Here is a 144,179-nt window from a genome sequence, read left to right on the forward strand (position 1 = left end):
TGCTGGTGAGCCAGGTGAATTAAAACTTTAGTAGTCAATATGGAGAAGACATGCCAAGTAGTCTCCTAACAGTTAGTAGTGGACATGCCAAGTACTCTCTTAACAGTTATCATGTAGAGTAGTGGTTAATTAGTGTTTGATTATCAACCTCATAAAGTGCTAGTAGGGGTGTCATTACCAATGTAGAGAGAGAATAAGGAGAGATTTTACATGCAACTCAACGTACTATTTTGGTGACGTAGTAGTAAAAAGAACACACAGAACCTACAAAACCCGGGAGCCGGAGACCCGAAGCTATAAAAATAAGGGATGATGTTTGGGCAATGATAAATTCGCACCCCTGAGACGTTAAAGTCTGCCCTCCTTTACAGGGGTGCGAATTATCCCATAGTGGGTGCGACTGAGGTTAGATTTGTACCAAAAAAGAAAAAAGACTGAAGATTGACTACCTCTTTATCAGTCACGTTTTAAACGCGTGGAAGTGGATGTGTCAGAAACCAGAGGGGGGTGTAAATGTAATTATACCTTAGAAATAATTGTCTTGCTTATATTATAGTAAGTTTTGAAAAGTCTTGGGACCAGAACCTCATAGCTATCTGATAAAACCCTAAACCTCAGGTATGGATTTCTTGCAATCTTTTGATCTTTTTCTTTTCTTGCAATCTTTTGATGGATGAGATGGAGGATGAATCTTGAAGATAGAGCTGGTGGAAGAGGAATGTTTCATGTTGCTACCATATTCTGCAGTAATTTTTTATTTCGATTGTTTAAAATCCTAATTTATGGGGGATTTCTTATGAAATCGAAAGGTTTTTTTTTTATTATAATTTCTTACAAGTTTTTTTGTTAAAGCTTAAATTATTGTTTGTTTAGCTTTCCTTGAGAATTTAATCTGTTTGATTTGTAACTTATTGCTGTTCTGCCAGTCTCTGCGTAATTAGGAGCTATGGAATTATGCAAATGGATTCCTGTCTATGCAGATGAGAATGGGCTTTTGCAGAAGACTTATGTCTGTAATGCCTTGATAAAAAACTTACGCAAAAAGTGTAAGTATTGAATGAGCGAACCAATTGTTCAGTAGGATGTATGAATGAGATCTGATATCTTGGAGTACCATGATTGGGGGGGTTTGCAAATCTTGGTAGAGATCAAGAATCAATTAGCAGAGACGAAGAAATGGAACACCTTCTTGAGCTCAAGCCATTGTCTTATTAGATTTATAGGATGCTTGAGATGTTGGCACCACATTTTTTGGGTTTCTTTGTCTTTTGGTTTATTTATACACTTGCAGCTTAAGATTCAACTTATGAAAAAAAACGGGAAATTAGTTCATGGTTTTGATAATAGCTGATGCATTTTTATGTCTAGCTTGATTTTGGCTTCCATAGATCCCATCATTTGTTTTCCTTTCTCTTTGTATGGTTTATATCCAAGTTTCCCTCCTGCAGCGCTTTCAAATTTTAGTAATAATGTTTGGAGTTTAATAAGTGAAGTCTTATTGATTCTTAGCAAAAAGAAAAATTAAGTTATTGATTGTGGATATAATGGAAAATTTATTAAAAATTTGATTCCATTCCGACATTGGTCCGAACGTTACCAAACGCTAGAATCGGAATCACGACTGATTCCCTTGTTGAATTATAATGCTTACCCAAACACGAGAATCGGAATAGCCATTTGTTTACGGAGGGAATTGGAATAGGATGTCCATACCGATTCCTGATTCCGGCAATCCAAACCCACCCTCCTCTCTCCCAAAACCTTTCAAAAACCCTTTTTGACAACGGGGTTTCTGGACTGAGACATATGCCTATCTGGTAAGGATAAAAATCCCACACAATTTGTACTTTTGTCTTTTTAAAAAAAAAAGTTAGATCTGCAGAAAAATTGTGTATTTTTGAATTTCATTCCTTCTCGTCAATTTAGTTTTCATTCGTTTTAGTTTATTTATTGTTACCATGATTGGTCAGATAGAGCACCATGATATAGTTGGCACCCATTTAAAGGTGGGATTGAAAATCCTTATTTTTAATAAATGGCACCCATTTAAATTTCATTGTGGAATTAGATTTCTGTGGAGAACATCAGATGGGTTTGTAAATTGATTTCTGCTTAGAACTTTGAATGCCATCCAAACACTGTAAACAGGTGTCACCGCGAATCTATTTCTGATTTACTCCTGCATTTTATTTACACGAATTCAAATGGCCCATTAGTGTACAAATGTCCATTTGATCAAATTAATTAGTTAAATTTCAGACTCTGACCCATCCATATTGCAAATGGCCAGGTGAAAAGTTATCATCAGAACATACAACAAATGATGGTATAGGCCGAGGCAAACCGCCAATTAAGGTGATAATATATAGGGAAGAAATCCAAGTTCAGTAAACTCAGAGAACATTTTAGACCCTCTTCCCACTGCGTTTTATCCTCCTATATATATTAGCAAATAAAAAGACTAATCTTTCTCTCTCTATCTCTCATGGCTTCTTTGTTAAATCCTCCATTATCTCCGGTTTTGTTTCCTAGTCATTCACGCTCTCTTTGCTACCCCAAACTCTTTTCCGTCTCTCCTTCTCAATCTCATTCCATTAAATGCTCTCTATCTCACCGCCCCGATTACTTCCCTAACCGAATCCCCCACCCTTCCTATGTCCGAATCTTTGACACCACCCTCCGTGACGGCGAGCAGTCCCCCGGCGCCACCATGACCAGCAAGGAAAAGCTTGACATTGCTCGCCAGCTCGCTCGCCTTGGTGTTGACATCATTGAGGCCGGGTTCCCGGCTGCATCCCGTGATGACCTTGATGCTGTCAAAATGATCGCCAAGGAGGTTGGGAACTCCATTTCTGAAGATGGCCACGTCCCCGTCATTTGTGGCCTTGCCAGGTGTAATAAGTCCGACATCGATGCTGCCTGGGAGGCTGTTAGGTTTGCGAAGAGGCCTAGGATCCACACGTTCATTGCCACCAGTGAGATTCATCTGAAGTATAAGCTGAAAAAGTCGAGGGAAGAGATTCTCGCCATTGTTAGGGAGATGGTTGCATATGCAAGGAGTCTTGGGTGTGATGATGTCGAGTTCAGCCCAGAAGATGCTGGAAGGTAAGTTAATTTTTTGTACTATTTTTTGGATTTGTTTTGGAAATTGTTCTTTTTTCAGGTGTTGCTTGTTCTGCTACTGTTGTATTGTTGATTTGTTTTTATGATTGGTCTTTGTATAATTTAACGCTACTTGCTTACTTGTATTTACTTTTACATAGAAAAGCTTTGGTAAGGTTTCAGTTCATTTATTTGTATTATTTTCCTCTTTGTTGTGAGTATATTTTTGTTATTTCTATTGCTTTTAGAGAATTTTTGACAGTTTCTTGTTTATTTATTATTGTTGTTTTTAATAATTTGTGGAGAATTTTGCTGCTTTCGTTATGTTGGAGTTCCATTTTGACGCACATTTCTTCTTTATTATGTTCAGGTTGGTTTATTCTAAATTGTCTACTTAATCCTTCTGCTCTTCTTTTTTATTATGAATGTCTGGAAATTTTGTTTCCAAATAACAATGTCAGCTCAATTGATGCTGGAAGGCTAATTTAATTTTATCCATCATACGATGTTTTTGTATTCTTCTTTGATCAGCTATTGGAATTTTTTCCCTAATGCTTTCAGCTTCTTTTTTTCCCCGTTAAATTGCTATTTTCTTGACCCATCAGCTACTCCCTTTTTCATACCCATGTGCTTATACCTTTTTTTTAGTTTTCTTTGATGATTTTTGTATGCATCCACTTGTGCTATTGGTGACTGCTGCAAAGTTGGGCGTATTTTGATCTTTTAAATTAAATTATACAAATGGTTTTCTTTTTGCTATTGGTAGCGGATGCTTTCAATTCAAGTGGCTAATTTCTTTATGGTCTGTAACCTTTTCTTGGTTGGTTTTCAGGTCTGATAGGGAGTTTCTTTATCTTGTTCTCGAGGAAGCTATCAAGGCTGGTGCTACAACTCTCAACATCCCTGATACCGTTGGTTACACTTTACCTAGTGAATTCGGGCAATTAATTGCTGACATCCAATCTAATACTTGTGGGATCGAACACGTGATCATTTCAACACACTGCCAGAATGACCTTGGGCTTTCAACTGCCAACACATTGGCTGTATGCAATTCCTTTTGCCTCGATTGTTGTATAATTGCATGGTTTGCTGAAATTTCACTTTGGATGTGTACTAACTTATAATGAGATTTAAATCCAGGGCGCTCATGCAGGGGCAAGGCAGCTAGAAGTCACTGTCAATGGCATTGGCGAAAGAGCTGGGAATGCTTCCTTGGAGGAGGTGTAGATTTATTTATTATTATTATTTTTGTTTAAACTGTTCTGAAGAATTTCGGTGATGAATACTTGGACTTGACAAATGAAAGTTTCTCAAATCGTTTGTGATTTAGGTATACGATTTGATATTCGCATGCTTAGGCATATGTGCTTCCTCTTACTTTTCCGCTGAGATTGAGACATTCAGTTATCTGTTTCCAATATTCCACGATTGGATTTCTACCACAGTCTAAAATAATAGTTTAAGATTAAGATTTTTGTTTTTTGAATGGATATTTTTTAAGATTGAGATATTTTTTTAAGATTATGATATTCTTCTTTTTCTTGACAATCCCGTAAGCCCACTCTTGAAATTTCTATTCACTTCCTCAATATTTTATGAGTTCCTCGGATGACTATCGATACATACCTCATGCTGCCATATGGGCTTCTCATTATAGTGGGGGATTTGGCTGTGAGATCTTGTATCATGGCCTATACTACTTAGTTCAGTTTGTAACCATGATTCTTGGTTGTAGCCTGCAACTCCTATACAAAAGTGTTGCCCCTACTTTTGAGTTGGCACAAAATGTGGTGGAACCTTAGTTCCATTACTAAACTCCAACATCGGTGGCTCTATGACCTCTTTAGCTCCACTATCTCGTCTAGTTAGTAGTTATAAAAAATTTGCGCCATTCAAAAATAAAAAAAATTGTGTGCCCTACTTATAAAAATACAGCTATTTCCCAACAGAATCACTACTGATTCAAAAAAAAAAAACCCACAGAATCATTACGAAGGAAAGTAACCTGCATTTATTTAATTTGAATAACGTTTTATTTTTATTTTTTGGTATATATCTTTGTAATTAAGAGAAATAATAGGGTGTGGGTGTACATGCACACAATGGGGGTACACCAAAGCTGCTCCTCTTGATATTGATCCTATGACAGTGACTTTTTAAGTCAGCTGTCAGATCAAATATCAAGTGGCACCCTGATTACCTGCAACTACGCCCGAACACCATATAAACTGGAACTACTTTCCTGTCTTGCTGCTTGCACTTGCAACTCCCAATTCCTGCTACATTTTTTTTCCACTAATGTTGTAGTTTTCTCTTTTTCTTTCATATAGGTTGTCATGGCTATAAAATGCCGTGGTAAGGAGCTAATGGGAGGGCTTTATACTGGGATAAACACTAGACATATTGTTATGGCAAGCAAGATGGTAATTTTTTTTTCATTTCAAGTCATCATTACAACTTCCATCTTTGGTTGTCTTTTGATTGTGGGTACTTTTTTCACGGGAGTTCCTTATGTGCATTTGCACCATCTAGGTAGCAGAGTATAGTGGACTACATGTACAACCACATAAAGCTATTGTTGGAGCCAATGCTTTTGCGCATGAAAGTGGCATCCACCAGGTATTTGTGCTTTGTTTTCTCTCTTTTCTACTATATTATATGCCTCATGGTGAACCATTTGTCAATTGTTGAACTATGATGATTATAGATGTCACTTTTTATGCATATATTGATACAATTACAACTCTCTATTGCAGATTTAGGAGGTCATTTGTGAAAAACTAGTAGAGAAGTTGGAGAAAACAATGGAAGTAATGATTACATGATAAAATAATACAAAGCATAAGCTCTTAGTTCTTCAATTCTTGATTTCTTATAACATATCAACAGCAAGCCATAAGTCCCTTAAACAACACTACAGATACTCTCTACTCGACCCTAAACTCTGTTTTTAGAGTCCACTTGGGTGTGAAATTCAATTGCGTTTTTGTGTGCAATCTGAAATCTTTCTAGGTTGCAAATTTACATTCAAATTGCACCTGAACATGCAATTAGGTTATGCACCCCTTTATCTTATCCCTTCTTCATCTCTCATCCTTGTTCTAGGGTTTTAAGTTTCGGTTTCGGCATGCATTTCTGTTGTGACGAGAATGGAAATATATCGGTTTTGGATGAAAATTCTGGCGAAAGTCCTCTAAAATCATGGAAGTGTATGAAAACATATGCAAATGATCACCATTAAAAAAACATATGCAAATGGACATTAAGATGAAACTCCAGGAATTGCTAGAAATCACAACTACAGTTAAAAAGCCATCACACAAGCCAAAAAAAAAAATCCATAATAGTTTAACAACATCTAACACCGAGTGACATTCGCCATTGCACACGTCTGATAATTCAGTATATGTAAAATCTCATATGTAATTCATATAAATATTTATATAATGCATACACCATATATTTCACATGCAATTCATATAATATAATTATGTAACACATAATGGTATAGTATACCAGTAATCCACTTATGGTTTTGGTTTTGGTATGCGTTTCAGTGAGGTTGAAAATAGAAACATTTCGCTCATTTCATGTCGCTTTCGGTTGAAATTTTAACCCATGCTTTGCTCTTCATATAGATAACTCTTTTCTAAAGGCCTACAGACTTCTAAAATTGGAATTAGAAACTAAAACAGCCAAAACTCTTGTTTACAACAATTTTTTCTTACTAACCCACACTAAGCTTTGGGCTACTTATTGTAAAATATGCAAAAGTAACCATTGCAAATCTCTACGAGTACTCCAAAATGAGTTATAATTAATGCTTAAAATGAATACCAATTCAAAGTTAGGCCCTCTAGAACTTCAAGATGTTTGCACTTAGTTAGACTTGGATTGTCCGCCGCATTAGTTCTTTTTGGCTGCAAAGAGCTAGTTCTTGAATTTAAGTCATGGAATGCTTCCATTTTTTTATCTAGCTTATGATACAAATATTGAGACAATCCTTTCCATCAAATTAAATACTTTGAATAGAGCACACACACACACCAACCGACCAATTTTTATGTGCATTATTTTTCCCAGGACTAACATTATGCGTGGCCTTTTTGCTTATGTGATGATTCTTGAGTTTTTATTTGTGCTTATTCTAGCACTTAAGGTTTTAAATTTTGGTTTCGGTTTGGGTCGCCATTGAAGCAGAAATGTTCTGGGTTCGGAGGAAATTTCGGGGAAAATCCTGTAAAATTATGAAAGCGTGTAGCAATATATGCAAATGACAGAATTTTAAGATGGCACCTCATGAAATGCTAGAATAGGCATAGATACACACTTGGAAACTATCGCATGGGCAAGAAATACATCCATAATGGTTCAACATTGAACACCTAGTGACATGCGTTGTCGTGCATATCTGATAATTCAATACATATTACATTTTATATGTAAGTCATATAAATATTTATACATAATACATACATCACATTTCACATGCAATTGATATGATATAATTTTGTAACACATGCTGGTATACTATACCACTAATACACGTACGGTTTTGTTTTCGGTATGTGTTTTGATTTCGATATTGTTTCGGTTGGGATGGAGACAGAAACTTTGTTTTGTTTCTGTTTTGGTGGAAATTAAAAACCATGCTAGTACTTCTATAAGTTTCATCTTAAATGTTAATCAGGATTCTCACCAAAATTTTCATCTGAAAATGGCATGTTTCTCTTTCCATCATGACCTTAACAAATACTGAAACCGAAACTTGAGACCTTGCTCTTGGACACTTGTGTCTTCATGGAATTTAGGAGCCAAGATGTTACCAACAAATTATTTGATTCCCATTCTCAATACTTGGGAGCTTCTGGCTTATAAGGTTTAATAGAGCCATTTATATACCCCATCTTCTAAGCATCCAACAAACAACTTTACAACTCTCGATCACTGCAAAAATTTAACACCATTCGAAGTTGTTGTGATATGTGATCCAGGATTTTTCAGTTTAGTTGGTAGTGAATATCCCACTATCTAAGAACCTAGTGGTCACCTGTGATGACTGTTCTTCGGCCATTAGATGCTCGCCAAACCACAGACTGTGGTAGTAATCAACTCACTACAAAAATTACAACCATCACACTAAACACCTATAATCATCATCACATTATTCTTCACAGAGCAATCCACACACACTTGGAAGGACACCACATCATAGGCATTCCATTACATGTCTTTAATCAGCACCATGCTCTTCATGAAAAAATAAGTAATCTGATCCTTCAATATCAGATTATATTTTCCTTTACGAATGGTGGAACCTTTGGCAAGGGAGAAACATCACAACTCATTTGGAACAATATTACCGGGATCGACCCGCGACCCGGGTTCGTTGACCTCAAACAAGGGTTGTTTGCGACCCGGATCGCAAAAAAATGGCGATCCGGATGACCCACAGGAAAGGGAGAAATGCATAGAGAGAGGGAAGAAGGGGCAAAGAGAACAAAAAAAACAACAACTCTATAGGACCAGTCGAAATACAATCTATGCACAGTATTGTAAAACCTCATTCCCTGCTTTCTTGCTTTTGCAGAGAGGGGGGGAGGAGGTTTGGGGGGCTGTATATGATATAAATATAAATATCTGATATTGGTACTACAAGTTTTAACCTCCATTTTTAAACAGTTTTCAAATGGTGTTACCTTGCCGAAACACTAATATTGGCACCTCCAGTTTTAATCTCTTTTTTAAACAACCGTCAAATGTGATTACCTTTCCCAAAAACTGTCACCAACCACCAGTTGATATGCTTGACCATCATATTTAAGATAACGCCTAACAATGTTTTAGCATCTCCTGCCTCTTGGCATAACATTATACTAGAGAGAGCTCCAGAGCGACCCAGATTAGCGTGCTCCAAACCGACCCGTGACCCTAAAGAACGAACCAACTTAGCCTACCCTCGTCGTACCGCGTACCGGGCTACCATCGTACCCGTTCTCGTTCTGCATACCAGAACAGACCTCGTTCCAGGTAACATTGATTTGGAACACTTTCAATCACACCCTAGATCCCTCTAACAATGGTTTAATCCTATTGAGCATGATTTGATTAAAAATAAAAAATCTATGCTAGAGATCTAGATATGAGGTTCTCCTTAAAACTGCATTATTTCTTGATTTAAAAAACGATTATCCTCAAACACTTGGGTCACGTTTGGATGCCCCCAAGATTTAGATTTGGATTTCTCACATTTGCAGTTGAGATTTGGAACTGGATCTGATCCCTAGATTTCTAAATCAGCTACAATAGTGAAAAAGATCCGATTTTCAAATCTGTTCTGCAAGACATTATTTGGAAATCAATATTTGTGGCAATTACCTTCACCCTCGCTGCTCCTCGACCTTGCTGCAGCAGCAGCGAGACGTCCCTCCCTCCCTCCCTCTCTTCCCCTCTCTCCCTCTCTTCCTCTCTTCCCCTCTCTCCCTCTCGTACAACATGAGCATCAGGATGATTGATCTGTTTTTTATCCGAAACTCAAATCCAAATCCAAATACAAAAACATGAGGTATCCAAACGTGGCCTTAATGTTCTCCTTAAAACTGCATTATTTCTGGATAAAAAACCCTTATCGTCGAACACTTAATTCCTGTTCCTTTCTCAACAACAACGAATATCTTTCTTTACTGGCTAGGGCTAGAGGCGGCGCATCTCGGATGAAACTGATGACGAGACGAGACAGATGGCCAGAGTACTGCCAAAAGGGATGGGAGACTGGAAAATGCCTCCCAAAACAACCAGTGACCACTGATAAGGATGATTGAAAGAGCTTTATTCCTGTTCAAACAACCAGTGACCACTGATAAGGATGATTGAAAGAGCTTTATTCAAAAGGATTTATGCTTTGAGGGAGATGCACTTGGGAGTCGTGCGTTCTTATAAGCATCCTAGGTAAAATCTTCTCTCAATCCAAATTGGGAAAAAATATTCGCGAATCTGGGATGAATTAAAAATACTTAGAGAGAAACCCTTGGATGTGAGTTTAGGGTTTAACCATGCTTTGATACCATGCGATCTTTGGAGGAGAATAGAAGAAAGCGAAAGAGGTGGATATAGAGAATAAGTTGGGGGAAATAATTGTGTTCTTAGTGTTGGGAGAAAGCCTACCTATGCGACCCTTTCTTGAAATTTTGACGGCTAGAAACAATGTATTTGGGGCCCACCAGCAACTTATGTCACTTAAGTTATTCGAAGTAAAAGTACTTAAATACTCACCCCTTCCCCCCAATCCTCCAACTGATAATAAATGACAAAAAATGGATTTAGGCTCTTATGTACAAGTATGTGGGCCCTATGACCGAATCCCATCAACCCAAGTTACGTTTAACATGTAATGTCTTGAACAATTTCCATTGTTATCTGCCTGCACTTAGAGTTCGCTGGGATTCATGAGATTCTAAGTCGAGTTGATGAAGCTAAGATGTTGCATATCCTCAATCAAAGGAAATTGTGTGATGAATTGCTAGTCAATATGGAGTATGAATTTAGAAGTGTTGACGATCTGGCCTTTGATTTCTTATATTTTAAGTTCTAAATTTATGCGATCTTTAATATGTCTTGTCTAAGATCTTTATAAGAAGGATCATGTTGTGCTCTTGAGAATGCTTCACTAATTTAGAATTGTTGGTGTTTTTCATGGGCATGTTTTTAGGATTTCCATTTAATAATTTGTGTTAGATGCATGGTTTTAAATTTTCCTGAAATAACCGGAACGTGTCCATTTTTCATCCTCTCCGAAACAAATTTTACATGAATTCCATTCATGTCATTATTTCCCCGAAATTTTGACCGAAATTTCCAAAATTCGACCGAAATTCCAGAAATTTGATTGACATTCCCGAAACTCGACCGAAATGGTTGGAACGAAAAAAATGGAAAGATGTTATCATTTGCATTTCATTAATGTAGAGAATGATATTTGGTAGGCAACATCATTGAACTACCCTACAAAGTAATTGTATCTTATGCAAGGGATGTCAGATCGACATAGAGTTGGCGTATTTAGAGGGGAGACTTGTCATTGCACTTTATTATACTTCATTACATTTCACTCCTTTATTGACTTTACTGTTCCAGACATTTCTGACAACTCATGTCACTAGATGTTTGATGTAAGCCATTATGGATGGCTTTCTTGCTTATTTGATGGTTTCTAAGTATGTATTTGTGCTTATTCTAGCATTTCACAAAGTTTAATCTTAAAATTTCATCATTTGCATATGTTTCATACATTTCTGTGATTTTACAAGGTTTCCACCGAAACCAAAATGTTTATGTTTTCGTGCCGACCGAAACCAAAACCAAAATTTAAAACCTTGGTTACATGCCATTTTAGCACTTGAATGGCAAAAACTGAATAAGCGAACAACCTAGGAATAGGCTATAGATTTCATCATTGTCACCCAAAACTGTCCCTAGATTTGTAGGTTGACTTACCTTGATTCACTTACTATGCCATTGGGACTTGATGATATGTTTTTGAGCCCTCCAAGCTCGTCAAGTCATGGGGAGCATACTGATGCAGTGCAACCTCACATTGGGGTTGAAGAGGCGGCTAGCCAACATGTGTAGAGAATGAAGCAACTATATTCTATCAATTTCTCTTCTTTTTCTACTTGGATTATTGATGTATATTGTGAAACTCAACTCTTGGAACGTCAGTTTGTTCATGGGACCATCGTTTTCGTCATGTACGTCCATATCTCAACAATTTTATAAACCTTTGTATATTGGATACTTGAATGAATGAATGGTGTGGCCGACCACGAACTTTTCTTTCCTAAACTGTAGAGTCTAGGAAAGTCAGTTTGTTCATGGGACCATCGTTTTCGTCATTTACGTCCATATCTCAACAATTTAATAAACCTTCGTATATTGGATACTTGAATGAATGAATGGTGTGGCCGACCACGAACTTTTCTTTCCTAAACTGTAGAGTCTACATGTCAGTAGATTGGCAGGAGGTATTGTAATTATGCCCAATTCTATATGTTTGCTCAATATAGTTTTATTTTAAATATTACCATAAAATATTAAATTATTATTGGAGAACGTCCTCATTTTTCTATATCGTTTTATTGGTTGCTCAAATTTATGTCATCTCTGCTTGTCTTACTTTTTCTAGTTTATCATGTTCGTGGGCCTATAGAGGCCGTACAACATGTTACATTTGGTGTAGTTTTTGGCTCTTGGAGTTGTACCTGGTTATTACTGTTTTATTTGTCATTAGTTTACATTATTTGATGAAGATTGAGTGTAACCTAATTTTTTGAGATTTTTTAGGATGGAATGCTCAAGTTCAAGGGTACATACGAGATCATTTCACCCGAAGATATTGGATTGACTCGATCTAATGAATCTGGTATTGTGCTTGGAAAGCTTAGGTGCGGACTAGTGGACTACTTTATGTGATTTACACTAAACTGATCTATCAGTGGTTAGTTTTTTTATAGTTTCATAATGGGAAGTTGGTGAACTTGTCGAGGATACTTTCTATTTTGAGTTTTACTCTTTAAGAACAGAACTTTGTTCATAAGGATCAACTAGGTCCATTTCGATGTTGATTTATTTTATTTTGGTCATTTTATTGGTGGTCCTAGAAGAAAAGGAACAATCCATTTTATTCTTTAGATATTGTTTTTGCATGGTTTCTCTAAGTTCAATTATGGGGAGCCATTTTCATTGCTATGGAAGCCTTTGCCATTTATTTCTCTTGCAATAAATGAAGAATATTTTTTATTCTAAATTGCAACTATATAACTGGTACTATCCTAATCTATGCATAATATGGCCCACTGTTTGTAAAGATAATTCCAAGGACGATTGTGTTGTATCTTGTACGATTGTATCATGAAAAACAAATTTGTATATTTGAAGCTTCTTAATCTTCATGTCTACTGATTAGCAGTACATTGTTTCCATGTATGGTCAAGCAATTGCTTGCAACTGTCTTCAGGAGTGTATAAACTATTGGTCCGTGGCTTGTTGAGTGGTAAGTTGCAGTGATCGTTACCTGAGACTTGCATTGAGACTTGCATCAAATTTTCTCTTTCTAATGGAGGATCTCTTAGGTGCTTTGAACCTCGTGTAACTTTGAATTCTTGCTCAAGCATTAGAAACAATAACAGTAATTTTACAACAAGGATCACACTAAGACAAAACATATGAATTGCAATGTTACCAATATTTTCTTATGTAAAAGGTAATACTTGTAATAAGAAATCATAGAAGGAAGAGGAGAAAAAGGACAACTGTTACGTACTGACGGACTCTCTCTCTTAATATATATATATATATATATATATATATATATATATATATATATATATATATATATATATATAAACACATGATTAGGGTTATAGTATATGAGAAAAGACTAGGCTACCCTTATGTAACTCAATAGACTACTAAGTACTAACATACTCCAACAGAGGCGATACTTGTTCTTTGATGCAAACCTTTCCTGGCTCGATCAAATTTTGTTTTATATAATCTAGTAAATGATTAAATTTTATTTTGTATAAATCCATTGGCATTGATCTTGGGCTAGTTCTGATATCTTTTGTTAATGTCATAATAGATTATGATTTAGTAAAAAGTAATTAGTGACTCGTGATTCCAGTTGGCTGCCCTTTTAACTTCTTTATTGGTGCTCATTTCCCCTGCTTATTATACAACTTGGAGTGATGTAGGAACAATAACTAGACGTGTCTTGGCTTGGACCTAATTATGTAGACACAACTTATGTCACATCTGAAAACCTCAAACGTCATGCTTGCTACATATTCTAAGATGAGATTTCCTTTGATGGTTTGACTGTTCCTTCCTGTTAGACGAAAGTTTAGACAGAGAAAATAAATGAGTTAGGGTTGTCTCCCCCTGACTCATATCTTTATATTAAAGCATAAAGGAATGTACAAAGTCCTAAATGCCCTTAGGCAAGTTACATATTCCAACACTCACCCTCAAGCTGGAATGTAGATATCATACATTCCTAGCTTGTTACATATATCATTCAATTTTGACTTATTTAAGGACTTTGTAAACATATCAGCTAATTGGTCCCCTGACCGAGTAAACACAGTGCAAATCTCTCTTTTCTGGATTCTTTGACGGATAAAATGACAATCCACTTCAATATGCTTGGTGCGCTCATGGAAGACTGGATTGTTGGCAATGTATATTGCAGCTTTGTTGTCCCAATAAAGCTGCGAAGGAGAAGATGAAATGAAGCCAATTTCAGAAAGAAGTGAACGTAGCCAAATAAGTTTCGTGCTTGTCTGTGCCATTGCCCTGTATTCAGCCTCTGCACTGGACTTAGCTATAACATCCTGCTTCTTACTCTTCCATGAAACAAGATTGCCACCTACAAATGTACAATACCCAGTGGTGGATCTGCTGGGGATCCAACCCAATCTGAATCAGAGAAGCCTTCAACTTTCATATGGCCATGTCTTTTGAACATCAATCCCTTCCCTGGAGCCCCTTTCAAATACTTAAGAATCTGTGTCACCGCAGCCTAGTGAGAAGTACGTGGAGAGCTCATATACTGACTGACAACTCCAACAGCATATGAAATATCTGGCCGAGTAACCGTGAGATATATAAGTTTACCGACAAGCCTGCGATACCTGCCAGGATCCTCCAACAACTCTCCTTCTGGAACGAGTTTCACATTAGGATCCATGGGTGCAGAAGCTGGTTTAACTCTAAGATTGCCTGTTTCTTTTAGCAAGTCCAAGACATACTTTCTCTGTGATAGGAATAAGCCTCTAGAGGAACGAGCAACTTCTATCCCAAGAAATACCTGAGCTGACCCAAATCCTTAGTAGAGAATTCCTTTTGCAAGAAGGTTTTCAAACGTTGTATACCTTGTGAATTGCTCCCTGTGATGATTATGTCATCCACATAAACTATCAACAAAATACACCCAGCTGAAGAGTGATAACTGAAGACTGAGTGATCCACTGCACATTGTTTCATGCCAAAGCGCATGACTGCCTCACTGAATCTCCCAAACCACTCACGCAGAGATTGTTTGAGGCCATATAGTGACTTGCGTAGGCGACACACGTAGGAGGAAGTCTCCTCCTGAGCAACAAACCCTGGTGGTTGCTCCATATACACCTCCTCAGTTATGTCGCCATGGAGGAAGGCATTCTTCACATCCGGTTGATGAAGGGGCCAGCTATGATTAACAGCAAGAGACAGGAGCACACGGACATAGGGAATTTTCGCAACGGGACTGAATGTCTCAGTGTAGTCAACACCAAAAGTCTGAGTGTATCATTTCGCGACTAACCGTGCTTTTAAGCGCTTGACAGTACCATCAGGGAGGTATTTGATGGAGAAAACCCACCGACAACCAACAGGACGGGCACCAGCGGGTAGGGAAACCAGATCCCATGTATCATTACTATGAAGAGCGCCCATTTCTAGGTTCATAGCATCACGCCAGCCAGGATGGTCAAGAGCCTCAGCCACTGACTGTGGTAAAGAGATAGAAGACAAGGAGGAAACAAAGCTCTGGAAGGTAGTGGTGAGCTTATCATAAGAAACAAAATTCGAAATAGGATGTGCAGTGGAACGGGATCTCGTACGAGATGCAATAGGAGAATCAGAAATAACAGAGGAAGGCGGAAGAGAAGATACCTGAGAGCGGGAGAGAGGGATCATCGGCTCAGAAGATGATTGTGCGAGAGGAGGTAGAAGAGACCTATCTGTAACGTGGCGCCGCTGATACTGCTGTGTAATTTTAGGTGGAGCTGGCTTCTCCAACGTGGCAGAAGAAGTAGAAGCTGCAGAAGCTGGCCGCACGGAAATAGGAGATGATGAAAGAGAAGCAGGTAGATCTGGTAAGGGAAGCGAGACCTCGGACTCGAGAGAAGGGGTGAAAGATGCCGCGCCATGTTGGAAGAATGCCTCAGACTCAAAGAACGTAACATCGGCTGAGACAAACCAGCGACGCAGACGAGGGCTATAGCAACGATAGCCTTTCTGCGTATGGGATTACCCCAGAAAGACATAACGCTCAAACCGGGGATCGAGTTTGTCACGGCCAGGTTCAAGGTGATGAACAAAACAAACGCATCCAAATACACGAGGTGTCAGAGGAAACTGTTCCTTACTAGGAGATAAGATCTCGAAAGAAGAGGCACCCTCTAAGACAGAGGAAGGAAGGTGTTTTGCTAAGAAACACGCCGTGAGAAGGGCATCACTTCAGTATGCCTTAGGAACACTCATCTGAAAAAGAAGAGTGCGACCTACTTCAAGCAAATAATGAAGTTTCCTCTCAGGAACACCATTCTGTTGAGAGGTGTACGCACATGAAGATTGATGTAAAATCCCATGTTGGGAGAGATAGGATTGAAAGCCATTAGTATCAGAAAAATATTCTCTAGCATTGTCAGTACGAAGACATTTAATATTGCAATTATATTGATTCTTAATTTCAGAATGAAATGTGCGAAAAGCAAAGAACACGTCGGATCGACTCTTAAGTAAATATAACCAGGTCATGCGTGAGAAGTCATCAATAAACACAATAAAATACCGAAAGCCAGTACTAGGCGCGACCCTAGAGGGTCCCCATACATCAGAATGGACTAATTCAAATGGACTAGACACTCGACTAATTATCCGGGACGGAAACGACACACGACGGTGCTTTTCGAGTTCACAGGACTCGCACTGAAAACTAGAAAAAGGTCCGGGAACCAGAGAAGTTTGCTGCTGCTGCTGAAGTGAAGGATGCTCCAGGCGACAATGCCACTGAAATGTATCCATAGAGCTATGTAAGACAGTAGGCGGCCGGCAGTCAAGACGATAGAGTCCATCTACCTCACGACCCGTTCCAATCGTCTTCCCAGTCGAAAGATCCTGAAACAGACAGTAAAATGGGAAAAATGAGATAGAACAATGAAGAGATTTAGTAATTTGGCTAACTGAAAGTAAACTAAATGGTGATTTTGGGACACATAAAACAGAAGATAAGGTAAGCAGGATGAGGGGAGATATGACCAACACCAGTGATAGGTGTAGTGGACCCATCAGCAAGGGTGATAGATTGAGAGGGAGATGAGAAAGAGCGAAAAGAATGAAGCTGAGAAGAGTTACCAGTCAGGTGATTGGATGCCCCAGAGTCAATGATCCATGACCTTGAGCTAGATAGAAGGGTAGTGGGTGAACTACCTGGCTGGGCGAAACCTGCAGAGGGAGGACGAGAATTGAGCCACAGACGCTGGAACTCCTCATAATCGACACGGGATAATGTATAGGTGGAATCAGCTGGTGTAGGAACAGAAGCAGAGGGAGCGCAATTTGAAACCGAAGCAGTAGTAGCACCCATGTGAGCCGAGCGTGCCTGACGAAGCTCGGGATGCAGGGTATAGCAATGGTCAATATAACGTCCCTCGCGTTGACAGTGAGTGCAAAAAGAACGGCCACCACTAGAACGACCACCACCACGGCCGGTACGACCACGACCACGACCAGAGGAGGCTCCACCACGAGGCGGGCGAGTACTGCCATTATAGGTCGCGAGAGCAGAACCATCAATAGGAACAGATATCACTGAATCACCAGGAGAGCACTGCTGGACGCGGGAGTAAACCTCAGTAAGGGAAGGAATAGCACCAGAACCGATAATCTGCTGACGAAGATGCATGTACTCTGGACCCAAACTCTCAAGGTACTGCACAACACGGATCTGATCCCTCTGACGGGCAGCCTCTGTGAGATCCGTGGTAAGCGGCATGTAAACATCAAGCTGCTGACAGAGGCCAACGAATTGGTTGTAATGGGTGGCAAGAGGAAGATCACCACGGCGGAAACGCACCCACTCAGAATAGGTAGAGCAGATCCGACTAATATTTGCCACGCCAGAGTAAAGAAGAGTAACCTAATCCCATATCCGTTTTGCAGTAGGTAGAAGCATCAAGGGCCCAGAGACGTGAGGGGCCATACTCTGCCACAGAAGGGTGCAAACAAGAGCATCCTCCTGTTCCCATCTATCAAAGGTGGGATCCGTTGTAGGAGGAGGATCACGACGAATGACGTGGGCTTTCCCACGGGCAATAAGATACTTCTCGACGGCTGCTTTCCAAGTAACGTAGTTTGCCCCATCCAACTTAACAGTAGTGATCTGTGGGAATGATCCATCCACAGAGAGAGATGATGACGAAGAAGACGCCAAAGAGGGTGTCGGACGAACACCAGGAGCCACTCCTGTGGAAGGATTGTCAAGCACCTCCTCCTTAACAACAAGCAAGAAAGAAACAGACAATCCAAACCAAGACGAATAACATGAGATAACAGAATGGGTGGGCAAACTAGGATAGGCCAACAAAGCTAGATGCGGCTCCAAGAATGACGGGCATCGACGAAGCTTGACAAGAGGGGAGGGAAGCCATGAGACACAGAGGGGAGCCGCAAAGACAAACAAGAATCAAAGTAGGGTAAGAGATGAAGATCTAACACATAATATCAGGGAGAAAAGAGTGGTAGGGTTTACCAAGGGATGAAAGGAAGAGGAGGAAAAATGATGTGGGTTTAAAAAACTTGGGGTGTGAGGCTTACCAGCAAACCTAGCAATTGGGGGCTGGAAGAAAAAAAATTCTGGTGCGAGGCGAAACATAGCCCTGGAAACTTATTTCCAGGAAAGTGATTTTGTGGGGGGGGGTTAGAAAATTTTTTCCTGGAAAATTTTGGGGGGTACAAATCCTCGGTCCTGGAAAAAGTTTTCCAAGCTGGGAAGAAAATATTTTCCTGGAAAATTTGTGGGGGGGGGGGGCAAATCCTCGTTCTTGGAAAATAATTTCCGCCCTACTTAGAAAATGTGTAGGGGGTTGCTGCACGGGGGTACAGGACCAGGAGCTTTGCGCAGGGGAGGAGAAACATGGCGGGGGGGAGGGCCCTGGTGCCTTCGGCTCGGAGAGAACGACGACAACTCAGGAGGAAAAGGATGGTGTGGCGGTCTGCCTCCGATGAAACTTGGCCCGGAGTTGGGTTTCGCGGCGAGGGGGGTGGCGGAGAAGATGGAGGCTGCTAGAGAACCCTAGGGATCAGAAAACCCTAAGGCTCTGATACCATGTTAGACGAAAGTTTAGACAGAGAAAATAAATGAGTTAGGGTTGTCTCCCCCTGACTCATATCTTTATATTAAAGCATAAAGGAATGTACAAAGTCCTAAATGCCCTTAGGCAAGTTACATATTCCAACACTTCCCATTGCTTGTTATTACAAATCTGCATTTGGTTATTTGACATGTTTATTGACAAAAAATTGCATCTGATACAATTCTTTCATAACATTTTCTTGAATGTTCATATGGTCTTATAATATTGAACAGTGCGCGGTTTGTTTAATCTGACCTTCAATCCCATACATGATTTCTTATTTGCTACTTGGAAGGATCTGCATTGCTAATATGCTTATCATGAAAATAGAGATATCACTTCTTTCTATAGCTTATGATTTTACATCATCACTTAATAATTTTGACGTTTATATGGCTGTGCATTACTTGAACGGCATGTGGGTTGGTTAGTCTGACCTCTGACACTATGCCTGTTTTTTCTCTCTGTTGGTAGTTTGGGTGGGGGCGAAGAGATTCATTTTCCCTGGTTCTTTGGATGGGGACATATCCAACGTAGGCCTTTGGATGCTGCAGTGAGAAGACGCGACTCGTGGCAAGTTGATGGAGTAAAAAGAGGGGTAGGGGCAGACAGAAATCAACTTGGGTAGAAACAGTGGGGAAAGACTTGATAGCTAGGAACATACAGAGAACATGACCTTGGATAGGAGAGAATGGAAAAAAATGATCCATGTAGATGAACCCAAGTAGTGTCAGGATTAGTCAAAAAAAAAAAAAAAAAAACTAGTGTCAGGATTAGACTTAGTCATTTTGAGCCGGGTAGATTCTTTCACCTTCATCATGAAAGTTCTCTTAAGGATTCATTGGCCGACCCCAATTGGTTTGGGACAAAGGCTTAGTTGAGTTGAGTTGTGTAATGCTGGGGACAATAGAAACGTGATCTTGTTCTCAGCTGAGCATTGATTGTACTAATTGTAGTCTATTTGTATGCTTTATTGAAATACATGTGCCTATTTAGCTTTTGTTAGATTGTTTTTTTTTTTGTACCAATGCAAATTAACTTTTATTAATTTTTCTTTTGATGCAGTGGGCGTCATGCTCTGAGATCTCGACTTTTGGAGGTATCTATGTTTTTTCTATTTTACACATGCATTATACGTGCTTTGACTTATGATGGACATGTTAATTTACGTAATTTGCCTCCTTTGGATATGCATTTATATGCTCTTTGTTAATCATCTTTTCAGCTTGGTTATGAATTAGATGGTAGGGAACTTGACGATGTCTTTTGGCGTTTCAAAGCTGTGGCAGAGAAAAAAAAGGTGAGACCGAAAGAAATGATTTTCTCTTGAGATTTATAATCTTCTCTGATTAGTTTTTTTGATGCATTATCAGTCTGTTTCTTAATAATGGGTTCCATGTTACATGGACAATGAAGCACCGTATGGATTGTTTCTTTTACCAAAATTCACCAAAGTAACTTATCTTTGGTTGCAGACATGAAATTCTCTCTGTTTCCAAGGGAAATGATCAGTGTATGTGGGATTATTATAGGTTATTAAATAACCATTTTAGGGTTCATCATATTTAGGGTTTTTACTATGATTTGTGAACACGGACACGAGTGTCGAGTGTCAGCGCGGACACGGAGTGTCGGACACCGCAAACTGCCAAACTTTAGAAACGGGGACATGGCTAAAATAGGAAGTATATGCAATCATGATTTGTGGAGATGAATTCATGTGTCCAGTTTCGACATGGATACGAGTTGTCTAAATGAGGTAAACAGAATATCACACTTGCCACAGTATAAAAACATGTCTGCACACCCACATTAAGTCTAACACTTCCAGCAATACTAGTAAAAGTGTCCAAAGGAGTGTTGACACATGTGGACACGCGTGTCGTGTCGGACACGGCAAGACACATGAGTCGGCAATAAATTCGAAGTGTCGGCTAAATCATAGGGTTTTTATTTCAAGTGTCTGTATAACACAACTCTATTATCATCATCAGCATCAAAATGGTAAAGTTGTTTCATAGGCTCTTTTGTTATTGGCACTATGTGAGGGAATGCCATGTCGCAGGACAGTTGCAGTAGAACCATCTTTGCGAGTAGCATGATTTAATATGAATAAATAGATTAGAACAGGGCTATAAGATAAACGTCAGAAGAAATAAACTTTCAGCTCTGAAATTTCACATCCTTAACTGTCTCCCTACAACTACCGTTCATACCTGAATGTATATGAGAAATTTCCTACTAAAACCTAACTCTTAATTTTGCAACTCAGCATACCCTTTAAAATAAAAAATCTTATTGTAAGAAAATCTTTGATTCAAAGAAGTAAAGTAGAATTAATGAGAATTGAACCCATGTGGAAGTTGACCTAGAGCATCCATTCAGAAAAAAGCTATAGAAATAGTCTAAAATAAAGACAGCAAGGTCCCTAGATGTTTGTGGGAGTCAGGTTCTGGATGGATGTTCTATTGATTTCAGCTTGAAGTCATTGTTACGACCCATTTCGGGCCTGATTATTCGTCCTTCAGTGGAAATTCTGTAGGGGAACAAGAGAAGCTAATGGTGGACCTTGTGGGGCATGTGGGCCCATTGAATTTGCATAGAATCTAATCAGAAGTCCACAGTTATGTTTGTTTGGCTGAGAGTAGTGCTAAGATGTGTTGTGCCCTTCTGAACTTTGCATCGACTATCTAAATTCTAAAGTAGAAAATATTTTGAATGCTTCTTTTGTGTACAGAATCTCATCAGAACTCCACAGTTATGTGTGCTTGGCTGAGTAGTACTAAGTTGTGTTGTGCCCTACTGAATTTTGCATCTGCTATCTAAATTCTGTACGTACATATATATGCATGTATGCATGCACACATTCATGCATGTACTAACTAAAATCTGTTAGGCGCCATTTTCAAGCTGTAGAATAGCAAAATAGCGTTGCTTTAGTAGCTGTACAACCAAGCAGGCAAAGCTAGTCACGCCTGAGCAATTACCTTGCAGAACCATCTTTGCTAGAGCGAGCGCAAGAAATGACTTGCGCGCGCAAGTATTATATAAATTGCACTCGCTCAAGCTAAAATAGTTCTAGAGCAACATTCTATCTGTAACCATGTCTACCTGAGACTGTCCCTTGGCCCGTAGGTCCTGACACAAGGTTAGAATTCTAGCTCTTCCAGAGTGGTATCTCACTGATGGCTCGGGCCCCAAATCCTATGATACTTTGCTTATAGATAGATCCTTGGTTCTGCTTATGCTGCTAGAGAATAATATATTGGTTCCTGGATTCATCTTTCCCCTTTAGGTTCTGGCTTAGCCACTAGATTTACAATTCATTACCTTCTACCAAGGTTTAAAATTTCGGTTTCGGTGTCGGTTTCGGCCACCACCGAAATGTTTCGGTTTCGGGCCGAAATCATGTATTTTCGAAATCATGTAAAAATATGGTTATGATTTCGTTTGTATTTTAATTTCGACCGAATTGTCTAAAATTTTGTTGGAAATTATAACATTTTCGGTGTGTATTTTTAAAATTTCGGTGGAAATTTTGTGAAAAAATCCAAAAATGAAATTTCAACGGCGACATTTCTTCGAAATTTCGGAATTTCGGTAAAATTTTGGCGAAATCTCGTAAAGAAACGACTTCATGTGAATTTCGTTTCGGTTTGTGCTGAAACCGAAATATTTCAGCCGTTTTGCCGAAATTTAAAACTATGCCTTCTACTTGGTAGACGATTACAATTTCACATTGCAAGAGTTTTCTTAATGGAAGAAAATTGTTCATCTCCTCTTTTGCATTTAAAGGATGCCAACAAATTTTACATGGAAACTAAACATTATAGTAAGCAATCCATAAATATATAACTTAAAAGAATGGATTTTAATCATTTTATTTATGAGCTCACTTAACTAAAACAATTGATGTGGTAGCATCTTTCGGATGGGGACATAGAAGCTTTGGTCTCAGATGAAATTTTCCAGCCACAAGTCATTTGGTCACTTGGTGATCTGCAGGTAAGTTTTAAATTCTTTACGACTTTTTTATTCGCGCTCCAAAATTGATCCTCTGTTTCACCAAGAATACCTTATACCATATCCTAAAATCTCAACGTACAGGTCACATGTGGAACTCTTGGTCTTTCTACAGCAACTGTTAAACTAATCGGTGTTGATGAAGTTGAACATATTGCATGTTCAGTTGGAACAGGTCCAGTGGATGCTTCTTACAAAGCAATTGATAGTATTGTGAAGGTGTGACGAGAAGAAGGTTTTAAAGTTTTTATGGCTATTATGTTGCATTATTCATTATTGATTCTGTTTATTTATTCAAAGTTATCATGAAAGAAAAAAAAAATCTTCATTCAAAGAACATATTATATACTGCCTTGCAGTAGTAGTTGCATAAAAATAGTCAATTACAACTGACTGCAATGTGTGGAAAGACTAACACACATAATAATAAAAATTCGGCATGCACATCTAAAACTTGGAGCAGATCCCGTGTAGGTCAAATTCAGCAGCAGATTTATCAAGTAATTGGGTTTAGTTTGGACATTTTAGCATGGAGATCAAGTGGCAATGTAACTTATGAGAGTTTTAGTTGATTTATCATTATTTTTTTGTGAGTAGTCTTTAATTTCTGTTTTTTAACGTAAGAAAGTTTAAATGTTCAGTTATTAGTTTGTATTAGGGGAGTTAATAGCTTAGTGATTCATAGTTGTTACAAGATTGTAGGGAAGCATGGTTTTAAAGTTCCTCTGAAACTGACACGAAACAACCGAATTGTTTCCGTTTTCATCTCTACTGAAACATATACCGAACCAAAATCGCAAGTATATTAATAGTATACTATATGGGTATGTGTTACATAATTATGTTTATATGAATTCCATGTGAAATGTGGTGTATGTATTATATATAAATATTTATGTGAACTACATGTGAAATGTGGTACATACTGAATTATCAAACATGCGCGGCAGCACATGTCACTAGATGTCCGATGTCGTTACACCATTATGAGTGACTTGTTTATTTGCTGGTTCCAAGAGTGTATTTGCGTTTTTTCTAGCATTTCATGAATTTTCCTCTTAAAATTTTGTCATTGAGATATGTTTCCATGCGTTTGCGTGATTTTACAGGATTTCAACCAAAATTTCTATCGAAAACCAAAAAAGTTTTTGTTTTTGTGGCGACCAAAACCGAAACCAAAACCAAAATTTAAAACCTTGTAGGGTGTCTAATGCCAGATTGTCTATACATAAGGGCTATGTGCGGCATAGAAGGGATAAATTTTCAGTGTATTGTTTTGTTTTGGTTGCTGTAATTTTTAGACCATTAGTTTTCTATTTGCAACTATTTCTTCCTCAGTTCATGTGTTACCGTACCCTCGCTCCTTCATTTACTGCTGATTTATAGATGCCTGAGAGTGAGATCCTTATTGCACTGGAAATGTATTTGCAAAGTTTCCAAGATCTGGAATTTTGACCCCAGAAATTTCGGCATCCTTTTTTTTTCTATGTTGCTCCTAGTTCAATTTTTTGGTCCATACTCCATACTCATCCCATGGCATCTGAGATTTTTTTTTCATTCACTGAGGTGTCAGTGTTCAGAACGTTTCATAAATCCTGAATTTACAAGGTTGTTTCCCCTAGAAGCCTTCAGTCTTCTGTGATTAGAACTTCTGAGGTGGTAGTCTAGTTTATATTTCTAGGGTTGTTTTAATCAAGGAAGCAGGTTTCTTCCCTGGGAGCCTTCGATTCCCGCTTTTGATTCCTGCTCTAGCAACCTTGAGCAGGATTCTTCCTTGGGAGCCTTCGATTCCCGCTCTGGCAACCTTGGTTTTAATGGTGGGTTAGCTGTTGCATATACCTTGGGCTGTAGAGAACACATTAAAAAATTTAAACTCTTATGCTTCATTTATTTCTAAATTGGTATTCTTATTTTCCATTCATTTGCAGGTACCAGTAGCCCTTCTTGAGTATTCGCTTAACTCTGTCACAGAAGGCATTGATGCGATAGCCTCCACTCGAGTTGTCATACGTGGCGAAAATAGCCATACATCTACGCATGCTCTAACGGGAGAAACTGTGCATCGTACTTTCAGGTTTGGCATGCATCCATACTTGTGATTCTTTGTCTTCTCAGGTCTGCCTATTCATTGCTTTGTCGTTTTTTTCCAGTGGCACGGGAGTAGGAATGGATATTGTTGTCTCCAGCGTCCGGGCATATGTGGGTGCACTCAACAAGATGTTGGGTTTCAAGGCTACATCTGTAGAAAAAACGTCCACTGAAAATTCCCATGTGTCCACTTAAAAGGTATGTTCTTGGGAAATATACATTCATTACCTTCCTAGCACACATCCCTGGGATTTGGAATCAGTCCCCATCACTCTCTTGTTATTAGGGCAACACCCCGGCTTTCATCGGTTTGATCATAGACACTTAGAAATTTCAAGTGCAATTTAAAGGGTTTTTAATCTCTGCTGAAATATTTCCCCAGGAAGTGCTTTCTTAGGAAACTTTGTAAGTGCATTCTTAGAAAATTTAGATGCCTGGTGCATTGCCAGTCCTTGTATTTATTGTGAAGAATCTGATAGTGACTCAACTGTGTATGCTAAACTGTTAAATGTGAATGGTTTTGTGATTAGCTTGCAATAAAACATTGTTCTCCTTTTCACACAGTTTTCTACCTATAGCAAGTGACTAAAAGATGTAAAAAAATGCTATGTAAGTTTATTTGAAAGCCTGTTAGTGTACACATGAATGCAGTTATATTGCATCCTGTTTTGAATGTACTAACTGGAGCCAATAATTCTCCATGACCAAAGAATTTCTCTTTGCCCACATGTAAACAATCTTATCTTTTCCATGAATTGTGGCCTGTAAATAAATGATATGCAACTTTTTCTTGAATTAGAAAATCTCCTCCAATGAGGTTAGGATCTTTTGATGGAGGCTTTTAGGAGATCTCCCATCCACAGCAGGGACAGCTTATGAATGCTTCCTGTCATTATTAAAAACATGTCATCTAATACATTATGGAGAAAAGAAATTTAAAGCAAAATTATTGATGAAAATCCTCATCATCTATGTTCATCACTTAATCTCAACCTAGAAGGTTAGAGGATCCAAATCACCATTCAGGACAGATATGGTTATGGTTCAAGCCATGAACATTTATTTCTTTCTATTATTATGAGGATGTATACAATGCTTGAGTTGACCAAATATATAAAATCTATGATTTAGTCGACACTTTGAAGTTACTGCTAACATGCGTGTCCACACGTGTTGACGCTGACATGTGATATTCCTTTCAACACTTGTAATACCTGCTACTAGAAGTGCCATTAAGTGGCTGTGTCAACAAAGTTCTGTCCTGTGTCAAGTGAAATACTGTTTATTATTGAATGTAGTGTTTAACTCCTCTTCTATCATCGACTCTTCTTAAACTAATATTTGTTGCCATCCTTCTATCCCTTAAACTTAAAAATCCTAAACATACAATATTTTATTTATTCTATCCTCTTGGTCTTCTTTTTCCCTGCATGTTAGTGATGAAAAGGAACTAAATTAGATTGACGAATGCACCGTCATTTGATTATATCATGTTTGATCTCGACTTATAGTTGCTTAATCATAAGGTTTATCAATTTTTTAAATGAATACCATATTTATCTTTTTGCAAATTTGGATTAGTAATCGTTAATTTTATATGCGTCTCCGTTTCTAGATTTTTAGGGCTAGACACTTTGTATCCGTGTCTACAATCGACACATGAATCCATGCCCATGGAGTATAGATAAAAATGGATTGAGTGGGATCAATTATCTGACTATTCATGCCATTGAATTGTGCTTCACAAGGGATGGGTCTTGTGCAAAATGTGTCCTCTCTCTAATCACTTAAATCATCTGATTTGTTTCCCTATCATAAGACATTATCATCCAACTAGGGAGAGTTTTTTGCATGACCCATAAACAATAGGATCCACCATATAAATGGCTTGGACAAACAAACAATGGCCTCAGATATGAAGTAGAAATGGGTTTTGAATCAAAATATGAGTCCTACCTATGAGATAAACTAGTTGAATTGAAGAAACAATATGGTGACCATGTGTGTAGTATTCGTGTGGCTCAAGAAAAAGTACAGGGGGTCACCCAGTTGGATGATTTAAACTCGCATAGCAGAAATTGTAAAGTAAGATAAAGAAACGAGACCACATCTTCTTATATCAAAGTCTTAAATCCACATGGATTTTTGGGTTATAATGATATATCTATACAACTCACATGCTCCCTCTCACCATTCCCCCCCAAAATTTGGGGGCATCCAAAATCCTGATCCCGATCTGAGTACTCGGATGTTCAATCGGAAAATCAAAATGCATTTTGGAGTAAACATGATTAGGAAAACTTATGCGGTGAGATTGGGTTGATTTGATTGATTTTATGTGAATTGAGCTGTTGATCTTCAATTTGCATGCGCCGGGCCCACATGTGTCACAATTTCTCCAATTTTAGTTGATGTTGGAGTGCGGCCCGCTTTGACAAACATTGAATTAGCCACTTAATCACATTTAAAACAAAAGGATCGGATGTTAGGCAAAAATGGGGGTGTCTACAATGGGTAACTTGCCAAACTATCGTGCCCACGCACACGTTGTCACTGATGGAGTGAGTGCAATAGTCTGGTTGGCAAATTTTTGTGTCCACTTGGTGATTTGTCTCAATGCCCTAAACATATACTAAAATAGGCTTAAATAGCTATAAGTTTCCCATTAAATCTATATTCAGTGCACTAAACAGAATTGAAGTAGCTAATGTTTTTGTACCCATTAAAACATTGTAATTATATATCTAATAGAATTCTTTGCCCATACTATGCATGTGTGTAAAGTGGTTGGCCCCCCACCCCATCAAAGCATTAGATGCAAAAATGTTGTGCCCCACACTGTGCATGGGTTTGGCTAGAGATTGTAGGAGCCACCCATCAAAACATGAGGTGTGAAATGATGGGCCCCTCCCCATAATATGGGATGTGAATGGCGGGCCCTACACTACGCATCGTTCTCGTGGAGATAGTGGTCCACCCATAAAAAAAATGATGTGTCAAATGGTGGGCCCCATGCAAAACATGAGGTGCAAAATTGCGGGTCCCTATGCATGGGTTTGGGTGGAGATGGTGGGACCCAACCATAAAAAAATGAGGTGTATCATGGAATGAGGTATAAAATGGTGACTAGGCCTGGGAAAAATTTTGATTTTGGAAACAATATCTGCGTAAAAATTTCCAATAAAACTGTTCCCTGAAAAAAAGTTTTCCAATAAAACATTTCCATAAAATGAGTTTAGCATTCCTCATTATTATAGATTATAGATAGATTATTTCTAGGCTACACTTTGAGCCTCCCGACAGGGCTACAAAAGCCCTGTAGCACCCACGAGAATAGGGTTGGCAAAGGAGTATCTAGATGATGCCAATGTAAAATATATAGAAAAGAAGCTACTAATTCAAAGGAAGTTGGAAAATGGAACTTGAAAGTGAAGACAACTATGTACTTTAATCATAGAACTATCACAAAGTCTTGGTTTCTCAGCCGTCCCAATTGCTTTTCACTTCTCATATTTCCAAAGTAAGTAATATAAACAATACAAAGGGACAGCTCGTGTTGCACTATATTCTTTTTTGGGTTCAAACTATGCTTACCCAACACATGAATTAAGGTGGGCGCCGAAAAAGCAAAGGAGCAGAACATTAGAGTTCGGTTGCATTTAGTCTTTGAGAAAAATATTAGAATAACAGGGCATAGCTTAACTGAGTGAGGTTCTATGCCAAAATTAGTCACGATAATTGGGTCTAAAAAGTGTTTTTATGGAAGAATTGATGATAATGTGCTTTTGCAATGAAGTGACATGGATCATTTGAAAAGAAAGGTTGTGTTTTGCCACGAGGGGTGCAACTTGGGTCGGGTTGAATCCGAACCCGACGGGTTGAACCCGAATGTGGGTTGGGTCGGGTTAAGTTTTTTTTTAAATTGGGTTGGGTTGGGTTGGGAAAAATCAACCCGAATTGGAAATCGGGTTGGGTCGGGTTGGGGTATCGGGCAACCCGACCCGACCCGAAACCCGATTTCCAATTCCGATATGTATAAAATTTTGACTTCTATGTTTGTTTTGTCATTGTATAAATCAAATCTAGAAAGAAATAAAAAACTTGGTGAAAGTTGTCCTAATTAACCCTCTTGTTGGGGAACATCTAATGACTAGGATGAGATGGAAATACAAAAATAAAATGGAAAAATCAATTAAAATGGTGAAATCAGGTTGAGTCGGGTTGGAAATCGGGTTGGGTCGGGTTGGCCTCAACCCGACCCGAGTTGCACCCCTATTTGCCACCATTCTTTGCTGTAATTCTTTCGTTTTTATACACGGAGAATGAGAAAATTGTGTTAGGCAACACATGAAACCCGTGTTAAGAGAATTAGGGTTTAAGCAAGGATGCTTAAAGCATTACACCCAAGGTATCTAGTTTGGAATACCAAGTTTGTTGCCTCCAGCTCCTATATATAGAGATACACTAGGGTTATAAGAGGTTAATGGGCTCCAGCCCAAATGGGCCCACTACACCTGATCCATTACCTATTGGGCTTATATTAGAACATACATGGGCTATATTATATACCCAACATTCTCCTCCTATGTTCTACATATAGCACAATCCAATAGATAGTTAATGTGATGTCCAAACAAAATTATTGAATCATCCATATCACCATATCAATAAAGATCTGTAATCCAACTGAAAATAAAATACTTTAAAGAATAACCAAGAGTTTTAGAAATAATCTAAACTCAAACATAAGCAGTTTCACATGTAAGTGAACTATTTAATCAGCTGAAAAGAAAATAATAGTTCACACTGCTCTATAAGGATTCACTCATCAAGTAAGTCATCATCATTAAGATCCAAATTGAGGCAATCTCCTCCATTTTCGTCAATTCCTGTAAATTACCAAATATGAATTTCATTAAAAATGAATCCAATCATTTGTGTATTTTACTAAAGGTATCTAGTTCTACCAAAAGAACTTAGTACAATTTCATAATGGCTGAAAAACAAATATCAATTTCAATAAGCATCAATGTCAAGTTTCAATCAAGAACAAGACCAAAACAGTTTCTTTTACAAAGAACCATTCCATGTTTCCATTTGGAATGTTACAGGCATCATATTCAAATTGAGTTAAGCTATATCATCAAATTTGGAATGAAACAACCTTTTTCAAGAAGGACATGTCATCAAATGTGGAATGACATAAAGATAACTGTAAACATCATTGAAACATATCAAGTGTTACACCCAAGGTATCTAGTTTGGAATACCAAGTTTATTGCCTCCAGCCCCTATATATAGAAATACACTAGGGTTATAAGAGGTTAATGGGCTCCAGCCCAAATGGGCCCACTACTCCTGATCCATTACCTATTGGGCTTATATTAGAACATACATGGGTTATATTATATACCCAACAACCCGCAAAGCCCAATTCTCCAAATCCCCATCAAAATAGCATGGGGAATCAGATTTTTCGCCCATTTTTTTCAAAGGTTGGCGGAGGAGTCACTTCGGGCGATTCTGATTCTCTTGTTTCCACCCATTTATTCTGCGAGTAACACCCTAGAGTTGTAATTCTTTACTTAAGCATCTAATGAAAGGGGAGGAATCCTAACTTTGAAAGGTTCTTATACCCTTTTGTTAACCTAATCTATTCATACATGCATGTAAAACAAAAAGGAGATCCCATACATTCTATACTCTCCCTTTTGCTCTCCATCACTTTCTCACAGAATAAAAGGCTTATTTATTAGATTATGAAACTTTATTACATAGAAGGTTCGGTGTATTAACCATCTCTTTCATCCAATCAAAGCACATGCTTATATATCTAAACTATCTAATTGATGGGACACATCCTAAAGGAGCAATAACTGAAAAACAACACTGATTGAACGATCACAATTTCGAATCAATTTGTTCTTTACGTTAATGATCTCTGGCCACCCCAACTTTTTATCAACTTTCTTTTAAAAGCAGGCTACTGATTTGACAGTAACAAACTAACAAAATCATTTGGCCGGTTTGAATTTTTTGTGCTGTGGTTCATTCAAGAGGTGACTGGTAAATTGGACAATTCAAATTAATGGGCATGGGTAATTATTATAGTTACACAATAGAAAACGGTATATACACTCATTTTCTGTGTATGTCTATACACAGAATCCATCCTCTGTACATAGCTAAGATAACCCATTACCCATGTGATTTTTTGTGGGTCAAGTTCATGACTCCCTAAGAACCTTCTCTTAAACCTATTTCAACAGTGAAGAAATCTATTGACTTGCACTGAGAAAAAAAATCTGAAAATTCCACTGCACTCACCACATGACAAAGGCCATAGTGCCATCAAAATCAAGTCATGACACGAGAAAATGGGGATCTCTTTATCCCATCCTTTGTGGATAGGGTTGTGGTTGTCTTCTACCTCTGCATGTCCAAATCCTTCAAGAACTTACTTCCTTTTGGAGGTTTTAGAACATACCCATCTCTCTTGCTAGATAGGAATGGGCTGAGACTGGCAAAGAGAACACTCCCAACTTTGATGGGCTTCAATTCAAAACGTGATTGATAATAGTCTTATCCACACAAAGGCTAGCCACTTATCGTTTGTCCATTTGGGTCAGGACCTTAGATATGTCTGACTAACTTGGGACACATGTCTTTTGGATTCTATAAGCAAAATGCACTGCATTTTAGACTTGCTATTTGGTAAGGAAAATGATATTTCCACCCCCTTTTGTTAGTCCTTTCTAAAAAATAATTTCATTTGCACCCTTTTGTTTCTCTTTTTTCTTGAAAATGACTTCATTTAAGAAGAAGACAAACAAATGATGTGGACATGCTGGGAAAGGGGGTTGAAATATCATCTCCCATTTGGTAATTAGTGTAAGTATACTTAAATAAATGATTAAAGTTGCATTTTTAACTATAAATGACCCTAGTTTAAGGCTGTGGATTATTCAAACTTATAGGAAAAACACTCATTCATTATTCAGGTGGAAGTTCAAATCAACTGTCAATTTCACCATCTTCTCAGAAGAAAATTCCAGTAATCACAGGATGGAATTTTCTATGACAACCCTGTGATTAGAACATAGGAGTTTCTTTGACTAAATGAGATTTTTTCCGCTAATCACTGGGTTGAATTTTCTATGGGCAACCCTCTGATTAGTGGAATTTTCTTATATTCCTTGTATGATCAACTCTCTTGAGAGAACCAGATTGGTGGCCAGCATGACCAATGAAAATGATACCTTGTCTGATTTCCTTATATCACTAAAATTATTATATATGTGAGGACTAATATCCACACTACCATATTTCATAATGGCACTACTCACTTTGTTTTATACTTTTTTTAATTATGTTACAATACTCAAGGTGCTAGCAACATCTAAACAGAAAAGTGTAAACCAAAGTGATTAGTGTCATTATCAAAATATGCAATGCAGATCACAATACAATTAATCAAGAAACTGTTGTTTTGTGGGTTACACCATGTATGGTTTTATTAGATGATCCTAACCAGCTGACTAATTCCGTACTTTTTTCTGCAGATCCAACGAACAGGATCGCTCCGCCAATGCAATTTTGGCACGATGATCTACGGTGGAGGCTACTCGCGGATGATTTTGATCATTGAATAGTGTTACGTGCATGGTAAAGAGTGTATGAGCCACAATTTGGGCTGGTTGGGCTTGAAACTTTCCAAAAACACGAGGAAAGAAAGAAACTCCACGGTAAATTTAAAAGAAAAGAAAAATATATAATATGAGGACGCACTTGTGTCTGGGCTGCACTGCAACGGGGTATGTTTGTCATTTTACAAAAAAAATTGAGTTTGTATAAAGGTATTTGGTATTTGTAACGGGGGACACTACCCTTGATTTTTGATCTAGTGATAGCCGACTTTTTTAGAGGTTGTAACTAGATTAAATATCAAGGGTGTTTCAACTCCAGAGCAACTATTCCATTCTTGGCCAAATGGAGGAAGATGCAGATGGAGAAGATACCCCGGGCATAGTTACTACTCATTCCCACCAAATCACAGACCCCCCTGACTCTTATAATGAACTGCATAGTTCTCAAAAGCCCATGCGAAGCACACCTGAGAAAGTTGCGGAAAGTGAAAGGCTTGGGTCTAAAACAAAATACTCCTCAATAGAAGGGTCGGAACAGGAAGATGGTGAAGAAGAGTGCTCCCAACAAAAGAAAACAGTAGAATCCCCAAAGGTTTAGAAGTTGAGGAAGAGCCAAAGAATAAGAAAGTGTAGCCAGAAGATGATACACCCTCCTGGATCACAATAAACATGGCTTCAACTGAATATAGGGACCGGCTCTTGGGATCATGTGCCTCCCAAGCCCCACCGACTGCTCAAATTGAGCTCATATATTTTCTTTCCTCTTGCTTGTTTTTGAGTTTGTCTTCAAGGGTATCATGACTGTTGTTGTTCGACCCTCTTCCTTAGACATTGTTCTAAGGATTGGGAAGTGGTCTTGTTCCCGTTATTGTATCATCTTTCTTTATTTATTATTCTGGTAGGGGGTCCGCCTAACCCAAGCTTACCCATCAAAAAAAATATCGAGGGCGGCAACAATGTCATACCCCCATCTGGTGCACGCTTGCTTTTTTAGAAAGGGCCATTTATGAAGCTCATAACACAAGAGTGACTTCCTAGCAGCTAGGGGTGGACATGGTTCAGTTCGGTTCGGTTTTGGGGCATACCCAGAACCAAACCATATATAATTGGTTCCCTAAAATTGGAACCAGAACCGAACCATATAAGTTTGGAACCGAACCGAACAAGAACCATATATAATCGGTTCGGTTCGGTTCTGGGTTTACCCAACCAAACTACAAACAGCCAAACAGGTATATATGGACTACAAACAGGCCCTATCAAACATGCCTTTTAAAATTATATGTGAACAGGTATATATGGACTACAAACAGGTATATACCATTCGTATCAAAGTTTTGGGCAATTCCTAATATACAATATCCAATGCATATCAAAGTTGGGATAACATTTATATATGTTGACTACAAATAGGCCCTATCAAATTATATATGAAGTTATGAACTACAAATCGGTAAAAGGGGGGTGAGTTAAAATTTTAAAGGCAAAGGAAAACGTTACAGAGGGGTGAATTAAATGGGGGAGGACTGATTTTATCAAATCCCTAAGTAAGTAGTGACGGTTCTCGGTTCCGGGATCCCAAACCCAGAACCGAACCGAATATCCACCGGTTCCAAATTTTTAGAACCGGAACCGAACCATATATAGCTGGAACCGAACCGAACCGAACCATATGTGCCGGTTCGGTTCGGTTCCCCGGTTCGAACCGGAACCATGTCCACCCCTACTAGCAGCTCTCAAAAGAAAATATGCCAGACTTGAGGCCTGTTTTACAAATTGGAGATGAACCGACCGACCCTCACACACCACTCCCCAATATGTATAGAGAGAGAGTAAAATTTAGATTTTATAATTTACTGGGGAGGGTGTGAGGGTTGGTCGGTCCGCCTCCGACTTAAGATATCGATTGCCTAACTTCAAAAAGTATGAGAGGGGGCTTCACCTTATCCATAACTAACTTCTAAACCAGCAAAAAAATTTACTAGAGAAAGAGGCCCTTACCTATTCAAACTACCCACGAAAAAAAAATCAAAAGGGGCTTTTATGGAATTTTAAGTGAGAAATATCTAGGATGACGCTTTTTTGTCCTCTTTTTATTATGCATGCCTCTTGATTTGATACTTAGTGTCATTGAGTATTCACTTTTACCGGTTAATTAGGATTACCTTTTTTATTACATCGCTTCCTTTGCAATCTTTCCGAAGAGTGCATTTCAAGAAAGAAACATGCTAAAAATACTTAGGGGCTGTTTGGATAATCCGGGATTTCTACAAAATTGTAGCTAAGAGATAAGAGAAGAAGAGGATCAGTCATAATTTTTGACTTGTTTTTTACTTCTCACCCTTCTTTCCGTCAGCAATAGAATAGCAGATCCTATCATATTTCCAGGTTTTAGAAACTCACAATGCTGGAGAGATTTTTAAAACATGAATTTCTCATTTAAAATCCAAGAAACATTGTCAGGACAACATCCAGCAACTTGATCATGAACCCTCTTTTACGCTGTTTTCAAACTAAAAACCTGGATTCTAAACCCGTGTATCCAAACGGCCCCATAGCTTTTTATACATCCACAACCTGAGTTGCTTTTAGGAAAGTGAAATGATATATTCACCCCCCTTTCTTCCCCGGCCACACCCTTATAGACTAAGTGTGTGTTTGGTGTACCGTTTAAAACACCGTTTGGCGTTTGAAACACCGTTTTGGGGCCAAATGGTCGTTTGAGAGTATTTGGGTTCGTAGCCACCGTTTGAAATGTTGTTTGAAACACCGTTTTGAACCCTTAAAACGACGTTTTGCAAAAAGAGGGGAGAGGTCTGTTTGCAAAACGCCGTTTTGAACGGAGTTTTTGGGCTGTGGGTTTTTACGTGTTTGCCCTCACTAAAACTCATTTTTACGTATATGCGTGCGATTTTATGAGTTACATCAAATACCAAAAAAGTGGGGTGTTAATATCATTCTTGAGGACACAAATTTGTTAAATTGTTAATATTTAATTCAAAACAAGAGGCTGCTGATATCATTAAATGATCTCTTAATTTTGATTTTTTAAAGACAAAAGAATTAAAAGAAACCCTAGTTTCTTACTTTCTTCATCTACTTTGCAAAGTTGCAAACCCTCTCACGCCTCACTGCCTCAGCGCCTCCACTCGTCCATCAAATGGCAAATCCGGCCGTTAAGAAGAAGAAGGAGAAGAACCCCAAAGGTATAGCCATTTTTTTTTTTTTTTGCAATGAGTTTAATTTTAATAGTGTTTGAATGAGATCCTAATGAGAGAGTAGTTGAGTTGCACTTTTTAGTCATTTTACCACTAAAACTTTGTTTTAGGGCATTTGCAACCAAACACACAATACCTCCGTTTGCCGTTTAAAATGCCGTTTTGATCTTGCCAACCAAACATGAAAATGCCGTTTAGAACCAAAACGGCGTTTTAAATGCTATTTCAAACGGTACGCCAAACACACCGAGTAGTCATAAATACACTAGAGGAGGGTGGCTTGAGGAAGAAAAGGGGGCGAAATATATCACTTCCTTTCGTGAAATTTTCTTTTACACCAAATAGTCAAAAAGTCTCACCTATTTACGCTAGCGTCCTTTTCTATATCAAGGACACGACCATATGCGCCCTCAAAAAAGGAATATGGATAGGCCCTCTCCATTGTTAATCGACACGTGTCGAGCTCACGTCAAGCAAATTCCAAGATCTCTTCACGTGACCACGTGACTTCACCGGTTTTTGCTCTCTCTTCTATCAAATCCGTCCTTCGGATATCATTTCATTCTCTGACTGTAAAATTCAAGTACCAGTCTTTAGGGCAATGATTTTTTTCGCCCTCTGTAGGATAATGCGCCCTACTTTTTGACGTCAAAAGGCGTTAAAGTCTGCCCACAAATCACGTTACAAGGGGGGCGCATTATCCTACAGCAGGGGCGAAAAAATCATCTCCCCAGTCTTTAATAACCTTAAAGTATTAACACCATCGGCCGATCCGAAACACTATGTATCGGCCATATCGGTTATATGTATCAGCAATATTAGCGAATACAGGAAAATATCAGCCCTGGCTGATATAGCCGATATAGTACCGATATTTCGTTCCCTGGGTATGACTGATACACCGAGATATAATTACTATGAGGAAATGATATCTGCACAACCATATTTTGATATTTTCACAAACCCATCATGTCTTTTAGTGCTTAAATAGCTGTCAAATGGTAATTACATCCCCCCCCCCCCCCCCCCCCAAAAAAAAAAAAACTCTGACCATCCAATTAAAGAAGAAAAGATAACTGAATTTGTGCAAATATCATAATAAGGTTGTGCGGATAACATAAACCTTACTATAAAATTAAAAGGAAAGAAACTGCACAAGTGAGGTTGAGAGAGGGTGCCAAATAGCTGTCAAATGGTAATTACATTCCCCCCCCCCCTCCAAAAAAAAAAAAAAAAAAACTCTGACCATCCAATTAAAGAAGAAAAGACAACTGAATTTGTGCAAATATCAGAATAAGGTTGTGCGGATAACATAAACCTTACTATAAAATTAAAGGGAAAGAAAATGCACAAGTGAGGTTGAGAGAGGGTGCCACATCAGCTTCTTAGATTCTCTTAATCACTTTGTTAAGCAGTTTTTAATTAATTGTAATAAAAATGAGATATGCAAGTGTAACAACAAAATTAATGAAAAAACACACACTAAAAGAAGAAGTTTCATTGATAAAAAGCTTCTGAGAATTTACAGGAACAACCAACACAACAATTCACTCAAACAACACCATTCAAATCTTCTTAGTCAACTCAACTACGCTACACTACACACAACCTCCATAACAAACTAGAAAAAAAAAAAAAAAACGAAAAACATAGTAGAAGCTAAGAATTTTCATGGCAAACTACATATCCCTGACTTCGAAAATGCTACGATTCTTAACCACGATATCGTACATGTGCATGGACTTGAAGCGGCCGAAATCCTTAGGAAGTGAGATGAGATCGACGGAGGATTGCTTGTGAAATTGGAGGAGGTCAGGATCATCATAGTACCTCTCCCATCCAAGGGCTGAGAGCTTTCGCTCTAAGGCAGTGTAAGAACTCATAACTTCATTAGTAGGAGTGTAAACCAAGACCTTACGGCGGGCCGGTCGGCCGTCCGTGGACTCATTCGCCGGATTCTCAACCAGACGCACCACTCCATTCTTGAACACCCAAACTCCAGACATTTTTCTTTTTTTATAACTGAGTTTTGTAACAAATGAAGAGAAGAAAGAGAAGAGAAGGAGAGTGTTTGAAGAGGTGATGGAATAAGGAGGGAGGAGGAGGGACTATATATAGGCAAATTGGAGAGCTTAGGATTTTTTGTTTTAATGTATTTAAGAGATGCGCACAAAAGCACGTTTGGGGTAGTGTTTGGCTTTTGTGTAGCTGGGGTGGGACCTACCAGAGTGAGTCTAAGGATACAAGGGGGGGCTATCCAGGTCGGGTTTAGGGCACATGTACCATCCGTTGGTTTTGGAATTTGGATTGAGGAGAATCCTGCTCTTTGTTTGGGCCCAGAACACGAATATTGGGCTGGGAATTTCCAACATGAGAAAGCAAGATAAAAGCTTGTTTCTTTTGGAAAAGGAGCAGTACGTTGTGAATAAGCATACACCAATTGCTAGTGTATAGGGGATACACCAATCACTGATTTAAAACATATATACTGTAAGTCGGTGTATATATCGTTTAACAAAGTCTAATCAGGATTTAGGAGGTGTGTTGATTGCGGAGGTGGACCCATTAATCATTGTTATCCGATTGTGATGTGATGTGATGATTTAATGATGCTAATTAAATGGGTCCCCATAATCACAGGATTAATGATGTGGCCACTCCCATATTTGATAATGGCAGTCTTTTCTTTAATTCACACTTTTCTTACTAGGCTCTACAAAACAACGTTTAATGATATGACAATTCCCCTAACCATCAACATTCATTAAGAAAAACAGTGTTTAAAAACACAGATGAGGTACGAAATGCAGCCAAAGAAAATTCTAGTCGACTTGACACAACATGGTTGAGTACTCAGTTGACACGATCATAATTCGGGAGAGTCAAATGAGTTTTTATTGACTCTGGAGGACAAAACAAGGAACACAGCAACGAAACGCGGAATGTGGCCAAGGTAAAAGGGAGTCGACTAGGGGAGTCAATGATGATGCGGGGGGAGTTTTAAAACTATGAAGAAAAGTGTTAATCATAAGACTGTTTTTTTTTTTTTCATTTTTTTGTTGACATAAGGTATCCCCACGCAAATTTTTAGGGTGGACTATTCCCTAGGGATGCACGCAATCACCCGTAAACCACATGCATCAGGTAAGCCCGGAGGGATTCGAGAACTCACATAAATGGGGAGCATACCAATGAGTTGAAGCCAAAGAGTCCCACCCGTGCGGGTTATCATCATCATAAGACTGCTGTTATTAAAATATGGGGCACATATATCATATTAACTTTTTAAGACAAGGGAAAATGCTACCATGGATCGAACAAGTCGAATACGCTCTAATTTTCAATCCAAAGCATACATTGGATAGTTGATTAGCTATTATGTAGATGGATAGGATTTGGGCACAACAGTGGGATCATTTTTGCATTCTTTGGATACATATAACCTAAGGTCCCAAATTATTTTGGATCTTGACCTACACATAGCAATAAAACCCAACGGAGCACCCTAGATCCAAATGGCGGGTTCAAATGCATGAAAATACCCTTCATAAGAGGGCCAAGTGGGACCCACTCAAGAATGATCAAAACCCGTGATTTTGTATCACCAGCTCAACAAAGCGTGGTGCAACTCGGGTCAGTTTTTTGGGATTGCGTTGAGTTTTTACCATAAAATCACGTTGTTCGGTTTGATTCTAATTCATTTTTTAGCAAAAGCTCAACCTGATTCAACTCAAATTGCACCCCTCACTACTCAAAATGACGAAAGACATTTCATGTTCCTGCTATTAATTAATTTTAATTCTTCTTCTTCTTCTTCTCTCTAATTTCTTCTTCTTTCCTCTAAATCTAAGTCCTAATCGTGTACAAAGTAGGACCTACGACACTCTGATGGACGTTACGTTCCTCTTTGAAATGGATAGCTATACAAACTCAGAAAGTAGGATTAAAAAAGCACCCAGAAAAAAGATCTGACCAATGAGGGATTAGAACGGATCATGACCAAAACTTTGGTGGATGTGATCGGAAGTGGATACGATGACACCTGTACTTATCCATGGCTACGGGTGCAATTTGGGTCGGGTCAGGTTGAGCTTTTAATGAACTGGAATTAACCTGAACCCGACCCGAGAAAACCCGATTTTATCATAAAAACTCAACAAAAGTTCCCAAAAATCGAGCTGAGTTCCAACCCTACCCCTAACTAAAAGTCACATTTATCAGCTAATCCTAAGCATTGGATTTAAAAATAAACAGTTCACATGCGATACCACTAATTGCATAATTAGGATCTTAATTAATTATTACATTATGGAGACCTCTAAATGAAATAATGCCATGTTTATATCTTCGCCCTTGGTGGATTATATAGAACGTGATTGATAAGAAAAATGCACTGAATATTTGTGTATCTTCGACCCTCCATACATTTGGTATAGTCTTTATCTATCCTATAGGCTTTTTCCCCTAGAACTAACAAACCGCGATGCTCAAGCACTAAAGTTGTATTGATCTTTACCGAAATTTCCTGACAGGAAAATATCAAATGTCTTTGGCTTCATGTTGTGCGACCCGGGAAAAGCGTTTCTGGGCCTTGACGTTTCTCTCTTTTGTTGAAAGACTGAGAACATCGAGAAAGGTTTGACTTACGTGGATTTGCCTAACTAAAACTACTTTGGTCCTTATCATGCCGAATTTCATTTGAATAACGTGGGATTAATTTCCCTCTACTAGGGCTATTCACTATGAGGATAGAGAACCTTGTATAAGTTGTTGGCTATTCACAACGAGGATAGAGATCCTTGGATAAGATTGGTTACCTTGCTTGGATAATTTTATCTTGAAAAACCCTTGAGAGCTTGTACACTAAACACTATTGATTGGGACTGCTCTTGACGTGAAGGGAGAATAGCAAGCCTATCAAAGAATAAGAGATTTTATATGGTGAGTGTGCATGTAGATTGGTGTAGGCATTACCACCCTTGATATTTGATCCAGCAGCAGCACTCTTTTTTAAAGTGCTACTGCTGGATCAAATATCAAGGGCGTTACTTCTGTCGTACCATCTACACCGATCTTCGTGCGCATTCACCATATAATTTCTCCAATGCCCCGATTTGCTATATCCGCGTAGAACAGCCCGAGCGTTAGTAAGAAAGAAAGTCTAATTAAGGATGCATTTGGAAGCCACATACGTGTTGAAAGTAACATTATTGCAATAATAATAAACAACCTCGAGGTTACAAGTAAAACCCCAACTTACCCACCAAAAGAAATAAATTTTCAAATTTACTATGATTATGTTCCAAGTATCACCTTCCTATCAATTTCACTGTGTACATTGGAAGAAATCACATCTTTTCCTTCGTTGTTCAGGTCATGTTTGGCTACCTTGAAATTTTTATTCTATAATAGTTAAATTCCTCAATGTTTGGTAACACATATATTTTGGAAATTTTTCATAAAAATAAAACCTTAGACAATGCAATAGCTGTTTTTCCTTGTGAAGGGGCCCAACAAATGATCAGTTTGGAATTGGATGGCCCAATAATGTGGGTCCCAGTATAACATTGTTTGCTACACTTGAATGTACTAGAAATTATATGGTGGCCGACAGTCAAATCGGATGAAGGTGGTACGATGGTACACGATGGAAGTACCATCCTTGATATTTGATCCAACAGCAGCCTCTTAGAAAGTGTGCTCCTGTTGGATAATCAAATATCAAGAGGGTACCGCTATGACGGTACTTGACGGTCGGGCACCATATAAAAACTCTGATGTACATCCAGACACCCTTTAAAAACTCCTTTAACGTGCTCTTATCTTTCCTGTAAAAAAAGCTGGTGGACACTTTATTACTATTTGAGATCTTATATTATATAGAAATTATATGGGACACTTTATTACTATTTGAGAGCTTATTATATAGAAATTATATGGCACCCCAATATATCTTTGTGAATATAGATATGTGGGGAAAGGTATAGTGGGGCTCACCTATTTGGATGATCTAAACAGTGTTTTTATTGGTCGCTGTGGATTGGTTTTGCCCAGAAATCTTCTGGATAATTCTATTTCTCCCTTTATATTTAGTGTAAAATGGAAGGCACAATTTTTTTTAAAAAATGACGGTAAAGAAACCTTAAAAAATTGAAAGGGTAGATCATCCAATAGAGAAGATCTTGGGTGCATGGCCTATCGATAACGGGGACCAACAAATGAATGGTTTATATCATCCAAATAGGCGGGCCCAACTGCACTTATTCTGTGCCTGTATTTCCACAGAAATACATCAGGCAGCCACCATGTAATTTCTCCTCATTATATTATAATAGAGTTCAAATGTAGTCTTCTTTTTTTCTTTCTTGGTTTCTTATTTCATCATAGTGTAGGTGCATTGTTTCTTTTCTTAAAAATGAAGAAAAAGAAAAACAAAAGAAAGTGAAAATGCATCCATTTTTAGGAAAATACCAACAAGGGGTGGAAATGTAGGAGAAGGGGGTGAAAAGGGAATTGCTAGTGTCCATCGCAAAAGGCATTTCGCAGCTGATCTGTCACATGTCAGACCAGCCACCTCGTGAATGAAGACAACAGCTTTTGTCTCCATTCACGAGGCAGGTGGTCTGACATGCGACAGACCAGCTGTGAAATGCCGTTTGCAATGGACCCTAGCAAATCCTGGGTGAAAATATCATTTTCCTAAATTAAATATAGATTATAATTAATCCACATCCATAGTCTGATTCATTGATTCCGCCCTCGAAGGAAAAAAGATGTCAATTTTTAAGGATATAGATGGAATCCATCCCAACATCAGAAATTCTACAACCCTAAAGTTGGAGGTGGTCCTCCCCCCTCAACATCTCTAAACTTGGTGGCGATTCTGGTGTCTACAGAAAGATGACACATTTTGTGTACTCCTTTAGGGCGTTTGTCGTGGACAACATGATGGTCCTGCCTCACTACTTTGCTTCTCTTTCTTCATGCCACAAGGTCCTATGATATGGACATAACACAACCTCGACCCCGGACAAACCTATCTTCTTGGCCCATGTTGTCAACTTACCCCCGAAAATTCCTCCAAATCTAGCTGGACCACTCTATCTTTTCCCCATATATCCAACATTAGTAAACATGCTAAACTTTTATTGATCTATAACAAATTCAACGCGGGCAATTGTTCCTTACCCACCTCATATTCCATGTCCTACAAGGACGGAGATGATTCACCGGATCAAATTCTCGATCCCAATGCATTTCGGCTTGACAAATCAGCTAACTTTTGTTATTTAACCTTTTTTTATTTTATAAAGTTAAAGAAAGATTCCAAGGGAGCTTTGCTACATATCTTTAGCACAAAACCAAGTGAGAATATTAGTGAGATTGGGTCCACGTGAACAGGGGAGCCTCTCATTATCCATTCATGTGGATGAACTCCCCCCCCCCCCCCCCCCCCCCCCCCCCCCCCCCCAGAAAAGCCAAAACCCTTAGCTAGCCCTATTTAGATTGCAAGAAAAACATTTTTGATGGGTTGGGAATTTTTTTTCCTTTCCATGATTTAAAGGAAAATTATATGATTATGGTTAATTCAGAGGGATAGCATCTTAAATCTTGTTTTTAGTGGACTCGTAGAACAACTCTTCATGGATTCGTAGAACACCCTTCGTGGATTCGAAAGTTATTCCGATCGGAGGTCGACTCTGATCAACCACCGACTTGTTCTTCACACTTCCGACTATGCCAAGGTCCCTCTAGATAAAATTTGATTTTTTTTTTATTTCCATGATTTAAAGGGAAATGATATGATTATGGTTAATTCGGAGTAATAGCATCATAAATTGAAGGTCCCTCTAGATAAAATTTGAATAAAGTTGGTTTAAGTTTTTCTTTTTCGTGTGCACAAAAAGGTCTTGAATTTTAGAAATAAAAATTTCTTTCCAAACTTTTCAAGAAATAATCCCGCAATCCAAACCGAGCCTTGAGTCCTCAATTTTAATACGGCAAGAGATTTGTTTCCTTTTCTTTATGAAAAAGTATCGCATCCATCTTCATCATCTATATGCTTTTTTACATAGCTCTGCTTCCCAACGGTTTCTCTTACGTAAGTGGAATTATTCTTCATGATACTCGTTAAACAATGGGAGGAATTTTCTTTGAATTTGGAAAAGGATGGGAGATATCTGAGTGCCACTCAATGTATGGTCATTTTCAATGGTATATGTGCCTACTGAGCAAGTCAATGAAACTATAAATCAAGTGGAATTTTATTAAAGTTGAGAAGATACGATTATTTATGTGTAGGTTTATGCCTAACTTTGATTAGGATAACAGAGAACTTGGGGGCATAATGTTTATTAATTATGATTGTAGTAAGATTGAATTCTCAAATACCGAGAATAAAGTCCCTAACATTCGGAATGTAGGATCAATTCCTTCAAAAAATAAACATGATTAGAATTTGTTAATCGTAAACCGTAATTATTCTAGATGCGATTCATAAGCCTTATATCGTCAGGTTCATGTCACATGGGATCTTTGCTTTTACAAAGGTGGTTTACGGGGGCATGTATGTGCGAGTGTGTTTGTCTACGAGATCACATACAGACTGGTGGCATCTATTGTCTTGGACCCAAATAGAATTGATGTTGCACTTGGCAACCATGTCAAATTATTCCATGGAATATTTGTAGGGCCAATTACGAAAGAGGAGCTGAGTAGGTCGGAGAGGGAGAGATTTGAGAGTACAAGAGTGGAAAGAGCACGGGAAATCCCCAAAACGTAGTGACAAAAAAGAACAAAACTTGGCTGTGCAACGTTGCGCAGGAATCTGTGCGCGCAACCTCCTAATGTACTTCATGTCAGAAGGATTTAATGGGGCTGATTGCCGTGCATGTACACTGCTGCTGGGTGTCCCAAGTAATCAAAATGGGCCGATATATCACTTCCTAACTTTTATTCAAAAATAAGTTTTCCATTGATTTTTCCGGTAAGATGGATACACCCCCCTTTAATGTGATTTGACCTCAAAAAGCGTCATAGTATGCCCCCAATGCACGTAAAAGGGGGGTGTACCATCCTACACGGGGAGTGAAAAAATCATCTCCCAAACCAAATCATTCTTGTTATGTACTTTTCAAATAAGGGAAAGTACCTCTATCTCATAGAACACACCTATTGTTATTTGAGTATCCAAGATATGTTTGAAAAAACGGATATCAATAAGACAGATAAAAAATTATTAAAAAGAAAAAAAAACCCTAAAACAATACGATTTTATGAGAAAATGGTAAAAAAAACTCTCTCATAGAAAATGACAATAATATCTCTATCTCATCAAAAAATAATCAAAATAACCCTATTTCATAAAATGAACAAACACCCATGGCTAGTATTTGTGAAACAACCACTTACTCCAAACCTAAAAGGAGGGGCCACACGTGAGAGGGAGTGGTAAAGTATAAAAGATTTAAAAACACCTTCTCCAACAGCTTAAGCTTTTGGAGTACTTGGTAGTTTCACATGGTTATCAGAGCAAAGGTCTCGAGTTCAAACCTCATTGATGTAAAAAATTCACATGCAATGGGCAACCCAGAAGTGGGGTCACATGTGCCATGTGTAGGCCAACCCAAAGAGAGAGGGGTCACATGTGAAGGGGAGTGTTAAAGTATAAAAGATTAAATAATTCCTTCTCCAAGAGCTTAAGATTTTGGAGTAACTAGTCATTTCACAGTATTTAAATGACCTGTCTTATAGAAAATGAGTAAAATACCTTTATATCATGAAAAATTAAACAAAATACATGTAGTTCATGAAAATAACTAAAATACCCTTGTAATAAGTTTGTGTGTCCACAATAAGTTTGTCTATCCACAGTCAATTTCAGAAAATATGGAAGAATAATGAAACATAAGAAAATAATTGAAAATTCATAGTACACAGGCCCTTATTTGATAAGAAATGGCCAAAATATCCCAATTTCATAGAAAATAACCAAAATACCTCTATCTCATTAAAAATGACCAAAGAACTCTTTTTATAGACAATGACCAAAATACCCTTATCTCATTAAAAATGACATAACACTCACTTTATATGAAATTACCAAAAGGCCCTGATCTCTAAGAGAAAAAAAATATATCCCTATATCAGAAAAATAACAAAAAATACTATTTTCTCATTTAAAGTTAACTAAAATATTCCCGCCTCTAAGAAATTGACCATAATACCCATATCCAGTAAAGAATAACAAAAACAGCCTCATCTTTTATCTACCCTTGTATCATAGGGATCAGCGTATTTTGGTCATTTTCTATAAGATAGATGTATTTTGGTAATTTCAATGACGTAAAGCGTGTTTTAATCATTTTTAATTAGATAGGGTATTTTGGTTATTTTATGGGATAAGGGCATTATGATAAATTTCTATGAGATAGAGGTTGAGGTAATTTGATTACTTTTCATGAATTAGAGTTGCCTCGGTTGCGATGAGTGACGTAGATCTAATGGGACGACCTTGTTGTTGGGCTCTTGCAAGGGTGCCTTTAAGTTTTATCGTTCCTCTAAATAATTTTTTTTTGAAAATAATGACCAACATTAACCAAATTATAGAATTAAAATTCTCTAAAAATTAAATGATGTGAGCCAAACAGTAGAAAACAATTTCTAAGTAATAAATTCCCTAAGGCTCTGTTCACTTCTTTTCCCTGGTGCTGTTTTCCCTGGAAAAGAGCCTTTTTTTCCTCTGACCAGACCTTGACATGACATAATTTCTGTGTTCACTTCTTTTCCAGGGAAAAATATTATCAGATATGGAATTTCTTATTTAAAAGCTGAAAATGATGTGGAAATTGACTTTTTCTCTGTTACTCGAGATTTGGTTTCCGATTAAATATACCGGAAAGAGGCTTTCCAAGGAAAACGAAACCTTTTTCTTGACAGTTTTCCTGGATTCTTTTTCCTTCTGCCACATCACCTAGACCTTTCCTTTCCTTTCCGGGGAAAAGAAGTGAACAGAGCCTAAGGCTTTGTTTCTTTCGACGAAAAATGGGCATAAAACAAAATTTACACCCATTTTAAATGAAAATTTGGCATAAAATTTGTTTGACGCCCATTTTATGTTGAAAGAAATGGAGCCTAAAAGAATTTTCCAAGATACAAATATTTTCCACGAAAAACTTTCTTCACATCTAAACAGGCCCTAAAAGTCCCCTCTCCACGTTAAAAAGATTTCTTCTTTCATTAGACGGCTCTTTGTATTTAAGCGGAACCAACTTCTTTTTTTCCTATTTTTTTTGGACATACAACTTAATAGTTTTCACACTTGGGACTTTCCAACTGATATATGACCAACTTGAACGGATCCCTATCACAATTTTAAGTGGAAATATCTCTCTCGTTATGGCTACCTATTTTACATTTTTATATAAAATTTGGTTAAAATCAATGAAGAAAGGACATGTTCTTAAGGGTGCAGAAAGTGAGACAATTGCTCACTTCAAAACTGATAAATACACCTCCCTTTGGAGACTTGTCCGCCTGTCGTGTGTATTCGTGTGTACACAAAAGTCATTAAAGCCATGTTTGGCAGCTATGAAAGTTTTTTCCACGAAATATTAGTCTATCAAGCCTTGAGAGAGGCCCATGGGAAAGCTAGAGAACTGGGGACAGGAATGAGGAGTAAGAAGTAGCTGAGAACGGGGAAAAGAAAAACTCCGCTCAAAATAGAGCTTTTGTTTTCCTTATTTTTCAACCACTCGGCATCATCTCCTCACTCATGCCCTGTTAATCTCTCCCTCTCCCACTCTCACTCTCACCACCCCTCTCTCAACACACGGTAAGGTAATGTTTCATGAAAAAAAATTTCATGGTTGCCAAACATGGTATTAACAGTAATCTGTCTAAACTTCAGGAAGTCTCTTTGTAAACAAGTTATGTTAGGGGTTTAGAACCAATATTAGAAATTACATACCACTTATCTTAAAATCGCCTTCGAGTTGAATTTTCACTATAAAACCGAACCAATCGAACCGATGAAGTAAGTGTACACGAACTGATTCTTGTGGGTCCCGATGTTTCTGCTTTCCATGTTTTAAAGGAAAATGATATGGGGTCATATGGTTACACCGTTACAGCTTATTTATGGGCTTATAATTATAAATTGAAGGTCGCATATAATGCCTGCAAATCAAACATGGCCAATACATTTAAAGCCCACAACTTCTCCTTACTAGCTTTATTAGTATCACTCTCCCCATCCCAATTTCGTTCCCTTTCCCCTCCACTGTAAATTGGGTCATCGTATGGTGGACCATCACCAGTCCAAATGGCCTTGGTCCATGACGAATAGGCGATTTTAGCCTTTGAAGAGAGGCTTTCTCACTTGTACTTTTTGCCCTTCCCTTGGATTTGTTATACATCTGACACATGGTGTGTGATGACCGAGACCATTCATTTTCTTGAGGGTGCAGAAATTTCCAAATCTCTTTTATAGGCGGAGCTGTTTGGATAAGTGGATTTTAGAATCCAAGTTTTAGTTTGAGAGCGGTGTGAAATTCTGGATTTTACAATCTATTGTCCTAGATTTTAATTAAGAGATCTAGTAAAACATGGAAACTCAGGACGATCTCCTACTCGCTTGATGAAAAGAAATTCCTTCTTATCTCTCGTCTCCCATCCAGGATTTTAAAATATTGATATCCAAACGGCCCCTAAAAATATGACTTGAAACAACCTGTTCAATTTTTACATAGAGGGACCTTGGATTTATGATAATATTCCTCTATATTAACTATAATAATCTCATTGTTTTTCTCTAGACCGTAGGAAGAACAAATTTCTCTCAGAATATTTTCCATCATAAATATTGGGAAATGATTTCAACAATCCAATGTTTTAATAAACACGCGTCACGACAAACATGGGAGCGCGTGTTTATCAAATCATTTCCCTATTCAACAATCCAATGTTTTGATAAACACGTGCTCCAATGTTTGTCGTGTAGTATTTAAAGGTTTTAAGAGCTTTTTGAGAACCTCAATATCCTCTGACATCCCTTAAAAATACTACACGACAAATAAGTGAAGCGCATGTTTATGAAAACACTGGAACCCAGAAATAATTTCCCAATATTTTTTTGGGAAATTATATATCCGCCCCTTTTGATCATCAGGAACACTGATAGGGTGTTCCCTATATTAATGACTAAAGAGGAGGGGACTTATGTTAGAAGAATTCAATGCCCTGATTGCCGCAGACACTGACAGGGGTGCTCCTGGTTATCAAAAGGGACGGGTGTATCACTTCCCTATTTTTCCTGCAATTCAAACAGGGTTTCTCAATAGAAGATCTAAGAACACACCTTGGATCGAATGGAAAGCACCATCTGTAAGATGTTAAACCATTTGAGTGAAAGAATCTAGTGATGCATGACAAGATGAACGGTTCTGATCATCACACCAACTCCAGTGGGCCCGAGAGCAGGACATGAAGATAGTTGGGCACTTGGGCGAAGGACACTAGCATTAGTACCGTCATAGGTTTGCCAACTCAGCCATGACTGTTTCGATAACTGATGACAAGGCTGCCACGCTGGCACTCGCTAGTCGGGAGTATAAATACGAGACCAAAAAAAGTGCAAGAGCCAAAGAATCCTTTCTAGAGAAGGGGTGGGGAAAAAAATGGGCGCTCTTGTAATGCTCAGAGCTCTGAGAAATCGAGCATTTTCATCATCGCAATCTTCGCCAGTCAGTTCAATTTGTAGATTTGTAAGTCCTCTTGAGCTATGTAATTCATATATTCGATCAGTTCACATCGATTTGATTGCTTTAAATCTCTCCTTCTGTTTCTAGGGTTTCGAGTAAACTACGATTCATTGTTAGGGATTCTTATATTCTTTCTTTATAGAATTACGAATTTCTTTTGTTTTTAATGCATAGAGTTCGAATTTCGCTACTGTTTCATTGTCTAGGTTTTGGAATCTAATGTGTGTGTTTTTTTTTTTCTGAATTATAGCGAATTAATCCCAATCGATCGAGTTAATTGTGGATTTTTTCAAAGCTTCGACGGATCAATAGAAAATTGTAATAGGTTACAATTTAGAGTGGAAGGAATCTGATATTTCCACCATTGACATTTTCGCAAATTGAAAAACTTATATGGACTTTGGTTGCATAGATAAGGATAGATGTGATGTGATTGGGCTATTCTCATGGCTATTGGTTTGGTCTATTATGATATGGAATTTGCCAGGAAATCGTTACTAAGTGCATATTATTTTGGGGAAAGTGGCAGAAGGTTCATCAATGTTACGGATATTCTAACTCAACTCAGCTAAGCCTTTGTCCCAAACTAGTTGGGGTCGGCTATTCATTTCATAGAAAAGTGGCAAAGTTTATAGCCGGCTTCCAACCTGACGCCTACCCTCCTCCTTTATCCTGGCTTGGGACTGGCTGTGAAAACACAGGCGGAGTTACGGATGACACATTGATATTTTTCTTACCAACTTCACAGAATGGCGTGCTTCAGATAATTACTTTTGGCTTTCCCGGATAAATCTAGAAATTCTAGCATTTACGCTTGAGGGCTATGCTTTAGTTTATATTTATTTAATGCTTTAGGCTATTATTGTTTTTTGGGCTAAGTGCAAGCATTATTTATTCTTTCTTTGTTTTCCCATGTTATGTAGATAAGCACATTGGTTATAGCTGAACATGAAAAGGGGTCAGTCAAACCATCATCTTTGAATGCACTAGCAGCTGCAGGGGCTATTAGTGAGGGAAATTCCATTTCCATGTTATTGGCTGGATCAGGTCCATCCCTTCACGAAGCTGCTTCACAAGCTGCCTCAAGTCATCCTTTACTTTCCCAGGTAACTTTCTTTTCTTTTAAATGATTGCATGAATGCTTTGATGTCATGACCCTCTAAAAGTGACTTATATGCTAAGATTACGTTATTAGACTTAATCTTAATTGCAATTACGAAAAGGACAACAAAAGCATTCCGGCTGAGGGAGCAAGCGTGAGAGCATACACTTTTAGCCAAGAGTATGTGCTAGAAATAGGAGCATAGTTTTAGTGCTAGCGTGCGCCCTAATCTTAGTTGTCAATCCCATTCCGATAGACCTTCCATGTTTCTTCTGGAATGCAACGCTTCAATGTTTCATTTCGGAAAAGACAGGGCAAACATTTTAAGTAGTTAACATTTTAAATTTGGAACAAAAAAAAGAAAAAAAAATGTGAAGAACAATGGCAAAAACTAAAGCAAAAGGTGACTGCATATTTCAAGGCAACTAAATACAGGTCCCTTAAGAGCATCTCACTTATATGGATTAAAAAAATCATAAAAGCTATTGACCTAACTAGATTGTTCCATCTACATAATCCAGATAAAAAGTGATTTTTATTATTTCTAAATTGCCAAATTTGATTGGAGATAGTTTTTCAATGAAATATAGGTCCCTCAAGGGCATCTAACTTATCTAGGAATTTTTTTTTTTAAATAATAAAAACTATTGACCTAAATAGATTGGAACAACAATAATAGTTCGCAATATCCAGAATTGACCCGAGCACAGCCTGGTAATTCTTGTACAATTTCAATTTCAGGTTCGTTATCGGAACTGATGTTTTAAAAATTTTGTTTGGAAATTGGAACGGTATAAATTTGACAAATGAGGGCCTAATACAAATTCTAATGGGGGGACCAATTCTAGGTCTCAGATTTGTTGCATTACGTCAACACTATTCATAGAACATAAGGCCAATTATTGATGTCTTTTTCTTGAAAATATAACGTATTTATTAAAAGGAGAACAGCATTACATAGGGGCAGAGGTTGCCCCACAAGGGTTGTTAGGTTGTGGCAAATTCATTGGGCCCATGAAAATATGATAGGTTTAATGCAGGGAGGACACATGAACACTTTTATACCGAGTTCAGATCTGTGTAAAAGAGTTGTTTGGAAAAACATGCAGTTCTTTTCTTGACTTAAAACTTCATTACGTGCAGTTTAATTTGTAGACATAGTGATGATGCCCATTATTAGATGTACTATTAATATGCTATATATGAATTTCTGCTTGAGTGCAGTAGTAGAGACTTTTTTTTTATATTATTTTCAAATTTAATTATAAATTTGAGGTCTACAGATATTTATTTGTTTCTCTGTCCTGTAGGTGCTTGTTGCTGATACCGATATATTAATGCACCCGCTTGCTGAGCCTTGGGCTGAACTAGTTCGTTTGGTTCAGCAGAGAGGTGGCTATTCACACATCGTTACTGCTTCAAGTTCATTTGGCAAGAACATCCTACCACGAGCTGCAGCTTTGTTAGATGTTTCTCCTGTTACCGATGTCATTGAAATTTCTGGACCACAATTGTTTGTCAGGTTCTCTCTGACTCGCCTTAAACCTTTAATTTTTGTTTTTTTGAAAATTGACATTTATTACTCCCGGAAAGTTACATAGCAAAAGAACGAGTCGTCCCTAAACCATCTCATTTGCGACCTCCTCCTATGTTCAACTACCGGTTTGATCTCGCGTACAAGGTCCCTTAATTCCATGATAAGAGTTTGAATCTGCCACGGACATTTGGAGGTAGTAGAAGCCCTTGTAATGGTGTTAGAAGAATCACCTTCGATGATTAGGGGTCCGAGGTTGTTCTTGGAGTACCATCTAAGTCCAAAGAGTAGCGCTCTTACCTCTGCCTCGTTTGCATCACAGATACCCGCTGGTCGAGAATAGGACATCTGGATCCCTTCATTCGAATCATGAATAACTCCACCAATTCCAGCGTTGCCGGGGTTGCCGGGGTTGCCGATTGAGCTACCATCAAATTTCAATTTACACCATCCATCAGGCGGTGGTTTCCACTTTGGAGTAACCTTATCCTCCACCTTCCTCTCCCATATGATTGCATTCCAGTTTCTTAGGTTCTCACCTTAAACCTTTAAATGAAGTAGTATGTTTGACAAAGTGATGTGTTTATGCGTTGGAATCCCAGAGAAAGGAGTATTTTGTTATGAATAGAGGGGGAAATGGTACACTTGCTTAGTTGACATGTCTCATGTTATCATTATCAAATGAACTAACAAGAGATGAAAGTAAAATATAAAGGGAAGGGATATATGGATTTGTCCTAGTTGTTAGAGGGAGACATTCTCTTTATTTATTAGCTTGCTCTAGAGTCTAGAGTGAAGTGCTGTAGTAAAATCATCATCAGGACGAGAAGGTAAGGTGCTTATTTTGCATGTAAATCCAAGAGCAACCTCCATTTTCTTCTTTTGTATTAGATGTCCTTAAAAGTTTATTATATTGCATTGTCTACTAAAACTTGGGTTTTTCTATCTTCCCAAATTTGGGTTTTGTTTCAACTATGCACTATCATGTTTTTTGTTTACTTCTTTCATTCTATAGTTACAAGAAACTATCTTGAAACTGGAGCAAGTTTGCAACATTAAGTGTAAGAGAAATGTCATACTTTTCTGGTGGTTCGACCTTATAGGAATTTTCATTGATCCGTCGGAGAATTCGACATGAACCAATCCTCTTCTGTTTGGGCTTGTTGTAGGTTCATAACAGGAATCACTCTCATAGAAGATAAACCATCACCAAATCTCCCTCATTGAGAATTCTAGGTCATCTATGTTGATTGGCATCGAAGATAGAGGAAACAATTGTCTGGTCCTTACGATTAAATATGGATGACCTAAAAAAATGGTAAGCCTCTAAAACCCATCGTAACAAACTTGAATACCAAAAAAAAAAAAAAACCCTGAAATTTCTCCACTCAAAAAGGCAAGAGATGGTGGATTTCCACTGAGCTTTGAACATATGTGGGCCCTCTCTTAACATCACCAGTTTGGCCTACTTGGATCATCCTTTCTTGTCTTTTCTTCTATAGTAAGTCTCAATTATTCTTAGATGTATTTTCGCATCATTAACCATAACCCTTTTTTCTAAAGAGACAGGAACTTCTAAAATTGATTTTAGAAACTGAAACAATTACAAATGTAATTTTTGTCACCAATCTTGTTTAACTTTGACAGTTTGACCCGCATTTTGGCTCGAAACTGTGAAATACTTCTTTCATAGACATACTTGTCGTATATCTCGAAAAGATCTTTGGAACAAGCGATAGATCACATAAAACATATGATATAATTAGTGAAAATTTAGATGTTTCAGAAGTTTGTGCATCAATTTATAGACTCCTTATTTTTTAAGTTTCTAAGAGCTTCAATTTCCAAAAAAAAAAAAAAACGTGCTTTGATTTACAAGAAAATCAAAACTGAAAGAAAAGTTAGACAACCCAGAAAGTACATGGATCTAAAATACTTGCTTTCATCATCCAAAAACATGATTGTTTGTGTAGATCTGGATGATTCTAGAAACAAAACATAACCAAATGAGGAATCATAAAAATATCGATATCTCAAATCGTGAAGATTCCCCGAAGTGTTTAATCCATCATTGACCTGACAGTGGAGACTTCAATCCGTTAAATACAATAGAAGTGTAGGAGCCTTATCATGTTGTAGGCTTGGGATAGCCCTTCCTACCTTTGAAAGTTGCTGACTTTGCTGCTCCAACTGTTATTACCCAACACTGTGAACGGTCGTTGTGGGCTATGGAAAGTATCTGCGAAAGCCTCATCTTGTTGCCTCTTTTGGATAATATTCTCTTTATCATTTACTCCTTGGTTGCTTCTTTATCGCATCATATATGTATGTATGTATATACTCTGTGGACAAACATGTAGTCCTTGTTCTCCCTCCTCAGTTGGATCACTCCAGATTTATGCATCTGGTGGCAAGAAATCTGTTCCTCAAATGGATCTCAGAAAGTACCTCCAAAATTAGAGGGAGCACTTGTCTGGTCCTTACGATTAAAATCTACTTGAATTGCTTAGAGTGCACTTTGTGCTCCTTCATTATTTAGGAGCTAGATGTCAACGTCCCCTCTGCCGCTATAGTACTTGGTGCAAACCCAGAGGCTCGTGAATACTACCAGGAACCTTAGGAGCTTAATGGAAAATTTCATAACCCATGAAATTAAACATCCATATAACCATATCATAACCCATATAACCATATCATAACCCATGAACAATTAAACAAACATTTAATGGTAAATTTCATCCAAGTAAATTATAAGATTAGCTCTAAAAGATAAACCATTAAGGAAAAATGCTTCTACAACAAACAGTTGTTGCACAGACCAACTTAAATAACACAAAAGATGAGAATCAAGGATTCAAATATGATGAAATAAACGCTGTTTGGTTACTGTCCACGAAAGAAAATAAATGTCTAAGTCCCAAAACTGCACTAGAAGTGGCAAAATCTCTAAAATAGGCTAGGGCAATTTATTAGCAAGGTTCCTATGGGTTTCAAAAGGGCAAAAGGTTCAAGAAAGGGCTGAAAATAATGGAAAAATCTCACCGGAAAAATGCAGCAGTCCTTTCGTTTCAATTCCGTGCTAGCAAGGGGTCCAAGAGTGGGGGAGAAGCTCGTGGGGAGAAGCTCGTGGGCGCGATCCGAAGTCCGGGCAGCAGTGTCGACCCAAAATAACTTATAAGGGGAAGGATCTAAGGGGAAGATATGAAAGGAAAATGAAAGATGGAGGTATAAGAGGGAAAAGAGGGAGATCAAAGAATGAAAGTGGAGATCTAGAGTGAAATAGAAGGGGCGAGAATGCAAGAGAGAGTTAGGGAGGAAATCTGAGAGTGAAAGAGAGGAATAGAGGGGGCGAGAATGAGGAGCCAACGAGAGAGAGAGAGAGAGAGAGAGAGAGAGAGAGAGAGAGAGAGAGAGAGAGAGAGAGAGAGAGAGAGAGGAGGGAAGAAAAGAGGGAAAGAAAGAAAATCTAGAGAAAGAGAAGAAGAAAGAAAGGGAGAGAAAGAAAGGGGAAGAAGAGAAGATGAGGAGAAGAAGGGAGAATAACTCACCTTTTGGGAGAGAAGGGAGAGGAATGACGCCTAGGCGTTGTGTGGGAGAGGGGAGCCGACGGCTCTCTTTTTCTTTGGCGTCTTGTATTGTCTTAAAAAATTAGGGCTTTCTCCTCAATAACCCTCTTTTATTTTCCTTTTTGGTGGGTCCCTTTGCTAGCTCACTTAAGTGAGGTTGAAAAAAGACTGCAATGCTCTTAATCACAAAGAAGAACAGTTAGTCACATAAGGGCATGATAGGAAAACCAACTAACAAAGAGGGGAAAAGGCAAAAAGTGGTGTGTGCAAGGATGGGTCCTAGGTAATGTGGACATCCCTCACGTCTAGGATAATCAAATAATGCTAAATAAGTCCAACAAACAAAAATAACCAAGTGCAAACATAATAAAGTAATGATCCAACAGTCGGATCACATTAGTACTCCATCACGAAAAAGCCACGATGCTTTAAACATAGGCGTGAAAGGGTTATTTCCCCTTGCTTTTGTTAGAGATCAACAGGCGATCAATTATCTGAAAAAAGCGGCCAAAGAATATCCAAACTATTGTATAACTAGAATAACAGCTCCGAACTCCTCTTAAAGCAGAGGTCAATACAAATTGTTCATAGTAAACGGATATCATCCATAGTCCTCATATACCTTGTTCATGGTGTTCCTACATCATGCAATTGGATTTTCGTGGGTTTTAGTAAATGTTTGGAACAAAACTTGTTCATTTTAGAATGCTACAGTTCTTCACGTTGAACAAAACTTGTTCATTGTAGAATGCTATAAAAACTTGCTGTGAACCTTAGCTATGATACTTACCATTAAAAAAACATTAGCTATGATACTAAGGCGTCAGCATTTATAGTTTTTGTATCTTTGTTGATATATTTATGGATAATTTCATGTATTATGAAGTCTTTTCTTGTAATATTCTTAGGCATGTTTGTTACTTCGGCTCTTATTTTACTTTTGATTCAGTTGATTACGTTTCACTTAATGAGTATCCAGGTAACTGCTTGAGTTATATTGGAATTAAGATCTGCTTCTCTCTGACAGGCCAATTTATGCTGGAAATGCTCTTTGTAGCATCCGTTACACAGGTGCAGATCCTTGTATGCTGACCATTAGGTCCACGTCATTCCCATTGCCCTTGATTTCAGCTGATTCTAAATCGGATGCAGCACCAATTTCCCAGGTTGATCTCTCAACCTTTAGTGAAGGTCTGTTTTGTCCTTTCATTAATTATGTCCATGACATTTTGTGGATGTTTAACTGTGTTTTTTTGGTTATATAAATCAGTTCAGGCAGACTAAAGCTAACAACAATCGGAATGGAGCCCCTAACCCTCGCCTCACTAGAGGGATAATATTTACCACTCGAATATGAGGGTGTTCACATGGATGTTTAACTGTTGGTTGCTTAGAATGTCCACATAGTTCGCATTTCTCCCAAGATTTAGTATTGTTTCATAGGCTTGTTTATTTCTATAAATTGCTGAAAAACTTTCTGCTGAATTTTTTCTCTGCCAAGAGGCACCGAATCATACTCTATGACATTGGTGCACCTGGAAATCTTAGGCCAGAACTCCTTGATATCAACAATTTGTTTATCCTTAAAAAAAAATCAATAGCATTATATATCTTTGGGAGCATTGCAGTACATTTCGAGTTGATGGCTGGTTTGTTTTGTGACAATAGTAAGAGTTCCACATAGGCACTCAAACATCATCGGCTCACATCCACATAACTCTTGGATTAAATGTAATGGAGAAATCCTTTGGGACTAAGATTCATCTCCTTATTGTAACTTAATATGTTGCTTTAATGCATGAAGTGGGAGGTGGAGATATTGTCCTCCATAAGGATTGACCTATCTCATATGAGCTACATAAAGAAGGCAAGAGAGGAGTGATTGGAGACTGATAGGAAAACAGAAATCATGAGAAGGTAACTCTAATTTCTTAATGAGGATATATTGCCATGGACTGACTCTTAGTTAGGAAAATTGGATGATAAATGATGATCAAGGAATTACAAGAGAAACATAAAATGATGTGGATATGTTTCAATAACCCAAATTGGACTACTGCGAGGGAGTGTTAAACTCGATGGGGAAGGCAAAGATGTGATTTGTCAATTTCAGAGGATAGGGATTGACCGTGGCATCTTTAGTGAATATGTGACACTGGTGATGTAAAGAGGAATATATGTTTTGGCCAATTTTGTTTTGTAATAGTTTGAATTTTGTTATGGATATTTTATATTGGTCACTTTCTACGGTTTATGGCCCAAGTAATCGAAGGGACCTATGGGCCTATGGCTAGAATTAGATCATTTTTATAGGTTTAGGATTTATTGTGGTGTATGGCAAAATATCACTTGACCGTTTGTAGTTGAAAGAATTGCACAATATCATTGGATAGTTTATTGTATAACACTGTCTTGGTTAGGAAACTTGTTGACTTGTTGTGGAAGAACTTACTTACCTCTCAAACATAAGAGGCAGCAAAGGAAACCATAGACAAAGTTTTAAATTTCAGTTTTGGTTTCGGTTATGAGCGTCACGGAAACAGAAACATTTCAGTTTCGGTTGAAAATTTTGGTGGAAATCATGGAAAATTACGGAAACATATAGAAACATATGCCAATGATAGAATTTTATGATGAAATTTCAGAAAATGTCAGAATAAGTACAAATATACACTTAGCAACCATCACATAAACAAGACATCCATCCATAACGGCTTAACAACATCGGATACCTAGTGAATGCGTTGTCGTGCATGTCTGATAATTCAGTAAATATCACATTTCACATTTAATCCATGTACATATTTATACATAATACATGCACCATATTTCATTGTTTTCACATGGAAACGGAAACATATCGGTTGTCTCGTGTCGGTTTCAATGGAAATTTAAAACCATGATCGCAACATCGTACAATCATTTAAAGTTTATGAAGACTGGAACACCAAGGTTTGAGCGGTAGGTGTAAATAGAATGAGATTGCTGCCAGGTTACTACACAGGTTTATGCTCGTGTTTATATCATCGTGGGACACTTCATTATGCTATGCCACTTCATTTGAAAACTCACCATGTACCACAGGCCGACATTGTCAAGTATCTTGTTGGTTAGCTTACCATAATAAAATAAAATGATGAAAGCTTCATGAATGTGATGGACCGTGAAAGATGATTTCTTTAGGACATAAATTTAAGCCATTATTATCTTGACTTGAGAGTGATATTATAAAAGCCATAATGTTTGGTTTTGTGATTAGATCAATAAGCTAGATGAGGCTGATTATTAAAAAAAAAAGAGCCACAAAAAATGTTAGGATGTTCATAATAGGCATGCTTCCAAGATTCTTTTAAGAGGGAAGTTATACCCGAAGATGAGAGAGGTAGTTCTGTTATGTAAATAGCCACCAAGTTAGGAAGGGTTTGTTTTCTAGAAACGTAAGAACACATTGACAAACATAGATATAATGGCAAAGACTGAATGGGACACTTTTTCTCTTTTCTTCACCCAAACCATTCAGTTGTGTAGTAGTCCCCAAAAAAACAGCTCCTAGGGAAAATGAAAGTGGTCATCATGATGAGAGAGCCAAATTTAAGGCTTAAAAGAATAAGGCACAATGGTCTATGCATGACTGTAGTTAATGATGTTGCTCAAAGAGGCTAATGGACTACCCTCCTACTGTTTAAATCTATCTTTTTTTTTACATCTCAACGTCCGTCATTTTATGTTTATCTCAATGTTTAAGTACTTAGATTCAAACGAGAAATTGGCCTAGGTAAAAAGAGACTTGGGCGTGTCAATGATTGATGTGGTCAATTTTTTATTAATTGTTTATTGACTTGGTGAAAAACTTGAACTCGGACTAGAATTCGAAGAAGGTAAAAAGGGGAGCGACTCAGGCAAGTGGATGATTGAGTCGGGGAGTTTTTAAATAGTTGTTTATCCTCCTATAGCCATATAAGTATTGCACTGTGTGAAATTCATGTAAGGCTTTAAAATATAGAACAAAACATAGATGTTGCAACATTTCATACTTCCTCCGTATGAAGGTTCTATTTTGGGAAATTAACAAAAATAAGGTATGGTGTACTTTATTCAACGAACAAATAGAAAATCCACTTCAGAATCACCTCGGAGCTTTTCTTACCTGGTTTTTGCTTCCTGACCTACTTTTTCGGTTCTATATTGCATCTCCGATAGTGTTGGCTTAAAGTTGTTTATGACTATACTTAATGGCTTTTACGGCTAACATTACTTCTTGTGTTGTATGGTGAGCGTTGATCTTGATAGAATTTTTATAATTCACACAACCCGAGGTTTTCACTTATAATCCATTCAGTTGGAGGGTTTTTAAAATGACAGTGGGTGTAGTTTGGTTGGTAACTGTAGTAACCTTGGGTAACAAATAGCACGGGCTCTAACATTGTCTGGGTAAGGATGCATCATAATTCTAGTTTCCTTTATGCAGTGGTCCTAGGGAAATCCAAATGGGTCAAGCTTACTTCTCAGGATACAGAACGACCAGACCTGGGGAATGCACGTGTTGTAGTCACTGGCGGGCGGGGTTTGAAAAGTGCAGAAAATTTTAAATTAATCGAGAAGCTTGCTGAAAAACTTGGTGCAGCAGGTATGTGATCTAAGATTTTTAATTCTCATGAAGCCTCCTTAATTTACCATGGATTCATGCAGTCATTTCATGCCATATGAGTCGTATGACCCTTTTCTCAGACTCGAGTTTAGGTTGTTGATGTTGTTCTTGATACATCTTTTATGTTGGGCGTTTGTATGCATGCTATATAGATCGTCCATGTAATTCATCATATATGTGCAATTGTTTGTAAGACATATTGATTATGCATGTATGTTTCATTTAGGATGTACTGTTTCTCAATTGAGAGCCAGTCTTGCGACTTTCTTTTAATGAAAATAAATGCTAAAAATCTCTTGGTATGCTGAAGACGAAAATCTGATCAATCTGAGCAAAGAAAATAAAAAATCAGGGTTCATGTTCCTTTTTGAGGGAACTCAAATTTCACCTGTACATATTGGATCGATTTACACTACATTTTCATATCACCCTATATTAACCAAGATGGGTTGAATTCCTTTTTTGTTGAAAAGCTTATTGTTGCTGACTTATTAGGCATTTTCATGACCGTTCTAGTATCTTACATTTTCGTATCACCCTATATCGACCGATATGGGTTGAATTCCACGTGAAAAGCATATTGTTTCCGGCATATTTTGCATTTTCATGTCAGTAGTCCAAAAAACTGATCCACACCGGGTGTTACGTGTTGTACTGGGCAATAGTTTAATCCTTGCTTCAACTTCCTTTTACTAGTATCTATCCAACATTAACCCGGTGTTTCAAGTAGAGAAGTCTGTTATAGTGAGTTATGCTGCTCCTATGGCTTTATACAATCATATCTACTGCCTCTGCACCATCTTCAGTCGGAGGAGATTTCTCTCCCTGTATTGTGTAGGACAATGAAGAACAGTCCTTCATTGGCTTGGAAGAAGGTAAGGTGATGTAGTAGACTCATTAGTAGTATATACATTATAGAAATAAGGGCATTTTACTCTTTTGGTTATGTATTGTATCAAAAGGCAATGTGATGCTCCTTAGTAGTATAATGTAAATCAGAGTATTCATCTTTATGCGTCGTTTTTTCCTAAAATCTAGAGACCATATTTTGAGACTCACCCCTGTGGAAAAATTGGGGATATACGCTTGAGAAATCATAGCACAGACATGTCTCACTTAATTACAAATCTTCTAAAACCTAATCGCATCCCCACCAACCCTAAACTTAACCTTGGACTAAATAAATTATCTTGAACAACAATAGACCGATACACTTCTGAGCGTTTTCTATAGGGGGTTTCTACACTCCCACTCATAGTTTTAAAACTCCCCCTCATCATCATGGACTCCCCCGAGTCGACTCCCTTTTACCTTGGCCGCATTCCGCGTTTTGCCCTACGGAGTCAATAAAAACTCCTTTGACTCTCCTGAATTATGACCGCATCAATCGAGTACTCAGCCACGTCAGTTGCATTCTTCGGCTGCGCTCCACGTTGCATCCGTGTTTTTAAACACTACTCCCACCGAACCCATCCTACCCGATATTTAGTACTCCCAATGACTACAATCATTTGACCAAAAGCAAAATATTCCTCAATTCAGTATTTTTAATTGAAAGCCCCGCATATGCTTTTAGCTTACAGCCTCCTTCCATTTAATCAAGGGGAGTATTCCGATGCCCTTGAAGTGCCAATATTGAATCAAGGGTGTCGGAATATCGTTTCCCTTAACAAGTGTTGAACTTTATGGCCTTCACCCCCCTTCTTCCATAATAAATCTCTTGAAGAAAAGTATATTTGAATTTCATCCAATTTAGAAAGAATTTTTTAAGGATTTTTTTTCGAAACTGAGGATTTAAATGATGACATGGAACATATTGGAGGGTTAGACTGGGAAGCTACAATAAGAGTTATCTTTTTGCTGAAAGAGAAGTAATTTATATTTCAAGAAGCAAGCGTCCTCTCTTCTTTCTCCACAAGTGGGCCCCATAAAGCCTTAGAAGGCAGTGAAATGTGCAAAGGCAATCCGAGACTAGTGCTAGGAAATATACTAATTATTCTTTCTTCATCAAAATGTATACCTTCCACGGACCTTATCTCAAAGTTCATTCTAAAGCCCATCTGAATATATATCAAAGGTTAGACCATTCTTCCACCTTGTTATTGAAGAAGTCTAGCCACATCTGCAAATTGAAGGTGTGACAGAGAGAGCAATCTTCTACTAGCTTCAAGCGCTGCATGACTAACTATGGAGTGATCCTAAACCTTTAGGTATCACTATAATGATAAAACGGGATAGGCGGCCACTTTCTCTAATTTCTCTTGCACTACAAAAAGAATCACAGCAGAGAGCCATTAATGAGACTTGGAAATGAAGCCAAAGATAGCTAAAGCTGTATCCATGATCTTCATTTTTTCTCCAAAATCCGTTCTTTCTTTAACATACTCAATAATTGTCCAATCAACATTGTGATATGAGCTTTCTATATCAAGTTATCAACCTCGGATTATGTTGCAGCATTACCTCCATGATTTCATGAGTTGATACATTGAACAATGGGTTTACCTCCATGATTTTGTGAGTAGATACATTGAACAATATTAAAAATGGCATCCTTTCTGTTTATTAATGTAATATGACTGATCTGTTTCCATTCTTGTTGGTCAGTTGGAGCTACTAGGGCTGCTGTTGATGCAGGATATGTTCCTAATGAGCTCCAGGTATCAGTGCAATGACTGTTTTCATTCCAACGCCATAATTCGCAATTTCACACTATCTCATTGAACAATCAAACATGCTATATTTCATATTATCTGTTCTTTTCAAGTTCTTATACGTACGCACAGGCATAGACACACCCACACATATATATTGTTGCTAGTTATTTGCAAAACTAGATCTAAAATCCATACGTGTGATGAGAGTAATGTATACAGTTTAATCTTTAATTGTTGAGATGTAAGGAAAGATATTTAGTTAAAAACATCTGCAGAAGTGTGCCGTGACTGCCGTCATTATATCTTTGTTTTGTTATCCATATGGAGTGTAGATATTGCTTCCTGGCATATTTTTCTGGAATTTCATGACTTTTTTGCTGTAAAGATTTCTTTGATCTTCATCTTTATTGTTAAAAGGCTGTTTAGGTTTTGTTTTCTGCAACCTAAAGATTTATCATTGATTCCTTAGGGGAATTCTTGGTCCTGAAGTTTTCCAACTTTTCCGCTAGTCATACAAATCCAAAGAAATTTGTCCCCTGCAACATGGATCTGAACATCGTCCCCGTTGGAAATTCGCGGTTCAGATTCTATGCATTGTGTATCAGGTCCTCTACAATGTTGGCACCAGCGACCATGGATCTGGACATCGTACCCGTTGGAAATCCGACGGTTCAGATTCTATGCATTGTGTATCAGGTCCTAGCAATGTCGGCACCAGTGACCTGCCATAGCCGGTTTTAAGGCCATGGGACTGTGAAAATGCTGGAAATGGGGGTGAAAATATCGGTTCCCATATGTGTGTGTCTATATAGATAAATTTATCTGAGCGATACCTCAGATAGCTTATCTATATAGGGTTTCTTTTTATTATTGAAAATTTTATATAGGGATTGTTATACCCCTTTAACACATTAACTGACTGCTTCCAACAGTCTTTGCATAAATAATTCATGAAGGGAATCAGAAGTCTCTAAATTTCAGTTTGCATGGTAAATCATGAACGTCAAAGCTGCCAGTGTAGGATTGATAACCAAGCCATCCTTTTTTCTGGGAAGAATAACCAAGCCATACTATGTTTTTTATCACAAGGTTCTAGAGCCTTTTTTGGCATTCACAAATGACGATAGACCATGTTGTATGGTGTCAACCTCTTCCTCCTCTTTCAAAACCGCCTTTTTTATCTTCTAACTTAAGAGTAACCTAACCTTATAGTGTTGAAAAAAATTAGAAGGTCAAGTTTTTTCACAGTATCAGCTTGATTTGCAATGCTTTCCATACATACCAAGTACTTTGATTCTGTGACTACAGATTGTTTTTAGCCAGAAAAGCAAGCAAAGAATATGGCTGCTTCCATGAACTTTATGTTCCCACAACCATTTTTCATGCATGTGCTGTGCAAATGCCTTTATCTGCTTTTTTTTCGAGTTTCTTCTATTCCGTGTCCTGCAGGTGGCCAATGAAGTCAGCACGATTTAATCCTATAAGAGTGCTGCTACGGAAACCGAGAGTGGAACCGAACAAATCCCTCCACGCCACATGGCATAGGGGAGGTAGTTTTGCCATTTTAAGTAAACAAAAAGCTAAAAAAAGAAGAAGGAAATGATTGGTACTGTGGGAAAAGGGTATTTGTTCGGTTCCACTCTCGGTTACCATATCATTATTCATCTTATAATATTTAAATACTGGCCAGCATCTCTTTTATAAGTTCATGTGGGCCTTCGTTCTCCTGTTAAAATGAAGCTGTTGTAGAATTGTAGTATACATCCTTGTATCATCTTCTTATGTTATCATGCTTGCAACACATAGAAGATTCAATAAAAAATAATGGATCACATTCCTCTTCTTTTTTTCATTAGCTTTTAATGTCATCATATCTTTTAATTTCCTTTCAGGTTGGTCAGACTGGTAAAATTGTTGCCCCGGAGTTGTACATAGCTTTTGGGGTTTCAGGAGCCATCCAACATTTAGCTGGAATGAGAGATTCCAAGGTTATTGTCGCTATAAACAAAGATGCTGATGCACCTATATTTCAGGTGATGCCCTAAATGCTTAATTTATTCCTGTTATTCTCATGTTTTGTGATGACATCAACACTTAGATCTTGGGCACCAACTGGCAGTTTTTTGAGGTGCATGTTACTGAAACTATACCAAGTTAGAGTTTTCTTCCATCCGAAGAGCATATAATTGCTTTTTGAGAAACAATTTGTTGGTTAGCGATTTCTCCCTGTAGAGACTCGAGTTTGCATCAAATCTCAGTCATTGTTTCATCACCTATCACACTGTATATGACTGCATCCGCCAAATATAGGCAGATCACACTAACCGCCTTCACATCTAGCTCTCTTTAATCATCTTCACTAATCTTTCCTGGTTTCCTGGCTTTGCCCCATAAAGCCTTCACCAAACCGTGCTGAACCAATAGGTCTCTCTCTCTCTCTCTCTCTCTCTCTCTCTCTCTCTCTCTCTCTCTCTCTCTCGCCCCGTTGAATTTCTCCACCTCGAACTTGGCATCTTCATCGCTGCAATCACTCAAAACCTTGCTTTGATACCACTTTGTTGAAAACCGAGATATCTCTAATCTTCCATAATAGGTCAAGCTCAGTGTGCAACTAACGACAAGATGATGCAAGAAAGACAAGCACACAAAGCAAGAAACACAAGATTTACGTTGTTCGGCAGTGTGTTTACTTACACTGGAGAAGAGAGTTTCACTAAGTATTAGGTTTACACACTCCCTTTTGTACTTTTTCTCTCAGCCAAGAAAATGCCCGAAACTGTTACCCCTGTGACTTTAATATGTAGCTATATTGATGCCACTACATCAAGCATTACCTAGATATCCTTATGTCGCAAAGCAAAAATTAAATATGTCATTTGCTGCAACACCTCGACTAGTATCTGCATCACGCACATTAGTCCGTCAGGATGATGAATCACTACCGGAATATAAGACATCTGCACAAAACTGGTTATAATGTATGGAATATGAATGGTCAATACGTTATTTCCTCACTAAACTCTACCCTGCTCCAAAAAGTTTTAGCAGTGGTCTAGTATCTTCTGAAGATGAAAATTCTGTTTGATCAATTTGTTGCAATCAAATTGCCCCTTGATGAGAGAGAGATAAAGTTCGTTTTGCATAGATTGGACTTAGAGATCAGTATTACATCTTTAGAATCTCAGTGTTGAATCCCCCATCATTTTTGACATTCCTCCGATATGATGGCCTTCTTCAGTCAAAGAAGTCATTGAACAAGACAAGGACCACTCAACATTTGGCTCCAAACTCCTTCGATACATCTATTCAAGTAGTTTATCTTCTACTCGCTAACATGAATGTAGGCAGGGGCATGGCTGTGGTCAAGGCCAGAATCAACATTAAGGGTATATGCACCCACTCGACCTGGAAAGCACGTGCCTCAACCCCCTTATGGTGGTACCCAATGTTGCTTACTTCTCACACCACCAGGACTTACCACTTCACACTTTCACAGACTTACTTTCCACGGAGACTACATTTTCAATTGGCGAACATATATTACCTGTTCGTTGCGGAAGAAGAATCCATTTCTCATCTCTTCAATTATTGTAAAATGACCTATGTTATTTAGGATCAGGTGCTCATATGTTATGGGATCCGCTGGGTATTCCTTAATTCAATTCAAGATCTGATTAGGAGTTGGGGATTATCAACTCTAGGCTCCCTTGGTATGATACTCTGGCAACTCACACCTTTTGCAATCTTATAGAAAATTTGATATTTTTTTTTGAAATAGCAAAAAAGATTTGATATGATACTCTCCAACATCAGTTTTTCATGTGTATTCGGTGGACAACATCGTTAGGAATTGGGGGTCGATCCTGACCGGTAGTGTCCCCAAAGCAAAAGCAGGAGCTAGGTGGAAACCCTCTCCAATCTAGGCATGGCAGGGATTGGAGATGCTTTTAGGAACTCTATGGATGATATCATCTACTCATCTGTTGGCGCAATTGGTCATAGACTCTTCTAAAGACAAGGCACTTGCTCTTCATCGCCTCTTGTGCATTCTCGTTATTTAGATGGAGGGGAACCTAGTAGTGAAGAGTGGCTCTTCCAACTCTTTACGGTGGGCCAAAGTGATTAGCGACGGTCTGTGGAGGATAGCCAAGTTCATTGATGATATTCGAGACATAAATTTGCATAGAGCTATATCCTTTTTGATTATTCCTAGAAGTACCAATGGGCTGGCTGATTGTCAAGCCAAATCAGGGGCTTCTAGTGTTCTTGTTTTTTTTTTCCTTTTTTTTGGAGTGGTCTTCTTTCCCCCACTTAATTGTCCTCATAATCCTTTTATTAATGGTTATCTTTTTTAAAAAACAAGAAGAAGAAAAGGAGAAAAACAAAATAGGGGCTCGAAGTCACGGTCGAGTTTCGCCCCCGCTCCCCCATACCCTCTCCACGGATCATCCACCCCATGGAAAGCAATAATGGGATCCCAAACCCATCTGTGATGTCTGTGGAAGATGACAATGTCGTCGGCTATGATACATGCCATGGTGTCAACTACTCGGGGGTGGGGTAGCGGCAATCAGCATCTCCCAAAAAGCTGCTTCATGTTGGCCTTGAGCAAGTTGAATCCCCTTGGACAGGATGCACGATTATCAATGAGATGTGTAAGCATGTTGAAAATACCATGAAAGTAGATCTTGAAAGATGAAATGAAAGTTTGATGGGTAGCACCTTGCATGCGAAAGACTCGAGTTGCTTTAATAACTTAACCAAACAGGTCGTGGTGCGGATATCATTAGTGCGCGCGCGCGCACACACACACACACACACACACACACACACACACATATATATATATATATATATATATATATATATATATATATATATATATTATAAAGTATAAACATGACTGAAACTTTATGATACTTTATGTATTAGTGGATGCTTTAAGCACTGCTACCTGTAGGAACGTTTTTTAGATGATAAAAAAATATTAAAAAAGAAAAGAAAAGAAAAATTACATCCAGGTGAGAGCTTGCCAAATACTCAGAGCATCTCTCATGGTTAAGTTATTTCAGTATGCATGTTTCTGGCTTTCGCTTGCTGCATGTACTTACAAAAATAAAATTGCATTAATATTTCTCAGACAGGGAACGAAAAAAAATTTGAAGGAATAAATAGACCAATTTTTGGATTTAATGGTGTGTGCGTGTGCGCGTGCTATCTGATTGGTTCCATATTCTCTTTTATGTCCATTGCTAATTACTCATCTCTGCAGGTTGCCGACTATGGGGTGGTAGCTGATCTGTTTCAGGTAATAAACGAGTTGCTGGAAAAGCTTCCAGAAAGAAACTAGTTTTGTATATTTTATTTTCTTGATGTCATAATAAGCTTGATAACTCGAATGAGATACAAAATGAAAAATGATTTCACCTGTTCTCTAGCTCTAATGTGATGCTGAGAGAATGGTAAGTGGTGATCACCCCTTTCTTCAATATATCCCATCACAATTTGGTCAGAATCAGGTTCATTTTCTAAGTTTAAAACAAAGGACTGATGAATGAGAAATGGATACCTCTCAGCGGCTAAATTTTCTGCAGTCAAGCCACTACAAAAGAGTCCTAATGGATGAATGTCATGGCGCCACACAGGGATACCTATTCAGGTTAAAGCTATCTTTGTTCTGAACATGCCCATTTAGGGTGTTTGTTTGCCATTTAGGGTGACCTGTGTTTTTTATTGCACAATTAATACGTTGACAACTCAGTATCTACTCCCCTTATCACTTTTACTAAGCTTTTAATTCGGCAACTCTCTCTCTCAGATTTCCATGTTTCTATTTGCTGAAGGTTTAGTTATAAAAATGTCTCTTGAGATCACAGAGAAAGAAGATTGATCCAGTGACTAAACTGCATGGGTTGTTGGCACCTTCACAACTTGTGCGATACTTTCATGCAACACCATTCCCCTAATCCATCAAATAAACTACTGTCTTTGCTACCATGCTATAAGTTTTTTACTCTAATGATCTTGCTTTAACTGCCATTAGGATCTGAAAATATACATAGGCAGTGATGGGGAAGGCCACATGAGATTAACGACTGCCCTCTCTATAGACTGAGTACACTCTGTATCCAGGATTACCATTCACATAACTACTTGATTTGATCCTTGAGTTATACGTTTCCTAAGAGCAAAATTCTTGAAAGCATCCCCTTTGGAAGCATTTATACTCAAAGTTGATCATATGATATGAAGTTCGATGAATAGGCTACTTCATGTCTTCCAAATTAATGGTTTAGATCACATACGTATGTTAGACCTAAGGTTTATCATTATAAACATAATTTAACAATGATCATTTAAGTAGTAACCTCTTGAATTTGAATTTAAATTCTCAAATTTTAAGATCCCTATTTTCACCTATGGGATTTGCAAGCGTCCGCCAGAAGGCATGTCCTGTTGCATGTGAGAGCAGCCACATTCACCTAAGGCATGTCCTGTTGCATGTGAGAGCAGCCACATCATGAATGAAGACAATATCTGCTGAGAAGTGAGCCATTGTCACCTATTATGATTATACATGAGAATTCATGAGGTGGGTGGGCATAAAGTCCAGTACTTTTGAGAAAACTACAGTGAGGCCCGCTTCAAAGGAAGATGGATGAACCCCCTAGATCATCTCCATAGGATGATCCTAACCCTCCATTCTATAGTGTTTTTTATAATGTGCAGTCCCTCTACAGATCGAAAGGTTAGGATCATCATATGGAGATGAGCTGTGGGGTACAATCTATTTGGGTTGTGGACCAACAAAAGAACGGTTTAGATCCATGCACACTGTACTTTCTGAAAAATAGCGGATTTCATGCTCACTTTTTTGTCTTTATTCATTTATTCATCCTATGTCGCTGCTCTCTAATGCAACAGCCCGTCTGAAAATGCCTTTTGCGATGAGTCCCGAGCAAATGCCTTTGTAGTAAAAGCAAAATTTTTTTAGGTATTGATATTGGCACTTCCATAATTTGCTAATGGCACTTCTCACTTTGTTTTATGATTTTCACGGCTTTTATGATGAAAAAAAAATAAAAAATCCTGTTTGCCATATGTGCCCTTAGATGCTATTTCGAATCAGAAAAGCATAAAACAAAGTGAGTAGTGCCATTATCAACCCCCATATATCTTAAATCGACTTTCCCATGTGGATTTTTGCTATCGGGGAGATTTGAACTTGAGACCTTTGGCTCTGATATTAGGTTAACATTTAGAGAGAGAGAGAGAGAGAGAAAGAGAAGAGAGACACATGGGGCGGAAGAATATCATAGCCCTAAAATACCCTCATCTTTTACAAAATGATGAACATATCCCTAGAAGAGGGCTATATATATGCACGTTCAAATTCTCAGTTTGCCGGTAGCCCCTCTCTCTCTCTCTCTCCATCGTCCTATTTTCGGGATAAATTTCAGATAACGGACAATTGCTGCAATCGTTTTGAAATTGAATCGCTCGAAAAGGTGGGAGTGTTGCTCTTAATGATGGCATCCCCTAGTGCCCTAGTTCGTTATTTTTTATGCGTTTCTCGCGCTTGTAGAGTCGATTATCTTTTTACAGATTTGTTGAATTCTACGTCGGAAATCTTTCCCAAGTTGTTTAGATTAACATATCTCAGTACCTCTTACGTTTTTTCTCTTAATTCCTTTTGTGGTTGATGATTTTGATGGGTCAATGATCTGGACATTCTCTAGGTTTAATGAACCCAAACAATGTCAGTTTGGGTTTTATTTATTGACGGATCTACTTTGTTGGTTTTGTTAGCTTTATAGTTTGATAGTTTTTATGATGTTGCATGGTGAATTAGGATACACTTTTGTTTCATTGTTTTCTAGTTTGATTGTGCGGATATTTTTTCTTTCTTCCCACTTTTAGCATTGTTAGTTATACTTTATGACCATGAATCTTTTTATATGTTTCATCATTGAGTTTGCATCATCCTTGTTTTTAACGCGTTATGTGCTTAGGTTTTCATCCCATAAATATTCATTAAAGACTCTTAGAAATTGGTGCTAAAGATGTGGAGGATTGGAATATTCATACATTGATGTTTTTTTTTTTTTTTTTCTTTTTGAAATGGTTAAATCTAAATTAATGGAGGAAGAAAATGAAAGATCTCCCAGGACGCCCGATTCACCTCATCCCTAGCTAAATGGTCCGCCTCGCTATTAGCAGAGCCACAGACATACTGGAATCGCATAGGGTGATGTTCCGCACGGTCTCGAATCTCCTCGATCAAATCCACGAATCTCCACGGTCGCGAATTGCTCCCATTAGCCATCTAATGGTGTTTAGAGAATCCCCATCAACTATGAATCTGTCCAACGTACTCTCTTCAGTGATCCTGATGCCTTGAAGTACTGCTCTTACCTCTGCCTCGTTGGAATCCTTAATCCCAACGATACCCGAAAAAGTCCATCTAGTCTCCCAGTCCTCATCTCTAAGTAAATCTCCCACCCTTACTGGCCCCGAGTTTCCAATACTTGACCCGTCAAAATTTGGCTTGAGCCACCAAGGGTCACGCGGCACCCAACTGGGAGTAATCGGGTCCTCTCTCTATGATACAATGCAAATTTCCTTCCAGCATCTGTAGAGGTCAGGGGTGGAGTAGAATCTCAAGGAGGGTAAAATCTTCACCCATTGAGATGATCTCGGCGAATGTATAGAAAGCCCCTGTGGATCGGTTTTTGAAGAGCGTTGCATTTCTCCCTTTCCAAAGAATCCAGAACGCGGCTAGCATTACCTCTTTCCATAAGGTTTTAACTTTTGAAGGCCATGGCCCTGAGAGCCAATTTTTCAAAAAGTCTATGAATTGATGAGGGAAAACCCAAGACATCCCAAACCTATTCAGGATGCGGCACCAAACTTCCCTAACGAAAGTGCAATGAAGAAACAAGTGGTCTACTAATTCGTCATTCCTCACACATAAGGCACAAGGATCAATTATCCACATTCGACGATTACAAGGATGATCTACCATAAGGATCTTATCTTAGAATGCTGTCCACCCAAACACGCAAACTCTAGAGGGGATGAGGATGCTCCATACTATAGAAAGATGAGAGGGCTGCGAGGTGGATGTAATATAGGTATAGAAAGACTTTACACTGAAAGAACTAGATGTGCTCCAGATCCAAACCCTTTTGTCAGTCCTAAACCTGCTAATGTAGGTAGATTTGAGGATTTGAGGACATAGAGCAATTCTGTCGATCTCTTTATCAAAAAGTTCCTTTTGGAAATATTCCAATCTATGCGACCTTCTATCCTTTCAAAAGAGGCTTGGACCGACGCTTCTTTATCAGATACCGCTGCGAACAAATCAGGGAAGAGATTCTTAAGTGGAGCGCCGACGCACCACGTATCCATCTAGAATCTCACTCTATCTCCCCTATACACTATGAATTTAGAGTCTTCCAAGTTTTTTTATTAGTCTTCAAGATATCTCTCCATAGGGTCAAAGCAGCACTTCAATAGATATCATCTGGAAACTAGTTCTCACTTGTCCCATACATACTTTCTATCACTTCTGTCCAGAGCTGCCCTCTTTCCTCCCCAAACCTCCACAACCATTTTCCCAGAAGCGCAGTGTTGACATGTCTCAAGTTCCTGATTCCTAGACCACCATATTTGATAGGCTTACAAACCTCTTCCCAACTCACAAGATGAAATGTTCACTTCTATTCATATTCAATTTCACTGCATTGGATACTCATGGAAAGAGGGAAAAATGAATTGCAGAACAGTTGACCTACATGATAATTTTATTTCTTATGGCAGGTACATATGTAGGCATTCAACTATGCATATTTGAGTAACAAGAAATATGACTGTTTCCTTTTTTATATGGGTAACATGAATTATACACCAATGATGAACTTCCTAGATAATTTTTTATCAATTGTTGGCATGTTTCATTCTGTTGAATGAAACCCCAATTCCTTTGATTGCCTTACTTTACCTTTTTTTTCTTTTCTTTTCTTTTTGAGTCAATCCATTTATAGCTTGACTGCTTGCTTGTAGGTCCTCTTCATATCCCTTGGCCAGGTGCATATGCTGATGGCTTGGGTTACTCCCATCATATTTATTACTGGGTGGGTACACATGTGCTAATCTTTTATTTTCTGAAATATCATGAATTATCTACCCGACATCGTCTGTTAATTTGGACCAGAATAATCTTGTATTTCAGTCATAATGCCTCGCTGAGATGTTCATTATTTTGGGCAGGGTTCTTTGTATATATTTTTAGTTACAGATTCATAATTTCATACCATGGATGGGAATGATGTCTCTGCTGACTATGTCATCGCTGAACTGATTGACATGGGATTTGAATTCTCTGTAGCAGTAGAAGCTATAGAAGCCGTTGGCCCATGCATCCAGGATGCGGTCGAGTTCATTTTGAAGGGTTCTTGCAAAAAAAATACTAATGAAAATGTGAGTCATGGGCAGTCATCGAGAGCATATACATGTTCCACTGGTCAAGACTACCCTTCAGGAAAAAGGGCTATGCCTTCACATTCTCTGGACCGGATGAACCAGTCTAGTATCACAGGACATCTCCAATCATTAGGTAGACCCAAAAGAAGAAAGTCGGGATGTGCATCTGATGCTTCTACTTCTGGCTTTGAGAGTCCTAGGGTTATTAAAGAGGAGGCTCATGTACCACTTGTTAAGTCAGAGGTGTCCTTACAGGGTAATGACAACTTGCAATTTCAACATTTTTCGCCAGTTTATAGCTCGCCCATCCAAGAAATTGAGTCAGATTGGGAGCAGAAAGTGAACATAGTTTTACACAAGCACTTTGGTTTTTCGTCCTTGAAGAGTTTCCAAAAGGAAGCTCTGGAGGCTTGGTTAGCAAACCGAGATTGTCTTGTTCTTGCTGCCACTGGATCTGGTATATTGCTTTACTCACCACCTTCATGCTCTCATTCATGTTTCTTCTCAATCTCATAAGTGTTCTTTGTAGTTGCATTCAAGGATTTAAATGTTGGTTTCGGTGTCGGTTTCAGCCACAACCGAAACCGAAATTTTTCGATTTCGGCCGAAATCATGTAAAAAATTAATAAAAATTTGGTTTTTAAAAATTTTCCACCTAAATTTCTGAAAATTTTCATTGATTTCTGTGGAAATTCGTAAATTTTACAGATTTCGGTAGAAGTTTGTAAAATTTCAGTGGAAATTTTGTAAAAAAGGATAAAGCTGAATTTTTGGTGAAATTCTAAAATTTCGGCGAAATCTTGTACTTTTCCGATTCCATGTACTTTCAGTGTCGGTCCAAATCCGCACCTAAATTTTGGATTTCGGCCGAAATTTAAAACTATGGTTGCATTTCAACGAAATTGTTGAATTTACTCCTAATGAAATACTTTTGATGTAGGCAAGTCACTCTGCTTTCAGATTCCTGCTTTATTGACTGGGAAGGTGGTTGTTGTGATTTCACCGTTGATAAGTTTGATGCATGATCAGTGTCTAAAGCTTGCAAAGCATGGGGTATCGGCATGCTTCCTTGGATCTGGACAAACTGACAGTAGTGTTGAGCATAAAGCCATGAGTGGCACCTATGGCGTAGTTTATGTTTGCCCTGAGACAGTATTAAGGTAAAAAAAAAAAACTTGCCCTCTTAAGTTTGTACTCCAAACAATTTGTTGGCTAGTAAAAAATTTGTTTAAAGAACATGGTCTCTTGTTTTTTGCAGACTGATAGAACCACTTCAGAGGCTTGCAGAAAGCCGTGGAATTGCACTTTTTGCCATTGATGAAGTCCATTGTGTCTCTAAGTGGGGTCATGATTTTCGGCCCGATTACAGGTCTTATTATTTATACTTGCTGATGCATCCTTCAACTTATATTTATTTTCTCCAAGATATGAATCATAACCAAGGAGAAATTTCGGTTTCGGCCGAAATTTGGTAAAAAAAAAATAAAATTCTGCATTTTCCGATTTTTTATCCGAAATTTAGGAAAAAAGCAGAATGTTTGTAAAAAAAATTAATTTGGCTGAAATTTCTGAAATACTGAAATTTCAGATTTAAAACCATGATCATAACCAGGGTCAGTCTGACTAGTCCTAGTATAACAATGAAATTATACATTTCTAACAAATGCTGCACCTTTGAATCTGGATATGTGGATCTGTTAAGTTTCTTACATTTATTCTATTTTACATGTTTTAGGAAGTTGTCTGTATTGAGAGAAAGCTTCAAAGCCTGCAATTTGAAATTCTTAAAGTTCAATATTCCCTTGATGGCATTGACTGCTACTGCTACAATTCATGTTCGAGAGGACATTCTCAAGTCGTTGCACATGTCAAAGGAAACAAAGATTGTGCTTACTTCATTCTTCCGACCAAATCTTCGATTTTCAGTGAGTTTCTGACCTTGTTTCCAACTATAATTCCAGAACATTTCTCCCTTCATGTGGATGTTATTGTCATTCAGCATATTTGTTAAATTTTACATCTTGTGTTCTTTTTCCCAATAACATTCAATATAACTTTCATAATTACTAGCTTTATCATTCAAATGGTTTTGGACCTTAAAAGTAGTGTCACCTGGATCAAGAAAACTCTTCCTCTCAGTCAATATTTGTATTTGCTCAGTTATGAAGATGGGAATTGGTGAAGAAATCTCCATTTGAAAAGAATGGGGCACATTGATACCACCAAGTCCTTTTGGTTTGATGAACAGCGAGCCACCTGATAAAGACACTCCTTGCAGACCATCATTTCATGTAGCCTGCATCCGTCGCAAGTGCGATATAAGGGCATTTCTAGACGAAGAACTTCACGAGGCTCATCTAAATCAACTTGTCCCCTTAGATGTAGATTATATGAACTTAATCACCTTCATGTATATCAGAAGCATATCGCCTGCACTTAAAACAAATATGTTAAACATCAGCATTTTCAGCCCAGTGAATTAGCCCTTATGTTAGAAATTTCGAGTTAACCTCCAATATGTCTCAGAAATCACTATTAGGGTTAACCTAGTTGATCCCAATCAAGATCAAATTGATTCGACCTTTGGATGTGAAGATTAACACTCCTTAAAGATCTGATGGTTCATATTGATTCAATCTAACTGTTGGATAACCATCAGAACCAGTCAGGTTGCTTATATGGATGGTCTTAACAAAACCCTCTTACTGAAACTAGCAATCGACTAGATGAAAGCACACGAATTGAAGATCTTGAATTTCGAACAAAAGGAGAAGATATTGGTGAATACTTTGAGAAAATAGAGGAAAGATAAACCGCAGGCCTCCCACCAACGCGTGATCAAGACATCCCATCAAGAATGAAAGACTTTACTATTCGTTCCAGACGTGCGTCAAAGCATGTCGCTAGGTTTTCAATGTGATTAAGCGATTGTGGATTGCTTTCTTGCTTATGTGTTGGTTTCTAAGTACATATTTCTGCTTATTCTAGCATTTCCAAAAGTTTCATCTTAAAATTTCATCACTTGCATATGTTTCCATAAGTTTCTGTGATTTTACAAGATTTCCACCTAAATTGCCACCACCGAAACTGAAATGTTTCTGTTTCTGTGCCGACCAAAGCCGAAACTGAAATTTAAAACCTTGGTTCTAATTGGAGACCTCTACCATCTTTCCTGTCTTTGGCATTGGTACCTGTTCTGTTATAAGAATTCATCTGCGTAATGTTTTCAATGTTCCCTGAGTTAGAGTACATTTTGCTTCTTCCACTACTTGATAAAATTGGCATATTCTTTTGTGTCCCACTTCTTGTGTTGTGTACGATCATGTGGCAGGACAATTGATTGGGAGATTGCATAGAGTTGGATGCCTACTTGGATTATTTCAGTTTCCAACTTCTACTTCACTTTGTTTTTGCATTACTACGTTGAGTTTGTAGTCTTCTAAGTATCAGCTGTAGGATTGGGTCATCCATTGTCAGTTGCATTTAGCTTCTTTTGTTAAAGACAACTTGGAATAAATGATAGCATGGAAATCTATCTGCTTTTTAATTTATTTATTGATTCCAGATGAATATTATAATCATACATTGAACCATTCAAAAAAAAATATAGAATCATGCATTGAAATGCAGCTCTTTTTAATTTTTCTAGTGTGATATGCTCAAAAAGGTCATTCTGTCTTCATTTTTCATGGGCCATGCTTCAATGCACTCCCAAATGGTTGTTTTCCAAAATAATTTTGAAATTGGTTTCTTGATTGTTTGGTGAGCTCGTGTTAAATATTCCTTCATTTTGATTATCTCAAAATGTTAAAGGTTGCTCCATTGTGACCTAGTGGTCACAGGTTCGAGTCACGGAAACAGCCTCTCTGCAAAGCAGGGGTAAGGCTGCGTACATCTAGCCCTCCCCAGACCCCGCAATGGCAGGAGCCTCGTACACTGGGCCGCCCTTTTGATTATCTCAGATGGGATCTTAGTTCATGATTTGCTTTTCCCTTTTTATGCTATTTACAGGTGAAACATAGTAGGACATCTTGTACTTCATCTTACGAGAAGGACTTCTGTGAATTAATAAATACTTATACTACGAGAATAATGGTTGGTAGAAAGGAGTCCGCCACCAGCTTGCATGATTCAGGGAATGAGTCTGACAGCTCCAGCACATCAAATTGTAGCATATCTGAGGTGGATGAAATCCCTCCAGGTGGTCATGAGAATTTTGACAATGATCACAACAATGGAAATGGTACTGAACTAAGTTCAGGAAATGAGAATGGCAAAATTTCTTCTAGGGAAAATCAATTGTCTGTTGAATATCTAGAAGATGAGTTTGACACATGGCAGGGCGTGGATGATTTGGATGGTATGGATATTTCATCATTCAACACTTCTACTATTAGTATATTACACTTTTTCTCTGTACTTTCTGGTCATGAATATATAATTCAACCCACCATCCATTTCCTCTGAGCCAAAAGTCAATGGCTTTATGTGGAATCCCCTAGTTTCTTATCTTTTGACTGCTGCAAAAAAAGTCAACCTGAATGATTTTCTCTCCATCGAAGTTTTAGGATGTCAAATGTTTATCTCAAACTTATAAAGTTAAGTGAATTTATCTATTCCACTAGCACTAGTTTTATTTGAGATGAAGATCTTCATAAAATTTCCCATATCAAGATCTAGATATACATGGTGTTTAATTGTGTAAAGTTAGTTTTATGGCACTATACTTGGATATATCATTCGCGGAGATTCATCTGAGTGGAAATTCTAGAAACATGTCTGTTAACTAGCCAACTTCTCCAAAAGCTTAAGCTGTTGGAGAAGGCGTTATTTATCTTTTATACTTTAACACTCCCCCGCACGTGTGGCCCACTTGGCAAACACGTGGCACATGTGGTCCCACTTTAGGCCGACCATTGCATGTGGATTTTTGCTATCCGGGAAGTTTGATCTCAAGACCTTTGGCTTTGATACCATGTTAACGAACCAACTTCTCTAAAAGCTTAAGCTGTTGGAGAAGGCGTTATTTATCTTTTATACTTTAACAATGTCAAAATGTCAAATAAGTTTTTGGAGATATTTTTAGCTTTGACATGGTTGGTCGTGCGGTGGAGGACTGGGAACCCAAATAGGAGTGACTGTAATTATATGGAAGAGAATGTTTCTTTTTTCTTTACACACCTAACTGATTTTCTTTTGACAAATAGAAAAGTTTTAGGAGCTTGCCGGGTCAATGATTCACGCACCGCATCCAACCCCGTTTTAGCCCCGCTGAGCTATGTCACAAATGTCGTTCTCGGGAATTTCTCGGCAAGGGAAAATCTCGGGATATATTAATTTTTATTAATTTTTTCGGGTTTAGATCGGGAAATAAACGGTAAAAATAAAATTATTTAAAAAATATATAAAAATATTAAATTTAAGAAAAAAATATAAAATAAAAATATCGTAAAAATATCAGGATAATATCACGATATTATCGGGATATTTATGATAAAAACAAAAATATCGCTATATTTTTAAAATCTCGGGATTAGTTCAGGATTTTTTCGTTTTATCAAAATCTTGCGATAAAAACGCTATATTTTGAAAATATCATTTGTGACATAGCCATTAGCCGCTGAGTCAGTTAAAAACCCATTTAACTTAACTGAGTCAGTCGAGAACTCTCCCTACATCGATCATCGACTAGTCCAAGTTGACCTGGTTTTGCTTTGGGCAAGTTCTTGGCCTATTACAAGTTCTTAAACATTCCAATAGAGCATACCATGAATGTGAAATTAACCCCTTCCACCAATCAAACAAACACCTTTATTGGTCTGTCCTTGCATTATTGCAGACCCTTTAAGGCCAACCAAGAATGTTTGTGGCCATGAACTGACTTCAATTTTATTCTATGGTCTTTGAAAATATTGCCTTTTCTAAAGTTTCCAATTGATGCTGACTTTACCCTGATGTTTGTCATACATGGATATGAGGTTTTATCTATAACCATTAAATATTTAAATAATTAAGTGGTCAAATTTTCAAAAACTTATACATTTATGAAAAAAATGAGTAAATTTTGAAATATGATTCGTGCTTTGCCTGATTTAATAATTATGCATGCATAGTAAATGATAAAATGCATATAAAGTGGTACACGCAGGCTCAAACTTCTATACCAAATACTATTAAGTAGCGCACGGTGTCTTGAATGCATATTATGATTATAGAGTGCTTAAATTTCGGCCGAAACGTTTCATTTCGGCCGAAATATTTTGTTTAAGCCGAAATATTTCGGTTTTGGGACAAACTGAAACGAAATTCACAAGCGGTCGTTTCTTTACAAGATTTTGCTGAAATTTTACCGAAATTTCATTTTTGGAGTTTTTTACAAAATTTCCACCGAAATTTTAGAAATGTCCACCGAAATGTTATAATTTCAACCGAAATCGCCGAAATTGACACCGAAATTTTAGACATTTCAATCGAAATTAAAAAAAAATAAACGAAATCATAATCATATTTTTACATGATTTTGGCCGAAATTTCGGCCAGAAACCGAAACTCGGTTTCGGTGGTGGCCGAAACCGACACCAAAACCGAAATTTAAAACCTTGCATAATTTTACACCAAAAATGTGTATGCATCAATTATGCCCACCTCTTGTTAGTGATACATATATAGATGTGATGGCCTTGGTATGTCGAGGTAAACAGCCCTTCGCCTATTAAATACACAGTTGAACATAACAACATAAAGTTACTGTATTCTTTAAATTAAAGATGTGGCGGAATGGAGACCAGCATGATACTTTAGTGATATGGCTTCCCATTTTTCGCAGTTGATTGTGGTGAGTTCTATGGGCAATCTCCTACTGTAAACGGAGATTTCTGTGGAGCATCTGAAACACCTGATCCTTCAATCAAAACAGATGAAGGATTGGGAGTTATACAAGGACCTTTGGGATGGGGAGCAACCATTATTTATGTGCCTACTCGAAAAGAAACAATAAGGGTAGCAGAGTTTCTTTCTCGGTTTGGCGTAAAGGCTGCTGCTTATCATGCAAAGGTACATATTCTATCTTGACTATTCTGTTCATATTATATCTTAACTATTCCGTTTGAACTTATTCTAGTTATTTACTCAGGAGGTTGATATTATCCTGTGTTTAGTGACCATTTATTGAGTAGCTCTATTTATTTAGATTGGGAAATAATTGTACTGTCTGCCTTTTGGGTTTCAAATCAAAAAATGAAAACAGGAAATTGATAGTTTATTATGACAGTTCTTACTTCTTATCCTTTGTTTTTATAATTTATGGTGATTTATTCATATTTTTTACTTTTTACCTATGATTTGTGGACACGAACACGAGTGTCGCATGTCGACATTGACACGGAGTGTTGGACACGGCAAACCCCAAAAAATTAGAAACGGGGACACGGGTAAAATAGAAAGTATACATAATCATGATTTGTCGATACGGATTCGTGTGTCGAGTTTCTACACGGATATGAGTTGTCTACAAGGTAAACATCTAAAAATCTAGAAATTGTGATACATACATACACAAAATTATTGATTACTATCATAATTTGTAATAATATAAGTATGATATTCATTTATCATTTTATAAACTATTAAATTTTAGAATTAATCAACTATGATCTAAAACAAACATGAGATAATCAAATAACAATGCATTCGTCAATTTCATGTAGTTCTCATCCGTCTCCAATATACAACGAGAAAGGGAGACCAATATGATACAATGAATATAGTATTGGAATGAGAGTTTGTTTTGGATTTTAGGTTTAGGGGAGGGGATATAGTAGCAAATATTAGTTTAAGAAAAGCAAAGAAGAGTTATTAATAAAAGAGGTAAACACAATATTCAATAATAAAAAGAATGTAACGCAGTACAAAAACGTGTTGGCACGCGTGTCGTGTCGGCAATAAATTCTAAGTTGTTGCTAAATCTTAGTTTTTTACTAATTTATTGTTGTTTGTTCTGTTTCTCTTGAAGGTTTTTTAACAAACATGCCTATCTCCCTATAAATATGCGCTTATGACACTTGTCATATACTAGAAATTCTATCCATATTTCCTATACTTTAAACCCTGATTGTTGAGGACATAATAATTTGAAAGTTTTAGAACTTGATTGTGTCATCCATATCATCTCTATGTAGTTGACGACATTTTCTTACAGAGGAAATCTTTAGTTAGTAATTTGACATCCATAACACTTTCTACTTTTTATCACGTACTAGTGTGTGATTTATTTTTCTCTTGTTGGATGCTGCTCGCTTCCAATGATTAGTGGTTAGAAATATTTATCTCTTACCCGGGTGTCGTCAGTCAATATATGCACACTCTGAGGACCCCACACATGGATGTTGTAGATCACATTTTGAGGTATCTAGAGTCTTCACCTGGTAAGGAAATTATGTTCGTAGGGAAAAACGCGGAATGCGATGGCAAGATGTGGAACGCGGCCAAGGTAAAAGGGAGTCGACTCGTGGGAGTCCACGATGATGCGGGGGACTTGTAAAACTATGGGCAGGAGTGATATCTTTGCACCAACTTGAGGGAAAGTTTTGAGATATATGGGTTTACTGGGGTTACTTTATGTTTATAGGAGTATAATTGTAGATTCCCTTTCTTTCACTTACTAATGGCATTCTTGTAAATACCTTATATCTATAAAATATAAGGGAGATAGACTGATAGAGTGGTCGACCAACACACTCTAACTCTCTCCCATGTTTTCTCCCATCTCTCCTCTCCATTTCTCCTTCACTTCTTTTATCTTTCTCTTTCCATTCACAAACTAACAATTTCTACTGACCAGCTGGATACAAGGTTTTCAGTTTTCATGTTTTGGTTTCTGTATGCATTATGGTCGCAACAGAAACAGAAATATGTCTGCGTCAGATGGAAATTTTAGTGGAAATTCTGTAAAATCATGGAAATAAATGGAAACCTATGCAAATGATAGACATTTAAGATGAAACTTCAGGAAGTGCTAGAATAATCATAAATACAGTATACACACTAAAAACCATCGCATAAATTAAAAAAACCCCCACATAATGGTTTAACAATATCAAACACCTAATGAAATGTGTTTTCATGCATGTCTGATAATTCAATACATACAACTTCGCCAGTGTATTTCGCCCCATTTCACATTCAATTCAAATAAAAAAAATTATGTAACAAATATTTACACTTATGATTTTGGTTTCGATATGTGTTTCGGTTTCGATATGCATTTCGGTTTCAGTATGCATTTCAATGGTCTGTGGAAATTTAAAATCATAGTTGGATATGCTCATAGGAGTTAACTGTGAAAATATTAATGGGCACCACTTCATATCCACCTATATTTAGTGCTTTGTCAAAGTTAACTTAACCTTCAACTTCCCCGTAAATCTAGCTACGGAGTTGAGCTCTCTATCAAAGAAGTTTCTGCAGAAGTGGATGTTCCAACTCCAAGACACTAAACCATTTTCTCTAAAGGGTCCACACTCCAAGCGTCTCGATTTACCACAACTCGAAGTGTACCGACAGGATTCTTTCATAAGCCACTCATCTCTGATCTCACCGAATGTCAACCAAACCCAAAACCAACTATATCTCCATTTCCTAGTATGAATCGAATGCCTTTCCTGAACAAATCCATATAATTGTAATTGAATATCCATGGGCTGAACCTGTATTGGCTCTTAGAACTGTCAGTATCCCATCCTCCATGCTGGTTACTATACTTTTTCATAATCACCAACTGCCAGATCAATCTAAAACTTGGTAATTAGTTTTCTATAGACCTCTGTTTTCTTGTGCCTACCTTACTCTCTCCTTGCTAATTGATAAACTATAATAGAGTAATTTTATTACATCCTTCATTTAGTTGCATATCTGACATTTTCGCTTATTCTTGCATGCAAATAACTATTCTATGCAACTTTTGCAGTTGCCAAAATTGCATCTGAGGCGTGTCCACGAAGAGTTCCACCGTAATATGTTAGAGGTAATGTAGATTTTTTTTTTTTGAAATAAGAGGTAATGTAGATTATCTAATGGGAATAGTTATTCTACATTTCTTTTGGAGTTCAACTACTACTGCTTTTAGCAAACTAAATCCATGATGATTTCAGAAAATGCTGCATTTAATACTAATTTGATATGCTCTTCTTCATAGTTGCCGGAAACTCCTTGGGCGGGTGAGAACCCATTTCCCCTAAAACGCATTTCTTGTGGGTGGGAAACTCGTTTCCCTTAAATCGCGTTACCCGCATTTCGGAAACGTTTCTGAAACATGATAAAAAAAATTGAACAAATGTTTCCGAAACGCATGGGAAACATATGAGAGACTTATGTAAATCATGTGTGAAACACGTGATAAACGTATGCAACATTCGTAGAAAATGCATGTGAAACATATAGGAAACATGTGTGGAACTTACGAAAATCATTTTGGAAAAAACACATCAAAAAATGTGGAATAGATATTTAAAAAGAAAACAATAGCATATATTGTAATAAAACTAAAAATAAGAAAAATTCAAATAGAAATTTGAAATTAACAAAATTTAAATATACAAAACTACATATTTCGTGTTTTCCTTGTGTTTCATGTGTTTTTTCTATGATTTTCTATCGTTTTCTCATTTCTCGTTTCCCCTATATTTTTTTTCATGCGGTCCCGTTTCCGTTTCACGTTTCATTTCCCGAATTTGTTTCCCACCCTGGTACTATGCTCTTCTTATTCATGGTAATTCCAATAAACCTGCACCCTTTAAATTACTTGGCCATATGGCTAACTCCAAGTTAAAATCTCTCTTCGGAACCAACTTATAAGCTAAAAATCAGAAAATAATGACAGCATAAGAGAAAGAACTCCACAGTCCACACCCCAAATATTACCATTGATTTAATTTTGGTCTCGGTCCGAAACCTTTTTTTTTTTGTTTTTTTGCAAATTTCGGTTATTTTGGCCGAAATTATTACAATTTCGGTCAAAATGACCTAATTTCGGCCCGAAATTGAAACCGAAGCCGAATTGTATATGATTTCGGACCCAACCGAAATCCGGATTTCGGCCGAAATTTAAAACAATGAATATTATTACAACCATCATTGATGAAGGTTAATCAGTAGTTGTTGGTTGAGATGGCATGATTGTTTAATATGAAAGCAGTAACTGTTTCTTTGAGCAGTAACTGTTTCTTCTGTATAATATGAAAGCAGTAACTGTTTCTTCTGTATGGTTGAGATGGCATGATTGTTATTTCTTCAATTAATGCATCTCCACTGAATGGTTGAAATTGTGTTTAAACTACTAAATTCCTTTGAGCTTCAGGTAGTTGTTGCAACAATTGCTTTTGGAATGGGAATCGACAAATCAAATGTTCGAAGAATTATCCATTATGGTTGGCCGCAGGTTTGTATCTTGGTTTCATCTCTGTAATATATTCTGATTTTGGTTGTGCAGACTTTATATTTTGAATGATGATAATATGGTGGCAATCAAATTTGACCATGTTATTTGAGTTTCATACATGGAACTTTTTTCATATATGTATTAACTTCCTAATGATAAAATTTCTGAACTGTTGGGTTATGCTTCTCTTGTTTACTGTAAAAGATACCTCCAATATTCACAAAATATTTGAAAATATAGTGAGTTTTCAAAAAATGAAAATATTTGAAATTTTCATGATTTTGAAGACCTCGCAAACAAAATGTACTCTTTTTCCTTTCCATTTTTTCACAAAAATATTGCATGTTTGTCCCAAGTTTTGTTTTCTAGCAAATCCGTGCAAACAGAAGCGTGCATAAGATAGAAAATGTGAACATATGATAAAACAATCTTTTACCCTTTCTTATTTCTTATATTTTTGCCTATATTTCCTATAATTTTCATGTTTGTAAACTTTTATTCTCTCTCGTATTTTCCCAATAAACACCCCAAAAAGAACACAAATTTAACTCGCTTCGTTCAAGAATCCTCCAGAACAAATTTTGTTAATGCTCCAATTTCACCATCTACATTCTTTTTGTTTCTTCCATGGAATCTATATGCTTGCGTAGTCTCATTATCTATTTCTGCAAGTATTTTTTGATTGCATTTATTTTAATTCCAGAGTTTAGAAGCATATTACCAGGAAGCAGGCCGAGCAGGAAGAGATGGAAAACTGGCAGATTGCAGTGAGTTCCTATGCTTCTAACACTTGCCTCATAGAATGGAAGAAATATTGAAACATTCTATGTAATATAATAGAGTGGATTTTTATTTTCTGGATAATGAACTTTATTAATAATGTTGAGACCTATACAAGGAATTTATAACACGGATAAATGACACTTCTGCAAGTTGATAAGCATTATTATTGCCAAATCTAAGCTTCATCCAACCATCCAAAGGTCTTTTCCATGCATCATGACTTACCACAAATAAAAATATTAAGAGAGTAATTCGTCTAAAACATTCAACCAAAGCCATTCTATCATAGACTCCATGAATTATATCTTTTTGTTTTCGTTGAATAACAAAGATTTATGAATACAGAGGAGCAAAGCTCAGAGACCTGATGGTCAAAACAAGCCAAATCAGAAGGCGAAAAATATAGCAAACAAAAATCAAGGAAGCAAATCAAATGTCTTTAGCTTCATTTGCATCACCTATACTGGGTCAGCTAGTCACCCTCACTACTAATTGAGCGTTGCACATGCTAAAAAGATGTGGTGTGTCCCTTGAACCTATACAATACCTCCTCAATGGTGTCCGCAAAATGCCAAGAATAACTAACCCCATCCCTGACCCAACAAATAATGTTCAGTCTCCTTCCACAATGCGAGTGTCTAGGAGATCCTGGTCCACGAGCCGTATCGCACTCAACAAAGCTTGGACTTTCACCTCCATTAGAATCCTTCTCGCAAATCGGACCAGACAAGGCCCACCGAATCTCACTCTCATCACTAAGAAGTAGGTCCCTCGAACCTATCCAACACCTCCTCAATGGTGTCCGCAAAATTCCAAGAATAACTAACCCCATCCCTGACCCAACAAATAATGTTCAGTCTCCTTCACAATGCGAGTGTCTAGGAGATCCTGGACCACGAGCCATATCGCACTCAACAAATCTTGGACTTTCACCTAATTAGAATCCTTCTCGCAAATCAGACCAGAGAAGGCCCACCAAATCTCACTCTCATCACTAAGAAGTAGGTCCCCAATGCCAGCAGGGCTCGGATTCCCCAAGCTGAAATCATTGAAGGTCAACTTGAAACAGCCAAGGAGAGGGGAAGACCATCTGGAAGAAGGTTTGTCCACCCTAGTCCTATTCAATGAGACCTCATCGCAAGAGTGCTGAATGGAGTACTCTAAAATACAACAAAAATCAGGAAGAGCAGGCGTCCAATGTAGGAGCGTTGAATGGAGTGCACTCTCTTGGAAACCTTTGAAACTCTATTGTTCCTTTCTTTCTAGAGGAGCCATAACAAAGCTAACAAAGCTAAACTCTATTTTTCCCACCTCTCAACGAGATTTTCGATGTGGTTCTGAAGGCCCAACTCACACCAAAATGGATAAAAATAAAAGACAAAATTTCTATAGTGTACCCGCAATGAAGAAATATTTGGTCTAGTGTACTTGCAATGAAGGAATAGATGGTCTATTGTTTCCTCATCAGCAAGACACGTGCCACAATGACTGATGATAATCCTATGATGAATCACAGGTGCTATATTGTCAATATCTTATCAAGGCAGGTAGTCCAGTAGAAAGCACTAGACCAATGAGGAGCAAGTACATTCCAAACTCATCTAGCTGGCAAGGAGCAGACAGAACAAGATGATGGCAGAAAGACTGAATCAGAAACTGCCCATCCGAAGGCCAATTCCAAACCCTTTATCATCGTGCTGCTACTTCTGACGAACTCCAAATAAAGATTTGCGATGAAGGCAGCCACCAAATCAATCTCTCTATCTAAATGGTGCCTGTGGAATTGCACTTTCCAAACCACATTGCCATTCCGCCTACCATAGGAATCCCCAAGACCATGGTTTTAAATTTCGGCCGAAACGTTTTGTTTTGGCCGAAATATTTCGGTTTCGGTGGAAAACGAAACGAAATTCACAGTGAGTCGGAAAAGTACCAAACTTCGCCGAAACGTTTCGGAAATTTCGGCCGGTGAAGTACAAAATTTCACCCGAGATTTCCTCCGAAATTTCGTACCGAAACCGAAACATTTCAGTTTCGGTGATGATCGAAACCGAAACCGAAACCGAGATTTAAAACCTTGCCCAAGACTGATTTCACTCTCAGAAGCCACACTGATTAACTAAGGGAAGTCATCCCTAAGGGAAGTAGCCCCACACTAAGGATCAAGCCAAAAGTGAATCCTCTCCCCCACTTTTGACTCTACTGAATTGCTTTCTTGAACTGAACTAGTGATCAAGGTTTGAAATCTCGGTTTCAGTACGAAATTTCGGACGAAATCTTGTAAAAATTTCACCGAAATTTCGGAAATTTATGAAAATTCGGGTGAAATTTTGTACTTCACCGAAACATTTCACCGAAATTTCCGGCGAAACATTTCGGCCGAAATTTCCGAAATGTTTCGGCAAAGTTTGGTACTTTTCCGACTCACTGTGAATTTCGTTTCGTTTTCCACCGAAACCGAAATATTTCGTTTCGGCCGAAATTTAAAACCATGCTAGTGATCTCCTAGTATCTATCTGAACTATGACTCCCTAAGTTTTTAAGTCATCAAGTGATAACCAAACCCCAAACTAGAACCGTACTTCTTTTATTACCAATTTCTAAAGACAAGACCTTTCAACCCGCCATAACCATTTGCTCAGCAACGCACGACTCATTGCCCTAAGATTCCTATCCTTAGCCTACCCTCCACCTTAGGGCGACAAACATCTACCCAATTGATGAAGTCATTCTTCCTGCTTTCCTCTTTCATTCCACACAAAATTTTCTATGAAGTTGATTCAACCTATTAATCACAATCATTGAGCATTGAAATAGCGACACATGACAGAAAGGAAGATCGAAAGGAACATATTTGAATTTATCAACGTGATCCTCTCCCCCTCCCCAGCACCAAGGTTTCAGGTTTCGGTTATGGTATGTGTTTTGGTCGTGAAGAAAATGGAAACATTTCAATTTTGATGGAAATCTTGGAAAATTATGGAAACATACAAAAACATATGCAAATGATGGACATTTAAGATAATTGAAAAAAATGATGGACATTTAAGATGAAACTTCATGAAGTGATAGAATAAGCACAATTACACAAGTGAAAACCATTACATGAGCAAAGAAACCATTACAATAACATCGAACACCTAGTAACATGTGTTGAAATGCATGTCTGATAATTCAGTACATACCACATTTCACATGTAATTCATATAAATATTTATACATTATACATCCACCACATTTCACATGCAATTCGTATTGTCCTATATTTCATATGTAATTCATGTTTTCCTTAGTTGTTAACAAGCATAACTAGCCTAGTATCTGCAAGTTAGTAATAAGAACCTTCTGATGTGAAAGTGCACAGATTTACGATAGTATATTTATATTGCCATTCAAAAAATATATATATTTCTATTATGACAGAAGAAAGGAAACCACTAACAAAAATATTGTATTATCATTCGAAGCAAATATTGTACTAAATACTCAAGTATTTCTAAAGCTACATTCTTGTTCTACAATATACTCTTTTGAGGTGGTGAATAAGGTCCCGAAGGATCAGAAATTTTTATAATGATTTTAACCGTGAATGGCCTGAAAATAAGTCATGAAGCTGTCAAAATTCCTATCAATGTTGAGAAGGAGAGCCTAATTTAACATTATATATTTTCAAATGCACGCTGGTGAAATTAAGTGCTTTCAACTGCAGGTGGAGATCCATTGCCAAAATATATCCACTAGTTCCTCTAGGCGAACATATATCAAGTATATTTAGTTCCTACATTTTTTTTGAACAATATGAAATTGCACATTTTGGTTTGTTATAATTTTTTTGCCTTTTTTTGGATTTTTCTCTGCTCAAGTAAAAGATACATGCCCCCCCCTGGTTTCCACATGAACAATGCAAATCTGATTGTGGATATTTATTGATTTCATTTAAGGGATTCCACTTACTTTAATGGGTAAGTAAACTTGTGATATTGGTTTGCATGCATTAATATCCAATTTTCTTTTGATATGCTCTCACTTATTTACAATCCTTTTCTTTTTTCTCCCTATATGGGTACCAATGATCATATAAAATCTGAATAAATCTAGCACCTAAAAGCCCCTTCTCTCAGCCTAGTTTGCTTAATGTAAATTGACATTAGTTTGGGTTTTGTCAAGCAGCTCTATATGCAGATTTAACAAAAATACCAACACTTCTGCCTAGTCAAAGAAGCGAAGAACAGACAAAACATGCGTATAAAATGCTTTCTGATTGCTTTAGGTATACATTTCAAGTCTCTAATTGAAGTGTTTGATGTAGTCACTATTTTATGAGTTATTCCGACTCTTCATTCTTGTTTATGGAACTCTTAGAATTCTCTCCCACAATTTACTTTCTGTTGCAGATATGGCATGGCTACTGCTTGTTGTCGAGCTAAGAGGCTTGTGAAGTACTTTGGGGAGGATTTGCATCAAGACAAGTGTCTCTTGTATGTCATGCATCCTTTCTTCTAGATTTTTTTTTCACTATAGTTGAGATGAACTTGGATTTCAGTAAAAAAGTTTTCTTTTTACCCATTCAACTTAGTCACATACTAAGACAAAGCCTCATATAATTTTCTTGCTGCAACTGCTGCTTCCTAGTTTGAATCGATGTTGCAATCATATAAGGTTTGGATTTGTTGGTTTTTGTCTGATCATGATGTTAACTCCAATCTTCATCACTATGATAATTAGATTTCCTTACAGATTGCTAGTAATCACATATTTTAGGGTCAAAGCAAACTTATTGAAGTCAACTATCACTGTGTTCATTGGCAGTTTTTTGATCAGATCATATCCTTGCCTCATGTTTCATCCTCTATGTAGCCTGCCAACTTTTCGGAGTCCCAAAAAATTTCAAGCATTGGTGCTTCTTGGAGACCAGTGGACTTGATCCTGTCCATGTGGCACTTTTGGGTCCAAAACGTGGATTCTAGAAAAGAGCCTCATAACCGCTGTCCTTTCATCATTTTTTAATAAATAATATTTATACATGTGATTAGCATTAATATTAATATTAACATTAATATTTTTAAATGGCGGCCCAGTGCACGAGGCTCCCGCCATTGCGGGGTTTGGGGAGGGCTAGATGTACGCAGCCTTTAAAAAGGATGAATAACATTAATATTATTCCTAAATACAAATATTATATATCCTAGCATTATATACCTTTTTTTAATGGTGAAATTTTATTAAATAAGGGGGCAAAGCCCAATGATTGAGATGATCAAAAACAAAAATAGAAGCGGAAAAAAGGAGAAAATACAAGAGGAAAGCAATAGAAGAAAAAACGGCCAAAATATAAACAAAACTCTATGAAGTCGAAACGTCTTCATAATATGGGCTGATCAAGTAAAAGAGTTGACTCCCTAGTAACCCCAGAGCGGGCAAGAGCGTCTGCTTCAGAATTGGCTGACCGCCAAACATGTATGAGAGCTCAAAACTGTCCCTCCAAGATGGCCTGGTTCTCCTTATTATCATCCACAAGTCTCCACGGGTGTCTCCATCCCCTCTCAGCCATTAGACCACATTAAGGGATTCACCCTCAATAACAATCGATCCAGTTGTGTCTAATCCAACAGCCTAATGCCAAGAAGAGGCACCTGAACCCGCTTGTCAGAATCTTTTTCTTCAATCGGACACAAAAAGCGCATAACATCTCACTATCTGCAGTCCTAAGAAGGCCTCTACTGCTAGTTGGTCAGGGTTGCCAAGACTCGAATCGTCGAAGTTTAGTTTCAACTTCCCAGGAGGGGCTGGATCCCCCAGGACACGAGCCCTCCTTAGAGCATTTGCTCAGCCTGATCTCTGTGGTAGTAGGATGCCCACCGTACAAGAATATTTGCCTTTGCAAACTACACTCCCTTAACATTCAAAAAAAAAAAAACTACACACTCCCTTTGTGATGCCATTGAAAACTCTTGTGTTTCTTTCTTCCAAACCAGCCAAAGAATAGCAACAAAATGTACCTTAGTATAAGTTACCTGATATTAAGATAACTTATTATTATTTAAGTTACCTAATACTAAGATATCTTACCTAATATTTAGATGTTAGGGATATGGGTTGATAGCTTACAACTATAAGTTACCTAATGGGCGGCCATTAGGGTTTCATCTCTTTTCTCTTCACATTAAGGGGATGAAACATGCAATCAAGCAAAGTGGAAAAAGAACCAATAGGTGGAGGTGGCAAATTAGAGCAACACCACCGGTAGTTGAGCCGTCAATTGGGGCGGCACACACAAATATCTAGCGATCAGTGCTACATGGAGATCCAACACAACGAAATGACAATGAAACAAATTTGACGAGATTCGGCAATGAATTTTATAAAAAAAATTTCCCACCTCCACGATTTAGAGGGAAATGATATTGTTATGGCTTATTTAGAGGGATATCAATATAAATTGAAGGTCCCTCTAAATAAAACTAGAACTTCTATGATTTTAAGTTAACTTTTTCAGTTGTAATCAAACAAGAGAAAAGTAAGAAGTTTTAGAGAAGTTTTTCCTTTCCAAACTTTTCCAGTAAATTTTGGCAATCAAAACAGGGATATGTTCTTTTTGTAAAACTCTCAACTCCTTTTCATTCACACGTTGAGTTTTGGAGGAACATTGTTGGTGAACTAGTCTTTTAGGGGTTCTCGCAGGTTATTCTACTGTTTTGAATTCACTTACATCATTTTGCATTGTTTGTGTCATATTTGTTTCAGAGAGGTTTTGTCTTATTTTAATATAGCTCTCTATCAGTAGGTTGCATGAAAACATCATTTCTTAATTCGCATTAAAGATCCTTTCTTCTATAGGACTTGCATCTTAGCCTAGACTGGGAGCTCAACTAGATGTGTATTTAGGAACATACAGTTTTTACATACTTTTGTGCTTTCTAGTATTCATGCACTCTAACTAGGACTTTGAAAGTGAAATAGTAACAATTTGGCATTATTGGCAAACTTTAGCCCAATTATTTCCTTGGAACTAGTGTTTCAAAAACTCATGCTCGAACAAGAACCCTACCAAGTTAAAAGGGAGTCAAACTTGGACGAGTGAATGGTTGATGCAATCAACTTTTCATGAACTCGGATGAGGCAAAGGAGTTTTGATTGGCTTGGTAGGGCAAAACTAGAACTCAGACGAGAACCTAGCCAGGTAGAAGGAAGTTGACTCAAGTGGGTTGATGATTGACTCAAGGAGTTTTTAAAAATTGCATGGAACCACAAAGAAACTAGGAAGCAAATTTCCGTTGAAGCCCAACTTCTCAATGACATGTATAGATGCCCACACCCATCTCACCAAACAATAGTTCAAAATTTCGTGTCCATTACATCGCATACTTTCGGTTTTGGGATGTTGATTTTCCATTAAAATATGAGTTTTTCAACCCATTAATATACGTTTATATGAGCCTCCAGCAAGGTTTAAAATCTATGGTTAGGGGTTTTACTTTCGGTGTGTCAAAACCTATATTACCTAATTCTCTCAATGTCATGCCAAATTGTGAACCGGTACATGCAAATCAGTTACGCCAAACTAGCGAATTATGAGAAAACACAGAAGGTACTTGGTTCAATACCCAATTTTGACTCCAGTCTTCAATATTTTCCTATCTCATGTATTTTTCACTTTCCTATCTACTTCTCATCTCCAATTTATTTATGGATTTGAGAAGGATTTAAACAAATTTCCTTAAGAGAATCAAAGATGGTGCAAGACAGCAAGAGTATCAAACTAGCGAATAGAAGTGAACCATAATACCGTATAATCCGACTGTTAGCGAACCAGATGCATATAAAAAACTATGAACCGCGAACTATGAACCTAAACCCTAACCAATGAACCAGGTAACATACCAATTCACGCTTCTGAATTCAGCCTAATCATCCAAAACATTGGATATGTTTCATTTCAGGGTGTTATTTTTGCCGAAATTTTCAACTTCTCAAGTTTAAATAATATTTTGTCAATATTTTTCCCCCACATTTCATTTTGAAATTTATCATTTCACCTTTCTCTACAGTGTTTTTTCTACAAAGTTTGTCATCTAAAATCACAATATGCAGGTGTGACATCTGTGTTGCTGGACCTCCCAAATTGCAGAATATGAAGGACGAGGCAAATATCTTCATGCGGGTTATTACAGCTAACTGTGTGAGTGTTGTTACATTTCATGTGTTTTGGATTCCCCTCTATACTCATCGGTACTTGACCATTGCAAGTATAGAGCTTAAATTTGATTTAGAAGGCACAACAAAGAATATTAGTGGGAATTTTTGTTGCCCATAAGGAACCAGATATGGTTTGGCCAAGAATGGAGAAATGCCTCTAGTTTTTTGCAGAGAGAAGGCAGCTATAGAACCAGCAACAAACAATTTCCGTCAACTTCATATTCTTGATCTTTTGTTTCATAATTGATGTAAAATGCTTCATCTTAGTTATGTTCTTCAATATGTTCGTCAACTTTTCTTCTTCAATATTTTATTACTCTTTTCTTTTTGACTTTTCAAGATTAGAATAATAATAAAATGGTAAAAAGGGCTTAAGATTAAGGTGACTCCATTTAAATAACTATCATGTAATTATACAACTAAAATTATTCTAGTTACTACACGAGGACATGAATTTTCTATCTGAAGATTTGGTCTATCGAGTCCTCTTGTCAAGGTATCAGCCACATCGTTGGCATTTCTTGGGATTTGTCTAAAGGACATCAACTCTTTACTAAGATCAATGATTTCTAGGACCATGTTAGTTAGCTCCATGAACCTGAACTTGACCTTTTAACCCAAGTTCGCATTAGTAGAATCACCTCCCACCATCAATGACTCCAAATTTTCCTGAAAGATACTAGACCGTATGAGCAGACTTCGACTTCATTGTAATCTTTAACACCGATAGGAATGTGGAATACCTTTATAATTTCTACGAAATGGTTCCTAGAAAGCCATCATATGTAATTAGGTCATCATGCATGTCAATATTGACACCATCATATGTTACCTCGTCATTAACTTTCTTCATTGAAGAAGTTGTTGAAATATTCTAACATGCTCTCTTTGCTGTAATTTTCATAATATCATTGTAGTTTGAAACTTAGGACCGTAATCTAAAAAATCATTAACGCATTAGCTACTCTGAACCTTTCAACTGCTTAACTTCATTGCCATGTCTTCAAACTTTGAGATTTGGATGGTGTTGTTTCCCTCTTTCTTGTTTTTTGTATTGTTTTGAGTTTTGCTAATCAACTAACCATTTGAAGCAACTTATGCACATGCTATGAGCATTAGAGTGCAACCTCATGTCTCTGTTTTGAACTGGAAACATGTGAACAAATTTTCAGGAGCCTCCCACTCATGAAAAGTCCTCTTATGACAATGCAATATGTAAAGAGTTTAAAAGAAGGAGACTCATGGAGAAACCAAACTTCAAGATGGTGGTCACTAGAATAAGGGAACAGGTAGTTTCTGAATACACATACCTTACATCTCTTCTTTGATTTGAAATTGTTGACCTCAGAAATGATGTCAAAAAAATCTGTAATTGCAGTGAAGTTTTCAAGTTAATTTATCACGCCATGTCCAGCCAGTGGTTTTTACTAAATAATTAGCATGAAGAAGTCAGATGCTACCGTTTCACGGAGTAAAATTGGATATGTATCATTTTAAGTTTTTAACCATGTAGCGTAAGAGGAATTGTATGGTGTTTGGTCCTATTTCTTCAAGGAAAAATAAGAAGGGGTAAAAGTACATGTGGGGTCTACTTTTTAAGTGACCCAAACCATTCATCCCCGCCACACACATGCACAAAAAAAAAAGGAAAGAAAAAACCCATTCTTGCATCAGTGAATTTTTCCTGCATCATCTGGTTTCAAAACAGTGTTCGTCCATTGAGGCCGAAGATTGGTGTGCTTAAGTTGGGCCATCAGATTCTTCTACAATCCGTGTGTCTTCTCATCATCTTGGATCATCCAGGAGATTTTATTTGAAATTTGTGGAACAAAGTGTATGAAGACTGTCTTCGACATTGACCACTTCAAATACATTTTTTTACTATGGTAAGCCTATTCACGATAAGTACGATGACTACCATAGTCTACCGGTCGATAGAGAGTCTAAAGTAATATGGATTTGTTATCAGTCAATCCTTCATTTTCTCGACCCACCATTCAATCCTCTACATATCCAGCATCATGCATGATGCACCCACCAATCATTCACCACAAGATTTTCAGCCATGTGACATTCCACCTCGTTCTCATGATCCCTCTGCATCATAAACCCTAGACAACCCTCAACCATTTCAACAATCCCAACCGTGGCACCCATCTATACTTTCCCTATTCTCACGAATACTACCCTCGAGTTTCAGCTGCTAATACATATTCGACCTGCTATTCTAGTCCCGAAATAGCCTGCTATTTTAGTACCAAAATAGTGATCACATGTGCCGACTCAAGAAAATGAAATAGAAGAAAGAGAGTCAATAGATAAAAAAAATTGAATGTATGCGACGAAAAACAAAAAGGGCAAACAGTTACAAGGAAAAGAAAAAATGGGCTTGCTAGTTTCCCTCAAAATTAGCTCCAACCAACCTATGGCGTGGTGACTGTTCACTACATTTTTTGTTTAAACTTGGAACAAGTTCTCTCAAACCTGAGGTTCAAAAAATGGGCTTGCTAGTTTCCCTCAAAAAATGAACGTTGTGACTTAGGCTTAATTGAAGAAAGCAAAAGGTTTGGAATCGAGCCCATCAATTCCCTTGTGGAGCTCAACCATCATCTTAATCCTAAACATGGAAAGGCATTGGATGATCCAGGCACCGATCACAAATTAGTCGCTAATGTTATTTATTTGACCATCATTAGGCCTAAACCTCCAATATTAGCTATTTTGTATATAATCCTAAAGCTTTACATCTATATTTTGTGTATAGTCCCTACATATCTGAAATAATCACCTGCCAAAAGACTCTTTTTCTTCATGCACATTTCCATGTAATAGCCTATTCAAATATTGATCTGGCCTGTTGTCCTAAATACTACACTTTTGTTAGGAGGTAATCTGGTGACATGGAAAATTAAGAACCAATTTCCTATCGCTAGGTCCTGCACTAAACCAAAATACAAAGCTACCTACGAGATAACCTAGTTGAAAGCACTAATATTGAATCCCGAAGAGGCAAGCCACTATTCTTGTTTTTTCTCCTATCTAATCTCAAACAACAACAATATCAAATACTTAATTAAAAAATCTATATGATCATATTGTGTGTATCTACACGCACGCACGCACGTATATGTAGATCTATACATATATACATATGTATATATAGTATTGGTTTGTTGCATTTGTCTAGGCTATAGTGATACTTCTGCATATATAATTGAAATTGGGAAATAGCTAGAAAATGCATTTGCATTTCTAAGTTGTTTTTTGTTATGGACTAAGAAACTGGTGAACGACATCGAATTGCATCAGGTTGCTACCAACTTTACTGACATTATTAGGTATGTCAGATAAAATTCCATTTCTTTATCATATCGCTGATGAGGTTTTCTCTTTTCATATAAACAGTTCCAGAAATTTGCTGCAACTGATCGCCTGTGGTGGCAAGGCCTTTCTCGCATATTAGAAGATAAAGGATATATAAGAGAGGGGGATGACATGGTATGCACTTTATGACCCCACCGATGAATTTAGATAATTTTTCATGAAGCATAGTTAGAAATTATGACATGGTATGCACTTTAGGACCACACCGATGAATTTATATAATTTTCTGTGAAGTGTAGTTATTGTTTGACAGAAATTTCTGTAGTAATTTTCATGTTTCCAAGAGTGTCTATATGGCATTGTTCAATCAATTGCATATTGTATTTCAATTCAACATGCATTAATGAGTGGTATTGCGATTATTATTTACCCCTAGGTTCCCCATGTTTTAGCTCTCTTCTTACCATCTCCCTTACTACCCCTCTGCCACACAGACAAATATAGAATGACCCCTCTTAGACTTCATAGATATCTTTTTGCTCTGTTCGCTCTGCCCAGTGGAATATACTTTACTTATAGCTGGTATACTATCTTTGCTCAATATGTGAACCCTAGTCATCTCATACTCAGGGGTCATACCAGCCAAAAAATTGTATGCCCTGTTCTATTTAGTGAGTTTCCTAAGCTCTTCTGCATCAGCATCGTCTTTCCAAGCAATGACCTAATAATGGTGTAGTTCTTCAAATAATCCAAGGGAAAAATAAACAGCTAAGCTCTTCTCCCCTTGCCGAAGAGTATCTATTCCTGCCATAGCTGATGCACCTTAGCTATGTTCTTCCTCTGAGAATGGATCTGCATGGCCCAGACCCAGATCTATTTTTTCATCTTCAGGAATAAGAAGCTTTGCCTTATCTGGGGCTGCATCTAACTCAGCAACCAAGACATCGCAATGAGATTTTCTTGTTCCCAACATTCACTTGTAAGGATATCTTTTCTAGGAGCTTTAGTGCTCCCAGTCAAATATCCAAGTTTCCCACGTCCATTGATGTACATCTTTGTAGACTGGAACCATTTTAGGCAAGGTCCAGTAGGATCAATCCTGAAGGGCCTGAATCTATACTACCGACAATCCTCTTGTGAGTTTTTCACAGGGGGACAATAAGATATTCAGAGAAGAAACGTCACTGTACCTTCATTACATGTCTATTGCACATGAGGTCGAGCCTGATGGATTCGGAATTTTCACATACATCACGCTTGACCAGATTCCCTGACCCAAAAAATACTGTGTGGGTGCACCATCGCCAACAATAGAAAATCGTGTTTTTCATTTTTTTTTTCCTGAAAAAAAATGGATGTACACCTCCAAATCTCGTCCAAAAATTAGGGATACCCCATGATTAATCCCCTAAAATCAGGATGATCCAAACCATATAGTTTCTTGGTTTTTAAGAAAAATCCAAAGTTCCATCATCGGAGCAACAAAAGAATTCTATTCTTTGAGGACTGTTTTTAATGTCCCCATCTTTGATGAGAGAATTCTTTGCTATCTTTCAAGCACTATTGACAATCCTGTGAAATTGGCATTTGTTTCCCATACAATATTTAGTGCTAAGAGCAATGGGGAACAGGGAAGCACTGTTAACAGCATTTGATTTCTTCAAATTCTATTTAGGAGAAATTTCTAACCAGAACTATAGTCCATTAAACAATAGTTGACATTCACATTGGGTAGAAGATAAAAAGGAAAAGCCTAAGATAAAAAAAGAAAAAGAAATTAACTGAAGAACCGAAACATTTTGATCATGCATATGTACTAAGCATGTGCTTGGAAGATATTTTATGGCATGATGATACTCAGATTTCTATGAAATGAGTATCATCATGCCATAAAATAAAATGTATCTATCAACAAATTCTATGAAATGAGCTGTTTATGTATTAAGCATATGTGCTTGGAAGATATTTTATGGCATGATGATACTCAGATTTCCCGGAATTTGTTGATAGATGCAAATTCATATGGATCCATATTTGTATAATAAACTGTTTGATATTGCTATTAAAGTCTGATTCCGTAATTGTATTATCTGTGCAGATCCGAGTTAGTATAAAATATCCACAATCAACAGACTTGGGGTTGTTGATAAATACAAATACATTTGGATCCGTATTTGTATAATAAGCTGTTTGATTAATATTGCTATTAAAGTCTAATTCCGTAATTGTGTCATCCGTGCAGATCCGAGTTAGTATAAAATATCCAGAACCAACAGACTTAGGATTGAGGTTTCTGTGCTCCGAATCGGAACAAACTTTATATGCACACCCTGAAGCCGACATGCTGCTCTCAATTCAAAACCCTAAGCCTTATTCCAGTTTCTCTGAATGGGGACGAGGTTGGGCTGATCCTGAGATCCGTCGGCAGCGCCTCCAAGGAAAGAAGGGAAGAAAACGGAGAAGAAAGAGGTACTCCAACAAGCATCACTCAGATCCAAAAACTGTCAGAGGACGTATAACAGCAAAACTATCAAAGCAGAAGCACTAAACAAAGGTACATTCTAAATACATTCTAAACCCATGTGGTTGTGAATCAGAATTTGAGTTCCAGATCAGAGAAAGGCTTAATTTTGCAATTGCAAATTTTATCCTATGCCAAAGCAACAGTGTCATCAGGGTAAAAGAAAACAAAATCATTCTATTCTTTGTATCAATTGTGTAATGTGTTGCAGGTGGTGAGTCACTGAGTTGACAACAATTTTTCGTAATTTTTTCAACAGTCACTGTCGGGATCGATGCTAATGATCGATTTGTGGGTCCACATGGGTACCTGCGCGTATAATCAAGATTGGTGATCCTAAAGAGCCATATGACAAAATCTTACAAAAATCAATGGTGTAGCTTTTCATGGTGGATTTTTAAACAAGACTTGATGGATCAAGGTGCAAGTATCATTCAATCAAGGTTTTGTTTGAGGAAATGGGCTGGGTTTATCGTATCCAGTCTAGTGTGCAAGTATCATTCTAGTGTTAATAAATCCCTGTGCCTGCATCTTCAAGAAAATTCTATTTAGTGAGACTTGGTGTAATACAAAATTTCTAACAAACAACTTTTTCTTTTAAAGGTTACAAGCTATCCTATGTTACTTATCTCATGTTCTCATCTTTTCTCAACCAATGTCTGGATAATGCCTTTGTATCCGTCTCTTACCAATAATCATATGTTACCTATCTCATCTTCTTATCTTTTCTCAACCAATGCCTTATGTTTCCCCTGTTATACTAACAACTCATGGACCCTTTAACTTTCAAAGCTCAAAGTTCTTTCACCATCAAATTAATCACTCCTGATTTTTCTCACAACCTTGTACACAATTTACTAGAAAGCTCTGATCCCGGTATCCTGTATACATAAATCAAACATTCCAATCACAAGTAGATTGACTTTGGCAACCCCAAAAACTGAAGATACAACAATGAAAGTATCACTCACATTTCAACCACTCGGCGAAAACGTAGATCACGCCAAGACGTCCAATTGATGGGCCACGATTTAAATAGGCTGTGCCCCAAAACTCATTTCCATAGCATGATCCTAGCTCTCCGATCAATTATGGAACTGCATATCATGGAAACCTCTATAGATCGGAGGGTTGTGATCATCCTATAGAAATGATGTTTTGGGAACAACCTATTTACATTGTGGCCCATCAAATGGACGGATTGGATCATCCTAGTACTTCTTGAGAAACACTGTACTATGCTGGTTTATACTGATTAAAATTTAATATCTAGGAATCATTGAAATATTGAATAAAAGTAGCGCATCTGGTGTAGTGGTATCATAGTACCCTCCCACGGTACTGACCAGGGTTCGATTCCCTGGATGCGCAAGGTGTTTTTTTCCAATGCCATTTTCCCTTTTACTCCCTCTCAAAGCCTCTGGCACTCCCTTATTTTGATAATGGCACTTCTTTAGTTATCTGTTTTTCTCATTCCCATGGAACTGAAATGAATAAATAGATTGATCTAGAGAAGAGCCAAAAGACCTCCAAAAATTGATACCAATTCAAATCTATTCAAATCTCAAACCCTACCATGCAACTCTGTTCACAAACCAACTATATTGGAAACAGAATCCTCCACCTTCTAAACACCTGCACTTCTCCCTCCCAACTCCACCAAATACAAGCCCAAATCATCCTCCACAAACTCCATTTAAACACCACCATCACTTTCAATTTCATCAACACTTGCAAATATTTTGACCATTTGGACTCTGCTCTCCACCTCTTCAACCAAATCCACAGACCCCATGTCTTCATTTGTAACAATCTCATAAGAGCCTTTTCTCACACCCCATCTCCCCAAAACTCCGTTCTCATATACATCCAAATGCACAAAAACTCTATTCCTCCCAACAATTACACCTTCCCTTTCATCCTCAAACCCCTCTCTGACCTCAGACTCCTAAAACATGGCCAATCAGTCCACACCCATATAATCAAAACAGGCCATCTGAACGATCTTTACGTCCAAAACGCTCTCTTAGATCTCTACTCTTCTTGCGGAGGCATGCACACTTGCGAACAACTGTTCGACGAAATGCCTCAAAGGGATGCAGTCTCATGGACTATCTTGATTTCTGGTTTTAAGAATGTTGGAAAACTCGACGAGTCCTTGATTGCTTTTGAAAGGATGCAATGTGAAGGTGTGGACCCAAACCGCGTAACAATGGTGAATGCTCTATCCGCGTGTGCGGGATATGGTGCGCTCGAAATGGGTGTTTGGATACATGACTATATAAAGAGAAATGGGTGGGAATTGGATGTGATATTGGGTACTTCTTTGATTGACATGTATGGGAAATGTGGGAAAATTGAGAATGGATTGAGTGTTTTCAAAAGTATGGTTGAGAAGAATGTCTTTACGTGGAATTCTCTTATAAGAGGGCTTGCTTTGGCGAAATATGGTGACGAGGCAGTGTCATGGTTCTTTAGGATGGAGGAGGAAGGAATCAAAGCTGATGAAGTTAGCTTAATTGGAGTCCTATGTGCTTGTAGTCACTCGGGTTTGGTGCAAATGGGTCGATGGATTTTCTCTTCGATGATCGGTGGGAAGTATGGATTTTCACCAGGGATTAAACATTATGGGTGCATAATTGATCTACTAGGGCGTGGTGGGTTTCTAGATGAAGCGAAAGAATTCGTAGAGCGGATGCCTTTCGAGCCTAATATTGTTGTTTGGGGGGCTCTGTTGGCTGGTTCTAGAGCTCAAGGAGATTTGGAGTTGAGTATATTTGCAGCAAGGAGGCTTGTGGAGCTGGAGCCTGATAATGGTGCTTACTATGTTCTGATGTCTAATTTGTATGCAGAAATGGGGAGATGGGGTGATGTTGAGAAGGTGAGGAAGTTGATGAAAGAGATGGGAGTTAAGAAGGATATGGGTAGTAGTTCAATAGAAGTAGAAGAACCAATGAACTTTGTTTATGGATTATTAGGAACATGAATCTGTTGGAATATACAAAGAATAGTCTGTTTTATACAAATTGATTTACTGGCAGTGTAAATTAACTGATAGATGGTGGTTTATATTTCTTGTTAGCTGGATCAATAATATTTAAAACCAAGACCTTAGCTTTTATGAGTGCTGCGATAGAGACCGAGAGTAAAAAACCAAGAGGGGAACCCAACAAATCCCTTCACGGCACATAAGCATTGGAGGGGTAGTTTTGTCATTTTGAGTAAAGAAAAGCTTAAAAAAATTGAGGAAATGATTACTAACGTGTGATATGGGTATTTGTTCGGTTATACACTTGGTTCTACCCTCAGTTACCATATCATTATTCAGCTTTTATTAGGATTGGAACTAAAGTAGTAATAACACTAATGGAATCAGAGACATATTTAGGTAGTTCTGTTTCTCTTTTTTTAATAGGTCAATTCATTTAGAAGTGCTAAATTCAAATTAATATAAATGGGTCTGATTTTTATTTTTTGAATGGCTATAAATGGATCTTATTAAACCAATAATTATCTTTTCATTCTGTTTTTTAAGAGTATTGATTAGTGATTATTCCTCAATTACAACGTAATAATCTCCAGCTACATGGTGCTTAATAAGCAAAAAAAGTGAAAAAGATCAAGGCATTCTCCTTTTCTGAACAGTGGTGATTATTCTCCCACCTTGTCATTACCTTTACACAGCTAATCAAAATCCGGATTTGGGTCACTATTCAAACAAACCAAAGCATTTGCCCCCAACCAAAGCAAAGAATCTTCTCATTTTCCTTCACCTTCTCTTCATTTCTCATGAGACTCCATGGATTTCAGCAGCACTATTTGCGTTCTCGTGGGATTCTCTTTGTCGCTTCTCCTCTCTTTCCCAAATCTGAAAAAATGGCGAAGACAGGAAATCATCATGGAAAAATTGAGAATAATAAGTGAAGCTCTAGAACAAGCAGAGGGAAGATTGGTCAGGCTCCAAGAGAGACATGATAGAATCCTGAACCAGATAACATCACACTATCTGGCCAACAAGGAATTGGACGAAGCTTTGCTCAGCGCTCGAGCTGCAATGAACGAAGCTCTCGAATTCTCTCTCAGTCTTCAAAAAATACAGATGAAGATCATAAGCTCTTACCCATATGACAGTAATGAATATATTTCTTCTGGACCGGTTTGATACAAATGCAGATGACTCAAAAATTCCTTACAATATAGCATTGCATTATTTTTATTTTTATTTCATTTATTATCTCCATTTCTAAATTGTTTGGACTTGGACTTGATCAATGCATATGTGTGTGCATGAATCATGACTGTGTTCTAAGATTCATAATAATTTGCTGAATGGAAATACTCAAGAATATCATGAATGATTGAGAAATTCTTGAAAAAGAAATTAGAATTTGTACATAAAGAAAATATCAATAGTAATTTGGCTGAGAAAATTTACATAGCTTACAGGTACAGCTTTTATATGTATAAAAGTAGTAAGATGGCATAATTTAAAGGGGACCATTTTGGTGATATCTTGAGTTTCGTTTTCCTTTTCCCAAATGATCATTTCCCAACATCTCTAGATATCCCCCATGGTGTATGCCCATAAGGTGGACTTGTCCTTCCCTCAAGCTATAAGATTGATTTTGATCTTCCATATTATCCTGCCAGGTCTCTTTTCTTTTTCTTCAAAGATTAGCATGAAAGTTACAAGGCCCCAAAGCATTCTCCCCAGCTTCCAAGCATTTCGTTGTTCCAGACTTCCAATGTAATATCATCTTTTTGATCGATTTGTGGAAGACCCACTGCATGCCAAAGCTTTTGAAGATCGCCCTCGATAGGCTGAAAGAGAAGGGACGGTGAAGTAATAATACTCATGGTCTAGCAATTCTTCTTCCTCTTTTGCAGAAGATGCACCTGTTGGGATAGAGCTATCTACCTTCTTTTGAGGCAATAACACGTGTTGATTCTTTTGCAAGCTACCTTCCATGCAAACGCCGTGACCCTTGGAGGTTTTGTTGATCACCATATTTTAGTGAAGTGTTTCTCGATCCTTCCTCGCTAGCTAACCTGTGTGGAAAAAAGAGCAAACAGAATATGATCCACTGGTGTTAGGCGTCCAAACTCTATGGTCCTGAGTTGAAGGGGAACAATATTGGAATTCTTCTTCTTTTTTTTCTTTTTTTTTTAAACTGACCCCAGATTAACGGGATACGCAGATACTACATTAAGTTAACCGATACTCAGCGGCCACATTTAAATCTGTCCATTCCAGACCTCTCTATGACTAGTGGTACATAGATTTGTCGATTCCAATAGAACACCTCCCTTGGCCAGACGATCCGCTAATTCATTAGCCAACCTCCATCTGTGCTGAATTTGGGGATTAATCATATGCACCAAGTCACGTATTTCTGCAATATATTTGTTGAGTTTCCAGGGTCCAGGAGAATTATCTCGTGCCCATGAGATCGCATTTGTAGAATCTCCCTCTATAATTAACGGTCCCCCAAGTTATTAATGTTGGTGTTTTTTGTGTGTGGCCACATTGGTGGGACCCACTATAAAGAAAGAAACGTGGTTTTCCCTATTCATTTTGTATTGTGTTTACATTGGGAGTCTTAGGGATAAATCCCAAGTGATTTGAAAGTCTAAAACACGTGAGTGTTAGAGGTGTTGAAGGACATAAATTCGTTTGTGCCAAAATCTATAAATATGGGTTTCCTCTAAGATTTATGGACCAGACCACTCTCTCTCTCTCTCTCTCTCTCTCTCTCTCTCTCTATAGTAGTAGACTCTAACCCATCTATCGATAGCTAGGCTGAGTAGGTTTAGCAATGCATGGCATAGACACAACTCTCCGACCCATATTGACTGTTTTAACATTGTGCCTATGAGTTGGAACACCCGTTGACCGTTTTAAAAATCTCCAAAGATGACCTCCTAACACCCGCCCACTCTATGCTTGGTGAAATATGTTAGTGATTTTGGATTTTCAAAATCATGTATTAGTGTTTTGGAATATGTTTTATAAAAAGCGTTTGGGAAAAAGAAAATATTTTCTTGGAAAGATTTGCTTTTACAAAAGGATGTAGAAGTGTAGTTGAAAAGATAGTCCCGTACCGGATGAGAGAAAAGAGAGAGAAGGGCTTATAAAGCACTACACTTTTCTATTACTTGTTTGATTGCACATTGGGTTGAACCCATGGTTGGACCCGCGGGACGGTGCAACGCACCGTTCGCACACGCTCGCCGGCGTGGGCAATGGGCTATAGGGCGCATAGTGGCGCTTTATTGGCGCTTTTTTAGGCGCACTTTGCACTTCTGGGTTGGAGAGAGGTTTTACTCAAACCAACAGTCACATCTAGGATCGATCAGGACCGTTCAATATCAATGGGTGCGATCTAACGATCAGATTTCAAACATTCTGGAAAGGTGCCCTGTAGAGGTGTTTTTCACACTGAAAAGACACCAGGTGGTCTACAAAATGTACAGAATTCGGTCATTTCATATTAAAAAAACGAATTGGAAATTCTGATAGACTTTACACTCTCTTCTACACTCCTACAAAATCCCCAAGTATTTCTACATACTGTTTTTCTTTTGTTTACTGTTCTAGATACTGTTTTTCTGCAGAAACATTATCTAGAAATTTCTCTAAGGCTTGAAATTTTGGAAGGGCATTTCGGGTTTGATTCCGCTAGTGCTACGCGTCATCAAACATTAGTAGGGCTTCCCTACTAGGCTTCATTGTATCTTGGAGGCAATTCGCGGATCCTCTTTGCACACTACTAGTGGGGGCGAATCTTGTCTTAAGGAAAGTGATATCACGCCTTGAAGCAACAAGTTTCTGTTTTCTATCAACAACAGTACCCTCAATTTATTTAACAAAATAAACATTTACCGAGCATAAATGTGAAAATACAAGCTTCTCTATGAGGTAAAACTCGATGTACTAGTAAAAAATTCCAACCAATTAACAAAGCTCAATTAGAAACAGAGAAAGGAAGTGAAAAACATGACTGTATAAAACACTAAGGTCTCTTTGGATAAAAGTTATTTGCATATAATATTAAATGCAAATTATTTTTGTAAACCTTCTTTGGTAACTTTGGAAGAAAGAAATGTAACAAGGGAGACAATGGAATATAAACCAATATAACATATGATGAATAAAGACACGTGTTACTTACCCAAGAAGGTTTACGAGTGTTATCGGGGCTCAGATTGGACTGATCGTCATTGGGCTGCGGTTGGAGCGATCATTGGTGTCGTTGTTAGATCATGGTTAGAGTGATTGTAAGAGATAGAAAGATTCTCTGAGAGATTCTCATTCAAGGTAAAGCTCTGTAATGAGGGTGGTCTGATATGACAATAAAATCGGTTTCTACACAGTTCAACATCGACAAGTTTGAGGGAAAGAGTAGTTTCATCCTTGGTAGATGAGGGTGAAGGACATCCTTATTCAATAGGGACGTCTGGCTAAGGCATTGATCTGTAACTTCTTATTTGTGAAAAAGAGATGAAAGGCAGGTTGTCTAATATAACTCCTCCATTAGTTGATACTTCAAGGGTATTTATTACCGGGAATGAAAGAACAAAAATTGATTCATGAAGGTTTAATTACCGAATCACTTTTCAATGGTATGTTCCGAGTTCATTTAGATAATGAATATCTAATTCTAAGTTATGACAAATATCGAGTGCATCAGATGCTATCATCTGGACAGGGGTATGATGACTAGTGTTTCTAAGATCTCAATGGCTAGTTGGAAATAGAGTAGTAGTGCGTGCAAGCGTTGGGTTTCTTTCGCAGTTGGTGCAGAGACAAGTTTCCAGGTTGCAGATGGTGGTGGAAAGGTGGCGGTACCTGCATTGGGGATGATGGATCGAGACCCCTCTCCAATCTTGACTAGGTGAGTCAGGGGTGCGCAATACACATGTGCATTGGCCGTGTTGATCGAATTAGGAGGAGTTGAAGCCATGGTGATTCGATGGCGTGTAGCTTATACTTCGAAATGCCAATAGTGGTTTGCGGCGATAGTGGACCGGTGGAGATGTAAATGAAAAATCTTCAGGTGGCGGGTAAACAAGCCAAGGTGGAGATTGTTGGGAAAGTTGATTTGCTTCCCATGTGGAGGGGCAGATTGTCAACATTGATTCCGTGTGGTGGAGAGATTGTTGGGGGGTTTACGCAAAAGCAAAGATCCTACATCGGGGAAAGTGAAAGGATGTGATTGGGTTTATAAAGGCTTCGGAACCCGCCCCTTAATGGCTAGCTTTTAAGTGTTAAATATGATAATCTACAAATAGTAGTTGGCTAATCTTTGAAATGATTTAGTAAATGACCAACAAAGAGCCCTAATCACCCATTTATAAAGATTAACTTAAAATAATCTTATTTACTGGTAAGAACTAACTTTGCCGGCACCCAAAGAAGCCCTACAGCCCTTTCACTCCTTGTTCAAAGATCATTTTCTCTCTTATAATAAGTTGTTTACAATCACCTAGGCCGATATGGAATACACCTCAATGGACAAGAAAATTGATGTGATGGTAAAATCACCCTCTGCCAACCAAATAACCTGAGGGTGTGTTTGGATACCAGTAGAGTACCACGATAAGTAGTTAACAAGGAGACATGATTTAGTAATTCTAGGAATACCTAGCCTTACTGGGCTTTTCCCTTATTTGGATTAAAAAACTTAAAAAGTAAGGAATTGTTAAAAAAACTACCGTACCCATTTGTTGTCATTACAACATTCGATTCTTATATGCATATAAATCTTTTTGAAAAGGTTAAAGTCGTTTGCCTTATCTGCACTCTCATCGAATTCTTCGGGTGGTATTTGGTTGCACAAAACCACGACAATTAAGCAAATTAACAATCATGACGAGATGTCTTCGGCTGAGATGGAATTCTTGTCCATTCCTTATAACTTTCAAATCAAATTCTACAAAAAAAAAGGTGAAATTTTGCTTGAAAAATCTTGTGATTTTTGGTTTTTCTCCTTCTCTCTATCTCTTCCCTCTGTCTCTTTCTTCTCTCTTTATATTGGTAATGACACCCTTACTTATTATCCTACTCTCCGAGTCTATGCCGTGCAACCAAACACTACTACCACTATTCTTTGAGGTAACTCCAGGCAAATCTATTGCTTCTCTCCTCCTTGTTGACTACTTATTCCACTACTCTTCAACTCTATACCAGACATCCAAATAAACCCTAAAAATAACTATTTTGTAAGAACTTCGAGGAGCGACAATTGTGCCAGCTCAACCAACCAGGCACTGATAATGTCGGGAGTCTCAATTAGCTTCAAATCAGTTTGCCAATTGTTGGGGTCAAAACCATGCTCATATCAGGTAGTGACACAGGGCCAGCAAAAGCCTACAACCCAGGTCCGCTCCACGGTAGGTTGATTTTAAAGACCTCGGCCCAGCCAAAGTCCTTGGCTAACTAGTACCTGAAACCCCCAACGGAATCGTCGTACAACAAAAGCATGTGTCTTTGGCCAAGATCACACGTCCTCGTCCAAAAGTACTTGTGGGTTAGTGCAACTTTCCGTAGCCCACCAATCCATTGAATTGTCGTCTCTAGGAATAGTGCGTCCTATCACCGCCACGTCGCCCACCGAACCACAAACTTGTAAACTTCAAAGACCGTACGACATCCCACCATCCATCGTACCATTGACTTGCAACTCTTGCACGATCGCACTTTGTCGATACTAGCACCCACACAGACGACCATGACGGCACCATGCCGTTATCTTATCTGTCATAGAACCTTCGCCTATAAAAGGGAAACACCCACTCTGTTCCAAAGGCAATGCTACCATTCAGGTACGCTTAGGGTGTGTTCGGCAAAGCTTCTCATTTTTGGCCCAATAACCACGCAAGGAATGGATTGATGAGATCTTGGAAGCGACTCCGCGTCGCTCCGCAGAATCCCATCTGTTTAGGGTGTAAAACGTGAAAAAGTAACAAAATTTAGAAATGGGCTTGTGGTGGGTCGATCGGTCGAACAAGATTTTTGAGATTTCCCTATTTTTTCTCATTTGCTCCTTCAAAATATGTAGAAACTACTTTTGGAATGGTTGCCGAACATGCCCTTAGCTAACCTCTCATCTATGCTTCTAAGCACTTCCTTTCTTGCTCAGCTCTCATTTGTTGCCTCATCTGACTTGAGTGTTGAAGGGTTTCTCTGACTTTGAGCACCTAATCGGAGCCAACCTCCCTTCTACCGAATCTAGGCCGAGAGGGAGCCACCCGAGCAGCAACACCAACCAAACACTGCTTTTGGTTGACATGGCATCCTAGCCCTTTACAAAACCAAGACGACTCCCTAGATGTTGTCCACCCAAACATACCCATCTCCAGAGTTTTTATATGGTGTGTGCGTGTTAAGTCCAATCTTTTTCAAAACATATAGTGAGGCCCACTTCGTAGGATGATCCAAACCGTTCATTTGTTGGCCCATAACATAAATAGGCTGTACCTAATAGATCATCACCATCGAATGATCATGACCCTTCAATCAATTGAGGTTTCTATAATGTTTGTGCAGTCCCTTTATGGATATGAGGGGGTTTTAAATGTTACAAAATATCCTCCCAGTTAAACAAAAATAAATGTATAAATGAAGGGTATTTCCGTACATTGGAACCCTCAAAATTGTTTTTTGCAAGTAAGTTGGGATCGAACCTCTTCTCCTGGACTGTATGGCTCTAGACTCTTCGGAATTCAAACATCCTCGGTTGTAAGTTTCTCTTTTCTGGATTTCGTTTTTGTATTTGGGTGGGTGCCCTCTTCCCTGCCTGGCTCTGTTCCAGGCCCCCTTTTGTAATTTCGTCTTATGTTTATTAATCAAATCTGGTAGGGGTCTTGCCTAACCCCAGCTCAATTATTAAAAAAAAAAAAAAAAAGTTGGGATCGAACCTTCGAGCACCAGGTTAAAGGACAAAGCCTTGACCATTGAGCTAGAGGCTCAATCCCACCCTCTATTTTGATCTAAGGAGACTCAAATCAGATTTGGCGCTTATGCCTGTGTCATGATATCCGAAATAATTTTGGACCTTAGGATGTGAATCTAATGGACACTAGCTGTTGTGCCGAAATCCTGTTCATTAAAGTTCGGATCCTTTGGATCCATCGGACATTCTAGATACATTAACAGCCTAGTCAGCCAAAATCATCTAAACTATAAAGCAAAGTGTGGTTGATAAAGGGCGTATATTAATCTCACATAAAGTCGAGATTGCCTTGAGATCGGCCTCCCTAGAGTGAAACCGAGCCAGGTGTAAACGAGCCGAGCCCGAGCCGAGCTTGGCCAGGCTCGGCTCGGCTCGGCTCGTTAAGCTCAAAAGCTCGGCTTGGGCTCGAACCAGGCTCCGCCAGGCTCGCGAGCCTTATCGAGCTCGGGTTGTATTAAATTCACACCCCTCATCTTCCCTGGACAACCCTATCTAGTGTAGTTTGACTACTCTTTTTACACTACGGGGGGTGGTCCAAGTAACAAATGGGGTTTCAAAAAAGAAGTGACATATTTTGCCTCCCCCTTTCACTCCCTAGACAACCCTTTTAGTGTATATATTAATATATAATATATATATATTTAAATATATTAAATTCTTAACGAGCCGAGCCTGGCCTGAATCGGGCTCGGCTCGTTAAGGATTCGAGCTGAGCTCGAGCCAAAATTGACACCCTTAAACCGAGGTCATAAATCAGAAGGGACATTTTTGTCATTTTAGTCCGCTCTATTTATTGGGCAATGATTTTTTCGCCCCACTGTGGGATTATGCGCCCCATTTTAACGTGCTTGGATTTGAAAATCCAAAATAGAATCCTATTGGCTGAACTCAAAAGGCACGGATTACCAACATGGCAGGGTTCTAAATAAATACAGAATCCTATTATCTGAACTCAAAAGGCACGGATTGCCAGCATGGTAGAGTCTACAACGTCTAGAAATCTCATTCGCTGATTTCGAAAAGCACGGATTGCCAACCTGGCTAAATCCACACCGTCCGATCATCCACCAACAACAAATCCCCAACACCCCACTATAAATACTTCCCACCACCCATCTTTCAAAATCCAAAACTAAATCATCTTTCACTGATTTAGGTTTTCTTCATTTTTCACAAGGATAATGGAGAGTGAAAAGACTGTCATGCCCATCGGTAGTAGGAAAGGAAGGACCGGGAAAAAGGTGTCCAAGTCAATGAGAGCCGGTTTACAATTTCCGGTTGGCCGAGTCGCCCGGTTCTTAAAGAAAGGCCGATACGCACAAAGAATCGGAAATGGGGCACCGGTTTATCTCTCTGCTGTTATGGAGTATTTGGCTGCCGAGGTATGTTTTTTCACTTTAAAGGGATGTGAATTATCCTATATGGGGTGCGAATTATTTACCCGTTTCTTTGTCTTTTGTTAGGTGTTGGAGTTAGCTGGAAATGCGGCACGTGACAACAAGAAGAGTCGCATAATTCCTCGGCACGTGCAATTAGCGATACGAAATGATGAGGAGTTGGGGAGATTGTTGAGTGGGGCCACCATTGCTGGAGGGGGTGTTTTGCCTAATATTCATACTGCTCTGTTGCCTAAGAAATCTGAGAAAAATTCTGAACCAAAATCTCCTAAAAAAGTTTAAAGGTGGAAGAAGATCATTACATTACATATGGGGTGCTTTTTTGGGGTAGAAAAGATAGGAGGCTAGATTTCCTTCTAAAGCATTTACTGGTATTCTGCTTTTGTTTTTTCGTTCCTCCTTTTGTCCATATGTAGGTACGAATGGAAATAAAATTCTAGTTTTCCTTTTACACTATTGCCAAAGTTTTAATGAAGTGGGTAGTGTCATTACCAAAACAAAGCAACAAAGGAAGCTGAAACATAAAGCACAAATCCTTTATAAAGTCCATATTCACGTAAATTAGGCAATACAATATAGAGCAAAGTCCTTTTTTGGGATGTCTATACTAAGGTAGCTAGATTGGGAATTGAAAGTGGGAATTGAAGGCTCTTAGGAAAGAATCCTAATCGAGGTTGCCAGAGTGAGAATCGAAAGTGGGAATTGAAATGGGAATTGAAAGCTCTTAAGAAAGAATCCTGCTTCCTTGGTTTATACTTTGCAGGATTTGAGACCCTCCGAAACCTGAATGGAAGCAGGCATGGATGAGATATCTTCCCACCAGGCTTGCACGTGTGGGCGAGTAGTAATCAGATACGCTTTGGGAGTTTTCCTGAAGTAAAATATAGAGGGAAGATAGTGTAAATCAGCCAACGTAAAATAATCTCCCGCCAGGTATTTTCTATTTGAAAGCCTTTCTTCATAGATGTCTAGTACTTTTTCAAGCTTCTCCATATTTGTCTTAACCACTGGCTCGTCGGGTTCTCGTCCCAACATCATTGGGACCATAAGCATTTGGTATATGATGGTAGAAATCGGGCCGTTGAATTGCTGGGCCTCCACTTGCATCCACATCTCCACCTTTGATGACTCTACCAGACTATTGTGTCTTAAGAGATCCGTTCCAATGTCTTTGTACTTGATTGCTAGGTACCTATTGATCGCCCTTTATTCTGTGCATTCAATAAATAGAAGAAATATATCACAAAGAAACAAACTGCATTTTGATGATATTTACACCCCCTCCCCTTATTTTGATATTGGCACTCCTCTCTTTGTGTTAAACTTTTCTCAGTGGCTCCTCGGAATTGGTTTGACCCCAACCCCGCCTTTTGTGTATCACAGTGCCACGAAGGCTTGGGCTTTGCTAGGACCATCTCGTTAGGCATTTTGTGGGCAGGTTGTTACGTGAGAGAGCAGCCACATAGGCTCACTTTTCATTAGATTTTGTCTTATTCATTTGAGGTGGCTGCTCTCTTGTGCAATAGCCACCTGCGAAATGCCTTAGGCAACCTTCCCTAGCATATCCTTTCATGGAAACCTTCTTCAAGAGCTTTTTTTTCCGAGCAATTACAGGAAGGGATTTGTTGAGGTCCATCACAAAAGGCTTCTCACGGTTGGTCTGTTGTACGTCATACAAGCCACCTTGTGAATTGAGACAAAAGCTGTTGTCTCCATTCATGAGGTCATTGGTCTGACGTGCGACAAACCAGTTGCGAAATGCCTTTTGTGATGGACGCTAGCAATTCCCTTACAGTAAATAGGTGGGGCATTCAATCCGAAAGACAACCTTCGTCCACACCTCCTCAACTTGGTATGTATTTTACAGTTGCACTGAACTCTTAAAGCATTCTTCCACTTTAACCAACCTGCACTTATTCTGTGATTAACATCCTTGCCCGCCTTCTTACATTAGTAAAGTTGCACTCTATATACTCTGTTTTAGTCATACTCAGTTTAAATCCTTTAGATTCCAAAATAGTCCTAATCAAGGTTGCCAGAAAGGGAATCGAAAGTGGGAATTGAAGGCTCTTAAAAAATAATCCTGCTTCCTTGGTCTATACCCTGCAGGATTTGAGACCCTCCGAAACCTGAATGTAAGCAGGCATGGATGAGATATCTTTCCACCAGGCTTGCACGTGTGGGGGAGTAGTAATCAGATACGCTTTGGCAGTTTTCATGAAGTAAAATATCGAGGGAAGATGATGTAAATCAGCCAACGTAAAATAATCTCCCGCCAGGTATTTTCTCTTTGAAAGCCTTTCTTCATAGACGTCTAGTACTTTTTCAAGCTTCTCCATATTTGTCTTAACCACTGGCTCGTCGGGTTCTCGTCCCAACATCATTGGGACCATAAGCATTTGGTAGATGATGATAGAAATCGGGCCGTTGAATTGCTGGGCCTCCACTTGCATCCACATCTCCACCTTTGATGACTCTACCAGACTATTGTGCCTTAAGAGATCCGTTCCAATGTCTTTGTACTTGATTGCTAGGTACCTATTGATCGCCCTTGATTCTGTGCATTCAATAAATAGAAGAAATATATCACAAAGACACAAACTGCATTTTGATGATATTTACACCTCCCTCCCCTTATTTTGATATTGGCACTCCTCTCTTTGTGTTAAACTTTTCTCACTGGCTCCTCGGAATTGGTTTGACCCCAACCCCGCCTTTTGTGTATCACAGTGCCACGAAGGCTTGGGCTTTGCTAGGACCATCTCGTAAGGCATTTTGTGGGCAGGTTGTTGCATGAGAGAGCAGCCACATAAGCTCACTTTTCATTAGATTTTGTCTTATTCATTTGAGGTGGCTGCTCTCTTGTGTAACAGCCACCTGCGAAATGCCTTAGACAACCTTCTTCAAAAGCTTTTTTTCCGAGCAATTACAGGAAGGGATTTGTTGAGGTCCATCACAAAAGGCGTTTCACGGTTGGTCTGTTGCACGTCATACAAGCCACCTTGTGAATTGAGGCAAAAGCTGTTGTCTCCATTCATGAGGTCATTGGTCTGACGTGCGACAAACCAGTTGCGAAATGCCTTTATGTGATGGACGCTAGCAATTCCCTTACAGTAAATAGGTGGGGCATTCAATCCGAAAGACAACCTTCGTCCACACCTCCTCAACTTGGTATGTATTTTACAGTTGCACTGAACTCTTAAAGCATTCTTCCACTTTAACCAACCCGCACTTATTCTGTGATTAACATCCTTGCCCGCCTTCTTACATTAGTAAAGTTGCACTCTATATACTCTGTTTTAGTCATACTCAGTTTAAAACCTTTAGATTCCAAAATAGTCCTAATCAAGGTTGCCGGAGTCGGAATCAAAAGTGGGAATTGAAATGGGAATTGAAGGCTCTTAAGAAAGAATCCTGCTTCCTTGGTCTATACCCTGCAGGATTTGAGACCCTCCGAAACCTGAATGGAAGCAGGCATGGATGAGATATCTTCCCACCAGGCTTGCACGTGTGGGCGAGTAGTAATCAGATACGCTTTGGGAGTTTTCATGAAGTAAAATATAGAGGGAAGATGGTGTAAATCAGCCAACGTAAAATAATCTCCCGCCAGGTATTTTCTCTTTGAAAGCCTTTCTTCATAGACGTCTAGTACTTTTTCAAGCTTCTCCATATTTGTCTTAACCACTGGCTCGTCGGGTTCTCGTCCCAACATCATTGGGACCATAAGCATTTGGTAGATGATGGTAGAAATCGGGCCGTTGAATTGCTGGGCCTCCACTTGCATCCACATCTCCACCTTTGATGACTCTACCAGACTATTGTGCCTTAAGAGATCCGTTCCAATGTCTTTGTACTTGATTGCTAGGTATCTATTGATCGCCCTTGATTCTGTGCATTCAATAAATAGAAGAAATATATCACAAAGACACAAACTGCATTTTGATGATATTTACACCCCCTCCCCTTATTTTGATATTGGCACTCCTCTCTTTGTGTTAAACTTTTCTCAGTGGCTCCTCGGAATTGGTTTGACCCCAACCCCGCCTTTTGTGTATCACAGTGCCACGAAGGCTTGGGCTTTGCTAGGACCATCTCGTTAGGCATTTTGTGGGCAGGTTGTTGCATGAGAGAGCAGCCACATAGGCTCACTTTTCATTAGATTTTGTCTTATTCATTTGAGGTGGCTGCTCTCTTGTGCAACAGCCACCTGCGAAATGCCTTAGGCAACCTTCCCTAGCATATCCTTTCATTGAAACCTTCTTCAAGAGCTTTTTTTCCGAGCAATTACAGGAAGGGATTTGTTGAGGTCCATCACAAAAGGCTTTTCACGGTTGGTCTGTTGCACGTCATACAAGCCACCTTGTGAATTGAGACAAAAGCTGTTGTCTCCATTCATGAGGTCATTGGTCTGACGTGCGACAAAACAGTTGCGAAATGCCTTTTTGTGATGGACGTTAGCAATTCCCTTACAGTAAATAGGTGGGGCATTCAATCCGAAAGACAACCTTCGTCCACACCTCCTCAACTTGGTATGTATTTTACAGTTGCACTGAACTCTTAAAGCATTCTTCCACTTTAACCAACCCGCACTTATTCTGTGATTAACATCCTTGCCCGCCTTCTTACATTAGTAAAGTTGCACTCTATATACTCTCTTTTAGTCATACTCAGTTTAAAACCTTTAGATTCCAAAATAGTCCTAATCAAGGTTGCCGGAGTCGGAATCGAAAGTGGGAATTGAAATGGGAATTGAAGGCTCTTAAGAAAGAATCCTGCTTCCTTGGTCTATACACTGCAGGATTTGAGACCCTCCGAAACCTGAATGAAAGCAGGAATGGATGAGATATCTTCCCACCAGGCTTGCACGTGTGGGCGAGTAGTAATCAGATACGCTTTGGGAGTTTTCATGAAGTAAAATATAGAGGGAAGATGGTGTAAATCAGCCAACGTAAAATAATCTCCCGCCAGGTATTTTCTCTTTGAAAGCCTTTCTTCATAGACGTCTAGTACTTTTTCAAGCTTCTCCATATTTGTCTTAACCACTGGCTCGTCGGGTTCTCGTCCCAACATCATTTGGACCATAAGCATTTGGTCGATGATGGTAGAAATCGGGCCGTTGAATTGCTGGGCCTCCACTTGCATCCACATCTCCACCTTTGATGACTCTACCAGACTATTGTGCCTTAAGAGATCCGTTCCAATGTCTTTGTACTTGATTGCTAGGTACCTATTGATCGCCCTTGATTCTGTGCATTCAATAAATAGAAGAAATATATCACAAAGACACAAACTGCATTTTGATGATATTTACACCCCCCTCCCCTTATTTGATATTGGCACTCCTCTCTTTGTGTTAAACTTTTCTCAGTGGCTCCTCGGGATTGGTTTGACCCCAACCCCGCCTTTTGTGTATCACAGTGCCACGAAGGCTTGGGCTTTGCTAGGACCATCTCGTTAGGCATTTTGTGGGCAGGTTGTTGCATGAGAGAGCAGCCACATAGGCTCACTTTTCATTAGATTTTGTCTTATTCATTTGAGGTGGCTGCTCTCTTGTGCAACAGCCACCTGCGAAATGCCTTATGCAACCTTCCCTAGCATATCCTTTCATGGAAACCTTCTTCAAGAGCTTTTTTTTCCGAGCAATTACAGGAAGGGATTTGTTAAGGTCCATCACAAAAGGCTTTTCACGGTTGGTCTGTTGCACGTCATACAAGCCACCTTGTGAATTGAGACAAAAGCTGTTGTCTCCATTCATGAGGTCATTGGTCTGACGTGCGACAAACCAGTTGCGAAATGCCTTTTGTGATGGACGCTAGCAATTCCCTTACAGTAAATAGGTGGGGCATTCAATCCGAAAGACAACCTTCGTCCACACCTCCTCAACTTGGTATGTATTTTACAGTTGCACTGAACTCTTAAAGCATTCTTCCACTTTAACCAACCCGCACTTATTCTGTGATTAACATCCTTGCCCGCCTTCTTACATTAGTAAAGTTGCACTCTATATACTCTGTTTTAGTCATACTCAGTTTAAAACCTTTAGATTCCAAAATAGTCCTAATCAAGGTTGGCAGAGTGGTAATCGAAAGTGGGAATTGAAATGGGAATTGAAGGCTCTTAAGAAAGAATCCTGCTTCCTTGGTCTATACCCTGCAGGATTTGAGACCCTCCGAAACCTGAATGGAAGCAGGCATGGATGAGATATCTTCCCACCAGGCTTGCACGTGTGGGCGAGTAGTAATCAGATACGCTTTGGGAGTTTTCATGAAGCAAAATATAGAGGGAAGATGGTGTAAATCAGCCAACGTAAAATAATCTCCCGCCAGGTATTTTCTCTTTGAAAGCCTTCTTCATAGACGTCTAGTACTTTTTCAAGCTTCTCCATATTTGTCTTAACCACTGGCTCGTCGGGTTCTCGTCCCAACATCATTGGGACCATAAGCATTTGGTAGATGATGGTAGAAATCGGGCCGTCGAATTGCTGGGCCTCCACTTGCATCCACATCTCCACCTTTGATGACTCTACCAGACTATTGTGCCTTAAGAGATCCGTTCCAATGTCTTTGTACTTGATTGCTAGGTACCTATTGATCGCCCTTTATTCTGTGCATTCAATAAATAGAAGAAATATATCACAAAGACACAAACTGCATTTTGATGATATTTACACCTCCCTCCCCTTATTTTGATATTGGCACTCCTCTCTTTGTGTTAAACTTTTCTCACTGGCTCATCGGAATTGGTTTGACCCCAACCCCGCCTTTTGTGTATCACAGTGCCACGAAGGCTTGGGCTTTGCTAGGACCATCTCGTTAGGCATTTTGTGGGCAGGTTGTTGCATGAGAGAGCAGCCACATAGGCTCACTTTTCATTAGATTTTGTCTTATTCATTTGAGGTGGCTGCTCTCTTGTGTAACAGCCACCTGCGAAATGCCTTAGACAACCTTCTTCAAGAGCTTTTTTTTCCGAGCAATTACAGGAAGGGATTTGTTGAGGTCCATCACAAAAGGCGTTTCACGGTTGGTCTGTTGCACGTCATACAAGCCACCTTGTGAATTGAGACAAAAGCTGTTGTCTCCATTCATCAGGTCATTGGTCTGACGTGCGACAAACCAGTTGCGAAATGCCTTTATGTGATGGACGCTAGCAATTCCCTTACAGTAAATAGGTGGGGCATTCAATCCGAAAGACAACCTTCGTCCACACCTCCTCAACTTGGTATGTATTTTACAGTTGCACTGAACTCTTAAAGCATTCTTCCACTTTAACCAACCCGCACTTATTCTGTGATTAACATCCTTGCCCGCCTTCTTACATTAGTAAAGTTGCACTCTATATACTCTCTTTTAGTCATACTCAGTTTAAAACCTTTAGATTCCAAAATAGTCCTAATCAAGGTTGCCGGAGTCGGAATCGAAAGTGGGAATTGAAATGGGAATTGAAGGCTCTTAAGAAAGAATCCTGCTTCCTTGGTCTATACACTGCAGGATTTGAGACCCTCCGAAACCTGAATGAAAGCAGGCATGGATGAGATATCTTCCCACCAGGCTTGCACGTGTGGGCGAGTAGTAATCAGATACGCTTTGGGAGTTTTCATGAAGTAAAATATAGAGGGAAGATGGTGTAAATCAGCCAACGTAAAATAATCTCCCGCCAGGTATTTTCTCTTTGAAAGCCTTTCTTCATAGACGTCTAGTACTTTTTCAAGCTTCTCCATATTTGTCTTAACCACTGGCTCGTCGGGTTCTCGTCCCAACATCATTGGGACCATAAGCATTTGGTCGATGATGGTAGAAATCGGGCCGTTGAATTGCTGGGCCTCCACTTGCATCCACATCTCCACCTTTGATGACTCTACCAGACTATTGTGCCTTAAGAGATCCGTTCCAATGTCTTTGTACTTGATTGCTAGGTACCTATTGATCGCCCTCGATTCTGTGCATTCAATAAATAGAAGAAATATATCACAAAGACACAAACTGCATTTTGATGATATTTACACCCCCTCCCCTTATTTTGATATTGGCACTCCTCTCTTTGTGTTAAACTTTTCTCAGTGGCTCCTCGGAATTGGATTGACCCCAACCCCGCCTTTTGTGTATCACAGTGCCACGAAGGCTTGGGCTTTGCTAGGACCATCTCGTTAGGCATTTTGTTGGCAGGTTGTTGCATGAGAGAGCAGCCACATAGGCTCACTTTTCATTAGATTTTGTCTTATTCATTTGATTCATTTGAGGTGGCTGCTCTCTTGTGCAACAGCCACCTGCGAAATGCCTTAGGCAACCTTCCCTAGCATATCCTTTCATGGAAACCTTCTTCAAGAGCTTTTTTTTCCGAGCAATTACAGGAAGGGATTTGTTAAGGTCCATCACAAAAGGCTTTTCACGGTTGGTCTGTTGCACGTCATACAAGCCACCTGTAGACACCCCATTTTGACCGATCATAATTCTGTCTCGACCCTAATAATAATAATAATATACCCCTGAGCATTGGTATTGGCACTCCCCTATTGAGGTCCCCCAAACTCCGAGGCTTACCCGTACAATCTTGTTTTGATGTTTAAAGAGCCATCAATGGTCATTATTATTTCCAAGATACCCTGCAGAAAGCAGAGGGGCGTGAGTGGCAATACATAGAGTGAGAGAGGGGTTGAATTTGCTATTAAAAGGAGGGTTATTTTAGATTTATCCACATATGGGTGTGCCAATGCCAATTACTGTGTGGTTGCAACTAATGAGTGAAAATATTACATGAGGGGGAGTGCAATTACCAAGCTAAAAGGTTGCTCTTATCAGCTCCCATTCTCATTTGTAAAAGGGCCTCGAGTGGGGTTTTGAATGAAAGGAATCCCATTTCAAAAAAATATATATATAATAACGAGTGGGGTTTTGAATGAAAGGAATCCCATTTCAAAAAAATATATATATAATAAAAAGGGTCAAAACCCATCATCATTGTCCCCCCTCCCTCCTCATTTTTTCTTCACCTACCACCACTCTTTCAAAACGTCAAACCACAAAAAATAAAAAAATAAGAAAATGAACCGAAAAACACCCGAATAAAAAAAAAAAGGGATTCGACCATCGGGTGGTGGCCAACGATCTGCAGAGATCTGCAGAGAGAAAAGAGAGAGAGAGAGAGAAAAAGATCTGAGAGGGAGGGAGAGAGAGATCTGCAGAGAGAGAAAAAAAAGAGAAAGAGAGAGAGAAAGATCTGAGAGGGAGGGAGAGAGAGATCTGCAGAGAGAAAAAAGAGAGAGAGAGAGAGAGATCTGCAGAGAGGGAGAGAGAGAGAGAGATCTGCAGAGAGAGAGAGAGGAAGGGTCTTCTCCTCCGGCAACCCAACCGGATTCCGGTCACCTTCTCCGGCATCCTCCCAGCCAACCACCGGAGCTCCACCGGCATCCCCATCTCATCCACCCCACCTCCAGCGGGCCCCACACCAGCGGGCCCCACACAAGCACGACTCTGTCAACACCTTCCTGGATCTCTTGTGGCGTAAGTTCATTTTTTTTTTTTTTTTTTTTTTTTTTTTTTAATTATTCATTCTTTGCACTACACGGGTCCCACAGTGGGTCCCACAACGGGTCCTACAGCGGGTCCCACATCAGTAGGTCCCACAGCGGGTCCCAGCGGGTCCCACAACAGCGGGTCCCACATCCGTGGGTCCCACAGCGGGTCCCACATCAGCGGGTCCCACAGCGGGTCCCACAGCGGGTCCCATATCAGCGGGTCCCACAGCGGGTCCCACAACAGCGGGTCCCACAACAGCGGGTCCCACATCCGTGGGTCCCACAGCGGGTCCCACATCAGCGGGTCCCATATCAGCGGGTCCCACAGCGGGTCCCACAACGGGTCCCACAACGGGTCCCGCAGCGGGTCCCACAACAGCGGGTCCCACAACAGCCGGTCCCACAACAGCCGGTCCCACATCAACGAGTCCCACATCAACGAGTCCTACTGTGAATAGTAGTTTTGAATAGTACTTATAAATAGTAATTATGAATAGTAGTTTTGAATAGTACTTATAAATAGTAATTATGAATAGTAGTTTTGAATAGTACCTATAAATAGTAATTATGAATAGTATTTTTGAATAGTAATCTTGTATAGTAATTATAAATAGTAATTATAACAGTCTTCAGCACAGGAGTCAGTCCTTCAGTCAGTCCAGGAGTTTTTCCTATCATCATAGGGGTTAGGATTCTGTCCATCCTCTCATCAAGTCGTGATCTTTACCCGCTCCTGCAAGGTATAGGATGCTGTCCAACCCTTGCCGAGTTATTTTCCTGTTCGTTCCCCCGCAAAGTATAGGATGATGTCCAACCTTTGCGGGATTCCAGAAGTCTCCCTACCCTTATGATGATAGGATTTTATTCTCTGATGTCAAAAAACAACAAAAAAAACATTTCAAAAATACTTGAAAACAACAAAAACATTCCAAAAACACTTGAAAATTCAAAAACATCTCAAAACAATTCAAAATCCAAAAACATTTTAAAAATCAAAAATCTCAAAAAATCTTGAGTTATTTGCAGAGTAGCTAGGAATTCAGTCCGAACTACGTTGGCTTGATCCCTTTCAACAGGGTACGTAGTGCAGCTTGGGGTTCACATCCCAGGTCCAGCCAAACCTTTAAAAATAAACATTTCAAATATTCCAAAAAAATACAAAAAAACTTCAAAACCTTTTCAAAAAAGATCTTCCCCTAGAGTTAGGAGTCTGTCCTAGATATTTAGGGTGTTTTAGAGTTAGGAGTCGGTCCTGATTTGTATTGATATGGTGTGTCCTGTCGTGTGAGTGTCCCTAGAGTTAGGAGGCCTCAAGTCGATCGGTTAGACATTTAGTCGAACCGATGGCTAGACTAGGAAGCATATAGTCAACCCATGGTTTTCCTTAGAATGCACAGTCTAGATACACATAGGATATAGGGCCCACCTGCATTAGCTTAAGGCTAATCAACTTGCATTAGTTAGGGCATATAGAGTCCTAAAAATTACAATCCACTTGAATTTAAGCAATCGCACAAAAAGCTTTAAACATCAGTCGAGTCTAGTGGATCGAGTCTAGGATAGCGGTCCTAGAGTTTTAGGCATCGTAGTTTAGAATAGGGCACCGAACTACGTTGGCTCTGATTCTTCCCGAGGCCGGGATACGTAGTGCAGCTAGGATGGATGGCCATCCTGGTCCGAGTCAAGTATTGCATTAGAGTCTAGGGTTTGTCGTGTCGGGTCGTGTGTCGAGTCGTGTTGTGTTGTGTGTTTTGCTGTGTTTTCTTATTTTTATGTACAGATCCTATACCTTTAGCTGTAACATGCATGTGCTTGTCCACCAGAACTTAGACACCAATTAGGCATGTCACTCATAACCTAGCTATTCTTAGGCGACATATCTTTCACTTCTTTTATGTGTGTTTCTTATTCATCTCCGAGACGTGCATGATTAGCTAGACGTTATCTCGGGGATATTCGTTCCCATTTCGCATGATTTTCTCCCAAAACTCTTCAAAATTAATAATAAATGGCATAAGAGACCAGGTGCTAGCACTTGGGCGAATTGGGGGCGCCTAATCCCTTCCCCATTCGTCATCAGGCACGAACCCTATTTTATATCTCTGGTTATCTGTTGCAACAGAGCACAGCATGGGATCCAGGGCCCACTTCCTTGGATGGCGACTCTTTCTTTGCTTAAGGTGCGTCTCGAATCCGGGCTAGTCCCCGAATCGAGAGGTATCTCACTTTACATCGCCGCTCATGCTGTGAGGGGCACTCTTTCGAGAGTTCCTTGGTGGGGCTCTCCTTCACGTGGACGATCTAGAGAGACTCGCGCGGGGGCACGTCCCCTCACGCCCGTCCCGGATCGGGGTCCACAGGCTGGCGACTCTGCTGGGGAAACTCTTGGAACATTGCCTAACTCTGTAAAAATGCCATCTTTATTAATTTAGAAGAAATTTGGGTCAAAACCAAGTTAAATGGGAACTTTATCGTTAGAAATCCAGGGGCACCAAGTAGGTGCGTAAATAAAACAAGGGATTCACACACTGCACATCATGCATCGTCATATTCTTTATTTCTTTATTTGTTTTCGTTATTGGCTCCACGGGATAGATTCGATGCGTGCCCGACTGGGATGTCATTACACCCTGATGGTACTGTTGAATATATTTCCAAGCTATGCGCCGGTGCTGCAGCCGTAGACATTGGGCGTACTTTTGTCTACAGCAGCCGATGGGCAATGAAGCATACTATGTATAACATTGGGCGTACTTTTGTTATACATGTTAAGTATGTTTCATACGCATAGTACCCGATAGATTGAGTCCGGAGCCCTACTTTGTTTTATATATTATGTATATACTTACTGACTTAGTGAAACCCAACTAGGAAGTACCCGTGTTTATATACATCTGTATTACATTCATATGGGGATGAACATGTGTTGCTTACACATGTGGAACCTAGAGGTAGGAGCTTTGTCCCCTTTGTAGACTATGGTAGTTCATTTTGACATGGCTACAGCGGTCCTAGTACACTCATCAGTCTGTCTTGAGTCGAGACTTCCTTGACTCCGCTAGTTAGACTAGGGTTGGTGCCCCTGGTTAGGATGTATATATATATATATGTATATATTTATTATTAGATTAGGGCTTGCTTCTTAGTTAGGTTTCCTTCTAATCTAATCAATTTTTCCCCATCTATCCATTCTGTGGATTATCATCAGATTCTTGGCTCTTTTAGTCATGATCTGTCTTCCGTGAGCTTGATCATTTGATTGATCCTGATCAGACCGTGTTCCACATGTTGATTGTGAGTCTATCTTGCCATTATCATTATCGGAGTGTGTGTTCTTGCTGAGAGCCCTGCTTTATCTTGATCATGACGGCATACTCTTCATGATTAGTTGCTGAGACCCTCCTAGTATAGCCGTCATGCTGCCGATTTTATTTCAGAACCCTTGAGCGTAATCATTATCCTTTTGGGTTCGTTGACAAACCATGTGCTTACCTCACCACATCTCCTAGTATAGCTGTTATGCTGCCAAATTTTCTCTAAATACCTTGAGTGTGGTCATCATCCTTTTAAGCTTGTTGACAAACCATGTACTTGCCGTACCACATCTTCATGTACAACCGTTAAGCTGTCGGATTTTATCCAAGAGAAGGATGTGTTGGTGCTACCTTTTGTCTCAGCTTGCGCATTACATTGCCATGCGATTTCTTCTCATTGAACCTAGTGTTTGTGATGTCCATGATAGGAATCTTACCCGGTTGGTTAATCATACCTCTCGAAAGATTCACCTTTTCAAAACCCATTTGGCCTCGCCTAGCTTCAAGGCTTAACCGCAATTCTGCTTCACCCATTGCACCTCTCACATTGCCCAGATGGCCGAGTACACTGAAAATCTCATCTTGACAGAAATGAGAGAGACGATGATGACATTCAAGACCTGATAAACAGGGATCCCCTCATTCTTCTTGAACTCAAGTGCTTCCAAGAACCCTACACCTAACCGTGTTGCACCTCCTACACCCACCATGGGAACCATTTCACCCATTCAACCCTTCATATATCTTACCACCTTTACCTGTACCACCTCTGGGCTGGAAAATGATTGGGAAGAGAAAAGAAAAATATCAGAGCTTGAACTCCTTGAAAACATCATACCAGAGAAAGCCTTGCCATTGTCAGGTGCCAAAGAACAATTTGAGCTGGGTCAACAGAAACTGAAGAGGCCCTCCCTTCTGAGATTCTAACTCTAGGATTACTCTTTCCGATCATTATCGCCATTAATGAAGGCACGTTGTCCTTGAACTTTCAGCGCCAATCCGTTGCCTCCGATAAAGTGTCTCATCTTTGAAATTTGTTTTGAAGTGTGTATACCAACCCTCCTGTCAAAGTTGGTAAGTCTAACCATGTCAGTATCAATTCTAAGTATGTTGTGTTTACCGGTCTCTCTCATTGTGAGCCAATGTCCAATCTTTTGCTGAATTTGATGGAGAGCCTATCGTGGCGCATCAAAAATCATTGTATGTACTTCAAACATTCAATGAAAAGAACATTTGATTCCAGTGTCGTCAATATTCTTGTATATGTTCACTCTTGGATCTAATGTTAATAAACAAATTAAGACACCCTCCTCGAATGAGGATGCCGATGAAATTCTCCTCGAGATTTGAAAGATAATCAAACGAGAGGAAGAGCGTCGAGCAAAGCCACTTGAAGATGAAATTGATACCGTGGATAGTGGTATCGAAATCCGAAACTCGGGAAATGAAGATTGGCAAAATTTTATCTCTCGAAGAGCGCAAAGAATCGATAAACCTATTTAGAGGGTTCAAAGAAGTGTTGCTTGGTCCTATGAGGATAAACCGGAAACATGCCTTGACACTGTTCAACGTGAGTCACCCTCAGCTTCAGACATCGGGTCGAAAAAAAAAATTCAAATGAAGAATACCAAACATCAAATGCAGTGAATGAAAAATTGAGAGAAGACTTTCAGACAACAAAGTCATGAGCATAGAGCATGAACCCCAAAAAGAATACTTGGGCTATACATTGCGATGGAATTTCAAGTTAAAGCATTCCAGGCGTAGGGGCATTCCCCACATCCAAGCAAAAAAATAAAAATCAGAATGAACAAAGAAAAATAAGATAGAATCCAGAGAAGAAAGGAGAAGGGAGCATGCCCCACGTCAACTCCTCAAGAACGTCAGAATCGCAGGAAGCAGAGTCGATAAATGGATTGAAAATTTCAAAATCATCTTCAGCATTCATAGAAGACCCAGAGCCGTAGAATCCCGAATATCAGTGCGAGATCCCAAAGAAAAAGTGGGAATTCAATCAGTCTAGCTTGCACAGTGCAGATGAAGTCTTGCCAGGAAATGCCGCCGGACTCCTCAAAAAAAAAAGAGAAAGGAAAAAAAGTTCAAAGCCATTGAACCTTAGCCATTCAAGAAGCTTGTATGCCAAAACATCAGAAGGCCATCCTTGGACGCCTGAGCCTTAAACGCCAAAAATCCCAAGTTCAAAAAAAAATCCTTTTGCGAACACCTTCGAGCCTCAACAAAATCAAACATTCTTTTCAAACACCCGCAAATTAGGGGCATTTCGGCCCGAACTACGTCTGACCTGATCCCCAACTCTTCGGGGGTACGTAGGCAACCTGATCAATTCAGGTTCGGTCAACCTTTGGGATAAAAATCAAATTATTCCCTTTCAACCTTTGGGATAAAAGTCAAATTATTCCCTTTCAACCTTTGGGATAAAAGTCAAATTATTCCCTTTCAACCTTTGGGATAAAAGTCAAATTATTCCCTTTCAACCTTTGAGCTTAAAAGCCAAATCATTCTGTTCCAAACCTCAGCGAACCACTCGAACCTGATCCTCCATTGTTGGGGTACTTAGGCAACCTGGCCAATTCAAGTCTAGTCGAAACTTTGAAATCCAAAAGAAATATCCAACCGTTTTGAACCCCAGCCCACCTAGAAAGTCCTTCTGGTGAACAAGCAGAGGTTCAAAGTCAAAAAAAAAAAACGATGGAGTCTGAAGACCCGTTAGGCTGAAAACCCGAGAGGGCGGTCTAGGCAAAATTTAGGGTCATTCACCCGCTAAGTTGACAACTGAAAAGTCAGCTTAGGCAAAAGTTAGGGTATCGAGCCCGCTGGATTGAAAACCCGAAAGGGCGAACCAGGCAAAAGTTAGGGCAAGCGGTCCGTCAGATTGAAAACCTGAAAAGGCAATCTGGTCAATGGCAATGACTTCCAGCAAAAAGTGAATCATTGAGGTGGAGAAACAGTCTTCAACCAGGGTAAAATCTTGGAGTCCAAGTAGTGCCAGCAAGCTTACTTTAACATTCATCTAAACTAGGGGCATTGAAACCGAGCAATCCGAAAGGGATAATAATCATGACATAAACACCGAAAAAGGAGAATAGTGCCTCTTGACACGGTCTTCGAAATACTCTAAGAGTGGCTAAGCCATACCCTTGAAAAATAACACATCAGATCCAAGAGTGAGTCGAAAGCGAGTCGAGTCCTCCGAACAACAAGAATCTTCTTTGACCGAGTCCTTGGAAATCTATTCCTCCTTCATATTTGTGTTCCCTTTCCTTGCAAAGTCCAAACTGTCGGGTGCTAGAAGAATGGGAGCGTGTCCTCCAAATTGCGAAGAAAATTCAGAGTAAATCCTGGTTTAGGTATCAGAAGGGGCGGGAGACATCTTGTTCAAACCTACCCGAGACCTTAAGCCTCCAAAAGTGAGCCATGCGAAAGAAGAGATTTCCAGACTCGGCCATCATGGTTATTGTCCTATTCTCTCCATACAAAAGAACTTTGCATCCTCGAGCCTTCATGAAACGAAGCATCTTTTCTTCAACCATCATTGCCCTGCCTCCTTAAAACTCCTGTCATGGAAACACAATATACTAGGGGCATCTTTTATGACTTGCGTCATAAAAGATATCAAGCACAAAAGGCAATCAGTGCCAATGTCTTCAGTAAGTTGAGATAAGAGATGTACGAGTATATCTCGAGCCAAACTTCAAACTTCTCAGACAAGTGCACTCTCTGAAAGGTCAACTTCCCCAGAAAATCAATTTCCTCAGTGGAGTCTAGAATTTGCTCGCGCAGCCTTCAATCCCCGGCAAAATTCAGTTCTCTCAGAAAAAATGGTCAATACTCAAAACCTCAGCAAGTTACCTGTGTCTGGTTCTCAACAGAGATCGCACACTCCTAACGTTCTCGGCAAGAGACGATCAATCTTGTAATGGACTCGATCACAATCTCGATTTCTTGAATCAAAATTGTTCCTTCTTGAGTTTCGTGTTCTTGGTTCCTAGAGTGGTTTGATCATGATGATTGTCTAATTATACCGCTTTGTTGATCTGCCTAGATGCTGTCTTCTCAGATCCCAATTTAGGTTTGATCATGATAGCTGTCTAATCATTCCGCCGTGTTGATCTGTCAAGATGCTATCTTCCCAGATCCCAATTTAGGTTTGATCATGATAGCTGTCTAATCATTCCGCCGTGTTGATCTGTCAAGATGCTATCTTCCCAGATCCCAATTTAGGTTTGATCATGATAACTGTCTAATCATTCCGCCGTGTTGATCTGTCAAGATGCTATCTTCCCAGATCCCAATTTAGGTTTGATCATGATAACTGTCTAATCATTCCGCCGTGGTGATCTGTCAAGATGCTATCTTCCCAGATCCCAATTTAGGTTTGATCATGATAACTGTCTAATCATCCCGCCGTGTTGATCTGTCAAGATGCTATCTTCCCAGATCCCAATTTAGGTTTGATCATGATAGCTGTCTAATCATTCCGCCGTGTTGATCTGTCAAGATGCTATCTTCCCAGATCCCAATTTAGGTTTGATCATGATAGCTGTCTAATCATTCCGCCGTGTTGATCTGTCAAGATGCTATCTTCCCAGATCCCAATTTAGGTTTGATCATGATAACTGTCTAATCATTCCGCCGTGTTGATCTGTCAAGATGCTATCTTCCCAGATCCCAATTTAGGTTTGATCATGATAGCTGTCTAATCATTCCGCCATGTTGATCTGTCAAGATGCTATCTTCCCAGATCCCAATTTAGGTTTGATCATGATAGCTGTCTAATCATTCCGCCATGTTAATCTGTCAAGATGCTATCTTCCCAGATCTCAATTTAGGCTTGATCATGATAGCTGTCTAATCATTCCACCATGTTGATCTGTCAAGATGCTATCTTCCCAGATCCCAATTTAGGTTTGATCATGATAACTGTCTAATCATTCCGCCGTGTTGATCTGTCAAGATGCTATCTTCCCAGATCCCAATTTAGGTTTGATCATGATAACTGTCTAATCATTCCGCCGTGGTGATCTGTCAAGATGCTATCTTCCCAGATCCCAATTTAGGTTTGATCATGATAGCTGTCTAATCATTCCGCCGTGTTGATCTGTCAAGATGCTATCTTCCCAGATCCCAATTTAGGTTTGATCATGATAGCTGTCTAATCATTCCGCCGTGTTGATCTGTCAAGATGCTATCTTCCCAGATCCCAATTTAGGTTTGATCATGATAACTGTCTAATCATTCCGCCCTGTTGATCTGTCAAGATGCTATCTTCCCAGATCCCAATTTCGGTTTGATCATGATAGCTGTCTAATCATTCCGCCGTGTTGATCTGTCAAGATGCTATCTTCCCAGATCCCAATTTCGATTTGATCATGATAGCTGTCTAATCATTCCGCCGTGTTGATCTGTCAAGATGCTATCTTCCCAGATCCCAATTTAGGTTTGATCATGATAACTGTCTAATCATTCCGCCATGGTGATCTGTCAAGATGCTATCTTCCCAGATCCAAATTTAGGTTTGATCATGATAGCTGTCTAATCATTCCGCCATGTTGATCTGTCAAGATGCTATCTTCCCAGATCCCAATTTAGGTTTGATCATGATAACTGTCTAATCATTCCGCCATGGTGATCTGTCAAGATGCTATCTTCCCAGATCCAAATTTAGGTTTGATCATGATAGCTGTCTAATCATTCCGCCGTGTTGATCTGTCAAGATGCTATCTTCCCAGATCCCAATTTAGGTTTGATCATGATATCTGTCTAATCATTCCGCCATGGTGATCTGTCAAGATGCTATCTTCCCAGATCCCAATTTAGGTTTGATCATGATAGCTGTCTAATCATTCCGCCGTGTTGATCTGTCAAGATGCTATCTTCCCAGATCCCAATTTAGGTTTGATCATGATAACTGTCTAATCATTCCGCCATGTTGATCTGTCAAGATGCTATCTTCCCAGATCCCAATTTCGGTTTGATCATGATAACTGTCTAATCATTCCGCCATGTTGATCTGTCAAGATGCTATCTTCCCAGATCCCAATTTAGGTTTGATCATGATAGCTGTCTAATCATTCCACCATGTTGATCTGTCAAGATGCTATCTTCCCAGATCCCAATTTAGGTTTGATCATGATAGCTGTCTAATCATTCCGCCCTGATCATCTGCCAAGATGCTATCTTCTCAGATCCAAATTCAGGTTTGCATATCTTCGACCTTTCGGTTCATTCGCAACCAGGTCAATCCTTTGAGTTTTGACTCATTCGCAGTCTCGCTCATATCCTCGACCTTTCGGTTCATTCGCAACCAGGTCATAGGTTTGATCATGATAACTGTCTAATCATTCCGCCCTGATCATCTGCCAAGATGCTATCTTCTCAGATCCAAATTCAGGTTTGCATATCTTCGACCTTTCGGTTCATTCGCAACCAGGTCAATCCTTTGAGTTTTGACTCATTCGCAGTCTCGCTCATATCCTCGACCTTTTGGTTCATTCGCAACCGGGTCAAAATCTTAGGTTTCCGACTCATTCGCAGTCAGGCCTGTTTTCTAATTTCTTGACTCATTCGCAGTCAAGTTAATCTCTTTGACTTCGGTTCGTTCGCAGCCAAGTCATAATCCTGGCCTTTTGGTTCATTCGCAACCGGGTCAAAATCTCGGACTCTTCGGCACATTCGCTGCCAAGTTCTCGCTGATTTCTTGATTCATTCGCAATCAAGATAATCTCCCTGACTTCGACTCCTTCGCAGTCGAGTCAATCTTTCAATTCTTAACTCATTCACAGCTCAAATCAAATTCCATCCTTTTGGTTCATTCGCAACCAAGCTAAAATCTTAGACTCTTCGGCTCATTCGCTGCCAAGTTTCTTGCTGATTTCTTGATTCATTCGCAATCAAGCTAATCTCCCTGACTCTGACTCATTCGCAGTCGAGTCAATCCCTCACTTTCTAGTTCATTCGCAACTAGGCCAGTATCCTTGACTCTGGCTCCCTCGCAGTCAAGTCAAACCCTTTGCTTTTCGGTTCGTTCGCTTCAGTTCGTTCGCAACCAAGCCAGTTCCCGTTCCTTTGACTCATTCGCAGTCAAATTAATCTCTTTGACTTCAGTTCGTTCGCAACCAAGTCATCATTCCGGCCTTTTTGATTCATTCGCAATCGGGTCCAAATCTTAGACTCTTCGGCACGTTCGCTGCCAAAGTTCTCGCTGATTTCTTGATTCATTCGCAATCAAGCTAATCTCCCTGACTCTGACTCATTCGCAGTCGAGTCAATCCCTCACTTTATAGTTCATTCGCAACTAGGCCAGTATCCCTGATTTTGGCTCCTTTGCAGTCAAGTCAACCCTTCGCTTTTCGGTTCGCTCGCAACCAAGCAAATTTTGACCTTCCGACTCATTCGCAGTCAAGTCAATTCTCGGCTTCTGGTTCAATCGCTACCAAACCAATATCTTTCCCGGCTCTCTCGCAGCCAAATCAATCCTTTAAAGTTTTGCAAGAGAGGCTATCTCATCCATATATCTATTTTTGAGTTACGAGTTCAAGAGAGGCTATCTCACTCGCGTTTGTGGAGTCAGAGTCCGGTGAAAGGCTATTTCACCATGTTATCTTTGTGAGTATCATTTTCAAAAATCCAAAAAAAAAAAAAACAAAAAACAAAAAAAAAAAACCCTCTGATTTTGGGCCAGTCAAAATGTGTTGTCTGTTCAGCTTTGACATTCACGCGACAAGCGCGCTCTGCCAAAGAGGGGCATCTGTAGACACCCCATTTTGACCGATCATAATTCTGTCTCGACCCTAATAATAATAATAATATACCCCTGAGCATTGGTATTGGCACTCCCCTATTGAGGTCCCCCAAACTCCGAGGCTTACCCGTACAATCTTGTTTTGATGTTTAAAGAGCCATCAATGGTCATTATTATTTCCAAGATACCCTGCAGAAAGCAGAGGGGCGTGAGTGGCAATACATAGAGTGAGAGAGGGGTTGAATTTGCTATTAAAAGGAGGGTTATTTTAGATTTATCCACATATGGGTGTGCCAATGCCAATTACTGTGTGGTTGCAACTAATGAGTGAAAATATTACATGAGGGGGAGTGCAATTACCAAGCTAAAAGGTTGCTCTTATCAGCTCCCATTCTCATTTGTAAAAGGGCCTCGAGTGGGGTTTTGAATGAAAGGAATCCCATTTCAAAAAAATATATATATAATAACGAGTGGGGTTTTGAATGAAAGGAATCCCATTTCAAAAAAATATATATATAATAAAAAGGGTCAAAACCCATCATCATTGTCCCCCCTCCCTCCTCATTTTTTCTTCACCTACCACCACTCTTTCAAAACGTCAAACCACAAAAAATAAAAAAATAAGAAAATGAACCGAAAAACACCCGAATAAAAAAAAAAAGGGATTCGACCATCGGGTGGTGGCCAACGATCTGCAGAGATCTGCAGAGAGAAAAGAGAGAGAGAGAGAGAAAAAGATCTGAGAGGGAGGGAGAGAGAGATCTGCAGAGAGAGAAAAAAAAGAGAAAGAGAGAGAGAAAGATCTGAGAGGGAGGGAGAGAGAGATCTGCAGAGAGAAAAAAGAGAGAGAGAGAGAGAGATCTGCAGAGAGGGAGAGAGAGAGAGAGATCTGCAGAGAGAGAGAGAGGAAGGGTCTTCTCCTCCGGCAACCCAACCGGATTCCGGTCACCTTCTCCGGCATCCTCCCAGCCAACCACCGGAGCTCCACCGGCATCCCCATCTCATCCACCCCACCTCCAGCGGGCCCCACACCAGCGGGCCCCACACAAGCACGACTCTGTCAACACCTTCCTGGATCTCTTGTGGCGTAAGTTCATTTTTTTTTTTTTTTTTTTTTTTTTTAATTATTCATTCTTTGCACTACACGGGTCCCACAGTGGGTCCCACAACGGGTCCTACAGCGGGTCCCACATCAGTAGGTCCCACAGCGGGTCCCACAACAGTGGGTCCCACAACGGGTCCCACAACAGCGGGTCCCACATCCGTGGGTCCCACAGCGGGTCCCACATCAGCGGGTCCCATATCAGCGGGTCCCACAGCGGGTCCCACAGCGGGTCCCACAGCGGGTCCCACAGCGGGTCCCACAACGGGTCCCACAACAGCGGGTCCCACAACAGCGGGTCCCACATCCGTGGGTCCCACAGCGGGTCCCACATCAGCGGGTCCCATATCAGCGGGTCCCACAGCGGGTCCCACAACGGGTCCCACAACGGGTCCCGCAGCGGGTCCCACAACAGCGGGTCCCACAACAGCCGGTCCCACAACAGCCGGTCCCACATCAACGAGTCCCACATCAACGAGTCCTACTGTGAATAGTAGTTTTGAATAGTACTTATAAATAGTAATTATGAATAGTAGTTTTGAATAGTACTTATAAATAGTAATTATGAATAGTAGTTTTGAATAGTACCTATAAATAGTAATTATGAATAGTATTTTTGAATAGTAATCTTGTATAGTAATTATAAATAGTAATTATAACAGTCTTCAGCACAGGAGTCAGTCCTTCAGTCAGTCCAGGAGTTTTTCCTATCATCATAGGGGTTAGGATTCTGTCCATCCTCTCATCAAGTCGTGATCTTTACCCGCTCCTGCAAGGTATAGGATGCTGTCCAACCCTTGCCGAGTTATTTTCCTGTTCGTTCCCCCGCAAAGTATAGGATGATGTCCAACCTTTGCGGGATTCCAGAAGTCTCCCTACACTTATGATGATAGGATTTTATTCTCTGATGTCAAAAAACAACAAAAAAAACATTTCAAAAATACTTGAAAACAACAAAAACATTCCAAAAACACTTGAAAATTCAAAAACATCTCAAAACAATTCAAAATCCAAAAACATTTTAAAAATAAAAAATCTCAAAAAATCTTGAGTTATTTGCAGAGTAGTTAGGAATTCAGTCCGAACTACGTTGGCTTGATCCCTTTCAACAGGGTACGTAGTGCAGCTTGGGGTTCACATCCCAAGTCCAGCCAAACCTTTAAAAATAAACATTTCAAATATTCCAAAAAAATACAAAAAAACTTCAAAACCTTTTCAAAAAAGATCTTCCCCTAGAGTTAGGAGTCTGTCCTAGATATTTAGGATGTTTTAGAGTTAGGAGTCGGTCCTGATTTGTATTGATATGGTGTGTCCTGTCGTGTGAGTGTCCCTAGAGTTAGGAGGCCTCAAGTCGATCGGTTAGACATTTAGTCGAACCGATGGCTAGACTAGGAAGCATATAGTCAACCCATGGTTTTCCTTAGAATGCACAGTCTAGATACACATAGGATATAGGGCCCACCTGCATTAGCTTAAGGCTAATCAACTTGCATTAGTTAGGGCATATAGAGTCCTAAAAATTACAATCCACTTGAATTTAAGCAATCGCACAAAAAGCTTTAAACATCAGTCGAGTCTAGTGGATCGAGTCTAGGATAGCGGTCCTAGAGTTTTAGGCATCGTAGTTTAGAATAGGGCACCGAACTACGTTGGCTCTGATTCTTCCCGAGGCCGGGATACGTAGTGCAGCTAGGATGGATGGCCATCCTGGTCCGAGTCAAGTATTGCATTAGAGTCTAGGGTTTGTCGTGTCGGGTCGTGTGTCGAGTCGTGTTGTGTTGTGTGTTTTGCTGTGTTTTCTTATTTTTATGTACAGATCCTATACCTTTAGCTGTAACATGCATGTGCTTGTCCACCAGAACTTAGACACCAATTAGGCATGTCACTCATAACCTAGCTATTCTTAGGCGACATATCTTTCACTTCTTTTATGTGTGTTTCTTATTCATCTCCGAGACGTGCATGATTAGCTAGACGTTATCTCGGGGATATTCGTTCCCATTTCGCATGATTTTCTCCCAAAACTCTTCAAAATTAATAATAAATGGCATAAGAGACCAGGTGCTAGCACTTGGGCGAATTGGGGGCGCCTAATCCCTTCCCCATTCGTCATCAGGCACGAACCCTATTTTATATCTCTGGTTATCTGTTGCAACAGAGCACAGCATGGGATCCAGGGCCCACTTCCTTGGATGGCGACTCTTTCTTTGCTTAAGGTGCGTCTCAAATCCGGGCTAGTCCCCGAATCGAGAGGTATCTCACTTTACATCGCCGCTCATGCTGTGAGGGGCACTCTTTCGAGAGTTCCTTGGTGGGGCTCTCCTTCACGTGGACGATCTAGAGAGACTCGCGCGGGGGCACGTCCCCTCACGCCCGTCCCGGATCGGGGTCCACACCACCTTGTGAATTGAGACAAAAGCTGTTGTCTCCATTCATGAGGTCATTGGTCTGACGTGCGACAAACCAGTTGCGAAATGCCTTTTGTGATGGACGCTAGCAATTCCCTTACAGTAAATAGGTGGGGCATTCAATCCGAAAGACAACCTTCGTCCACACCTCCTCAACTTGGTATGTATTTTACAGTTGCACTGAACTCTTAAAGCATTCTTCCACTTTAACCAACCCGCACTTATTCTGTGATTAACATCCTTGCCCGCCTTCTTACATTAGTAAAGTTGCACTCTATATACTCTGTTTTAGTCATACTCAGTTTAAAACCTTTAGATTCCAAAATACTCCTAATCAAGGTTGGCAGAGTGGTAATCGAAAGTGGGAATTGAAATGGGAATTGAAGGCTCTTAAGAAAGAATCCTGCTTCCTTGGTCTATACCCTGCAGGATTTGAGACCCTCCGAAACCTGAATGGAAGCAGGCATGGATGAGATATCTTCCCACCAGGCTTGCACGTGTGGGCGAGTAGTAATCAGATACGCTTTGGGAGTTTTCATGAAGTAAAATATAGAGGGAAGATGGTGTAAATCAGCCAACGTAAAATAATCTCCCGCCAGGTATTTTCTCTTTGAAAGCCTTCTTCATAGACGTCTAGTACTTTTTCAAGCTTCTCCATATTTGTCTTAACCACTGGCTCGTCGGGTTCTCGTCCCAACATCATTGGGACCATAAGCATTTGGTAGATGATGATAGAAATCGGGCCGTTGAATTGCTGGGCCTCCACTTGCATCCACATCTCCACCTTTGATGACTCTACCAGACTATTGTGCCTTAAGAGATCCGTTCCAATGTCTTTGTACTTGATTGCTAGGTACCTATTGATCGCCCTTGATTCTGTGCATTCAATAAATAGAAGAAATATATCACAAAGACACAAACTGCATTTTGATGATATTTACACCTCCCTCCCCTTATTTTGATATTGGCACTCCTCTCTTTGTGTTAAACTTTTCTCACTGGCTCCTCGGAATTGGTTTGACCCCAACCCCGCCTTTTGTGTATCACAGTGCCACGAAGGCTTGGGCTTTGCTAGGACCATCTCGTTAGGCATTTTGTGGGCAGGTTGTTGCATGAGAGAGCAGCCACATAGGCTCACTTTTCATTAGATTTTGTCTTATTCATTTGAGGTGGCTGCTCTCTTGTGTAACAGCCACCTGCGAAATGCCTTAGACAACCTTCTTCAAGAGCTTTTTTTTCCGAGCAATTACAGGAAGGGATTTGTTGAGGTCCATCACAAAAGGCGTTTCACGGTTGGTCTGTTGCACGTCATACAAGCCACCTTGTGAATTGAGACAAAAGCTGTTGTCTCCATTCATCAGGTCATTGGTCTGACGTGCGACAAACCAGTTGCGAAATGCCTTTATGTGATGGACGCTAGCAATTCCCTTACAGTAAATAGGTGGGGCATTCAATCCGAAAGACAACCTTCGTCCACACCTCCTCAACTTGGTATGTATTTTACAGTTGCACTGAACTCTTAAAGCATTCTTCCACTTTAACCAACCCGCACTTATTCTGTGATTAACATCCTTGCCCGCCTTCTTACATTAGTAAAGTTGCACTCTATATACTCTCTTTTAGTCATACTCAGTTTAAAACCTTTAGATTCCAAAATAGTCCTAATCAAGGTTGCCGGAGTCGGAATCGAAAGTGGGAATTGAAATGGGAATTGAAGGCTCTTAAGAAAGAATCCTGCTTCCTTGGTCTATACCCTGCAGGATTTGAGACCCTCCGAAACCTGAATGGAAGCAGGCATGGATGAGATATCTTCCCACCAGGCTTGCACGTGTGGGCGAGTAGTAATCAGATACGCTTTGGGAGTTTTCATGAAGTAAAATATAGAGGGAAGATGGTGTAAATCAGCCAACGTAAAATAATCTCCCGCCAGGTATTTTCTCTTTGAAAGCCTTTCTTCATAGACGTCTAGTACTTTTTCAAGCTTCTCCATATTTGTCTTAACCACTGGCTCGTCGGGTTCTCGTCCCAACATCATTGGGACCATAAGCATTTGGTAGATGATGGTAGAAATCGGGCCGTCGAATTGCTGGGCCTCCACTTGCATCCACATCTCCACCTTTGATGACTCTACCAGACTATTGTGCCTTAAGAGATCCGTTCCAATGTCTTTGTACTTGATTGCTAGGTACCTATTGATCGCCCTTGATTCTGTGCATTCAATAAATAGAAGAAATATATCACAAAGACACAAACTGCATTTTGATGATATTTACACCCCCCTCCCCTTATTTTGATATTGGCACTCATCTCTTTGTGTTAAACTTTTCTCAGTGGCTCCTCGGAATTGGTTTGACCCCAACCCCGCCTTTTGTGTATCACAGTGCCACGAAGGCTTGGGCTTTGCTAGGACCATCTCGTTAGGCATTTTGTGGGCAGGTTGTTGCATGAGAGAGCAGCCACATAGGCTCACTTTTCATTAGATTTTGTCTTATTCATTTGAGGTGGCTGCTCTCTTGTGCAACAGCCACCTGCGAAATGCCTTAGGCAACCTTCCCTAGCATATCCTTTCATTGAAACCTTCTTCAAGAGCTTTTTTTTCCGAGCAATTACAGGAAGGGATTTGTTGAGGTCCATCACAAAAGGCTTTTCACGGTTGGTCTGTTGCACGTCATACAAGCCACCTTGTGAATTGAGACAAAAGCTGTTGTCTCCATTCATGAGGTCATTGGTCTGACGTGCGACAAACCAGTTGTGAAATGCCTTTTGTGATGGACGCTAGCAATTCCCTTACAGTAAATAGGTGGGGCATTCAATCCGAAAGACAACCTTCGTCCACACCTCCTCAACTTGGTATGTATTTTACAGTTGCACTGAACTCTTAAAGCATTCTTCCACTTTAACCAACCCGCACTTATTCTGTGATTAATAACCTTGCCCGCCTTCTTACATTAGTAAAGTTGCACTCTATATACTCTGTTTTAGTCATACTCAGTTTAAAACCTTTAGATTCCAAAATAGTCCTAATCAAGGTTGCCAGAGTGGTAATCGAAAGTGGGAATTGAAATGGGAATTGAAGGCTCTTAAGAAAGAATCCTGCTTCCTTGGTCTATACCCTGCAGGATTTGAGACCCTCCGAAACCTGAATGGAAGCAGGCATGGATGAGATATCTTCCCACCAGGCTTGCACGTGTGGGCGAGTAGTAATCAGATACGCTTTGGGAGTTTTCATGAAGTAAAATATAGAGGGAAGATGGTGTAAATCAGCCAACGTAAAATAATCTCCCGCCAGGTATTTTCTCTTTGAAAGCCTTCTTCATAGACGTCTAGTACTTTTTCAAGCTTCTCCATATTTGTCTTAACCACTGGCTCGTCGGGTTCTCGTCCCAACATCATTGGGACCATAAGCATTTGGTAGATGATGGTAGAAATCGGGCCGTCGAATTGCTGGGCCTCCACTTGCATCCACATCTCCACCTTTGATGACTCTACCAGACTATTGTGCCTTAAGAGATCCGTTCCAATGTCTTTGTACTTGATTGCTAGGTACCTATTGATCGCCCTTGATTCTGTGCATTCAATAAATAGAAGAAATATATCACAAAGACCCAAACTGCATTTTGATGATATTTACACCCCCTCCCCTTATTTTGATATTGGCACTCCTCTCTTTGTGTTAAACTTTTCTCAGTGGCTCCTCGGAATTGGTTTGACCCCAACCCCGCCTTTTGTGTATCACAGTGCCACGAAGGCTTGGGCTTTGCTAGGACCATCTCGTTAGGCATTTTGTGGGCAGGTTGTTGCATGAGAGAGCAGCCACATAGGCTCACTTTTCATTAGATTTTGTCTTATTCATTTGAGGTGGCTGCTCTCTTGTGCAATAGCCACCTGCGAAATGTCTTAGGCAACCTTCCCTAGCATATCCTTTCATGGAAACCTTCTTCAAGAGCTTTTTTTTCCGAGCAATTACAGGAAGGGATTTTTTGAGGTCCATCACAAAAGGCTTTTCACGGTTGGTCTGTTGCACGTCATACAAGCCACCTTGTGAATTGAGACAAAAGCTGTTGTCTCCATTCATGAGGTCATTGGTCTGACGTGCGACAAACCAGTTGCGAAATGCCTTTTGTGATGGACGCTAGCAATTCCCTTACAGTAAATAGGTGGGGCATTCAATCCGAAAGACAACCTTCGTCCACACCTCCTCAACTTGGTATGTATTTTACAGTTGCACTGAACTCTTAAAGCATTCTTCCACTTTAACCAACCCGCACTTATTCTGTGATTAACATCCTTGCCCGCCTTCTTACATTAGTAAAGTTGCACTCTATATACTCTGTTTTAGTCATACTCAGTTTAAAACCTTTAGATTCCAAAATAGTCCTAATCAAGGTTGCCAGAGTGGGAATTGAAATGGGAATTGAAGGCTCTTAAGAAAGAATCCTGCTTCCTTGGTCTATACCCTGCAGGATTTGAGACCCTCCGAAACCTGAATGGAAGCAGGCATGGATGAGATATCTTCCCACCAGGCTTGCACGTGTGGGCGAGTAGTAATCAGATACGCTTTGAGAGTTTTCATGAAGTAAAATATAGAGGGAAGATGGTGTAAATCAGCCAACGTAAAATAATCTCCCGCCAGGTATTTTCTCTTTGAAAGCCTTCTTCATAGACGTCTAGTACTTTTTCAAGCTTCTCCATATTTGTCTTAACCACTGGCTCGTCGGGTTCTCGTCCCAACATCATTGGGACCATAAGCATTTGGTAGATGATGATAGAAATCGGGCCGTTGAATTGCTGGGCCTCCACTTGCATCCACATCTCCACCTTTGATGACTCTACCAGACTATTGTGCCTTAAGAGATCCGTTCCAATGTCTTTGTACTTGATTGCTAGGTACCTATTGATCGCCCTTGATTCTGTGCATTCAATAAATAGAAGAAATATATCACAAAGACACAAACTGCATTTTGATGATATTTACACCTCCCTCCCCTTATTTTGATATTGGCACTCCTCTCTTTGTGTTAAACTTTTCTCACTGGCTCCTCGGAATTGGTTTGACCCCAACCCCGCCTTTTGTGTATCACAGTGCCACGAAGGCTTGGGCTTTGCTAGGACCATCTCGTTAGGCATTTTGTGGGCAGGTTGTTGCATGAGAGAGCAGCCACATAGGCTCACTTTTCATTAGATTTTGTCTTATTCATTTGAGGTGGCTGCTCTCTTGTGTAACAGCCACCTGCGAAATGCCTTAGACAACCTTCTTCAAGAGCTTTTTTTTCCGAGCAATTACAGGAAGGGATTTGTTGAGGTCCATCACAAAAGGCGTTTCACGGTTGGTCTGTTGCACGTCATACAAGCCACCTTGTGAATTGAGACAAAAGCTGTTGTCTCCATTCATCAGGTCATTGGTCTGACGTGCGACAAACCAGTTGCGAAATGCCTTTATGTGATGGACGCTAGCAATTCCCTTACAGTAAATAGGTGGGGCATTCAATCCGAAAGACAACCTTCGTCCACACCTCCTCAACTTGGTATGTATTTTACAGTTGCACTGAACTCTTAAAGCATTCTTCCACTTTAACCAACCCGCACTTATTCTGTGATTAACATCCTTGCCCGCCTTCTTACATTAGTAAAGTTGCACTCTATATACTCTCTTTTAGTCATACTCAGTTTAAAACCTTTAGATTCCAAAATAGTCCTAATCAAGGTTGCCGGAGTCGGAATCGAAAGTGGGAATTGAAATGGGAATTGAAGGCTCTTAAGAAAGAATCCTGCTTCCTTGGTCTATACCCTGCAGGATTTGAGACCCTCCGAAACCTGAATGGAAGCAGGCATGGATGAGATATCTTCCCACCAGGCTTGCACGTGTGGGCGAGTAGTAATCAGATACGCTTTGGGAGTTTTCATGAAGTAAAATATAGAGGGAAGATGGTGTAAATCAGCCAACGTAAAATAATCTCCCGCCAGGTATTTTCTCTTTGAAAGCCTCTCTTCATAGACGTCTAGTACTTTTTCAAGCTTCTCCATATTTGTCTTAACCACTGGCTCGTCGGGTTCTCGTCCCAACATCATTGGGACCATAAGCATTTGGTAGATGATGGTAGAAATCGGGCCGTCGAATTGCTGGGCCTCCACTTGCATCCACATCTCCACCTTTGATGACTCTACCAGACTATTGTGCCTTAAGAGATCCGTTCCAATGTCTTTGTACTTGATTGCTAGGTACCTATTGATCGCCCTTGATTCTGTGCATTCAATAAATAGAAGAAATATATCACAAAGACACAAACTGCATTTTGATGATATTTACACCCCCCTCCCCTTATTTTGATATTGGCACTCATCTTTTTGTGTTAAACTTTTCTCAGTGGCTCCTCGGAATTGGTTTGACCCCAACCCCGCCTTTTGTGTATCACAGTGCCACGAAGGCTTGGGCTTTGCTAGGACCATCTCGTTAGGCATTTTGTGGGCAGGTTGTTGCATGAGAGAGCAGCCACATAGGCTCACTTTTCATTAGATTTTGTCTTATTCATTTGAGGTGGCTGCTCTCTTGTGCAACAGCCACCTGCGAAATGCCTTAGGCAACCTTCCCTAGCATATCCTTTCATTGAAACCTTCTTCAAGAGCTTTTTTTTCCGAGCAATTACAGGAAGGGATTTGTTGAGGTCCATCACAAAAGGCTTTTCACGGTTGGTCTGTTGCACGTCATACAAGCCACCTTGTGAATTGAGACAAAAGCTGTTGTCTCCATTCATGAGGTCATTGGTCTGACGTGCGACAAACCAGTTGTGAAATGCCTTTTGTGATGGACGCTAGCAATTCCCTTACAGTAAATAGGTGGGGCATTCAATCCGAAAGACAACCTTCGTCCACACCTCCTCAACTTGGTATGTATTTTACAGTTGCACTGAACTCTTAAAGCATTCTTCCACTTTAACCAACCCGCACTTATTCTGTGATTAATAACCTTGCCCGCCTTCTTACATTAGTAAAGTTGCACTCTATATACTCTGTTTTAGTCATACTCAGTTTAAAACCTTTAGATTCCAAAATAGTCCTAATCAAGGTTGCCAGAGTGGTAATCGAAAGTGGGAATTGAAATGGGAATTGAAGGCTCTTAAGAAAGAATCCTGCTTCCTTGGTCTATACCCTGCAGGATTTGAGACCCTCCGAAACCTGAATGGAAGCAGGCATGGATGAGATATCTTCCCACCAGGCTTGCACGTGTGGGCGAGTAGTAATCAGATACGCTTTGGGAGTTTTCATGAAGTAAAATATAGAGGGAAGATGGTGTAAATCAGCCAACGTAAAATAATCTCCCGCCAGGTATTTTCTCTTTGAAAGCCTTCTTCATAGACGTCTAGTACTTTTTCAAGCTTCTCCATATTTGTCTTAACCACTGGCTCGTCGGGTTCTCGTCCCAACATCATTGGGACCATAAGCATTTGGTAGATGATGGTAGAAATCG

At 39.1% G+C, this 144,179-nt stretch overlaps 5 protein-coding genes, 1 non-coding gene and 1 pseudogene across 15 annotated transcripts; 6 read left to right on the top strand and 1 right to left on the bottom strand.

Annotated features, from left to right (window-relative positions):
- Positions 1–463: 463 nt before the first annotated feature.
- On the top strand, positions 464–25,950 carry LOC143852518 (2-isopropylmalate synthase A-like). Of its 4 annotated transcripts, XM_077361919.1 has the most exons (14): positions 604–618; positions 927–1,046; positions 2,291–3,105; positions 3,935–4,148; positions 4,246–4,326; positions 5,436–5,528; positions 5,638–5,724; positions 12,445–12,545; positions 20,346–20,379; positions 20,506–20,580; positions 23,202–23,285; positions 23,388–23,522; positions 25,232–25,377; positions 25,454–25,950. In XM_077361919.1, the coding sequence occupies exons 3-14, from the start codon at positions 2,486–2,488 to the stop codon at positions 25,584–25,586; spliced, it is 1,803 nt and encodes a 600-aa protein (XP_077218034.1). In that variant the 5' UTR covers positions 604–618; positions 927–1,046; positions 2,291–2,485; the 3' UTR covers positions 25,587–25,950. The 4 variants fall into 4 exon arrangements, with proteins under 4 accessions (XP_077218032.1, XP_077218035.1, XP_077218034.1 ...); XM_077361917.1 differs by lacking the exon at positions 927–1,046 and having other exon boundaries at positions 464–618; XM_077361918.1 differs by lacking the exon at positions 927–1,046 and having other exon boundaries at positions 609–746.
- Positions 25,951–37,738: 11,788 nt separating this feature from the next.
- Positions 37,739–38,334, bottom strand: LOC143853257 (flowering-promoting factor 1-like). Its single transcript, XM_077362985.1, has one exon. The coding sequence runs from the start codon at positions 38,259–38,261 to the stop codon at positions 37,935–37,937; it is 327 nt and encodes a 108-aa protein (XP_077219100.1). The 5' UTR covers positions 38,262–38,334; the 3' UTR covers positions 37,739–37,934.
- Positions 38,335–49,869: 11,535 nt separating this feature from the next.
- Positions 49,870–69,120, top strand: ETFALPHA (electron transfer flavoprotein alpha). Of its 2 annotated transcripts, none has more exons than XM_077362083.1 (8): positions 49,870–50,018; positions 50,939–51,121; positions 52,428–52,639; positions 57,245–57,408; positions 60,686–60,844; positions 63,473–63,525; positions 65,415–65,555; positions 68,795–69,120. In XM_077362083.1, the coding sequence occupies exons 1-8, from the start codon at positions 49,932–49,934 to the stop codon at positions 68,870–68,872; spliced, it is 1,077 nt and encodes a 358-aa protein (XP_077218198.1). In that variant the 5' UTR covers positions 49,870–49,931; the 3' UTR covers positions 68,873–69,120. The 2 variants fall into 2 exon arrangements, with proteins under 2 accessions (XP_077218198.1, XP_077218199.1); XM_077362084.1 differs by having other exon boundaries at positions 57,275–57,408.
- Positions 69,121–70,936: 1,816 nt separating this feature from the next.
- RECQSIM (RECQ helicase SIM) lies at positions 70,937–100,977 on the top strand. 6 transcript variants are annotated; one of them, XM_077362752.1, is made up of 18 exons: positions 70,937–71,030; positions 73,588–73,658; positions 73,795–74,464; positions 74,948–75,167; positions 75,266–75,376; positions 75,743–75,932; positions 78,019–78,367; positions 80,834–81,060; positions 83,972–84,028; positions 85,361–85,441; positions 86,145–86,208; positions 90,395–90,494; positions 90,619–90,702; positions 94,316–94,403; positions 95,593–95,709; positions 97,826–97,918; positions 99,987–100,298; positions 100,477–100,977. In XM_077362752.1, the coding sequence occupies exons 3-17, from the start codon at positions 73,840–73,842 to the stop codon at positions 100,290–100,292; spliced, it is 2,712 nt and encodes a 903-aa protein (XP_077218867.1). In that variant the 5' UTR covers positions 70,937–71,030; positions 73,588–73,658; positions 73,795–73,839; the 3' UTR covers positions 100,293–100,298; positions 100,477–100,977. The 6 variants fall into 6 exon arrangements, 4 of the variants coding, with proteins under 4 accessions (XP_077218867.1, XP_077218866.1, XP_077218869.1 ...); XM_077362751.1 differs by having other exon boundaries at positions 100,525–100,977; XM_077362754.1 differs by having other exon boundaries at positions 73,916–74,464; positions 100,525–100,977.
- A 588-nt stretch (positions 100,978–101,565) lies between these two features.
- Positions 101,566–101,636, top strand: TRNAG-CCC (transfer RNA glycine (anticodon CCC)). Its single transcript has one exon. It is a non-coding gene; the product is annotated as a tRNA-Gly (tRNA).
- A 3-nt stretch (positions 101,637–101,639) lies between these two features.
- Positions 101,640–103,384, top strand: LOC143853010 (pentatricopeptide repeat-containing protein At5g66520 pseudogene; annotated as a pseudogene).
- An 8,827-nt stretch (positions 103,385–112,211) lies between these two features.
- Positions 112,212–113,068, top strand: LOC143852694 (uncharacterized). Its single transcript, XM_077362243.1, has 2 exons — positions 112,212–112,602; positions 112,684–113,068. Exons 1-2 carry the CDS (start codon positions 112,402–112,404, stop codon positions 112,897–112,899), a joined length of 417 nt encoding a protein of 138 aa, XP_077218358.1. The 5' UTR covers positions 112,212–112,401; the 3' UTR covers positions 112,900–113,068.
- Positions 113,069–144,179: the final 31,111 nt, after the last annotated feature.

The sequence above is a fragment of the Tasmannia lanceolata genome, unplaced genomic scaffold (assembly GCF_043159265.1).
Source record: "Tasmannia lanceolata isolate RefF3 unplaced genomic scaffold, GAP_Taslan_0.1 ptg000019l, whole genome shotgun sequence".
NCBI classification, from domain to species: Eukaryota; Viridiplantae; Streptophyta; class Magnoliopsida; order Canellales; family Winteraceae; genus Tasmannia; species Tasmannia lanceolata.

Coding starts and splice junctions, on each gene's coding strand:
- RECQSIM (XM_077362752.1), top strand. CDS start 73,840: ATGGATGGGAATGATGTCTCTGCTGACTATGTCATCGCTGAACTGATT. Junction 86,209..90,394: donor TGGAAAACTGGCAGATTGCA/GTGAGTTCCTAT, acceptor TTTGTCAAGCAG/CTCTATATGCAGATTTAACA. Junction 95,710..97,825: donor TCACTAGAATAAGGGAACAG/GTAGTTTCTGAA, acceptor TCATATAAACAG/TTCCAGAAATTTGCTGCAAC.
- LOC143852518 (XM_077361917.1), top strand. CDS start 2,486: ATGGCTTCTTTGTTAAATCCTCCATTATCTCCGGTTTTGTTTCCTAGT. Junction 5,529..5,637: donor TTGTTATGGCAAGCAAGATG/GTAATTTTTTTT, acceptor TGCACCATCTAG/GTAGCAGAGTATAGTGGACT. Junction 12,546..20,345: donor ATTGTGCTTGGAAAGCTTAG/GTGCGGACTAGT, acceptor CTTTTGATGCAG/TGGGCGTCATGCTCTGAGAT.
- LOC143853257 (XM_077362985.1), bottom strand. CDS start 38,261: ATGTCTGGAGTTTGGGTGTTCAAGAATGGAGTGGTGCGTCTGGTTGAG.
- ETFALPHA (XM_077362083.1), top strand. CDS start 49,932: ATGGGCGCTCTTGTAATGCTCAGAGCTCTGAGAAATCGAGCATTTTCA. Junction 60,845..63,472: donor TGAAAAACTTGGTGCAGCAG/GTATGTGATCTA, acceptor CTTGTTGGTCAG/TTGGAGCTACTAGGGCTGCT. Junction 63,526..65,414: donor ATGTTCCTAATGAGCTCCAG/GTATCAGTGCAA, acceptor ATTTCCTTTCAG/GTTGGTCAGACTGGTAAAAT.
- LOC143852694 (XM_077362243.1), top strand. CDS start 112,402: ATGGAGAGTGAAAAGACTGTCATGCCCATCGGTAGTAGGAAAGGAAGG. Junction 112,603..112,683: donor TGGAGTATTTGGCTGCCGAG/GTATGTTTTTTC, acceptor GTCTTTTGTTAG/GTGTTGGAGTTAGCTGGAAA.